The sequence below is a fragment of the Equus caballus genome, chromosome 20 (assembly GCF_041296265.1).
Source record: "Equus caballus isolate H_3958 breed thoroughbred chromosome 20, TB-T2T, whole genome shotgun sequence".
In the NCBI taxonomy this organism is placed as follows: domain Eukaryota; kingdom Metazoa; phylum Chordata; class Mammalia; order Perissodactyla; family Equidae; genus Equus; species Equus caballus.
Window position 1 is genome coordinate 4,910,551 of NC_091703.1, and position 144,179 is coordinate 5,054,729.

A 144,179-nucleotide genomic window follows, 5' to 3' on the forward strand; every position below is an offset into this window, starting at 1 on the left:
GGGACTCGGTAAATTAAAATGCCCGCCTGAATTGAAGTCATACTTCAATGTCAAGGCTAGGGTCTTTGTCAGTTAGTTTTAATATTAAAAGCTATAAAACTGAATAATAATAAATTAATCAACAGCAATTCAAGTCTATACTTATTTTAATTTTTAAAGTACCCAATTAAAGAAATATGTTTTCACACTCTCTCCCTCTACCCTCCAGAATACAAACATACATCACATTTCCTTAACACCTATTTTTTGCTTTCTATCTAAGCAACTTGGGCTTAAAGGAAATCTTAAGTTCCCAGAATGAGGAGGCAGCAATGAATATATGAGAAATTATCAAAGGCAGTAGGAGCAGTAATAAAATGCAAAAAATTACAGGCAGCAAATATTTGTTATTTCTTCAGTCCGTTTCTACTGAGTTTAAAATTTCATTCAGAAATGTATTGCTTCCAATTACTTTTAACCAATCATTTATACCTTTACAATGTTAAATTTTTCCATTCAATTTCTTCATCAAACTAGCAAGATTGTGAAAGCTTCCCCCACCTGGTTTATTTTAAAAGGCATTTCACTTGTGTTCGTTTTGTCGAACTGTTCCTTCCACTTTCCTTTGAAGTAGATGGCGTTGACAAGAACCAGCCTGGTCTGTGCATCAATTGAGTTACCTGGCAACAACTCTTGAATTTTACCTTTCAGGAAAAGTAGAGAATACATTCAGTTGATTTTTATAAAAGTGTGATGAATACACCATGATAAGGCTTATTGGCAGATCCTTGATTATTAGTAGAGAATTAAACATTCTTTTTTCAAATTTGCTGAGTTTGGATTGTTACATACAGAAATCAAAGACAACACACGCAAGTGGTATTCATGATCACCAACTCTTCGGGAACATCCACAAAGTTGGTGACAGCAAAAGACTTCTAAATCACTCAGGGAAGACCCTGTGCCAGATTGGGGAAGAGGCAAGCAGGAAATGAGAGGGGCTGGAGGGGCCTCGGTGACCCCATGTGGTTAAATGGAGTCTATGAGCCTATGCCCCAAAGTTACATCCACTGCCACACTCCACAGCCACGTGTGGACACTTCAGAGGCAGCCAGAAAGAAAGGCTCAAAGGGGAAATAGCTGGCAATGGGCAGCGTGGGCACACTGAGGAGTTTCTGGAAGCCTCTAGAATAGATTTCACTATTTGATCCTCTAAACAAAACACCATACATTCCTATAAAAGGTAAATTGGGCAAATTAAAGATAGTCCCTGCTTCCCCTAAGTATCAAGTTGTATCTTTTTAATGAACTAACAGCATCCCTGCTAATTCACTGCCTCCAGATGGCATGGGTGGTGAATATTCCACTGGGGGAAATAACTTCTAAGTCTTTAAGGAAAGACAACCTCTTGTTCTTTACTGTGTCGTTTAGTAACAGAAACAGGAATGCTCCTAGTGGTACTAAGTGTAGTTGGTGCAGAGGGGCTGAATGGTTCAAACATCATACCATCATTGATTGTGGGGGCCAAGATCAGAACGTGCACTTTCTGAAATAGAAATGACTAAGGCTCAACCCCAAACATAGGGCGATTTTGGTCTGCAGAGCTGATCAGCCCTGGGAGAGGGTTTGCAGTCGGCCTACCAAGTCTAGGTTACCATGTCTAATTAAGGGAGTGTAAGTGGAAGACACAAAAGAGGCACGAGAACAAGTAAGCTTAATGTGTAGAGGAAAGGCAGTGGTGATGGGGGTCACACAGACTCTAGAAAGAGGAGGTCCGAGTGTATGACTCAAGGAAGATCTGACCATCAGTCTCCTTCCTACGGAAACAATGCATTCACCCAACATGTGAAGGTTACAGGCCAAGTGAAAGTATGTTTCAGTGTAATTTATTAAACTGGAAATCTGGCCTATGAGCTCCTTTTCACATTTGTATCAGTTACTCTCGTCCTGGGAGAATGGACAAAATTAAGTCTCTGTCGTTGAAAACCCAAGCATCTCAATGGAACCTCCATGAGTCCGTCAAGGTTCAAATACGCCATGAGGCCCAGCCTGTCAACATGACTCCGACCATCTGAAACACTAGTGAAATCAGAGGAGCAGGAAGAGGAGAGAGAGGGGAAGGGAAGTCACACATAATTCTGACCTTCAGTCTTTTTTGAGACCCAAGTGTTTATATGTTTCCTGGACTGCTCTGCAGCTTTGGCAAAGGAAAGCTGCTCCAGCTCAGCATGGTAGAATCGAACACAGGATTCCTTAAAGGTCTTTGGAGAGAAAAGTGTTCAATGAGGCTATATTCCTAAATAAAATGTCAGTAAGTTTCCAAAAATTCTGAATAGCACCTACTTTTTATTTAAAAAAGCATACATCTCTCAAAAGTGATTATACTGTAGTCTACTAGACACTAAAATATCAGAGTTTATAAATAGGTAAGCATTAAGCCATGAATATCCAGAAATGGATAAATGAATTTTAGAAGTAGTCAAATTTCAAATAATTCAAGGTATAGTTATAGCATTATGATTTTTTAAAGCAGTGTTCAGCATAAGTTTCAGTTCTCCAGGGTCTTTTCCTCAGATTCTATATTTTGAATACAACTTTTATTGTTCTGTTGAATCAACTTACTGGGAAGAATTCACAAGACTTTTCTCCAAAGAGCCTGTTGGCCGTTCTGAGCAAGTACTGAGTACCAGGTTTGTTCACTTCGGTGAGAAGGGACTGGAAACCCTGATGAATGTCTTTCTCTGTGTTTAAAGAAAGCACCTGTTGAGAAAAAGAATTAAAAAATTATTGGGCCAGCCCCAGTGGCCTAGTGGTTAAGTTCAGCATGCTCTGCTTCGCTGGCCCGGGTTCAGTTCCGATGCAGACCTACACCACTCTGTTAGCGGCCATGCTGTGCTGTTGGCCCACATACTAAAAAACAGAGAAAGATTGGCACAGATCTTAGCTCAGGGCAAATCTTCTCAGCAAAAAAAAAATTTATCAATACTGCTTCTTGGTCTCAAAACAAATTGTAAGCAAAATTTTTTCTCAAATACTCTACAAAATTTTCCTTTAAAAGGACATTATTTTTATTTTGATTGTGGATTTAATACATACCACATGGGAAGCAATACCATGTTGGGGTGAGGGGAAGATACAGAAAGTAAAAGACAGAGAGAGGGAAAGAGCAAGCGAATAGCAAAGAAAAGAGTTGGCTTTTCTGCCTAAACAGATCTCTTGTTTAAAGATGAGTAATAAGAAGGAATGAAAAGGACCTGCATCCCAGGAAAGCAGGTCCTAAATACAGGACAACTTAGCTCTAAAATTTATGAAGAAAAAAAAAAGAAGCAGTTGAAAGCATTACAAATTCAAGGAGAAATGGGCAGAAGAACCCTTAAGAGTGGGCAAGACATCACTCTCAGTCTCTGACAGCTTAAACAGAACCCAAGAGCTAGTTCTTTGATATTTGTTAAACTAAACTAACTACTACGTACACAGTCTGCACATGTAAGTAAGTACATGCCTTTTCACCCTCTGCTGCATACTTCTGTCTACCTCCTTACTGAGCCAGGAAGGCATGTTAGTGTATCAAGGACTTGACATAGATATTAGTTTGTCCTTCCTTACCAATGAATAATTATAGTTACAAAATCTTTTACTCAAAAAAAATGAGATAGATCTTAGCTGCTTACGTTTCCAAATAATTTCAGTATCATTTTCTAAACAAAGATCAAGAGCTCGGAGAAAATTTTGATCATCTTATCCACGTTATCATTTGGAGAAAGTTTTCCCAAAAAGTCCCGGTGAAGGAGACTCCCTGCCCTGCCCTTTGCATCTTGTTCCCCAGGCAGTCTCACTTCCCTGAAATGAACATGTTCGTGTGAACACACCAGGCTCCAACCCCCCATCCTCCTTGGAGGTAGCTTTGGAGCAGAAGACATGAAGCTGGGGGACAGAACATAACCACAGTGCCAGTCCCTTCTCCTGGGCGACAGGCAGCCTTACCTGGGCCATCTGGGCCGCAGTGTTTCCTTTTGCCCCCAGGAAGACCATGGCCAGGGCAGAGGAGATGCTCACAGGAGAATAAAACACATTGTGTGAAGGGTTGTCTTGACCTAGTATCTTTAAAAGGCAGAACGCAAAGCTGCCATTTGCTTCCGAAAGAACATCCATGATGCAGAGTCTGGAATGAGAAAATAAAGAGAAAGGTGTCTTCAATACATCCCTGGATGTCATTGACCTAGTACACGGCAATTTTGGAATTGTACTTTTTTTTTTAATCTTAAAGTCCATAATATTTTAAGTTGAAGGAAAATTCACTTACTGTTGCTCTCCATCCAAAAAGATAAGTCCAAATTTAAAGGTAATTAGCTAAGTGTGATAGTGGCAACAGATCAAACCAGCTTGAGAGTCTCGAGCCAAGAGAACTGGCTGGCATGCACAGACACACACACACACACACACACACACGCATGCACACGCACAGGCACACACAGGCATGTGCACGCACATGTAGCACACAGCCTCCTGGGAGCGGTGAGGTCTAATCCTCTCCCATAGGGACCAACTCCTCTCATCTGAGGCAGAGAACAGGGTCAAGGAGGAGGAGAAGGAGGAGGGAGGAGGAGGAACCCCCAAGCGAAAACCCTCTAGCTCCTCTAGCCTGGGCTCCATAAAACAATGCTGATTCTTGCATATATTAATCAAGAGTCCTTGTGAGATTTTCACTTACGCACCCGACCATGGTCTCCCCGTGTGTCAGCTGATACACGAAAAAAGTAGGAATGCTGAACTGGACCCACAGACAGGCTGAAAGTGGGTATAAAATTGGCTATGAAGCAAGGAACTTCCATCTACAGTGGCTGGTCAGTCAGGCCCTGGCCCACTGAGGGAGAGCCAGCCTGCTCTCCCACTGAGCAGCCCTCACCCCCAAGATGGCCGACGACTCCTGTCGACGAAAATAATCCATAACCAATCTATAAATGAAAATTTGGGTGAGTTTATTCTGAGCTGAAATCTGAGGACCATGGCCCGGGGCCTTTTTTCCCGAAGGAAGAAAGGGCACCGAAGAAGTGGGGCACACAGAGTGGTTATATACCCCCATACAGGACGTTTCACATATGATTGAAATGTCCCTCCCACAATAGTCACAAGATTGCCCTGTCGACACAGCACTTGATGGACACAGCAGGTAGTGGGTCTGCTATCTTGGTGGGCGTAGCAGGAGGCAAGTCTATTGTCTCGAGCTGGGTGGTCACAGGTGAGCGCAGCAATCAGTTTCTAGCCTAAGGAAAGATGCTTAACCCTTAAGGAAATGCCAATGTTGGGAGGGGGAGGGAAGTTGCACCTTTATCTCAAGGGCCTTTGCTCTTGCCCTAGGGAATATCTAAAGCAGATATACAATGCATGATCAACAGCCAGGGTCAGGCCCTTTTGGAAAGACAGCGTCAGGCCGAATTAGGTTTATACCAAATGGCTTCCTCATATTCTCCAATATATCCTATTGCTTGCCATTTTTATTTGTCACTCCTGACATCCCATAAGCCAACTGAGAGTGCCGGCACATCGCCAACCCCTAGACACGGTGTGATTTCTGAACATTGGAAACGGGGCTGAGACAACTGTGTGTTGTTTCCATTTGGTTTTTCAATTTTCTTGCTAACTCAGAAACACAGATTTGGGAGCTTCACTCACTAGTCCCAGCCAAAGTCACTAGAGTAGAGTGTGCGTGCAAGGGAGAAAAGCAGCGCCTGTGGAACACCAGAGTGGAAAGGCCAGGAGGAACAGAGAAGAGTCCAAAAAACCGGTCCCTGGTGATGAGTAAAAACCACTGAGAAGGCGGAGGCATATCTGTGAAGCCAGGGAGGTGAGAAGTGTCAATGGTTGCGGGCAGGTCTGCAGACCACACATCTCGAACTGAGCCCATCACCAACCTCACCCCCAGCCCACTGTTCTCCAGCATTTCTCGGAAAAGAGACCCTGGCTCACGCAACTGCTTGCCTCAGACCCGAGGAAATCTCCCTGACTCCTTCCCCGCTCCCCTCCAGCCCTCAGCCCCCTCACCGAGGCCTGTCTCCTGCCCCTAAGTAGCTCTTGCACCAGTCCACTTGATCCTGCACCTGGTCTGGACACCCTTCTCCCTCTCACCCCAGCCTCCCTGCTGCCCTCTGAAAGGCTCAAACGATGAACAGAACTGGCTGCTCCACTCCCCCTCCTGACTCCCCACTCCGCGCCCCCACATACATGCCATTCTGAGAGGAAAACAGATCCTGATCCTTTCACCCTCCTCTTAGACCTCCCATGGCCCTTAGGATGAGCTCAAAGCTCACTCTATTTAAATGGCTTACCCTCCACCCGGCCTCCTCCTCCTGCTCCAGCCTCCACCTCTAGCCATCCTGAACCCCATTCAGTCCCTCAAAGTCACCTTTGAAAACACCGTGTATCCGAGTCCCCGTCCCCTTCACCGGGTTCATGCACTCCCCCCACCCTCACACCAGCAGCCTCAGGAGGCTTCTGATTGCCCACCCTACAGAGGTTCCTCTCACGCCTTGCACCCTCGCCCAGCGTAACTCACCCCTCTGTATTGTGAGTCCTCAGGAAGCTCCGCTGGAAGCGCTGAAGACAAGGGCTGATTCCAAGGGCCTGGAAGAGCGCACAGGAAACGGAAAGGCTCCATAAATTTGTGTTGAAGTAATAAAAGAATTAGGACGGATAAAAGTGCTAGGATTCGCAGCTAGTGACTGGTGATTTCAGGACAGAGAAGCGGTAGGGCAGAAATTATGCTGATCCCTGAGGAGAGAGGGGAGGGAAGAAACGCGGCCGCCAGCGGGAATGGGGCTGCAGGGTGAGAGCCCAGGCAAGAGGAAGGGCGGCGATGCGGCAGGGAAGGGGCGTCGGAGGAGCAGAGAGCAGGCCGTGGAGGAGGCCAGGCGTCTGTGACTCGTTCGGGAATCGCAGGGCGCAGGCTCTGGCCACTGAACAGCTGCGGCCCAGAGAGCCTCTACTGCTGTAAACAGGGAGGCGGCGCCGCCTTCTCGGGCCCGCGTTGGTACTGAGACAGCTCTCTCGCCCTCGCGTCGGTAAGCTGGGGCTTCTCCTCGTCCCTCCAATCCCCCTCCCCGGCCAGGATGCCCCCACCTGCCACCTGCAGCACGCCGCGCTCCTCCTGTCGCCTGGATCTCCTCCGAGCCTGGATCCCAAAGATATGAAGCGCAGACCTGGTCTCGGTCCCCCTCAGCCCGGGGAACTTCCGTAGCGGGGCGGGGCGAGGCGAGCTCAGGGCCCCCGCGCGGCCCGCGCCCTCCCCGGCCCGCCTCGCCTGTGGGACCCGCCTCGCCTGTGGGACACGCAGTGACGCGCGGGACCCCGCCCGAGACACGGGATAGCCTGGAGGCGCGCTCTTCTTGCCCCTACCAAGGCGAATCCAAACTGAATTCCTGAAGGGAAAGAATTTTCTAAGTGATAGCCCTGCCCGGATGGAAACTCGCGGTGCCTCTGGCGCAACCGCTCCTCTGGCTGTCAGAAGAAATAACACCCGGGGCACCTGTGATGAGGATTTTTAGGCTGCTTAATTTTAAAATGGCTTATGATGAGGATTTTTAGGCTGGTTAGTTTTAAAACTACAGATGAGATTCAGGCTCCAAGGAGTGGAATTTGTTTGCCCCTTTGTTGGGAAACATTTACATTTCTAAGGGAACCCTCTATCTGTGAAGATGCCTCCCTCTCTGTGCCAGGAAGAAGGGGGTATGGTCTTATCTCTAGAAGCTCTTAATCAATGCCAGAGGCAAGAACTTAAGTTGGTTACTGTCTGGCAACCTCATGTAACTGACCCCCCCCCCCACACACACACACAAATCCTCCTTTGTCTTTAGCCGAGGATAAAATTCAAGCGGTGACTTCTGCTATTTACTCAATCCAGTTTGATTCTTATCTAAAAGTTGTGGGACCGCCAAATGGCCAGACCAGCCAAATGGCCAGACCATAAGGGCACTGATACCATTTTAACTTTTTTACATATTCTTTGTCTTGTAAAGAGATAACTCACATACCTATGCCTTAAATTTAGCCTTACTCTCCACCCAACTTTGCAGCAGCAGCAGCAGCAGGAGCTCTGACTGCCCGTGGGTCCTGTCCCCACGCACCAGCTCTGCCTGCCCATGGGTCCTGTCCCCATGCTACACTATTCTCTAAATAAAAGAGCACTACTGCCAGATCTTGAGAGTCTAAGAAATCTTTCTTTCGACTCCTCGGCTCACCGACCCCGCATCACCTGGGGAGGACGTAAGGTAAATAAAGGTGGTGTGACAGACTCCTGGTTTAGAGTCAGGAGGTCCTGTGGATCTTTATTCCATGCCTCTTGTCTTACGAGTATGAGAGCTTCAGCTAGAATGAAGTATTTGTTCGAGGTCCGGTAACTAATTAGCTGTCCTCAGCCCAGATCCAGAAGCCAGGGGCCCAGCTCATATAGTGCCTGAGCCCTTTTCCCCTACTGGGGCTTGTGCTGTGAGGCTGCTGTGTTCGCAGCTTCATCAGTAGCCTGCAAAGTGACAGAACAGATCATAGTGAGACTGGCTCAGGGCCTGGGAGTTCAGCAGCGGGGCCTGCTTCTGGGCTGTTTGATTGACTAGTTCAGGATGTCCTCGGAGATCCATGCTCCTTCTCATTGTGTCAGCTCCGTCTTCAGGCTGGTGACCAGAGGCCCCCATTGGAAGAGCTCCATGTTGACAAGATGATGTCCAAAGGAAGAGGAAAGACCAAATGACTTTCTCAGAGAGCAAGATTTTTCCAGAAGCCTTGCCCCTCAGCAGATTTCTCTTACTGTTTCAAATGAACCTGAACTAGTGCGTTCTCCTGAGGGCCTAAATAAGAGTAAGCCAGGTGAATAGGGCACAAAATGTAAGGAGGCACGCACTCTCAGGTGACAAGCCCTGCACCTACGTGACCCTGAGAATCAGTGCCTGCTTATATTTAGCACCCTAGGTGCCTCTCTCTCTCTTTTTTTAAACAACAGCTTTATTGAGATATAACTAACACACAATAATATTCACCTTCTTAAAGCATCCAATTCAGTGGTTTTTAGTCTATTCACAAAGTTGTACCACTACCATAGTATCTAACTCTAGAACATTTTCGTCACCTCAAAAAGAAACACCATACCCATTAGTAACTATTCTCCAGCCCCTCCTTCCCCCAGCCCCTGGCAACCACTGATCCATTTTCTGTCTCCAGGGGTTCGCCTGTTACAGGCATTTCATGCAGATGGAATCATACAAGAAGTTATATATGTTATGTAGACTTTTGTGACTGCCTTCTCCCACTTGGCATAATGTTTTCAAGGTTCGTCCGTGATGGTTCAGGGTAACATTTATCAGTACTTCATTTCTTTTTATGGCTCAAAGATATTTACAATAATATTGGGTATATAAATCCATTTTGTTTATTCATTCATCAATTGACAGACATTTGGATCGTTTCCCTCTTTTGTCTATTATGAATAATGCTGCTGTGAACATTCGGGTACAAGTTTTTGCCTAGACTTATATTTTCATTTCTCTTGGGTATATTTCATTGGTTTTATGGCTTTGGTTTTCTTGGGTCGGGGACCTTGACAAGATGCATTGGGTCGGCTATGTTTAAAGCTCGCATCAAGTATATTTTATAATTTTATATCTTTGAGCAATATGCTGTTATTAGGCTGACGGAGGCCAAATTCAAGCTATTGATCCCTACCATCATCACATTCAAAAAGGAGCATGCAAAAGTGTTGAAAGTTAGCCTTGACATCTGGTAATACTTTTTTCTTGTGTTCGGAATTGTAGAGCCATGAATTTTAAGGCAACATATAGGCATAGTTGTCACCAACACTGCAAGAAGGTGTCTGCATACACACAGATCAGATAGCATGACATAAACGTGCTGGCTGCCTCTGTGCTCCACTGCTCAGAGGAAACTTCTCTCCAAGCAGGTGATAGCACAAGGAGAGAAGATGGATCTGACCAAGGATGAAAACAGAACTCTCAGTTAGAAAATTGTTTCTCCACCTCCCCCCAATAAAAGATACACGGGAGACATAAAGCAATAGATTAAGTGAAAGGCTTTGAAATAAGTTATTTATCTTTCCAGTCTTTTTACTTTAAGAAAGTAGTGGTATCTCTGAAAAATGTTTCCCTTTCTGGTTGATTTTTAAGGGTCTTTCCAGAAAAAAGCTAAACAGGGTCCCAAAGAGGAAGCGTTTTTCAGGGATTTTCCAGCACTGTCCAGAAGGGAGCACATTAAAGTATTTCTCAAACATCACTGTTTCATGATCTGACAGGCCCAAGAGAAATAAGAGAAGTGCACTGCTGGCCTGCAGACCTGGCAAGCACACACCAACAGGTCTCCGATGGCTGCCTCATAGCGCCAGCCCCGCGGAGACCCCTCCCTAGCCAAGCTCAGTCCCTCTTCCTTCCCAACTCTAAGTCTACCGAACCTAACTTCTCACACTATCAGTCTTTTCTGTGACCCCACCATTTATGTGTTTCTGAATTCTTCTGTATCCCTAGCAAAGGCCAGCTCCTGCAGTTCTGCCTTAAAGGCTGACAAAGAGCAAATGCTGAGTTTGGCCCTATTCTGCAAAAGTTTCTACAATTTTGAAAACGTTTTTTCCCCTTTTAACATGTTTTTACCATAAATGCTTACACAAGTCATGTTGCATTTTAAGACTCATTAACTCAATTAACGAAAAGTAGTGACCACCTACCGTGTGCCTGGCACTGTGCTGGGTGCTTGACACCAAGTTGAAGACGGTATCTCACGTGAGGTGACTCACAGTCTGATGAGAGAGACTGAAAGTGCACAGAGGAATTTTCCAAGTGTTAATGAGAGAACAGATGGTGGAAGCCATGCCCCAAACACCCCAAGAATGTCCCTGTTTCACACTTGAACTCTGTATGGGCTTTCTTTTGAGTCTCGTCTCCTCCACTAGACCATAAGCTTCAGGACAGCCTAACTCTCCTTTACTCATTATCGAATCAGTGACATCAACCACAGTATCTGAAACACATTTGTTGAATGACTGAGAGGCTTCATATGGGATGCGATTATCAAGAAATATCAAAGCTCTCCAACTGGACAAAGGGAAACAGTATTTTAGATCTGGATCATCATGGTAACTTAAGGAACCAGGACAAGGAAAATCCTCTGGGAATGGACTGGGATAGGTCTGGAGGGGTGTGTGTGTGTCAGAGAGGAGAGGGGAAGAGAGGGGGTTAGGAAGAAGACAGTGGCAGGGAAGGAGCCCTTGAATCGTAAGTTGGAGCCAAATCAGGCAGGACCTGTACCCAATACACTGAAACCCAGAGATAACTCCCCCACGTTACTTGGTTTCAGATATAAAGTGCTTCACCATTAGCTCCCATGCTCCGCTCACCTCCTGTTCTCAAATATTTTAGCTTCTATGGATGAAAGAGGAAGTAGAGGGGAGGAGGAGCCAATCAATCAAGAAAGGTGGCAGGTGGTTCCCTGTCCCCAGTATTCTCCAGTATTGAAAGATCAGGCTGGTGTTCAAAAATGAACATCAATTAACCATAAGATTGCTGGAATCACCAGTGCTTATCCTGGAAGACCCAGGCAGCCAAAGGACCCAGAATCATCCCGAATGAGATTAAGCCCAGAGCAGGCAGTCTCCATGGGATGGCACTCACAGCAGTAATGATGAGGATGCAGTTGAGTCTCACAGAAGAAGGCTTGGTACTGCCAATCAGGCAGATGGCCGGGATCACTTCGTCAGTTCATTAATCTCACGGTAACATCACCCTGCCTGTTATATGGTAGAATTTGTTTGGACTTCACTTATTGCATTACAGATGGGTTTTTCCAGACTAAGGAATTTTGTAGAAGCTATCCAGATTTAAGCCTCAGTTTCACAAACAGATTTTTATTGGAAGGACTATTCTGTTAGTAGTGTGGATTTATGAGAGAGAGGACAGGACCACACTGGACGTGGAGAAACCAGTTAACAAGCCATTAAAATAATAGTGTAGAAGATACGGTGAGACTCTGAACCCAGGCAATAACAGGGACTAAGAAAAGGGAGCAAATTTAAGAGATCTCGAGGGAGAACCCGCCCAACAACCACAGGTGAGATTGGGGAGGACCCAGGACCCAGGAGGCTGAGTTTCTGCCTTCTACAGGACGCTGGGGGACTGGAAGTCAAGGGGGAGAAGCAGGTTTGGGTACAGGAGGATGGACACACTGGGAGTGACACCAGGGAAAGATGTATCAGAAATAATAAAAAAAAGAAAGACATAATTCTGAAGCAATATTGAAATTCAAAATTATAATTACAGGAGTGTATTTCTAAACATACTTTTAAGGCAGTAGAGTTCTATTTCCTTCTCTGCTCTTCTGTAATTTCTCTTTCATTTTCCTTCCTATCAATGTGTGAACACTACTGACAAAGAAAATTACGCTTTTTTCTCCGATGAGTCTGTGGGCAGTTTTGAGAAAGCACTGACCACGAAGTTTGTTAACTTTGCTGAGAAGTGACGGGAAACCATGGAGAACCTTCCCGTCTGTTCACACAAAGTGCCGGCTAACAGAAAACAACACCAGCAATTTTGAACATTGCCCTCTAACCCCCCAGAGAGTGACCTCCAGCCAAACCTCTGTACTGGAAGTGCTGTCGGTTCCCACATGAGAAGCAGTTTGACTTAATTGTTTAGCTCAGGGTTTCTCAACCACAGCACTGTTGACGTTTGTGGCCAGCTGATCTTGCTTTGTGGGGGCTTTCTGTGCACTGGAGGATGTTAGCAGCATCCCTGGCCTCTGGCCACTAGGTGCCAATAGCACTCTCTTAATTATGAGAACTACAAATGTTTCCACACATTGCCAGATGTCTTCTAGGGGCACACCTGCCCCCAGCTGAGAACCAGCGCAGTAGATTTATTCATGCCAGGAAGGCGTGATAACAGGAGGCAGACAGGACAGATAAAACAAGTCTTTAGGAGTGAATGTAACATGGCCCCAGGGAGTACAAGAAAGAGCAGAAGTAAAAAAGGAAAAACGGCCCAGCAATTTTACAGAAGTTCTCCAGACCAAAAACTGACTTTTGTGTCAAGTCAGAATGAGAATTAAGATTGTTTCCAGATCTCCCTTCTATCCCCAGCCCAAAGCCTCCCTCCCCCGGTGAGCTGGGAGGAAGAACCTCAGAGGAACCCCAGTTGGGGTCAATGGACACACTGCAGGGAGTGTCCATATACCCCTGATATTACTTGCGAAAGGCTGTGCATATGGCAATGTTGTGGCACTCTTTCACCAGACTGTCAAAGAAACCTAACACACAAGAAGACTCAGGACCACTTTGCTGAAGTATTGCTCACTACTTCATTCGTACAGGTCATACATAACCCACTTCAGTGTGTTGTATTCGTCTTTAATGCATAATCACACATTAAAATAACCCATTTTTAAAAAGTTCATTTAGATAGCTGCATTTCAGTTTTAAATAAATTTTTAGCAAAAATTTAAAATAAAGTTGAAATTCTTTGCCTTTTTGTGAAATAGAATTGTAATTTTCCTTACCAAAGATGCAATTTTGCTATAATATATTGATACTTTTGTCTCGAGAAAATAACTTAATCACTTGATTTCTCCCTTGAACACTGTGGGAAATTCCCTGTCCTACCTTTCTACCCACATCTCCATCACCACGGCGCCCCTCCTGCCACCTATGGGCCATCCTGGTTTTCATCAGCTAGTGTGAAGGTGTGAAAAGGTCAACTCTACGGAATCACAGAAAAAAAAACATGCCACGTTCTCCCTATGTGACAGGCACACATACCTGGGACATCTGGGCAGTGGGGTTTCCTTTTGTTCTCATGAAGACCATGGCCAAGGCAGACGAGAGGCTTAGGGGCAAGAAAAACACATTCCCTGAGTTGTCCTCTTCACCCAACTTTCTTAATAAGCTGGTGACAGAAGTACCATTTGCTTCACAGAGACCATCAGGAGGGAAGTCTGGATCAAAAGCATAACGCAGAAGCATATCAACCAAGCCCTCCTTTAGTCACCCAGACATGAGTACCCCCATCGGTGGACACTAGGTGTGGTAGACAGAATAATGGTCCCCCAAATATGTCCATGTCCTCCTCCCTGAAACCTGTAACTATGTCACCTTACATGGCAAAAGGGACTTTGCAGATGTGATCAAGTTAAGAGTCTTGAGATGGGGGCGGGAGGACAGCTCTCTCAACCAGAGCATTCCACTGTTCAATGTTTTATTTTAAACTTCCTCCTACAATATTTTGAGGGAGTGTCTCACATTTTAAAAAAAAAGTGTGAAGGCCACTCTCTAATTATAGAACAGCCCACACCAGTGTAAATATTTTTAAGTTTCAATGTGTGAAAATGCCCACCAAGAAAGTACACTAGTGGATAATTTGCACAACAGCACCCTGCGCATAATGGGTCATTTAAATATTGAATGCTAAGGTTCCTCAATTGTGCTCGCACCACAAAGCCTGTGGGAGCCTTCGCTGCACAGGTGTGGCCCGGGCTGCAGCTGCCGGAAGGCTGGGGTGTCTGCGTGGGCAAGCCCCCTCAGACAAGGGTCCAGCCTGCCTCCAGCCACTTGAGGCCCACTCAACCTCACCTTACCCTTGAAGACATTTCAGGAAATCAAGGCACTGGGGCCAGAAAGGGGAACTCACGCTGCAAAGCAGCCGGGCGGGCACAGCCGCCGAGCCTGAAGGGGAGAGAATTAGGTAAAGCAGGGCTGACAGAGACACATAGAAGATCTCAGTTCCACCCTGCCTGAGTGTGAGAGCTTTGCCATGGAGATGCGGCAGACACAAACCTAGAGGGGGTGTGTGCGTGTGTGTTGAATTGTCCTGTCTGAACTGGTAAAGGAATGAACTGGAATATCCCATCAGTCTCGACTTTGTGTTTTAACTGCTTTTACTGCCTTGTGGGTGCCACCTTCTGCTTTCTCCTGTCCTTCCTCTTGGCCTCATTTCTGCATCTCCATTCCTTTTCAGGGTTCAGGGCTACTCAGCAGCATGGCATCCCCCACATTAGCCACTCCACAGTGTGCTGTGGAGTAGCTATCCATGACACACAGGCGTGCGCACACTCACACGCAAGTGTGCCTCCAGGGCATGTCCGAGCTCACAAACGTCAGGAGGGCTGGAAGAAGATGACAGAATGTCTCTCTCCCAGTTCTGGATGCTCCAGTCCCTTTGGCGCAGTAAAGCTTGTGAGAGAGTCGGGACTTTAAACAACATGGACCTCTCCTAACAAATCTAAAAGGGAAATAATCTCAATATAATACGAAGCAATACCTATGGGCGCCATTGGCACAATGCTGTGGCTTCACGACTACACTGCACTGTGGAAAGGTCTGATTTCCAGCCACTCAAGTGAATTGGCATCGAACTAGTTTCCCTTTTACAGGTGGACAAATAAGGCCTGGCATGATTAAATTACTGTCCTCGGTCTCACAGAGTGACAGAGTCTCAAAAGCAAGCCTTCTGCTTTGCAGTGTGTGGCACCATTCTCCTCCCAGGAACCTGGTATGCCTGTGAACTCCCTCTTCTCTACATACATTTTACATATTATAAATGAGTTTACTCAAAGAGCATATACATAGAACTTTCCTTGTATGTTTTGGGGGATGAAAATGAAAATTAGAGCAGTAAGTCCTGACCCGGAGCTCAGACCCGAGGGGAGATACGATCCCTAAAGTCATGGCCGTCAGCTGGCCCTGTGCTCTGTAACAGCAGGAAGAGCAGGTTCTTCCGGGTGGGAGGGGAGTGGGTCTGCATGGTTCCTGTGAGAGACTGGGCGGGAGACCCCTCCGGGCAGGTGTAGGAGTCTGCACTTGATCCAGGGTCTGAAAGCTGTGCATAGTTTTAAACAAATGTGGGATATGAGTACTTTGGAGTTTTAGGAAAATAACGTGGCCCACCAGCTGATGTGAAAAGAGGCTGGGCAGTCTGCCTGTAGGCCACTGCAGGAGACCAAGACTGCCGGAGTGCAGAGGGAATATCTTCGTTGAAGTAGGAGATAGAATTGCCAGGTGAGGTGACTGATCACATAGGGTTAGGGAGCAGAAGGATTCAAGGATTATTCTGAGCTTGTGGCTAAAGTCACACTTAAGATGAGCCAAGGACCATAAGGAGGTTTATATGAGGAAGTCAGCTCAGAACAAGAAGATGATACACTCCGTTTGAGGTTTGTGGAACATCCCAACTGAACCTGTAGCAATGACAGCCAAGGGGTATTTTTTATTTTTTTTTAAGGATTGGCACCTGGGCTAACAACTGTTGCCAATCTTTTTTTTTTCTTCTTCTGCTTTATCTCCCCAAATCCCCCCTGTACACAGTTGTATATCTTAGTTGCAGGTCCTTCTAGTTGTGGGATGTGGGACACCGCCTCAACGTGGCCTGACGAGCGGTGCCATGTCCGCGCCCAGGATCCGAACCCTGGGCCGCCGCAGCGGAGCACGCAAACTTAACCACTTGGCCACGGAGCCGGCCCCAGCCAAGGGGTATTGTAAGTACAGGTAGGGGACTCAGGATGAATAGCAGTTCTAGAGTGAGACAGTAGGAGGCATTAGCGTCCCCACCCCAGGAGGGTCTATGTGAGTGGATGAAATTACTAGGAACACGTAATGGAGATGCAGGAGGAGAAATTCACCCAATTCTGAGGAATTTCTGCTATTTGAAGGTAGTAAGAGGAAGAGGGCTGGGGGGCAGGGAGACTGCGACCCAGCCTTGGGAGATGGGAGACGTCCCCAGGGACTGGGAGGTGTGAGTGAGGAGGCAGGAGAGAAGGTGACCTGCAGTGGGGGGCCGGAAAGCAGCAGGAGGGGACAGGGGAGCCCATTGTGGGGGTGGTCTCCTCTCTGGTGGGTGGAGCGCTGGGGTGTCAGGAGTCTCAGGGGTGAGGAAGTGTTTAAGGAGCCCCTATGGTGCCATGTGAGGGGCAGATGAAGAAGAAAAGGTTAAAGTTATTGTTTTTGTTTTTCTAATGACGAGATTTTCACATATTCAGGTGTATGGGGTAACTATTCGAGTTCAAAACTGATTTGGCTTGAACTAGAAAGCCTGACTTATGGCCTATCAAACGTACATTGTACATCTGCTTATGCATTAAAGTAAGGAATCTCTCTTGAGATGAAGAATGCATACTCCCCCTCCTACCCTATTGGTAACAACACCCTATTAGTAATGCCCTATTGGTAACAGCCGGATTAGGATTAGTCCCTTTCCTGGCATCATGGTCATGTTGACCTGCTAATTTGCAACTGAACACCTCTTTGAAAATGTCTCCTGCGTGTGTTTAATGTATCTTCTTTGTTCTAAAAAGTTATGAGATGGTACTGAAACTCATGCTTCTCTGGAACTCCTTCTAAGGCCTTCCCAGGTTATAATCCTCACTTTGCTCCTAATAAACTCACCCCAATTTTGATTTATAGGTTGTTTATGGATTGTGTCGACACTAATTAGAGAAAAAGCAAGAAGACAAAGGTCTTGCCAGTGAGCCACCAGCAGAGGGACGAGGGAGATGTGCATCCCAGACTCGCACCTGGGCCACACACCCCTGCCCACTCTCCGTGGAGGAGCCCAACCCAAGCTTGTGCCACCCCCCACCCCCTCAGCCCTCAGGCCGCCTGCTGGAGGCAAGAAGCCCTGCCTTAGGAGAGGGCACAGCCTCCTGCCTGCTGTGGGTCTCCCTCCCGTTCCTCTGTCCTAGCTCACCAGGAGCTCTAGTGGGAGGGTCTCGGTCATGGCTCCTGAGGGCCGATGCCTCCTCAGCTTGCATACCTGGAAGGTCCCCACTGCTCACCAGAATACTGCTACTACTGCTGCCACTGTTACTACTGCTGCTGCTAATACTGCTGCTACCACACTGCTGCTGTTACTGCTACTAGACTACCTCTACTGCCACCACTATTATAATTACTATGACCACTCCTCCCCCCCTCCTCCTCTCCTCTGGCTTCCCCGTCCTCCACCCCCCTCTCCCCTCCCCTTCTTCCTCCTCCCCTTCCTCCTTCCTGGATGCTTCATCTCCACCAAGATCTAGGGAAAGACTGCCCTGGGCAAGGCAGGCAAAGGTACTACCTGTGCAACCCTGGCCCAGAGTGCCCAGGACTAAACTTGGGAAGGGGCTGTGATACTGGCTTAACACAAGGTTGACATAAGGGAAGCCATCTTGTAGGAAAAAAAAACCATATTGTAACTTTTAATGACCTCTGATTAACTAACCCAGACATGCTCTGTAGATTTTATGGCCCCTCCCAACTGCTATAAGTTGATAACTTTGTTCTTTTGAGTTCCTTAGGAATTTGATGACCCCCGGGCAGAGAGTCTATGCTGATGGCCATCATCAATGACAATGGAAAGATCAGGGTATAGGGCATTGCTCTGGTCTCTGATGCATATCCAGTAAAACAAAAGACTATCAGAAACTAAGACCAGATGTCTGTCTCCACCTGGAGATCAGATGGAAACCCCACTGGGATTAGGTCTATTTTTCAGGAACTGTTAAAATTTGGATTGTCTATACTTGTTATCCTTCTGCTCTGATACTTGATTATAAAATGGGCCTTTAGGTGTTGTTCCAAAACTTTTGGGCAAGGTACAAAATTCTAGTAATGCAAAATGTCAACCTGAAGCTGGGAACAAGAGAATATTTCCAGATGAGTGCTAAACAGTTTCATTACTCTAACCCAGATCTACATCTCAATTCAGCAGGAAGCAGCTAGATTGGTCCTTGCCCTGAATCCCTCAAGAATGAGGAATGACCAAAGAATAGGGGGCATTGAAACCAGCACACAGTTAGCCATTGATGATTAAGTAGCTAGGAACTAAAGGTTTTTTCCTTTTTGCAATGACTGATTATAGCTTTTAGCTGTTTAACCCACCCATTGTTAACTGTGTTGTTTACGCAATATGCTATCTGTCTCCCACTAGGCTCCTATAGATAACATCTCCCTGGAGCCTGGGTCACCATGGTAATGGGCGTGTGAGTTGTTTTTCTGGAATTAGAACCCCTCTGTTCACTCCAGGCCAGTTGAGACCACCAACTCATAAATTGGGCCCCCACAGATGTCCAATGTGACCTTTTGACATCCAGAGGCTAAAAGCTCCACCTTCAAATCATGCTCACGCTGCCATTTTGTGAACATGTGTCCTATGAAGAGGCATGGAGTTGGACTATGCTTGCAGAGATCAACAGTTACCTCACGAGGGCTCTCTTCACCTCCAATCATCTGTCTCCACACTTCAGACCACCTTGCACCCAGACCCCATAAATATCGCTGAGTCCTCATTTTCAGGGAAGTGGACTTGAGATTCATCCTCTCACTTCCTCACCTGGCTGCCTTGTGATTAAAACCCTCTCTCTGCTGCAACCTTGTCATCTCAGTGTTTGGCTTTCCAGGTAGCAGGCTAAAACAAACCTGGTTTGGTAACATACAGACACTTTAAAGACTGGAAAATGTAATTTTGTAATCTTCATAAACTCTTCTGAAAAAAAGAGTTTTGATCAGTTTCAAGTTGTGCAGCTTGATGTAGCCGCCCCTGACACAGGAAGGGTTAATAATCACTGGAAAAAGCTTGCCAACAAACTGTGACCCGGAGGTGAGAAGGCCGGTTAGCCAATGACGGGTAAGACCCCCTGGGGGGCAACCTAAGCCAGGCGGCGGCCGCCCAGGGGCACAGATGGAGAAACGATATCGATATCTGGAGCAAGAGGGACCGTTGCCTAAGAGACCTTGCCTGCTCTGAGATAAAAATATAGGAGCACAGCAACAACATGATAATATCAAAACAGAGGCCAAGGGAGGGCTCCTTGAGAAATCACTAAGAATTCTTGGCATTCGCTAATTACTTCATCCAGAACACCTGTGTATGTTTAACAGATGTAAGCTATGTATATGTTGAAACGCTGGTTATAATAAACTCAGAGTGGCCATCAGCCCTCTCCGCATCTATCCTGATGTGTACATTGGATTGCGACACCGACACTTGAGTTTGCAAGGCTTCAGGAAAAAGGGCAGGTTCAGTTCTCAATGATTCCAAATAAAAATGATGGGAGAAAATTGAAAATGTTAGTTTGGAGCTTTGTAGCCAGATATTTCAGGAGACTAGAAGAATTCAGGATCCAGTCTGGTTAACAGATATAAAACAAAAACCTCAAGGACAATTGTTAGAATTAGAATCTAATATTCATGAATGTATACTATAGTTTCTACTGAAACATAATTTTTCTCTCTAAAATCATCCTCATTTTTATAAAAGATAGCCAAATTAAAACTAACTGGTTTGCAAAATAAGTTTAGTTCCAATAGACTGGGCCCAATTATTTACATAAGTATAGCAAGAATAGCCCTTGACCACATAGGCTCTTTTAATCTGCTTTGCTGGAACTTTCTATAAAGAATCTCAGATTGAACTTGAAAGGCCTCTCAAGGCCAGGAAAGCCAAGCCAAGGATTTGTCATCAGGCTTCTCCTGAAATACCTGAAATTTGGGTGAATTCCTCTCTTCTCTTGAGGTTCCCCAAAATATTGAGTTTCCTTGCACTTGACAGATAAGTGACCTTCTTTACTTACCCAGTATGGTTGCTGGGAACATTGTAAACAAGGTACCAGGCCAATATTTCCAAGTGGCTTTATTCCATAAAGTCAACCTTTGTTCCTCAAAAGCTGTCTTGTCATATCTGAGTCTGTATGTTTCTCTCAAATATGACATTCAAGTCAAAGCCATGGTATTATAACCAATGTTTCCAATTGTGTCCTGTTATAAGGAGAATAGATTCTTATTGAACTGATGCAAATAACTATATTGCCATGAAAACAATAATCACTCACTAAGAGTTTCCAAATTCTGGAGGGATCAGGTAGGGAGAAAAAAAGTAAATGTTTCAACTCTGCTTACAAAGGTATAACTTACCAAGTAGATATAAGTCATAGTTAGCTTGAAAGAAAAGAGAAAAAATTTCCTTAAGTCTGAAAAAACAAAACATCAAAAAAAATCAGCAATACCTGAAATGAAAAGTTATGTAAATTATAATCATCCTCACTAGTTCATTAAGTCCTGTGTACTCAAATCTTTTTAAAGATTGGCACCTGAGGCAACAACTGTTGCCATTCTTCTTCTTTTTCTTCTTCTTCTCCCTGAAACTCCCCAGTACATAGTTGTATATTCTAGTTGTGAGTGCCTCTGGTGGTGCTATGTGGGACACCACCTCAACATGGCCTGATGAGTGGTCCCATGTCCACACCCAGGATCCAAACTGGTGAAACCTTGGGCCACCAAAGTGGAGTGAATGAAGCCAACTACTCAGCCATGGGGCTGGCCCCAGATTCTTGATCTTAACCTTCTGTTAGCAGTTTTATGAGGTCAATCAGTTTCTCTGTTAGAGTTTGTAATTTCTTACCCAGTTCAGTTTTATAATTGAAAAGTTTATCAGAAGGCTGTATGCTAGAGTAAGTGTCAGAATCCTTTCCACAAATTTCCCTGAAGATGAAACATAATTGCAAAAGCATCAATGTAAAGCAGCAACTATCTGGAAATAACAAAAGACTCAAAAGAGCAATTGACAAAGAAATTTGGATATTTCTGTGACATACAACCTTTCAAGATAATAACTAGAATTATGGCTGACAACCAGGACAGATCAGAATTTTAGGAATGCTATATAATTTTTAAAACGTTTATATCAGAGAGTGACGTCAGCAAAATGGCAGGGTGAGCTGACCCGGGACTCTCTCCCCTCCAAACTACAACCAAAGAACCGGAACAACTGAATTTCAACCAAGAAGCCTAATACAGAGACCGTCAGAGACCTACAGCAGCAAGACGATGGAGGGCAGAGAGGCTGCAGCCAGACTTGGAGGAGCTGGAATGGGGTAAACGAGATCTTCACTCCCTCCCCTAGACACTGAGATCACTCCCGTGGGTGAGGGAAGGAGTGGGGGAGGGGCCACATGTCTGAGCATCGTCCAGGATTCCCACTGCCAGTGCAGTGGAAACCTGCTGACGGGGGAAAGCTTCTGCATGCAGGGACCCCATCAAGCCAGGGCCCTGGGAGACCAGAGAGAGAGAGCTGATCAGAATCCAGATCAGCACGCGAGAGAAAGTGCCCCTCCTCACCAAACATGCACTGTGTGCCCGCCATCATGGCTGAAGGCAGAGGGCTCAGAACGCAAGGCTCTCGACCCCCATCTAGTGGTGACAGGCTGTAACTGCAACCGAATACCACCATCATGCGCAAAAACTGCTCCTCTACCATCCAGCAATTTATAAAAGCTCCAGTCCAAAAGGAAAAGAATTAAACACAGAATTAAGTCCTGAGGACTTGGAAATAGGTAAACTAAGTGAAAATGAGTTCAGAGTAGCTATCATCAAAACACTCAGTGAGGTAAAGGGAAATATAGAGAAACAAGTCAACGAGTTCTGGAGTTACTGCACAAAAGTGATTGAAACTATAAAGAAGAATCAATCAGAAATACTAGAGATGAAAAATACAATGGATCAGATAAAACAAAATACAGATTCCCTGAATGCCCATGTAGACACCATAGAGGAGCAAATCAGCATAATCGAAGATAAACAGGCTGAATGGCTCCAGACAGAGGAAGAAACAGAACTAAGGATTAAAAGGAATGAGGAATATATCAGAGAAATAGCGGATTCAATGAGGAGAACCAATTTAAGAATCATCAGAATTCCTGAGGGTGTGGAAAAGGAAAATGGAGCAGAAAGTGTGCTTAATGAAATTATAGAAGAGAACTTCCCAAATCTACGGATTGAGGGAGAAATGTGTGTGGAGGAACCTTTCAGATTGCCTAGATTTCTCAATGTAAAAAGACCTACTGCAAGGCAGATAGTAGTAAAAATGGCAACAATGAAGGACAAAGAAAGAATACTCAGGACAGCAAGGCAGAAAAAAATAACCTACAAAGGAACTCTTATCAGACTTTCAGCAGATTTCTCTACAGAAACCTTACAAGCTAGGAGAGAAGGGAGTGACATATTCAAAAATTTAAAAGATAAATATCTTCAGCCAAGAATACTCTATTCAGCAAAAATATCCTTCAGATATGAGGGAGAAATTAAACCTTTTCCAGACAAACAAAAGTTAAGGGAATTTGTAACCAAAAGTCCTCCACTACAAGAAATCTTCAAGAAGGCTGTCTTATCTGCAAAAAGAAAAAAGGGGGAAAGGGGTCACAAACCACAGAGTAGGGAGGCAAATAGATAGAACCAGAATAGGATAGCAAATATTCAACTAAAGCATTAGGATGAAGGTAAGGAAACCACCAAAGCAAAGACGATCTTATCACTCTAACTACAAACTCATAACACGAGTTGGAATAAGAGATGGAAATAATAATTTAGGAGTGGAAGAGGAAAGGGACTAAATCAGTCTAGGCCAAGTAAGAGACGACCAGAGAATGGGCTATATCATATACGAGATTCTAAATACAAACTTCAAGGTAGCCACTAAACTAAAACCAGAACAGAGACACAAAACGTAAATAAGGAAAAATCTAAGAAACCCAGCATAAGAAATTGCAGAAGTCAATGGGTAGGCTAAAACACACAGGACAAGAAACAAAGGCAATGCATGAAAACTGGATAACAAGTGACAGAATGACAGCATTAAGCCCTCATGCATCAATAATCACCCTCAATGTAAATGGATTGAACTCTCCAATAAAAAGACACAGAGTGGCAAAAAGGATTAAAGAACAAGATCCAACAATTTTTTGCCTCCAGGAAACACACCTCAGCCCCAAGAACAAACACAGGCTCAGAGTGAAGGAGTAGAAGACAATAGTTCAAACTAATAGCAAGCAAAAGAAAGCAGGTGTCACAATACTTATATCAGACAAAACGGATTTCAAAATAAGGCAGGTAAAGAGAGACACAGAGGGACAATATATAATGATCAAAGGGACACTTCATCAGCAAGAAATAACACTTATAAATATCTATGCACCCAACACAGAAGCACCAAAGTTCATAGAGCAACTATTAACAGACCTAAAGGAAGATGTTAAAAACAACACAATAATAGTAGGGGACCTCAACACCCCACTCACATCAATGGACAGATCATCCAGACAGAAAATCAACAAGGAAATAGTGGAGCTAAATGAAAAGCTAAAACAGTTGGACTTAATAGACATATATAGAACACTCCATCCAAAAATAGCAGAATACACATTCTTCTCAAGTGTGCATGGAGCATTCTCAAGGATAGATCATATGTTGGGAAACAAGGCAAGCTTCTACAAAGTAAAAAAAAAATGAAATAATAACAAGCATCTTCTCCCATCATCATGCAATAAGGCTAGAAATTAATTACGAGAAAAAAAGCTGAGAAAGGCACAAGGATGTGGAGACTAAGCAATCTGCTATTGAACAAGCAATGGATCATTGAAGAAATTAAAGAAGAAATCAAAAACTACCTGGAGACAAATGAAAATGATAACATGCCATACCAACTCATATGGGATACAGGGGAAAAAGCTGTATTAAGAGGAAAATTCATCACAATACAGACACATCTTAACAAACAAGAAAAATCCCAAATAAACAATCTTAAACTACACTTAACTGAATTAGAGAAAGAAGCACAAACAAAGCCCAAGGTCAGCAGAAGGAGAGAAATAATAAAAATCAGAGCAGAAATAAAAGCTATTGAAACAAAAAAGGCAGTGGAAAGGATCAATGAAACAAAGAGCTGGTTCTTTCAGAAGATAAATAAAATTGACAAACCCCTAGCCAGACTTACAAAGAAAAAAAGGGAGAAAGCTCAAATGAACAAAATCAGAAATGAAAGAGGAGAAATAACAACAGACTCCGCAGAAGTACAACAGATGCTCACTGTGAAACAATGCTCAGTTATCCATTCAACCAAAGTGACAACAGAGATAGTCAAGGGCAAACAGAGAGTTAAAACAGTAAAAAACAAAACAAAACAAACAAACCACACCTTAATAGAGAGACCTCAGGCTTTTTTAATATAGGAAATTATTTTAACAAAACGTAGATCTTCTGTCTTTTTAGGTAGACTTACTAAAAAATAAAGAAAAATCTTTTATAACCTCTTTATCAAGAGCAGACTAAAAGTCCAAGAAAATTATCCTTTTAAGAGTGAGAGAATCAAATTTTAATTTCTTCACCAGCTTATTTTTGACACTAAAACTCATCTACTTAACTATATTTGCTTTGATCTTAACTGACTTGACCATGCATAGAACTCTTTCTAGGGTGCCTCTCCCACAAACCTTCCTTAACTTTCTTTTCACACTCGGAATTGGTCCCATGCTTTCTTTCTCCCCTTCTAGTGCTTTAGGACAAATTTGTCTTTCTTAACACAACAAACAAAAATATTCCCATTCTTTATATCTTCTTTACTGAAAACATACATTTTAATTTTCTTGAATACCAAGATGTTTTCGTCATTAATTTTTAGCAGCTTCAATTACATATATTAATTAGAATTTTTAACCCTTACAGACCTTAGTGAAAACTAAAAAGAAAGCAATTATGAACTGTCTTTTACATTAGCATTCTGTGACTTGGCAAGTTTATGAACACTTTTCATAATTTCTAGAAATAGGTTACTTTGTAATATGATTTTTAATAAAATACAAGACATGTTTACTAATATACCCAAATATCTTTTACTTTCTTTGTAATAAGAAGTCAAAAATAGATATTCCTAGACATGTCTAATGATGTTTCAGTATTTTATCTTATTTGAAAAATGACCCAGATATTCAGTGGGTTTTTTCATTCAATTTTCCCTAGCAAAACTTCAAGTTTCAAGTTACTAGAGAGATTTTGGAAGTTATCTTAAATATAAATGTATGTCTTAAATATACATGTTATCTTAAATATAAAAATACACATAACTATTTTAAAAAGTTCACCAACACTTTTAATCTTTTTCACATCTGTTTAGTTAACTCACCCCCAATAATTATTTAGATTGCCTACAAATCTTTATGAGACATTTGGCAAAATTAGCTATCATTTTAAGTTATTATTTTTGTTAACAATTTTTGTAGTAGAGATAACATCAGCTTATTTGACCAATAAACGTAGAATAAAAGTTACATGTCTGCATCATGTCCAATGCTGATAACTCTAAGGACATGTCCATTTTAATCAAGCCAACAAACTAAAATAAGCTTTCAGTTACCAAAGATTAATTTTATCATGTTAACTTGAATGACATTTGGGTTAGTTCCTATTACATTTAGAATTTATGTAAGTGCTTACTTTTAGCCAATTAAATAGAGCTCTTTAGAAATTATACCATCCAGTGGTAAAATATCACAAATATATAACATACATATAGACACACACACAGAGTCTCCACACCTATTGTTTTAAAATTACTGCTATGAATCAGGTCCAACAATATACTAGTTATGAATACAAATTTTGTTTTAAGCCTTTTTACTAGTATTTCTGGAGAAGATATTCAAGATTCTAGAGTTTTGGCGAGAGCACTTTTATGGCTGTCTTTCTTTCCTTTTTCCTTTTTTTTTTCTTCAGTCCTAGGAATTAGAGATGGGCTAGATATTCCCTGGAGGGCTGGCAAGCTCTTTGAGATAAGAGGAATGAGTGGAACCTGAAGTTCCTCTGGAGCTGCATTTCCAGTCTTGCAAGGATTTTTTTAAGGACCATGGCTCATGATTTCTCAGAAATTGGGTTGTAGCTCAAATGACATTGTAGGTTGATCTACCTGTCCAACTATATCACAAAAGCACAGAGAAACCACTCAAGTTTTCTCCAAGATGAAGCTTCTGGGATATGACCCATCCAATTGAAAGCGTTTCTAATTAGTTAAAATGCACTCAGGGGGTGAGTTTCCATTGATGATTTGGGCATACTCCATGAAGGTAAAGCCCATGTCTGACTGGCAGCAGGTCTGGTAGTAGGGTGCAGAGCCCGACTGCAGGTGTCAACATAGTTATAAGATTTGTTATAAGTCAAGTCCCATTCAGCCTGGGCACTTGGTCCCTGAGGCAGCACAAGGCGAGCCAGGGAGGCAAGAGGCCAAGGCCTGGAGTGGGCGAGGGGTCATGGCTCCTAACATGGGAGTTGAGAGTTAAGTCCCTGGCAGAAAGTTTTTCAACTTTTCAATTTTACAGAAGGTCCAGGTTCTGCTCAGGTCAAGCCTGAACTTAACCTCTGGTGACAACAGAGGAGGTGACAAGACAATGAAGGAAAGAAGTGATCAGGCCTTGACCTCACAGCCTCTTCTTCCCAAATGTTATCAGGAAAAGGGTCACACAAAGAACAGTTCCCATGCTGGGAAACACAACCCAGCAGGACAGTTTACAGAATAAATTACAGCTCTCCTGTCTCCATACCTGACTCTGTAGGCATCTAAAATACTCAACACTTCTCGACAGGAGACAAAACAGCATTCCAGATTTTCAGTCAAATGACTGACCCAGGAACCAACTTGGAATCATTCCAGGTGCCCAAAAACCAGAGGAGAGCTCCTGGGGTGGAACATGGACTCTCTGAAACCAGCCAGAGAAGAGCTCCCAGGGGTAGGGGTGGGGTATGGAGCTTTCATTAGCATCTATAAGACCACGACAGGAAGTTGAGACTCCAAATTTGATGAGTTCTTAAGACTAGTCATTGCAAGAGCTCTCTGATTGTGGCCATGTGTTTTCATAAAAGAATATCACCATTTCCTGTTTCATAGGCTCCTAGATAAGAGTCACCCAGTTCAGGAATGCAGCCTAAGGGACTACTGGTGAGGATCCAGTTAGCATTTTCTATTGTTTCAGAATTTAGACATGGCTGGTCAAAAGCTTATTTATGCTGCAACTAGAACCAGAACTGGAGAATTTCGAGCATCCCCAAAACCAAGACCTTCACAATGAAAGCCAAACCAGGGCTCCATTTTGGAAGTCACAAAGGGCATCCCCTGCCAAACAAAGCCAAGAGAACTTCTGTGAGCAGATCCCATAATTCCTCCTTAATATTGATCACCCCTGAAACCAAGTCCCTTACAATGAAGGCCAGACCAAGGCTTCCTTTTTCAGAAGTCAGACCAAAAGGAAGAAGAAACAAAAATCTAGTCACTTGTACCAAAGTTTACTCACTAAAAAGACATCTTCCAAACACAGAAACCATCTCTTTACTGCAAAGTGAAAATATGTGCCAAGAGTTGGCAGTGCCAAGCCAGGAAAAAATCCCAGAACAGTCCCAGGAGAAATGCTCCTGGTAGCTCCTGGTCTGGTCCACAGGTCCTCCACATTGGCAAGGGTGCTGACAAATCCCGGGCAAAAAGGTCCATCAGGATTTACCTCCTGGCTGGCTTGCCAAATTGTTACTGAACCAGATTCATTTTTGCCTGTAGCCTGGAAAGCCAAACACTGAGATGACAAGATGGCAGCACAGAGAGAGTTTAATCACAAAGTGACCAAATGAGGAAGTGACAGAATGAGTCTCAAATCTGCTTCTCTGAAAATAGGGACTCAGGGGTATTTATGGGGTCGGGGGCAAGGTGGTCTGAAGTGTGGAGATAGGTGACTGGAGGTGAGGAGAGGTGAGGGAATTGATGATCGGCACAAGCATGGTCAGACGCCATGCCTCTTCATAGGACCCATGTTCACAAAATGGCAGCATGAGCATGATCTGAGGGTGGAATTTTTAGCCTTTTGAAGTCAAAACGTCACCTATCAGACATCTGCGCTTGCCCAGTTGATGAGTTGGCGGTCTCAACTGGCCTGAACTGGACAAGGTGTTCTAATTCCTGAAAAACAGCTCACACACCCATTACGTGGCGACCCAGGCTCCAGGGAGATGTTATCTATAGGAGCCTGGTGGGAGCCAGATAGCATATTGCGTAAACAGCACAGTTAACAATGGGTGGGTTAAACAGCTAAAAGCTATAATCAGTCATTGCGAAAAAGAAAAAACCTTTAGTTCCTAGCTACTTAATCATCCATGGCTGTTTGCCTGTTTCACATATTTGAGAGTTTTATCGTCATTTTTTAGCAAGAAAGTCATCTAATGATGGAAAAACTTCAAAATAGATGTTTTGAAAATGATCACTCCACCCTCTTTCAGAAAGCATTTTTTCCCCTCATTCACAGGTAAGATGTACTTTTTCCTAAAAGGGCAATCAAGTGTGGTTTTCCAGAAATATTTGCCAAGTGTTTTACAACTGATAGCCACTTATCACAAAAAAGGCCAGCACATTTATTGCCTTTTTAAAAAGAAAAACATGGAAATATTTATTTACCTCCCCATTTTTAAAGTTTATCAAAGTTGATATGAGATAATAAATATTACTCAGTGTTTTTCAAAAGATGTTCATGGCCAATAACCTGCTTATTACAAAGTACTGTGGAAGTCTAGCTCTAAAGTTGTCCCTTTTTTCAGTTACAGCGATCCCGTCCTGTAGCACGCACCCCTTGCTGACAGCACACAGGGGCACGAGGATGCCACTGTCCACCTGTGCGTTATGAAGCAGTCTTCTCGCTGCCTGTGTAGAGCTTCACAGACGCAAGCTGCAGTTCAAACCCAGGAAGCCCTGAGTCCAAAGTCCACACTGTTCTGCTTCCAGAGGTGAACTGGAAAGGCTGGGTAGGAATCAGAGAGACGCAGAGTCTCAGGTGTGAATGTCACAGAGCAATTTTGGTGAGTAATCCTTGCCACCTCAGGTCTGTTGGACTCTCACTTTTCAGAGGGTTCTTAGCCCAGACAATCTTAAAGGAACTTTAGCCCTGACTTTTGATGACTTTCAATGGGATACAGAACAGACAGGGATTGGTTCTGAGGATCTCAAGGAAGGTAGTGGTGGCAGGAAGGTCTTATTGGAAACACTTGTGCTCTAGGGTTTCCTCCTTACTCCCACTCCTTTAGGATGACCAACTCTCCTCTTTACTCAACCTACCATGTCTCTACCTCTTCTGTTCCAAGGAAGGGAGCAGCCCTTCTCCTCCAGGGCATGGTTCCATTAATTGCCTTCTCTCACCTCTCTTTAATCTCTTCGACTCCTTTGGAGTCATCTTCTTATTCTCGTCCCACAAATTTGTCCAATCTCTCCCATATAAAAACAAATTAACCACACCTCCTTTACTTATTCTGCCCTGTAGCTACCACTCCGTTTTTTGTCCTTCCATTCACAGCAAGTTTCTTTAACAAGTCTACAGCGACTGTTGCCTTTCTCTCGCCTGATTTACTCCTCACTCCACTGCAGTTTGACCGCCACCCCAGCCTTCCCTGAAACTGCCCCCGATAGGTGCCCAGTGACCTTCTAATCACCACGGCCAGAAAACACATCCCAGCTCTTATTTCATTCTGTCTGCTGGCGATCTCCAGCCCTTCTGACTGCTGCCTTCCCAGCGTTTGCAGAGGGCTCTTCTCTCCTGGTTTCTTCCCTTTCCCTCCAGATTCCTTGTCTTCAGCCTGACATTCTGGAATTCCCCATGTTTCCATTCTAAGGTCACTTCTTTTCCTGCTGTAACATTCTTTTCTTGGACCTCAGCGATAGCCATGGGTTCAAGTTTCACCTTCTGCTGCTGATGTCCAAATCTCTGACCTGTCTCCTAAGCTGTAGACGTGTCCAGTCTCTGAACTACTGGAATCTCCTGGGAAGCTTGGTGAGCCCTTTCTCCAGCTCTTAAAACTGAACAATCAAGAGTCCGTCACTTCTATCATCTTAGCGTCTGTTCCAGCCACCTCTGCGTAGCCTCCATTGCTTGGAGGAGGCTCTCCTCATTTCTCTCCTTCACCTGATCCATGCCAACCTACTCTCCACACTGAAGCCCAAACAATCATTCCAAATCTGATCATGTTACAGCCTGGTTGAAAATCCTTCATAACATCTTCTTACCCCAAAGATCAGATCCAAACTCTCAATCAAGGACTGTAAGCCTCTGAAAGTCTTGATTTCATCTTCTTGCCTTTAGAGCCATGGTAAACTATTTGTACTCCCTCCATATCCTGCAGACACATTCCTCTGCACGTACACAGGGGTGCCTGGAACCTTAGTTTCTCTTCCAAAATTCAGCCCAAACAATGCCTCCTTCAGGAAGCTTTCCCAGATCTCTCCAAGTAGTGTTTGGCTCTTCTACTTCAAAAAATCCCATGCCTACTCTAAACCCCAAATCAATTTACCCAGGATCTCTTGGGCGGGAACCCAAGCAGTGGGATTGATTCCAGTGTGAGGGGAAGGTCGAGAACCATGGGCCATTAAAGGAAAGTTCTCTGGTTCTCAGTCTTTGCCCCACACCCTTGTGGAGACTGGCAAGTCCAAAATCTGCAGGGCAGACCAGCAGGCTAAAGACCCAGGGGAAGAACTGATGTTGCAACTCCAGTCCAAAGGCAGTCTGGAGGCAGAATTCCCTCACCTTGGGGGAACTCAGTCTTTGTCTCTTAAGACTTTCAACTGATTGGATGAGGCCCGCCATCACTGTGAAGACTATGCTGCCTTACTCACAGTCTGCTGATTTAAATGTTAATCTCATCTAAAAAATATCTTCACTGCAACATCTGGACTGGTGTTTGACCAAATATCTGGGTAGGATTGTCTAGCCAAGGAGATACTTATAATTAACCAACGCAGTGGGTCCTGTCTTTATGTCATGGGCTATGCAAAAATCACTGGAGGGTTTTAAGTGGGGAGAAGCATAATCATACCTGTGGTTTTAGGAAGCTCCCTCTGGCTGCATTATGAAGAGTATGTTGTGGGAGGCTGCCATCACAGGCAGTGAGACGATGTTAGGCAAAGACGGCAAGAGTGAGAGATGAGGAGGAATGACACGGGGCATAGGCAGGGGGATGCAGAGGCCTCACCCACCAGGGAGGCTGCAGGTACCTGAAGAGGAGGGCCCAGGCCATGATTCAGAGTCTCGGATACTATTCTCAGCCTCACTGTCTGTCTTCTTGCCCCATACCTCATTTTTGCAGCTCTTCAGCTGATACTTGAAAATATCTTTTGGTTCCCAACTCCTGATTCCTTGATGTCGTTTTTCTGATTGCCTTGGCTCCAGACTTTGCAGGCCCCAGGACAGATGCAGCCCTCGCCACCTCTCAGGCTGGGCCCCCAGGACCTCCCCCTCAGACTTCCGTTCCTCCAGGAGGGATGTGGAATCCGGGCACGTTGGAGTTCCAGGGGCTTGAGACCCCTGTTCTCCCTGTTGTCAGATGAGGAAACGCTGCGCACTGAAGAATCCACTTGGGGCTAATTGTAAGGGGGCCTCCTTAGCCTTCCCTGGGGTTCTGAACGTCTACACCATATTCTCAACCAACGGCCACTCCGTACTTCGCCCACCTCGCCTCCCACTCTCCCCACAACGTTCCCCACAACAGCAAGCTTTCGTGGTTTTGAGAAGGCGTGGGCTAAAGAACGCATTTGCCTCTGTTAATTCATCCCAGGAGAGCAAAGACAGCATCATGAACTGTCAGACCTAGAAAGAGCATAGACTGTTGACTCTGCTCCTCATGTCTCACGAAGGAGAGCGGGAAGGAGGCGTAGGACCTGTGATTCCCTCGGGGTTCCACAGAGGGTTCATGGAAGAAACAAGACTGCGGTCCCTCCACCCTCCTTCCCGGAGCAGGGCTTTTTCTGCCACACCCTGTGATAATACTCTTGTCACAAGACAATATTAAAGAGTGTCCCATGCATTCAGTGAGGGAGGAGGAGTTTAATTATGATAAACAAGCATCAATAAGAACTAGGGGGCGGTTGTGGAGAATGCTTAAGGAATGGAGTTCTCAGTTTCCAAGACCAGCCAGCCTAAGTGGCTCTGTGGGGTCTCCTTGCATGTGATCCGTGAAGCTGTTTTGCTGAAACTAAATTGCTATTTCAACTTGAAAATGGTACTCTCTGCTTTTTCGCCAGTTCTGTTGCGTTTGGGTTGCCTACACTAGTGCATGTATTCAACTTGCCCAAATCTCTTCTCTCTGTAGTTCTCTCCCCACGTCTCTCTATTCGAACTGTTAAAAAGCCTTCCTGGATGTTATGTGGCTAGTCCATAGAGTTGATGAATCATTTATAAAGACCTACTTCTGTCCTTTTTCACTACCCTGTCACAATGAAATTAGTACTGCTTAGTACCAATACGATCCTAAATTCAGAGTACTCAGCTATAACTGGTCATGCAGATAATCCCAAACATCCTTATATTAAAATGGTTAGATTACCACCAAAATGAAAGCACACTATTAAAAAGAAATGTTGTGGAGCACTTGTTGACCCAGGAATGTACAGAACCCAGTGGACCTCAATTAGAAAAGCATCACATTAGTTTGCCAGGTTTTGTATTTTAAAGAAGTTGTGAGAGAAACAAGTGTTTCTGATGATACCACCTGGTAACTGCCATTAGAGCCTTCTCTTTCTCTCCATCAATTCCAAGGGTGTGACCCAGAAGTATTAAGTGATCAGGAGGTGGGCAGCAATTAGGCTGGTCTGTTTGTCTTCTAAATATATCCATTCCTTTTTGGGGTGCTTTGATTGGATGTACTGCACATAGGAAAGTTAAATAGGAAATATAATCCTCATAGCCTCTTGGAACATGGCATATTAATAGGATGACCCTACAGCCTGGTTTGCCTGGCACAGGCCCCCATCCCTTCAGGCTGAGATTGAGACCTCTTTAAAGAAGATATGGGGGCCGGCCCTGTAGCCAAGTGGCTGAGTTTGCACGCTTGGCTTTGGCAGCCCAGGGTTTCTCCAGTTTGGATCCTGGGTGCAGACCTAGCACTGCTCATCAGGCCATGCTGAGGCGGCGTCCCACACAGCAGAACTAGAAGGACCTGCAACTAGAATATACAAATGCGTACAGGGGGGCTTTGGGAAGAAGAAGAAAAAAAAAGGGAGATTCACAACAGGTGTTAGCTCAGGGCCTATCTTTAAAAAAAAGAAAAAGAAGGTATGGCTGCCACAAGAACATGAAGCTGGCCACTGGCCAAGCCACTGGCCAGAGGGTATAGATTGGATCTGGCCCACGAAAGCTGTCTGCCTTTGCTGGTGGCTGAGGGCAGGCTGGAGCTGGTCTGTAGATAAAAAATGCCAGGTAGGGATACAGTTGCCTGAGGCTGCAGCCGTTGTAACTGCGGAAATGGCCATTGCATGGGGAAAGCACAAGAATCCAGCTAGAGATGGCCGGTGTGGGTTGCTGTGTAATCATAGGAAGACCAGAATCTGAAAGGGAAGTGCCTGTCTACTGCTGTCTCCTCAAAGTGTCTCCAGTGCCCTTCAGTTGAGGAACTGACAAAGCCCAACATTGTGCCGGCTGGCAAAGTAATAATGTTTACAGAGTCCAGCTTTAGTTTTACAGAGTGTGTCAGTGAAAGGTGAATTTGGAGCTGTGGATATTAGTAAAAGAAACCTCAACTAAATTGGAGTCTGGAAGGCCTGTAGGGGGAGCTCTCATGCCCTACCACACAGCATCATGTACTCCAACCAGGAATACACCTACACTTGCATCTTCAACAGTAAGTGCAACTACTTCACTACAGAAGGAAGATTTCTCTCCACGCCCAGCAACACACCAGCCAATGAGAAATGCTGCAGCTCAGCCAATGAGAAATGCCTCAGCTCAACCAATGAGGAACACCACAGTTCAGCCAATGATTAATACCACAGCTCAGCCAATGAGAAATGCTGCAGCTCAGCCAATGAGAAATGTCTCAACTCAGCCAATGAGGAACACCACAGTTCAGCCAATGAGAAATGCCTCAGCTCAGCCAATGAGAAATGCTGCAGCTCAGCCAATGAGAAATGTCTCAGCTCAGCCAATGAGAAATGCTGCAGCTCAGCCAATGAGAAATGTCTCAGCTCAGCCAATGAGAAATGCCTCAGCTCAACCAGTGAGAAATGCTGCAGCTCAACCAATGGGAAATGCCTCAGCTCAGCCAAAGAGAAACACCATAGCTCAGCCAATGAGGAATGCCGCAGCTCAGCCAATAAGAAGCCAGTGCTGCCCTGAACTGCTACTTTCCTCAAATGGACTTTCCTTTAGAACAGTCCCTCCCAGTCCCCCTTCTTCTCTGTAAGGCCAGCTCCCGTCCTTTTTTCTCCATATTTGCCTATGGTTTGCCATAGAATGCACATCCCAGATTGCAATTCTTTTGGCTAATTCTCAAATAATCTCATTTTGAGGGTAAACTAATGGGGGAACTTGCTTTTTAAGTTGACATATATGGTGTCAGGAAAGTGAGATCTGAAGGAGGCGACCCCCGATAGTTGGCAGCCCCCAGAATTGAGCAAGGTACCCACACTGAGCCCCTGTGCTCATCGCTTCTGTGAGTTGCCGCCTGCCTCTGTTTGGTGAGTCTTCTCTCGGATTCTGGGCTCTGCTCTCCTTGTGTTCTGAGCTCTCAGGCTGTCTTCAGGATCAGGAGAGGCTTTGTCCTCTCAGCACTTCGTCCTCCAGGTTGAAGGCTCTGGCCTTGGGTTTAAGGCATCGTCCTTGGTGAGTACTCAGTTATTTTCTGAAGGAACCACGGTTCCTTTTGGGGCTCAGCCTTGCCTGGAATCCAGGAGTTTTCTTTGGTTTTCAGATTCCTTTTGGAGTCAGGGCTGGGAATCCAGCAACTTTCTTCTGTTTTTAGACTCCTTTGGGGATCAGGGCTAGGACTGTAGTGACTTTCTTGGGTTTTCAGAGGAAATTTCAGAAACGGGATCCCTGCCATCTCAATGTTCTGAGGGAAACTCTCCTTCAGGGACCCCCGGCCAGCTTTATGTTGAAGAATTTTGGGCCCCTTACAGGCACATTTTTAACTAAGAGGGCCAAACAGACCAAAAGGAGTCCAGAATTGCAATGGCCACTTGGGGGAACTTTGTGTGTGTGAGGAAGATCGGCCCTGAGCTAACATCTGTGTCAACCTTCCTCTCTTTTGTATGTGGAATGCTGCCACAGCATGGCTTGATGAGCAGTGTGTAGGTCCACGCCCAGGATCCAAACCTGCAAACCCTGGGCCACCAAAGGCCTTTATGGGGAACTTTTGAACTTCTCAACCGAGCTTTTCTTAAAACCAAATTGAAAGACTGCAGCTCTAAAATTAAGCAAAACAAATTGTGTCTATTTTCACTGGTATCTAGAGGCTTCTAAAACACATAAAACTCTGAAATTGTCTCACTACAAGATATTATATATAAATTAACTGAAACAACTAAAAACCTGAGGGGAATAAAGTGGTTTCTGAAGCCTCCTGTTTCCCTCCCCTTCTTCTTTGTCTCAGGCGCCATCTTTTCTTTCTCAGACTCCACCCCAGCAGCCATCTTATGCTCAGGCTTCGCCCCTGACACTATGTTTCTCTTTTGCTCCCGCACCACCCCCAGCTTTTCTTTACCCTCCGCCCCTCCAGGCTAATTGTCTGTCAAAACTTCCTTTTTTCTCTGAACCTACAGTTGCCCCTTCTTCTGAACCTGTCAGAACCTGCCCTTTTAAAGTTAAACCCTCTGAGGATCGGCTGTCTTATGTTGCCTGGACTAAAGCTGAGTTGTGAGCCACTGTTAAGGGTTTTCCAAAAGCCGCTGAGGAGCCCCGTAGTTTTGCAGATGATTTAAATATACTCGTTCAGACCTACCAGCTAGCGTTTTCAGAATTATATCAGCTAGTTCATATGCTTGTTGGGGAAGGCCAGGCCCAGCATTGGATGAAACTTGCTTGATGGAAACATCCTGAAAAGGATTTAGAAAAACAAACCCCTAACTTTTGGCAAGAGTCTAAAACACTTGCTGGAAAATTCCACGAAGCAATCCCAGCAGCTTTTCCCAAGTCCATTGATTGGAACAAAATTCAGGCTTGTACACAAAAGCCTGATGAACCTGTGCGTGGCTATTTTAATCAACTTCAAACCACTTTCAAAGAGAATTCTGGCCTTCCCGAGGGAGTTAAATCCACTCAGGTAGCTTTTAATTCTATGTTTGTTAATGGGGCTGAACCAAGGTCTTTCCCTCTTGGTGAAGAGGACTCAGAGGTGTCCGCTCCAGATTTGGTCAGTTTGGCAAATCAGCTCACTTGCATCATAGAAGATTTAACTAGAAAAAAAACATAAACATCCTAAATTTTCAGCTGCTAACAAATGGAGGCCAGTGGACAGAACCAGAAACTTCCCAGTCTCTGTCATTTCTGTAAAGAGCCACGGCACTGAGAAGGGACTGCTGCAAGCTAAAGGCCCCAGGAGTCTTCAGCCCCCCGAGCCGATCCTTCCAGTGCCGTCCCGATCCCCAGTGTCAGGGCTCTGAGAGCCACAGGGGCTTTTCCCACTGCTTGCCCTTAATCAGCTTGGGGAGACCATTCTCCAGGTTGGGAACGAATCTTTGCCTGTCCTTATCAACACTGGTGCTGTGCTCTCGGTGCTCAGCCCCACTGTGATTAAACGGCCCCTGCCTCGGAGTACTGAAACTGTTCAGACACAGTCAGGGCTCAAACCAGCCCCAAAAAGCCCCTGCCTCGGAACCCATCCCCTTTGGCTTGGGCCCTCTGAAGGACACCCACTCTTCTCCCAAGCTCTCCCACTCCTGTTTATCTGTTAGGCCAAGGTTTCCTGGAGAAATACCATATCGGTATTTCTTTCTCCCAAAATGTCGAACTAATTCTAGAATTTGATAGCAGCAGCGATAGCAGCAACTCAGATGGTCAGCTAGGTGAATTAAATGACTCTTCGACGGCTTTTCTTTGCTCCATCTCTGATGACATTGAAACTAATTTTAAGGACACTAGCCATTTATCCCTATTGGATCAGCTGCTGCTCTCCTTATGGGCAAAGTCCGAAACTGATATTGGCAGAATACACAGTGCACCGTCTATCAAAATTCAAATGGATCCTGCAAAGGCTGTCTCTAAAATTAATCAAAATCCTATAAATCAAGAAAACCCTAGGGTACTGAGTCAATAATAGAAGATTATAAGGCCCGAGGCCTCCTTATCCCCTGTATTAGTCCCTGTAATACTCCTGTTTTACCTACAAGAAAGCTCAACAGCCAAGGATGGAGATTCGTCCAGGACCTCTGAGCAATAAATAACATTGTCATCTCTAGGCACCCAGTTGTTCCTAACCCTCATAAGCTGCTGGCGTCTATCCCAGCTAACCGCACACTCTTTACCGTGACTGATCTGTGCAGCATGTTCTTTAGTGTCCCAGTTGATGAGGACAGCTAACACCTCTTCACTTTCACTCGGGGGAGGAAAACAATTCGCCTGGACAGTGCAGCCTCGGGGCTTCACTGAAAGTCCTCCTTACTTTTCACAAGTCCTGAAGGCTGATCTCGATGGTGAGTTTCCTAGAGGTTCTACTGTGTTGGAGTGTGTCGACGGTTGACTTCTTTGCTCTCCCTCTCAGGCCTCCTCACAGGAAGGCAGCATCCACCCATTAAGGTTTTTAGCTCTAAAAGGACACGAGGTGGCATCAAGGAGAACCTGCAGTTTGTCCAAACCCAGGTTTGGTATTTGGGGCACCTGATATCAGAACAAGGGTTACACCTAGATCCAGACAGGCTTCAGGGTGTCCTGAGCTGCCCCAAACTCCAAACGGAAGGTCAGTTATAAGGTTTTCTTCAGCTATCTGGCTATTGCTGAGATTGGAGTCCAAATTTTTTTTTGTTATGGCCAAACCCTTGTATGTCTTATTAAAAAACAATAACCCCTGACCCAATTTTGTGGGGAGAACAGGACGACATAGCCTTTAAAGACTTAAAAGAGAGCTTCATAAACGCCCTTACCTTGGAACATCCAAACTGCCAGCTTCCCATTTTCCTTTTCGTGTATGAGAGGAAGAGAGTACCCTCGGGGTGCTCACACTAAATCATGGGACCACCATCAACCCATAGGGTACTACAGTCAGCACCTGGACCCTTTGGCATAAGGACACCCTCCCTGCTTTAGAGCTGTACCCTTTTGGTTAAGGACACCAGGGAACTAGTTGTGGAATATCCTTTAACCATTTTTGTAGCCCATGAGTGAAAGCTCTCCTAAATTCTCACCACACACAACATCGTTCAGCCAGCCATCTCATCCCTTATGAGATCCTCTTACTAACTGCTCCTCACATAACTCTTTCTTGCTGCAATCACCTTAAGCATGCCACCCTTCTCCCCTCCACTACCCATGAGGTTCCCCATGGCTGTTTAACACTTGACTAACCTCCTGACCCCTTGTGACAATCTGCAAGACATTCCTCTGAGTTATGCCCAGCATCTCATGATTTACTGAAGCATCTTATTTAAAGGGTGACAATGGTAAATATTGTGCTGGATATGCAATGTCAACACCTTTTGATGTAATCAGAGCGGCACCTTTGCCCTTGGCTACTATCGCCCAATAAGCTGAATTCCATGCACTTACACAGGCCTGTACCCCAGCCGAGGGTAAGATGGCCAACATTCATACTGATAGGGGCTACACCTTCCAGGAGCCCATGACTTTGGGATGTTCTGGAAGCAATGTAGTTTCCTTACTTCCAGTGGAGATTAAAAAATGGTCCTTATATTCAGGAACTACTGGATACCAAGCTTTTACCTGCTGCTTTAGCTATTATTAAGATCCCAGGCATTCTAAACTTGACTCTCTGGAAGCTAAAGGAAATCACCCTGCTGACACTTCTGCAAAGGTGGCTGCTTTTAAAGGAGCAAATAGTGGCCAAACCTCTGTCACGGTCCAGAGAGATGCTTCTCCAAATGATAACGTGGAAAAACTGGCTAGCCAAGTCCAAAAATGGGCCTCAGAAAAGGAAAAACAAGATTGGAAATTCAACAATTGTTGATTTGACAGAAAGAGAAAGCTCTGGTTCGGGCCAAATAACAGTCTAGCCTTCCTGGAGACTCTCAAATTCCCATTACTAATCACTGTACATGCCTTGAATCATTGGTCCACAGATAAAATGGTAACATTTGTACCAATACTGACGGGGAAATATTAATAAAGCTGCAAAAAGTGCCTATTTCTTGCCCTACCTTCCCAAAATACAATTCAGGAAAACCTGTCTGCACCACTCCTGGACACTTTAAATTGCCCAATGGACCATTCAAGGTTTGGCAAATGAATTTCATACAGCTTCCTCCATCTCATGGGTATAAACCTGTCTTGGTCATGGTCTGTATGTATTCTCACTGGGCTGAGGTTCTCCCTTGTAGACAGGCCACTGCTTCTTCTGTGGCTACAATTCCGTTAGAAAGATTATCTGTCCCTGGGGAACCGTCCTCAAGCTTCATAGTGACTGAGGAACTCATTTCATAGGTCAAGTATGTCAACAGGTCTGTGCTGTTTGGCTGGTTCTACAGCACTTTCACTGTGTTGATCGTCCTCAAGCCTCTAGGTTGGTCAAACATACTAATGGCATTATTAAGACCCAATTAGCAAAGTTTGTAGAAACCCTCCAGATACCTTGGCAAAAGTGCTTTCATTGGTCCTCCTAAATCTCAGGTGTACCCCTTTCGGAACTCATAAACTCTCACCCTTTGAAATAATCACAGCTCACCCAATGCACTTAGCTCTTGCTTCTCTCGACCCTCAATTGGTAAAGAGAGACATACTTCAATATTGCAAAGGTCTAATTTCTTCTGAACCTTGGCTGTATAATGCTAATGCCTCTACGCTGATGAACCAGTCTGTAGATGATACTACTCATGCAGGTGTGGAAGGTGATGATAAAACAGAGTCACATACATCAGTCTCTCTGTAAAAGAACTTCAAGGGCTTGGGATTAGCCACAACTTTAGTGGGAGCCCAGCGTGAGGCCATCTGGACTTCAACAATTCGTAACTTCTTTTGGGCATTTTGTTCAAAATCAATTAGAAATATTTAAGCAAAATATTCAAAGACCAGAGCACCCAACTTTAATTTTGGAAGCTTTTAGTTACTTGAAATCATCAAAAACAAAATTTGTAAACAGGAAGATACTGAAAGTTATACATACAAAAACAAGGCAGGGACTAAACAAATAACGTGACTCAATGGGGAACAGGACTTCATTCTGAAATTTTATAACTGAATTTTGGAATATCTTGACTTGTGGGAAGAATCTTTAGACAGAGTTCCCATTTTTAATTGGATAAATTTATACTCTGTATTAGAATGCAATGAAACTGAAAAGGTCAAAATTTTGTAGAGTGTAAATTTGATGAAAACTTCCAAAGAATTATATAGATACATCATTTGATAAGTTTTCTCCATTAAAAGTATTTGGTAAAGAAATTCATGCTATATGGAGGTAAAAAGACTGCACTATGGAAATATTTGAATGAAATAGTTATACATTTTAATATGAAAAATTAGAATTGAGAAGATCCTTAATTTCTCAGATTTGTTCTGAGTTTAGCAAGTCCCTCAGCACCTGATGAAAGAGTGTTTTCTCAATTAAAGAAATACCATAATCTACAGCAAGGCTGGCTACATAATTTGAAGGTCCAGAGGAAAATAAAAATGTAGAGGCCTCTGGTCAAAAACTAAGAATTTCAAGATGTTGACAGCAGAGCATTAAACCAAGTTAAACCCCTTCTGAGGGGGCCCCACGTGCTGCACACGTCCCACACCTGTAAAACCCTGAGTGCTGGTCAAGAGATGAACGTCAACTGATGACAGTAATTTCAAACGTATTAACAATACAATGCATGAAAAACTGTGCAGGCAATTTTATGAAAAATTTTTAATAAGGTCATCTTGAAAAATACATTTTTTGACAAAAGTACCAGTGACATTTATTAGGTTAAGATTCAGGCAAGAAACGGATTAAAATATATTTTTTAAATATTTAGAGACTCAATATACTTTTTAAATTTTGCTTTAACTTATACAGATATATGTTAAACATCCTTTTAAATATATATTTATTTTTATTTATTTTTAAAATAAAAACAATTTATTGCCAGGCAGTATGCTAAGTGACTTGTACACACATTATTATTATTTTTTAAATGTATTTTTAAAGACCAATCAGAATTATTTTTAGGTCCACATTAATACAAACCAAATTTGCAGTCATTAAACAAAGTTTTAAAAATAAAACAAGCAATTATTTTCATTACCCCTTTCATTGTCAGGTGTCCAAGTTTGGACACACTACATATGCAGCAAATACATTTGATTTAGAACTTTAATATTTCATGTTGTATACATTTATATAGGTGTTACACGGGTTCATATGCTGAAAATACAAATTCTGACTGTTTTCTGAAAAATGTGCAAGTTGTTCTCTAATTCAATCCAGCTGTGCGTTTATCTGTTTTCTCTAAGAATGAGGGCAGAAAAGGAAATGTTATTTCTAAAAAGGGATATTTTAAATGACCTGGGAGTTCACGGAGGAGCCGTAACTCTTAGTTCCAGCAATCGTTTCCCTTTATAGTCCCTCCCTCTTAGCAAAGTAACACGTGGGACATGTGCATGCATCCAGCCACCCAGAGTGGCCTCAGCGACCGCTGTGCAGAGATGGGGAGAGGGTGCAAGCAAGAGTCTATGGAAGCTAAAGCCAGCCTGCCTTTGAGCACCAAGATAAGAGTGTTGAAAGTGCTAAGTTAGGAGGTTTATTTTTATTAACAAAAGGGTAGGTTTTACTAGAGACATACATAAAGTTAAAGTGTTCTGAAGTTTGCAAAAAGCTGAATTACAATTTGAGGGCCAGCCCCATGGTATAGTGGTTAAGTTTGGCATCCTCTTTTTTGGTGGCCCAAGTTTGCGGGTCTGGATCCCAGCACGGACCTACACCTCTTGTCAGCCATGCTGTGGTAGCATCCCACATACGAAACAGAGGAGGATTGGCACAGATATTAGCTCAGGGCTAATCTTCCTCAAGCAAAAACAAATAAATAAATAAAAATAAAGTGAGGAAACATTAAAAAAGAAAGAATTTGTACACATGGCCAATGAAACATCCTTGAATAGACATGATTACTGTCCCTGATGGCTGACATGTCCTTCCAAAATGTCTCCAAGTTGTTAATGAAAGTTCTGTCTCTGATCCCAATGCCAATCCAACTAATGGGAACAGTCTTGGGTGGAAAACGAAAGGCTTTACTTTGCCAGGCAGAGGGAGCAAAGCAAGTGCCAGTGCCCCCAAAATTGCTTGCTCCCCATTAAGAAACGGGTAGGAGATTTTATTTAGGGCTTTAGGTAGGGGAAGTGGGCTGTGGCCTCCTTGGTCAGGGTTTTTCCATAGGCCTGTGTCTGAGGCTGCTTCCAGCAGAGGAGACAAAGGATTTCCCAGATGAGTGTCCTTAGCTGTTTATCTCCATGGTGGAAGGCAGACTCTGACGTCAGGAAGCCGAGGAGTTGGGCCTGGGCAGCTTCGGTTTCTTGATATTCTCTGGACATCAGTCTCTCTGTAAAAGAACTTCAAGGTCCTGGGATTAGCCACGACTTTAGTGGGAGCCCAGTGGGAGGCCATCTGGACTTCAACAATTTGTAACTTCTTTTGGGCTCTATAGCTCAGGGAGGCAGAGGTTAAAGAAACAAACATTTACATCTGAGTGTAACCTAAGAACCAGGGACCTGGGGATGTGCACCTTTAGTTTTAACCCATATATGCTGGGTTCACTGTAGGGGAACGAATACCAGGGCTGATATTAACTAAGAGCCAGTAACAAAATGACGTAGAAAAGTGAATCCAAGCTTTACTTTCTCTAATTTTTACCCTTTTCTTTAAAATGTATGTTTTCTGTCCGTGTGTATAATTTTATAGTTGTGAATTTCAAGAAAATTGGTAACATAATTGCCACGGGCATTCTAAGAAAGTATCTAAGTGACTGTGAAAAGAATGGGTTTTTAAAATGAGATTGGGAATGGTTTTCTTAGAATGAGAAGAAAATACCCAAAGTTTTGTCTATGGATTAAAAACAACAGCAATATAAGTGACACTTATCTCAAAAGGTTGCTGTGGAAATTAAATTAGCATATGTAAAGGGCTCTGCATTTGGCTTGACAGAGTAAAAAAGACCAAATTTATCAATAATGGACCTATTAAATGTGTCTGTTAGCCACTGTCTTCACCTTTAGGGTTAAATAGCTATTTCTGCATTTACTGATACAACCATACAGTTTTGCTCCTTTGTGCTGTAAAGGAGACAGGTGACATTTTGTCATGTTGCATCAACTTTGTATTCCTGAGATAAACTCAACTTTTTCATACTATCCTGGCATTATCAAGGCCATCTTAGCCATATGCAATTGTGACCAGGGAACCAGGCAAAGAAAGGGTTACTGAGGATCTGATCAATCACTAACTTGGTCTGTCAATGTTTTCCACACAGGAAGAAACTATGCATTCTATTTAGCAGAAACTCACATCCCCATTTTGCAGATGTTGCTATCTTGCAGAGAAACTCACATGTTTGCAGCAAGATTCCTGCAAAATGTTCCAGCTCCAAGTGTCCTAAAGTTACCTTAAACTTACTAGCATCTTAAATTCTCCTCTGGGAGGGCCCAAGCAGCCATTTTCATATTGTGCGATGTATGTAGTAGCATGTTTACCTGTTACACATGCTCCATGGATGAGCACAGTTGTTACACAGTTGTTACAAATAAACCTGTTAACCTCTGCTCTCTTGTGTATAAAGTCTCCACCAGCACTGAGCTTGGGGAGAACACTGCTTTGGGAGCTATCCTTGGTGTTCTCCATTGCTTCTGCAAGTGCTATCTTTTCTTCACCTACTTCTGCCTTGGGTGTGCTTTTTAGTTCTGCATTCACCAAGAGATGAACTCACCGTTTTTGGTTACATAATGAACTAAAAGAATGTTTACTCTTTTTGCATTCTCTAGATATTTGCAGTAAGATTGTGCCTTGAATGCTGCAAAGAGCATCCACTGCTGGGAATTTGAGGCCAGGTTCCGTCTGACTGCAAGGCTTGCCCTGTTCACCCCAATCCACACAATCTCAATGAGGAAGTGAATAAAACATGGCCCCAGTGCATTCACAAAATAGTCGGCCTTAAGAGATGATTCCATTCTCCTTTCCTCAGATTATGCATCACAGCTTCAGAAAGAATAATAAGTAGTCAAAGTATTTTATTAAAAATAAAGATATTGAAGTGTGTCCCAGGACAGGCATCTCATTCCTTGGCTCTGCCCACCATCTGCAGGACCACTGTCACCCACCTGGCCAAGTTCAGGGAGGGCTGTCCAGACCAGAACTGTGCTTGCACTGATTACTTAAGGCTAAGTAGTTTCAAAGAAGAATGAATTGACACAAAACTTGGGGAAGAAAAGGGATAAAATGGGAAAAATATGAGAGAGAAAAAAAACCTTTGCAGGTATTTATGATGATTTAAAAGTACAGGGGCCAGCCCGGTGGTGCAGCAGTTAAGTTCACACATTCTGCTTCGGTGGCCTGGGGTTCGCTGGTTCGGATCCTGGGTGTGGAGATGGCATTGCTTGGCAAGCCATGCTGTGGCAGGTGTCCCTCATAGAAAGTAGAGGAAGATGGGCTCAGATGTTAGCTCAGGGCCAGTCTTCCTCAGCAAAAAGAGGAGGATTGGTGGCAGTTAGCTCAGGGCTAATCTTCCTCAAAAAAAAAAAAAAAAGTAAAGAACATCCTCTCAAAATATTAGCAAACTGAATTCAACAATACACTAAAAGGATCATACATTATGATCAAGTGGGATTTATTCCAGGGATGCAAGGATGGTTCAATATCCACAAATGAGTGTGATACACCATATTACCAAAATGAAGGATTAAGCCATATGATAATTTTAATAGATGCAGAAAAAGCACTTGACAAAATTTAATATCCACTCATGATAAAAACGCTCAACAAAGTGAGTGTAGAGGGAACATACTTCAACATTATGAAGCCCATGTATGACAAGCCCACAGCTAACATCATACTCAAAGGTGAAAAACTGAAAGCTTTTCCACCAAGATCAAGAACATGACAAGGATGCCTGCTCTCACCACAGTGGAAGTCCTAGCCAGAGCAAATAGGCAAGAAAAAAGAAATAAAAGGCATCCAAACTGGAAAAAAGTAAAATTGTCTTTATTTGCAGATGACATGATACCAAAAATATAAACCCTAAAGACTCCACCAAAAACCTATTAGAAGTAACAAATTCAGTAAAGTTGCAGGATACAAAATAAATATACAAAAATTGGTTGCATTTCTATACACTAACAATGAACTATCAGAAACAGAGATTAAGAAAACAATCCCATTTACAATTGCATCATGAAGAACAAAATACCTAGGGGCCGGCCCAGTGGCCCAGTGGTACAGTTAGCATGTTCTGCTTCTCAGCAGCCCAGGGTTCACCAGTTCGGATCCTGGTGTGAACATGGCATCACATGGCAAGCCATGCTGTGGTAGGCGTCCCACATATAAGGTAGAGGAAGATGGGCACGGATGTTTGCTCAGGGCCAGTCTTCCTCAGCAAAAAGAGGAGGATTGGCGGCAGATGTTAGCTCAGGGTTAATCTTCCTCAAAAAAAAAAAAAAAAAAAAGAACAAAATACCTAGGGATAAACTTAATCAAAGAAGGTAAAAGATCTGTACATTGAAAACTATAAGGCATTGGGGCTGGCCCCGTGGCCGAGTGGTTAAGTTCGCGCGCTCCGCTGCGGGCGGCCCAGTGTTTCGTTGGTTCGAATCCTGGGCACGGACATGGCACTGCTCATCAGACCACGCTGAGGCAGCGTCCCACATGCCACAACTAGAAGAACCCACAACAAAGAATACACAACTATGTACCGGGGGGCTTTGGGGAGAAAAAGGAAAAAATAAAAATCTTTAAAAAAAAAAAAAAAAAGAAAACTATAAGGCATTGATGAAAGAAATTGAAGAAGACACATAAATAAAAAAATATTCTGTGCTCATGGATTAGAAGAATTAATTAGTTAAAATGTCCATACTACCCAAAGCAATCTACAGATTCAATGCAATCTTTATCAAAATTCCAATGGCATTTTTCACAGAAATAGAAAAAACAATCCTAAAATTTGTATGGAACCACAAAAGACCTCAAATAGCCAAAGCAATCTTGAAAGGAGCAAAGCTGGAGGTGTCACATGTCCTGATTTCAAACTATATTACAAAGCTATAATAATCAAAACAGCAGGTATTGGCATGACCACAGACATATGGTCAATTAATTTATGACAAAGGAGCCAAGAATATACAATGGGGAAAGGATGGTCTCTTCAATAAATAGTGTTGGGAAAACTGAACTGCCACGTGCAAAAGAATGAAAGTGGACCACTATCTTACCCATGCACAAAAATCAACTCAAGATGGATTAATGACTTCAGTGTAAGACTTGAAACCCTAACTCCTGGAAGAAACATAGATGGTAAGCTTCTTGACATAGGTCTTGGTGATGATTTTTTGGATTTAACACCAAAAGCAAAGGCCACAAAAGCAAAAATAAACAAGTGGGACTACATCAAACTAAAAAGCTTCTGCACAGGAAAGGAAACCATCAACAAAATGCAAAGGCAACTTATAGAATGGGAGAAAATATTTGCAAATCATGTATCTTTTTAGGGGTTAATATCGAAATATATAAAGAACTCATACAACTCAATAGCAAAAAAACCAAACACTCTAATTAAAAAATGGGCAGAAGATCTGAATAGACATTTTTCCAAAGAAGACATGCAGATGGCCAACAGGGACATGAAAAGATGCTCAGCACCACTAATCTTCAGGGAAATGCAAATCAAAATCACAGTGAGATATCATTTCTCACCTGTTAGAATGGCTATTATCAAAAACTGGAAATAACAAGTGTTGGCAAGGATGCGGAGAAAAGGGAAATCTTGTAAACTGTTGGTGGGAATGTAAATTGGTGCAGCCACTAGGGAAAACGGTATGGAGCTTCCTCAAAAAATTAAAAATAGAGCTACCATTTGAACCAGCAATTTCGTTTCTAGGTATTTATTACAAGGAAACAAAACTCTGTCTTGAAAAGGTATCTGCACCCCCACATTCATTTCAGCATTATTTATAATACCCAAGATATGGGAACAACCTAAGTGTCCAACCATGGATGAATAGACAAAGAAAATGTACTATGTGTGTGTGTGTGTATGGATATGAATTCATGAAATGAATGAATATTATTCAGCCATAAAGAAGAAGGAAATCTGCCATTTGTGACAACCATGGATGGACCCTGAGGGCATTATGCCAAGTGAAATAAGTCAGACAGAGAAAGACAAATACTGTATGGTCTCACTTATATGTGGAATCTAAAAACAAACAAACAAAAACCCGAATTCATATGTACAGAGGACAGATTTGGTGGCTGCCAGAGGCGGGGTGGGGGGCAGGGGTGGGGAGGTGGGAAAATGCGTGCAGGTGGTCAAAAGGTACAAACTTTTAGTTACAAGGTGAGTCCTGAGGATGTAGTGCACAGCATGGTGACTATAGTTTTTAAATATTACTTTTTCTGATCATACAAGAATACATATTCATTGTAGAAAATTTAAAAAGTACAAAAATGAGGCCAGCCCAGTGGCTCAGTTCACGGGGTCCGCTTGGGTGGGCCAGGGTTCGTGGATTCCGACTCTTGGACGGACCTACACACCACGGGTCAGCACGCGGTGGTGGTCTCCCACATCCAAAATAGAGGAAGCCTGGCACAGATGTCAGCTCAGGGCCAATCTTCCTCAGCACCCCCCCCCCCCCAAAAAGTACAAAAGTATATATATTCAAAAAATGAAGCAAAACTCACTCTTAATACTGCAACGTACTTTAGACACGTCAGTGTTTCAATTCCTTGCAGCTCTCCTACTCACCCTGAGCCCGTGGGATTTTGGATCACTGTTCAAGGTGGTCCCAGCGGCCAGACCCTTAATCTTGTCCATTGTGGAACAGGCCCTCCTCCCAGCGAGGAAGGGAGCCCAGCAGGGCACAGACCCCAGAGGCCTCTGGAGGTGCCTCCGAATCCCAGCTCCCGTGTCCACCCTTGTGGGGTTCTTCATCCCCGGCGCCCTGCTCCCCGCCCCCTCCTGGCAGAGAAGAGGGGGGCAAAGTCCTGCGGCCGCGGTTCCGTGCTGCCCACTCAGCAGCATGTCACTTCTGGTCAGCTTGTGCGCAAGGCCCCCGCCCGCCGTCCCCTTCCCCCCGGCCCCGCAGTCCAGCTGCTGCCTGCCCATGGTCTGCGCCCAGGGGCCCCACAGCCTGCCTGCCCCAAGCCCCCACGCGCCCAACGCCCGGGCGCCGTCTTCGGCCACCGTCCTGCAGCCTCTGCTCTGAGAACTGCGCCTCAGAGAGAGGGGGGCGGGCCTGGAGGGCCGTCAGGCGACCGGGGGTTCATAGAGCAGGCTATGCCCGGCCACAGCTCCACACTTAGGACCCTCATTCCCGGTCCAGCTTCAGGTGCCTTCGGTGAGAGAAATGTCCAAGCCCCACTTTTCAAATGGGACAACAGAGAGAAACGAGACTTCCTGTTAGAGGCAGGGGCCTGGGGCATTTCTGGCCCCTGCCCTCCTGACGGAGCTGCGGTTTCCACTCAGCCCCTCACAGGCCTTGTTTGCTGGCCGCTCAGCCCCTGGAAGGAAGGGAGATTGGAGGTCCCAGTCCTGACCTTAGACCCAGCTTCTACCCCTTTGCTAGCTGGAAAAACCTGTTCAAGTTACTAAACCTCCTGGGCTCAGACTGCTCCTTGGTTTATGCACTGCTGAGGATTAAATAAAACCATCTGCGTAAAACACCTAATACAAAGCAGGTGCTCAATAAACATCTGTTAACAGAGGAGACCAACGTTTTCCTAAAATCAAATCCTAGGAGGGCTTCATGTCATAAATCCTTAAAAGAAACACTGCACATTATGGAAATGTCTTCTAGTGCAATTTCAGGAAAGACGTGGAAGCATTATTCAGACGACTGTGCTTTTTACTAAAATCGTCTATTTGAGTGATAACTCTCAAAGGCAATTTAACACGCAGCTAAAATGAAATAACTCAGTGAGACCCACTGAGCCTCTTAGAGCAGGTGCTGTTGTTTATTCTAAGTGCATCATGATCTTCACATGGCGACGGTCTTACTCTATCACGGGTCTCTAACAGATAGGACCACTGGCTTCATCTTCATAACTTACTGCTGATAGCGCCTGAAAGTTCTCATCCAGGGGAAGGGAAGACAGACCCCTTAAAACCTGGTGGGGAGAGACTATTGCACTAGGCAAATACAAATAGTGCTGTCCAAAGGGGGAGGAGGATGACAGTGACATAAACCAGCAACCTCTCATAGCCTCTGGTTCCCCCTCATCCTACTCATAATATCAACATTTCCTCGTCCCAGTCTCTCCGCATGGCTAAGCTGCTGGCTTGGGTGCAACAGGGAAAGAGGACCAGTGACAGAATGAAAATATGAGTCGCAAGGGTTAAGTTACAGGGAGCCCAGGCTCTGATGATCACAGCTAGGTCAGTGGAGAGTCCTGTGGCTGCGCCCTGGAACACAGCACCGTCCTCCCACTTGGAGCTCAGGCATTGATCGGTTCCCTATCGCTGAGCATGGTGATCGCATTTCCAGCAAGTAACCCAGGTGGCCGCAGAAACCTTAGCTGCTTCTTTTGTTTCTAATACTTGCAGGACTCTAGAAAGTCATCTGGTGTATACTCCTGAAGTTGTCTTCTTAAACTACATTACCATGAAGGGAACCTGCCAATCATCTCTGGCCTCTGGTAGCAATTTTAAACTTTCAGGGAAAGTGGACGGCTGTGCATTTGAACAGGTGTGTGACCAGAGACCCCATGAAGCAAACCACGGTAAAAGCAGAAACACGCAGGGGAAACAGGACTGAGTGCTTGTGGGTCTGAGTTACCTGCTCTCCCTGCCTCTGTGCTGGCTTCCCGGCTACCCCCAAGGGCCTCTGAGACCTGCTCCTGCAGCTCTGCGTGGCATCCATTGCACCCTGTTCTCTCACTAGCAGTGCCACTGAGTAGAGGAGAGAGAGCCCCCATTTATCCTCCTGTGTGTGGAGAAGAGCAGCACAGCCAGCTGTGAGAGCGACAGTCTGTCCAAGGTGAAGACCCAAGGGGCTCACGCAGGGGGGAGGGGGGAAGGGCGGTGCCTCTCAGAGCAGGGGTGATGTGCTAAGCAGCCAGTGCTGCGCCTGCCCAGGTGACCACAGACCCCCTGAATGGCAACTTCAGATCCTAGAAAACATTTGACATGCAAACACACAAGATTTCTGACCACTTTTTATTTTTAGATTGTCACCAAAGGTCACTTTGGGTTGCAGGCACACTGTGAAGTGTCAGAGGAAAAGTGGGTCACAGGAGACAGAAGAAGGGCTCTGCATAGTGCCGAGCATTTCCTTACGGGGAGGAGAATCGGCCACAGAAGAGAATGCTATTGGTCTTGCTGTGCTGAATAAAGAAAAGGAAGGGGTGGTCAGCACAGAACCTAGGGATGATTCTTACACATCGCATCATCATGATGGCGGCAGTGGCGGCTGCGGCCTCTGTGCCTTCCTCGTTGACTTCCACAAAAGACTTGTGCACGACTTTGGACAGAAACAGGTCTGCCCTAGACGACATTCCAGAAAAGTCTGCCCTGGCCTGCTCGAAGGCATCAGTCATGCCCAGACTACGAAGGACAGCCTCCATGTCGTAATCCTCCTCCAGCTTAAATCTAGGGAGGAACACTTCCATCTCTGTTTCATCCATCATGTCTGGCCTCGTCCATTCTACGAATTTCTCATAAGTAAGTTCTTTTTCCACCTAGAAGAAGAGAGTTGAAGATGTAAGATGTAGCACAGCGCTGTCCAACAGAACCATCTGCTACGATGTGAATGCTCTGGGCTGTGTGGTACGAGATGGCAGTGGTGGGCGGTGACGCTAGCTTCACCGGGATGTAGTGAAGGCCTAGATCCAGGTCGCTGGGGAACGGGGAGATGCTCAGCAGCAGCTCAGACATGATTCCCGTGCCATCACGGCACTGTTACTGCTTAGCAGTCCTTACCGTTTTCAAATCAGTGTTTTCATCCGGAAGCATGATGATCATATTCAGCTCTTCGCCGACATAGGGAAGCATCAGAATTTGGGTGAATATTTCTCCTATGTAGGTCCTTTTAAAGGTAGATTTCTTAAACATCATTTGCACAGGTTTCTCCTCATTCTATGAAAGAAACAGAGAAACATTAAGTTGAAACAAGACCCAGTTGACACAATGGACAAATTCAACACAGTTGGGCACTCTGGGCCCCTAAAAATACTTTCTTGGCTTCCAGGACACCACATGAGTCCCCTCTTCTGCCAGCTAGTCTTCACTGCCTCAACCCTCAAACCCTGGGGTACCCAGGGCTCAATCTTTACACTGCTTTGCCCTTGGTGATCTCATTCAGTCTTGTGACCTTACAGAGAATTCTCGAATTCTCTCTCTAGCCCGGACCTCTTCCCCTGAATCCGGACTCATATATTTCACTGCCTACTTAATACTTGTATCCGGACATAAAAGAAACGTCCAGTGTCACATGTCACACCGGTCTCCTCGGATTCCCTTCCGGGTCTGCTCCATCTATAGTTTCCCCCATCCCACTTGATGGTGATGCCATCCATCCCGTTGTCAAAATCCTAGAGTATCCTTGACTCCTGTCACCCACACACCACATCTGACTCATCAGCAGATTATATTGGCTCTACCTTTAAAATACAACCCAAATCCGAACTGTCCTTTCCACCTCCACTTCTATGAGCCTGGCCCTGGGTCGCTGCGACAACCTCCTAAGTGGTCTCCCTGCCCCTGAGCTCCGCTCCTACAACTGTTCTCAGCACACCGGCCAGAGGACCCAGCAATCACCTCCTAAGTCAGATCGCATCCTGCGGGCTCGGAAGGGTGAGTGAAAGCTGACGTCCTTAAAGTGATCTGTAATGGTGACAAGAGCTCATCCCCACAGCCTCTGGGGCCACGGTCCCAGGGGCCCCTTGACGGTTCCCAGGGCAAACCAGGCCATTCTATCTCTGCCCAGTAAGCTTGTCCCCCAGGACCTGGAGAGCACACCCCCTCGCCACATTCTAGTCTCCACTCAGTGCAGACGCTACCCTGGAGCTGTGCCCCCAACCTCTGCTCTTCCTCTGTGTCTGTCTCTGGAACACTCCCCCCATCTCACACGCTCCTCTTTTCTTATTTACGCTTCCTGTCTCTCCCCCAGGAAAAGGTGAGTTTCATGAGAGGAGGGACGCTTCGCTGGTTTGTACACACAGTAAGAGCACCCAGCATGAAGCCTGGCACGTCACTGGCCCTCAGCCACATCTGCTGAATAAATGAACAGACAACTAAAGGACAGGAACACTGAAAGGGCCAGGAAAACTAACACATCGTACTAGAAAAAACTGCATTTGTCATCCCTAGCCAGAAAGTTAGAAAGGCCAGAGGACGGCGACCACAGCCTACCCAACAGGCCTCCTCAGCTCCTGGCTCCTGGGTAAAGTAAGACTAGCAGCGCCTGTGAATTTACTGAGCCCCAGGTGGCAGGCACAGTGCGAGGCGTGCTGCAGCCTCCAGCTCTCTGGCACAGCACACGACTCTGTACTGAATGGAAAAAACCAAAGACACTTCTGTTTCTGCTTTTTGTCTGCAGCTCCTTGAGGTTTACCTGCACTAGCCTCAGCCAAGACAGCCCCCTGTCCTTGGCTGCCTCACTCACCTCCTTGGCCAGCGATTGGCACACTTTTTCTGTTATGGGACAGATAGTATTTTCAGCTTTGTGGGCCATACAGTTTCTGTCACAACTACTCAACTCCACTGTTGTACAATGGAATACATAAACAAATAAGCATGGTTGTGTTCCAAAAAGATTTATTTAAAAAAATAGGTAGTGGGGCGCCAGCCTGGTGGTGCAGTGGTTAAGTTCGCAGGTTCCGCTTTGGCAGCCCGGGGTTTGCCGGTTCGGATCCCAAGTGCGGACCCACCCACCACTTAACAAGCCATGCTGTGGCAGGCCTGCCACATATAAAGTAGAGGAAGATGGGCATGGATGTTAGCTCAGGGCCAGTCTTCCTCAGCAGAAAGAGGAGGATTGGCGGCAGATATTATCTCAGGGCTAATCTTCCTCAGAAAGAAACCAAACCAAACAAACAAAAATAGGTAGTGGGCTGGCTTTGGCCTGCAGACATAGTTTGTCGATGCCCGCCTTAGGCAGTTTCTCCCACTGCACCTCCAGGGCCCAAAGACTCCATCTTGTACAATAATGGGATCCAGAGTGACACCAGCATCATGGCACTGGGCATTGCTCTCTTTTTGTCTCCCCTTTGATTTACAACTAATAGGACATCTATAACCAAAAAAAAACAAGTGCATCTGCACAGCATATCAGGACACCCAAGAGATCCAACCACCTGAAAGTGGGGGGACTGGACTGTGTGCAGTAGTCCACACCCTCTAGGTTTGTGTAAGTACACTCTGTGATGTTTACACAACGATGAAATCGCCTAATGATGCATTTCTCAGAATGTGTCCCCATTGTTAAGAAACACATGACTGTGTATGCCAACAAATTATATAACCCAGAAGAAATGGATACATTTCTAGAAACATACAACCTACCAAGACTGAATGAGGAAGAAAAGGAAAATCTGAACAGACCAGTAACAGGTAAAGAGATTGAAACAGTAATCAAAAAACTCCCAACAGAGAAAACTCCAGGACCAGATGGCTTCCCTGGAGAATTATATCAAACATTTAAAGAATAATTAACACCAATCCTCCTTGAACTCTTCCAAAATATCAAGGAGGAAGGAAGATTTCCAAAGGCATTCTATGAAGCCAGCATTACTTTGACACCAAAACCAGATAACCCTATCACAAGATAAGAAAGCTAAAGAGCAACATCACTGATGAATATAGATACAAAAATGCTCAACAAAATATTAGCAAACCTAATTCAAGAACACATTAAAAGGATTGTACACCCAGGTAGGATTTATTCCTGGGATGCACAGATGTCTTCAACATACACAAATCAATAAATGTAATATATCACATCAATAAAATGAAAGATAAAATACACATAATTATCCCAATAGACGCAGAAGAAGAATTTAACAAAATACAACATCCTTTCATGATAAAACCCCTTAACAGAGTGGGCATAGAAGGAACCTGGCTCAACATAATAAAGGCTATATATTCCAAACCTATAGCTAACATCATACTCAATGGAGAGAAATTAAAAGCATTTCTCTGAGATCAGGAACAAGGCAAGGATGCCCACTCTCACAATTCCTATTCAATACAGCACTGGAAGTCCTAGCTAGAGCAACTGGGCAAGACAAAGAAATAAAAGGCAGCCGAATCAGAAAAGAAGAAGTAAAATTACCATTATTTACTGATGATATGATCCTATATATAGAAAATCCCAAAGAATCAATAAAAAAACTGTTGAAGTTAATCAATGATTTCAGTAAAGTGGCAGGATACAAAATCAACATACAGAAATCAATTGCATTCCTCTACATTAATGATGAAGCATCTGAAAAAGAAATAAAGAAAACTGTCCCATTCATAACAGCATCAAAAACAATAAAACACTTAGGGATAAATTTAGCCAAGGAAGTGAAAGAGCTCTACAATGGAAATTACAGAACTGCTGGAAGAAATCGAAGATGACACAAACCAATGGAAAAACATCCCGTGTTCATGGATCAGAAGGATTAATATTGTTAAAATGGCCATATAACCCAAAGTCATCTACAGATTCAACACAATCCCCATCCAAACACCAAAGGCATTCTTCACAGAAATAGAAGAAACAATCCCAAAATTTGTGTGAAACCTCAAAAGACCCCAAATAGCCAAGGCAATGGTGAGAAAAAAGAACAAAGCCAGAGGTATCATGCTTCCAGATTTCAAACTATACTACAAAGCCACAGTAATCAAAACTGTACGGTACTGGAACAAAAACAGACGTCAACCAATGGAAAAGAATAGAGAGCCCAGAATTAAACTGGCATATATGGTCAACTAATATTTGATAAGGGAGCCAAGAATACCCAATGGGGAAAGGATAGTCTCTTCAACAAATGGTGCTGGGAAAACTGAAGAAACACATGCAGAACAATGAAACTAGACCCCTAGCTCACATCACTCACAAAAATTAACTCAAAATGGATCAGGCTTAAACATAAGACCTGATACCATAAAACTCCTAGAAGAAAATGTAGGGAAGAAGCTCATCGATACAAGTCTTGGTAATAATTTGGGGACATGAGACTAAAAGTACAAACAATAAAATCAACAAATGGACTATATCAAAATCAAAAGCTTCTGTTCAGCAAAAGAAACAATTAACAAAATGAAAAGACAACCTACAGAATGGCAGAAAATTTTTGCAAACTATATAAGGTTTGCATATAAGGATAAGGGGTTAATAGCCAAAATATATAAAGAACTCAGTCAACTCAATTAATAACAACAAAATAATAATAATAATAATAACCTGATTTAAAAACGGGCAGAAGAATTAGACATTTTTCCAAAGAGGACGCCAAAATGGCTGACACATGAAAAGATGCTCATCATCACTAATCATCAGGGAAATGCAAATCAAAACTACAATGAGGGCCAGCCCCTGTAGCCTAGTAGTTAAGTTCAGCATGCTCCCCTTTGGTGGCCCAGGTTCGGCTCCTGGGTACAGACCTACACCCACTCTGTTAGCGGCCATGTTGTGCTGGTGGCCCACATACCAAAAAACAGAGGAGGACTGTCACAGATATTAGCTCAGCGTAATTTTCCTCAGTTAGAAAAAAAAGACTACAATGAAATATCACCTCACAGCCACTAGGATGGCTATGAAAAGGGAACCCTTATACATTGTCGGTGGGAATATAAATTGGTCCAACCACTATGGAAAAGAATATGGAGCTTTCTCAAAAAATTAAAAGGAGACTTGTCATATGATCCTGTGATTCCACCTCTGGGAATACATGCAAAGGGACTGAAAACAGAATTTCAACGAGATATATGCACTTCCATGTTTATTGCAGCATTATTCATAATAGCCAAGATATGCAAGCAATCCAAATACCCATCAACAGATGAAGAGATAAAAAAAGATGTGGTACCTATACACAATGGAATATTATTCAGCCATGAGAAAGGAAGATGTCTTGCCATTTGCAATGACATGGATGGACCTTGAGCACATTATGCTAAGCAAGATAAGTCAGACAGAGAAAGACAAGTACTGTATGATATCCCTTGTATGTGGAATCTAAAAAAGTTGAACTTGTAAAAAACAGAGAGTAAAATGGTGGTTACCAGGAGATATGTAAGAGTGATGGTGTGTAAGGTACAAACTCGTAACAAGTAGTAAATAAGCCACAGAGATCTAATGCACAGTATAATGAATGTAGACAATAGGAGTGTACATAAATACATAATGTGATAAGTATCACTACATTGGCAATTACATCTCAATACAGCCACGTGCCACGTAGCGCTGTTTCAGTCAACCACAGACTGCATAGATAACGGTGGTCCCATAAGATTAGTATCATACAGCCTAGGTATGCAGTTGGCAGTACCATCCAGGTTTGTGTAAGTGCACTCTCTGACATTCAGTGATGAAATCGCCTAATGACACAATTCTCGGAACATATCCCCATCGTTAAGTGATGCCTGAATGTATATAAATGTATCAAAGTAACACACTGTACATCTTAAACTTACACATTATTACATGTCAAATTTATTTGATTAAAAAACTATACATATATAAGGATCCAATCTTAGTAACTGAATGACTAAATAAATATACAATTGTATAGTAAGTTTCATCTTATTTAGAAATAAAGGAATTAAAAGGAAAATCTGTAGCAACTCAAAATCTGCCTGCTGTCAGGCACACCCTCCCCCATAGGCCCTCAACACCCACTGCAAACTGTCTCCCACTTGTCTTTCTCTACTACAGAGACAAGAAGGCAAGACAGAAGTCCTCGCCTCCCGTAGCTAACGGAAGCCACATGAAATGGTTCTGGCCTAGCAGACATACAAGGAAGGTTTCTCTTTCTGAATAAGACAGCAGAACCTCCACAGGAGCAGGCTTTGATCTCGCCCTTTGTCGATCCCCCTTTCTCCTGCCCGGACTGTGGATGCAATGACTGAGCCATCCTTGACCATGAGGAAGCAGGCCATGTGCTAAAGATGGCAGAGCAGGGAGATAGCTGGTTCCCTCAGAGCGTCCCCCCAGAGCCACAGCAGCCCCACTCTCCATGCACCCCCAGGCCCCTGCTAGGGGAGCACTTCTAGGAGTTAAACTACAGTGAACTGGTGTTCTGTTACTTGTGCTTGAAGAAAGTCCTAACATACATCTTGTTAAGGACTAATTTCAAGAGAGAAATAATTTAGCCAGGGGAAAATAGGCAGTTCATTTCAGAATAAAGCTGGAAAGAAAATATATTTCTTGAGAAACTGAAGGTTCAGGCTCAAGTCGGTCTAGATCTAACTTATGGTCAATGACCAAGAATAGGCTGTAATCAATCTATTCTGTCTACTTCGGTGTATGTGCAAAAATGTCTACAATTAAAGATAAACACAAAAGAAAGAATACACTGGATTCAGTGAGAGAAAGATAAAGGGCCACCAGCAAAAAACATCTTCAAAGCTGGAGGGAGCTTGACTCAGTGTCTAGCCTACACACATGCCCTTCTGTTTGCTTGTTTCTTTAAAAAGAAATGGTGCTTGTCTTATCCTTACTATCAAAGAAGACTGCAGACCGGCCATCTGTTCAGTATTTACTGAGCACAACTACATGCCAGGCATTTGTAAGACAGCAATGTGCCCTCAGAGGGCGTTCAGCACTGAGAAAACAGTCATTCAACCACTGCAGTGCTGCCATGGGAACCCACAGGGGGCAGGTGACAGCTCAGGGGAGGGGTACAGATACCCATCTGGGGGAAGGACTGGAGGGAAGGCCTCCAGGCGCTGCTGGGAGGGAAAGAGCATACAGCTGCCGACGGGAAAGAACACGGAGGAACGGCTCTACAAAGAGCCTCGTACATCATATTTTGGCGTTTGAACTTTCTCCCAAAAGTTCTGGGAAGCCAAGAAGGCCCTTAAGCCTGAGAGCTACACCATCAGATTTGCCATGTAGAACACCTGGCAACAGTATGGCAGGTGATATGGGGAGCCGGGCCTAGGCGTATGTAGCCACCTTTGACGACACAGAAGAGGAGGAGGGCGAGAGAAAGGCCCCAAGGCTTGCTGGGGAGCCGGCTGCTGGGCTGCCTAAGACCGCGTAAAGCACAAGTTACTTGAGGTGAGTCTTCTCACGTGTTTTAAAAACCAATGGGAACACAGGGACTGTTTCCAAGAATCTCCTTTGATATTGCAAAAGATTCACCTTGCTGACTTTAAACGGTCTTTCCTTGGTCTGCTGTTTGTCAAACTGATCGTCCCAGTTTCCTTTGAAGTAGATGGCATTCACGAGAATCAGCTTAGTCAGCAGGTCCACTGAATCTGAAGACAGTAACTCTGTAATTTTACCTAAAAGAAGAATGAAAAGAACCAGTTAGCTAAAAGAGCTTCCTGATGCGTGCATCGAGGATGACATTCAGAGTAGGCCATCTCCTTAGGTAGCCGAGTGCACAAATAAAGAAGTTCACTATCCCCTAAATATAACCATGTAAAGGGATATTTGTCCTCAAAACAGCAACAAAAACTTAAAAAGCTCTGGTAAGAAAGATACCATCACTTCAATAAAACACAAAAGGAACAAAATAGCAGGATGAATTCATAACACACACAATAGAAAGCAATGCCTGGTGCCTATGACATAAAGAAAGAAACTTAAAGGATGGTCACAAGGTGAGAGGCCGCAGCAGTGTAAACAACAGCTGAAGGGAAGACCTGTGGGGGGGGGGGGGGGGCCAAGCGCCCTGCACCGACGCACGGGGATCCGCAGAGGATGAGCATGGGGCAGGGGACAGCTTGAGACATGAAGGGCAAATTTTTCTTTATGTGATGTGTGAAAAGAAAGACTATTAACATTAACAACAAAAAATTCAAGGGTGGATTGTGCTGGAAGATGTATACCAAACATTAGGAGACATCACAGATAGAGTGAAAAGAACAGGGAAGAGCTAGAGAAAACATCGTACACTGACAACATCTCAGCAGCAGATCTTGTAAGTTTACAGTTATTTAGAGGAAAAAATCATCCTTGCTTACATCTGATGGGCTTGTGAAGGAACTATAATAAGATTGATTAAAATGCTATTAAAATAGAATAATATATTTTCACCTTCTGTCTTCTTGGCTACCCAGGTGTTTATGTGTTTTCTGGACTCCTCTGTAGCACTGATAAAGTCAAGCTGTTCCATCTCTGCTTGGTAGAATTTGTGGCAGGAATCTTTAAAAGACTAGGAGATACAGAGTGACAATCGCATGGCCACAAAAATAATTAACACCAACAGCTGATTTCTTCATTATGCCAAATCAGAACATCGATAATTTTAGGATTTACATACGTAATATACAAAAAAATATAAGGAATTAACCTAAAACCCAATTTCTCAGTTTTCAGCTACATTTAATTTAGCTTATAAACCAAGTAAAGAGTGGTCTGAATATCACATAAACATCATGAACGGCTGGCTGCTTTAAGGGAGTAGCTGTGCATCAAGGAGGTAAGAACGGAGACACTGAGGTGAACAGCGACAGTTGGTCCCTCCTGACGAGCCAGTGTGCTTGCTGAGCCACGGCTCCCTCTACGCTTCGCAACAATGGACTGTAAACAGGGCCTGTCCGTACCATGCGGGGAAGGGTGTAATTCTACCCCACCACTTCCACCACGTGTTTCTGCGCTGAGGGAAATGTTCTCAATCGGCATGATCCAAAACTGTGCCGCCTGCAGCTACTGAGCGCTTGAAATATGGCCAGTGCCACCAAGGAACTGAGTATTTAACATAGTAAATGACACTGAAATTTAAGTAGCTACATGTGTCCAGTGGCTACCATTTCGGACGGCTCAGTTTTAGAGTGTGAGTGAGTCTCAAAGAAGGTTTAAACTATATTTTGTTAATAGAGTGTATGATGACAAGGATATTTAGGTTGAACACCCACATTATCCACACAAAAGCAGAAAATTTGATGGAAAGTGAATGGACTGAAATAACTAATTTGTTGACAGGCACTATGGAATGGTTTCCCAGTCTTTGTTTTGAACAGCTTAGGGCTAAATATTTAATTCCCCTTTTCAGGATTGTTTTTATATTACAGGATTTCACTTTCCCCTTCAGCATAGCATTAGACAGCCAACGTGGCACAGTAGCCAGGAACACAAGAAGTCCCGTGACTTCTCAGCTGTGTGACCTCAGAAAAGCGGCCTTGTCCTTCTAAGCGTCCTTGTCTCTGTTCAGTGAGGACACGGCGCAGCCTTCCTCAGAGGGCCGCCCTGAGGGCCGGACGAGTTTCCATCAGCAGCACCGTTGCAGGGACGGTGCTGAATCCCCTGCAGGCTGCAGACACCGCGCTGGTGACGGAGGGGGATCGTCCCATTCCACCCTCACAGTTCACGCTTTGCCAATTTTGCTGCTCTGTTTATTGATCAACACTCTCAAAAAAATTTTCAGTCTCTCAATCTAACAAAATAGTCTGGAAGCAAACTGGTCACGCACACATTGCCAACTTGCCACACCCTGTGGTAATTTCTGTAAGTTTTAAACACATCTGAAAATAACTGTCCGCTGTTTAAGTTACTATTTCATAAGCAAGGACTAATCAAACTAAAGGAGTATCTAATTATATGCTGCAATTGGTATTAGATTCTTAGGATACTAAATGAATGAGAAATAATTGGCAAATATTTCTAATCTATTTTATATTCTAATATCAAAATAACATTTAAAATATCAACATTTTTCTTAAAATAGCTGCCAAAAAAAAGAAAAATTAAAGAAGATCAGCCAATCTTTGTGTTTATTCGAAGTTTTGTTTTTCTTACCTCAGGCTTATAAAAAGACAACCATAACATAGATAGTAACTAAGACTGATACAAAATAAGTAAAAAAGTCACACCGGGGTATACAAATCTTACCAATATTTGACCTCATGCCTGACAACATTCACTTTATACCAATTGTTTTAAAACAATTAACGCAGAGTCAGAAACAAGTTAGAAAAATAATGAAAAAAGAATCATATAACAGAATGATTGATATCTCAAACATATAAAAAACTCATAAATCAATAAGACACAGAGCCCAAGAGAAAAATGTGCAAAGGATATATAAATAGGCAATTCTCAGAAAATGAGATGAATGCTCAATAAACATAAGAAAAACTGTTCAATCTCATTAATAATCAAAATTTAAAAGGTTAACAACATGCAGTGTTGATGGTGGTGGGTGGAAATGAGCGCCATGCTCATATTCCTGAGAGAATGTAAATGGCCACAGCGTTTTGGACAGCAATTTGGCAATATTCACGAACACTTCAAGGCTTCACTGCCTTCTCCCTTCTAAAAATCCATCTTGGAGGAACATACACACACAGCACAAAACCACGGACAAGAACATTCACTGTCTGCATGGCCCAGATTGGACACAACCTAAATGCCCCCCAATGGGGTCATGGCATCTACGTTACAGGATGTCCGTACTTAGAATTCCAGATGAAGTCAAGAGAGGGAGGCAGGTCTCCATACACTGAGATTAAAAGAACTTAAGACACAGTGTCAGATGAAAAGAAACAAATTACAAAACAAGATGTACGGTATAATGCCGTTACATAGGGAAAAATCCCACAAAACAAATTTCTGTATGTCCAGGGGGGTATACATCAAAGCTAGAAAAGCTCTTACACTGGGGAGGGGAGAAATGGGAGTGGAAAAGGGGGTGTGAGGACTCCTGCTTTGTCTGCTTTATTTGCATTTTATATAACAAGAATACTCACATATTACTCGAGTAGTTTTTGAAAAATGAAAAAAATCACGAAAGCATTGTAAATAAACAGAACCAGCATATTTAGACACATAAAAACTTTTTAAAAATCTGTTGGAAAAAACAATTAAAATATTTACATGTGTAAAAAGTTGAACAAGTCTTACAATGTACAAAAAATTACCAATATGTGAAAAACAATGATTGGAAATATTCATTTTGAACACTTTAGTTTTGGCCAATTCATCTCGAATTGTGCTATGCTCCATGTTAATCCCTTCATAATTATCTCATTTAAGTTTCACAAAAATCTGGACGTAATTTGTTAAAAGGCTCATTTTACAGAGGATAAAACCAAAACAGAGTTAAAGGAAGTGCATGAGGTTAGCACACGGGGCTGAGTTTGCGCCCATCTGAGTGAACTCCCAGCCCACAGCCTTCTGCTCCGCACGCAACCCCGCCCCTGCTCGCCTTGTTATCTCTGCTTTCTTAGTGAAAAACAGCAAGTGTGACTTACTGAGAGGAAATCATAAGACTTTTCTCCAAAGAGCCGGTTGGCGGTTCTAAGCAAGTACTGCGTGCCAGGCCTGTTAATTTCGCTGAGAAGCGACTGGAAACCCTGGTGGACATCTCCAACTTCACCACCGCTCTTACTTAAAGAAAGCACCTGAAATCAAAAACAGAATAAAAATGTACAACTTCAATATGCCTCGAGTTCAGGAAATGGAAACAACACTGAACTCAGCTTAGCATCTGGCCAGATCCTCATGACAGCTCAAAAGCCACCCAGGCTCCCTGCCCAGAACACCTCCTGAGGGAGCCAGAGCCTTGCCAGTATGGGCAGGAGCAGAAATGCGTGCCAGGTCCCGTGTGCTCACTACTTGCAGTCTGTCTGCAAGTTTAAGGCTGCCAACTGGGCCTCCCATCTCTCCAAACACAGGCCACTCCTGATACCAAAGTTGCGGCCTCTCCCCATGTCCTTGGGTCTCGGCTGGCCCTGTGACTTGCTCTGACCGACAGAATGCAGGACAAGAGTTACTGCTCCAGGCCTGGCCTTAGGAGGCCTGGCAGCTCCATGTTCGCTCTCTCGTGCCGCAGCCACCATGGTGTGAGGAAGTCCAAGTTATCCTGCCGGAGGCCCCGCAGAAAGCCCGGGAGAGCTGACACCACAGAGGGAGAGCACTGGTAGGAGGACAGAGGCTCCAGTCAACAGCCAGCACCAAGGACCCAGAATGTCACAGGGCCTTCTTGGATCATGAAGGATCCCAGCTGGCACTATGGGGTCAGGCCACAGAATCCAAGAAATAATCAGTCATGGTTATTCCCGGCCACTACATCCTGGGAAGGTTTGTTCTGCAGCCATAGAAGATGCACGCATCAAGCCAGATGTGGAGTTCTAAGAAACATAACGAAAATCCCCAACAGCGGCACTGGCTTTGGACCCACACAGCTGGCAGAGGGTGGAAGGAGAGGGAGTGAGGAGACTGCGCACAGAGGCTGGAAGGACAGTGAGGAGATTACTACTGCAGGCTGGAGAGAAGGAGCTGGTGGCACGGACTGCACAAGATCTGGGGACGTTGACCAGCAGTGATTCCCCAGTGCATCACGGAGCTGGCTAAGGAGATGTCCAGGAAGAATGGGGCTTTTTTAGCTGCCTAGGGTAAAGTATGGCAAGAGCAAGATGACCCAAAAAAGGAACTGTTTCATTTCCAAGCAGAATTTAAAGGACATATTTCCAACCTAGGACTTGCTGGGTGGAAAATAAAAATGCTTCTCATTCCCAGCCTCTCCAGCTGGCAAATGATTCTCAAAGTAAGAAACGGCCTCAGGGCAGAGGTCAAATCCCAGGCATGGGTCTCAAGAGTGGGATCCAAATCCACTTTGTGAAACGTTAGAAAGGTTAAAGAAGTGCCTCACGGACCCTCTTGGCCAGACAAAGGGGCTTCTAAGCATCTTAAGGACATTGTCCCCCCGCACCCTGACTCCCACCCAACACAGAGCATCCTGCCTCACACAGGTCTGTGCACATGCTTTTGTCCAATGAAATGGAATCTAACTGGCATATAGAAATCCTACAACGGTGTAGAAGAAACAATCCTGCCTGCCCCTTTGCAGTGGACTTCCAGCCTCCACCAGTGTGAGGAAATAAATTTCTGCTGTTCCAGCCACTCAGGCTGTGGTACTTCCTGTAATGGCAACCCTATCAGACCAAGACACCTCCCCCACCATTTCGGAAGGGACTGTCCACTGTGGTTTTCCCTCCTCACCTCACCTCTGTATGTTGGGGGGCAGATAATTTGTCTCTTTAGTTCACAAAGCTCTGCACCCAAAGCAGCATACCGAGGAGCCTCCACAGCCCTGCTCCTCCTGGACACCAAGCCAGAGCCTGGCCCACAGTGGGCTGAGACTCCGGGCTCGTGGGAGGGGCAAGGGCCCCTCACCTGTGGGAGGGCTGTGAATCATCAGGGGCCAGAGGGCAGGCTGTGGCAGTCATCATTGTCCCCAGGAGCCATGCCTTCGGTGTTCGTATCCTCACGCAGCCCCTCCCGGGCTGACTCTGGGCTTGGCCATGTGACTGGCTTCAGCCAGTGAGGCATTAACAAGCGTGACAGATCAGAGGCTTGATACACACTTGCACATTCAAGCTTGTCCTCTTGGAAGCTGGGGACTGTGCTGTAAGGAAGCCCAGGCCACCCTGCCAGAGAAACGCCATGTGGAAGGCCCAGGGGACGAGGCAGCTCATGGAGGGGGCCACGCGGAAGAGGCCGAGGCCCCATACCAGTGACCCAGCTGGGGCCAAGACGATCAAAGCAGTGCCCGACCCACCAAGAGTCACGCTACGTAAATCGTCATCTTAAGCTGCTGAGTTTTGGCATAATGGTTACTCAACAACAAATAACTGAAATACTACTGAAAACATTTTTGGCTGACAAGCGCCAGTCTAAGGTTTTACACTTAAATGAGAAAACCAAGATAGAAATTTCTAACAATCAAAAAGCAGTTGACAATACCCAAAGAATATCACAGGACTCAACCTGGACCTTGTGACTCTACATTTGCTCACAAGCTTGGGTACCAGCTACCAGCGGACGGTGAAACCTCTCATTCTTCTGAATGGAGCACAGCCCTCCGTCCATAACAGGTCAGAGGTACTCACCCTGGGGGCCCGCCCAGGACTCAGTGTCCTGCCCTGACAACTCTCTGTCCACACCCCTGTGACACTAGCAGAGTTATCTGGCAAGAGCAAGTTTTAAATTACGGAAGACTTAAATTAAAGAGATTTGAAACACGGAAGGCCAGCTCAAATGACAAAGAAATAATGACGTTTACTGTTGCCAGAAATGGCTTCAGGTACATACCTGGGACATCTGGGCAGCGGTGTTTCCCTTTGCCCCCATGAAGACCATGGCCAGGGCAGAGGAGATGCTCATGGGTGAGAAAAACACATTTTTCGAGTTGTCTTCACCCAGCTTTTTCAAAAGGTTTAAGGCAAAGGTGCCATTTGCTTCTGATAGAGTATCCATGATAGCAAGCCTGAAACAATGGATTTAAAATCAGTGTCACATGAATATAGGCTTACATGTCAACTGCAATGCACTCTGTTATTTGGTTCAATGAGCAAATAGGGACACACACAAAACTCTCTTTCTCTTTGGGGCCCTCAAGATTATTTTGTGAGTTTCCAGTGTTAAGTGAAAAGAAATTGAACAGTTATGTCTAGAATGTGATCCTGTTTTGTTGGGGGAAGAAACCAGGGGGACTTGAATCTCTACACCTGTGTGTGACACAGAGAAAGTGTGGAAGGACGCCTACCCTACTGCTCACCCTGGTCACTGCCTGGGGGATGAGGAAAGGGGTCCCGGATTCTGCTCCATTTCTGTATTGTCTGGTGTGCTGTACGGGATTATACATATTATTTTATAATTTAAAAATCATTCAAAATGAGAAATCCAATCACAAAGTCACAGAAGAAAAGACAGCTGAATGTTTTATAATGTGAGAGAGAAGACCCCCTTTCAGGATGACCTGGAGCCTTCAGATAAAAGATAACTCAAACCACACAAAAGGGGTATGAAAGCCTTAAAAACAAGCACTTCTGACCCTCAATTCTCCTTCTAGGAAACTTTTACATGTGACAAAGCCCAAATCTAAGGCCCTGTTCCCAGGCCCTTCTGCTGTCCCCAGGCCCAGGCCCTCCTGCCCATCCCAGTTCTTGGACCCGGAATGACTTGATTTCTGCTCCCTGTATGAGTAAGGGGCTATCCCAGACCACCTGTGTTCCCTCCCCTCTTTAATATCCCGCAATTGTTAACATTAAAGCAGAAAGAGAAAAACTTTAGCTCAACCTTCAAAGCCCACAGTGAAGTCAGTAATAGCACTCTGTCTCTCACTTAGAAACGACTGCTGTTGGCCGTTAAAGGGAAAATTATATCCATGCCCTATAAAAATTGCTAAATAAAAAAGGAACAATAAATCAAGGATGCCCTGGAGGGTTATCCAAGACATGCAGGATAATCTTATAGCAGAAAATGTTAATCATGAGAGAATTGAATAGCCCACTCATGATAAGGGTCCTTAAATCAAACAGGAAATGATGCTTCCAAACTTCCTTAATGTGACAAGGTTTATCTACTTCTGCCACCATCACCATCACAGATGATAAACTATGGGAGGTATTTCCCTTGTTTCCCACACAGGAACAGGATGTCTCTTATCTGACGCTTGTGAGCTTTGTGCTGATAGTTCTGGCCAAGGCAAATACAACTCATGAAACCTAATGAGAAGGAAAATCATCAGAAATAAGACGAAATAAGAATAATTGGCAAACTATGTGATGGAATACCTGACAAGGAGCCAGAATCAATGAAATACTCCTAAAACTGATAAGACAATGGAGTAAAATGGATTCCAAAGGACATTAGCAAATTTACAAAAAAAGAAAAACACAGCTAATAATTCATTAAAAAGTTCTAACTTCAGAGAAAATGATAAATATCCTTTTTTGAGCATACACTATGCGCTAGGTCCTACATTAGCACTTTTCCTAAAAGATCCTTACAACCCTATGAGGCAGGTTGAGAATATCAGCATTCGACAAGCAAAGAAATGGGGCCTTAGTTCTTTAAGTGTCTCCCTCTGTGGTCACAGGGCTGCAACAGCAGAGCGAGGGCCAGAAACCAGGTCTGTGTGGCTCTGGAGTCCACTCCCTCAATCGCTATGGCATACAGCCTTCCAAAAAAAAAAAAAAAAAAGATATGTGGAGAGCAAATTAAAGTACTTTTTAAAACATGAACTTTGAGAGTTCAAAAATCATTAATTTCCAATACTGACAAAGTAAGATATATATTCCCTCTTATAGTGTGCAAATAATGGTGTGAATTGGTACACCAATATTTCTAGAGTGTAATTTAGAACTATGTAAAAAACAAAGGAAGGAAGAAAAGAAAACACAAGAAAACATTCATACCATCTGAACCAAAAATTCCACTTCTAGGAATTTCACTAGCTGTAAAATTCATAGGTACTGATAAAACTATTATGCACAGAAACAACTACTGAAGCAGTTCATATGCTGCAAGAAAAAATCTTTAAGTGCCCAACAACAGAGAACCACTTAGATTCTGTCACATCCATGGTGGGGTATTAATGAAAGAATTAATTTTTTTTAAATCATAGTAATACCATGGGAATATACAAGTTAAGTGAAAAAAGGTAAAACTAGAAATATAATTTTTCAATCTTATCACATAAATTAGGAAGAAAAGTACATAGCATAATTTATAGACAGAGTAGAAGGAAATATTGCACACCAAATGTTTCTGGATTATGGGTAATTTTTATTTTTTTTATATTTTTCTGCATTTTCACCTTTTCTACAACATGCCTATATTATTTTTAGGGGTTTCTTTGGTTAATTTTTTACATGAAATTAATACACATGCACCAAGTTTAAAACCAGATGGTGCTAGATGTTACAAAGGACACCGCTCTTACCCGGCTGCCCTCAGCCTTTCCCATCCCCAGGTCTGCGGGATCATGACTCCGTGGCACTCAGTGCTAAGCCAGGCAGTGCACTGGGAATGCACGTCCTTACCGACACTGCTTATCCTTACGTTAACATTGCTCCCCCCTTCTTTAGTTTTCTGTGTACCTATGGCAAACTTCCCCAAATGTGCTACAGGTCCCTCAGCCCTTTCAGTCGTTTCTCATGTGCTCAGACCCAAGGAATAACCCACCAGCCCCTCCTCCCCTCCACAGCCCGGCACCCTGCTGGTGAGCGCGGGCATGCTCATCCCCAAAGAGGAATTCCCACAGCCGGGACAACCTTCCCTACTAAAATATTTTAGTTAACAGTCAATTAATTGTTTGTCAGTCTGTTTTCTCAAACAAAACACAATGCTTACACAGCAAAGAAATTATTTTTTTCTTAAATATTTAAGCATTGATTACATATTTTAATATATCAGTTTTTAATGCTCTAAACAACTTTTAAAGCAAACTTACATATTTCACAACCAAACCTTACTAAACATTTAAGCCTCTATAAACCTAATAAATTAAGACTTACAAATCTAGTAAGCTAGAATCTCCTAAGACTTTCAAACATGTTTAAAAATACACAAAACAGTACAATGGTTACGACACTTAGCACACAGGTGTTAACACCATGGGTTTATTTTATCTTTGCTGTGTCTTTTTATAGCTTTCCTAAGGGGACAGTAATGCTTATCTGAATGGTTCTCTGGGGCTAAATTAATCTTAAGGGCCCGGGCCAGCGCACACAGGCTGCCTGGTCCATCCCTGAGCCACCCGGTCTGTTTCTCGGTCTGTTTCTCGGAGCCAGCACTCAGAAAGCCAAGCACTTTTGAGGAGGGCAGCTGGGAGCTTCCATTGCCTCCTCACTGGGATTTCACAAGGCCTCCGCCAAACACCAAATCTTAGTTCCTTGTAAACCAGCCTCTTTCCTGAAAATGAAGTATCATTTGAGTTTTCCTCCATCTGGGTTGTATAACCCAGAGTTCTATCATATAACTTGGCTATAAGTCTTTTAGCTTAATTTTTAGGCGTTTAGGTTCTTTTGTAACCAATCTTCTTACACAGTAATCACAGAGGAATTATCACACAGCACGTCCTCAAACATTATTGAAATTCGGTCTTTTTAAAGCTCATTTTGTTTGCCTCCTCTGAACTTATTAATGGACTCATGGCTTTTTACAAACAATATATTTCAATTAGCTGATGTTTGTTTTCTGCTTGGTGCTCAAATTGTCATAACTGGGCTAGTGGGGTCCTCTCTAAATCGGTCACTTTATCTTGAGACGTTAATTTCAAACATCCTTGCTTTACGGCAACAACGGCTTACAAACCGGTTTTGAGGTTTTTTTTCCAGTCCAAAGACAAGAGGCGTTAGCCTCTCCCCTGGTTTCCTTTACTGGGCAAGAGCCATACAGTACAAACTCCGAATCTTTGAGGAGCCTGAGCTTGGGCACTGTTGTCAGGCCGCAGCACGGACAAAGCTGGAGAGATGTTCCCTTCCAAGTCCCTAATACGCCATGCTGTGAAGGCGACTGCCGCCTCAAGTTTTTATACACCTGGCTTTTCTAAAACATCACTGCACCTAGAGGCGTTCATCTGGGCTGCAAGTGAACTGCCCTCCCTCTCATCACACTCACGCGTCCACCGCCCCGTTCATCAGCCACAGCATCGATGCCATTCCACTTTGGACCCTCCGCTCGTCAGCGTGCAGCACTGCTGTCTGCTCTGGGATAGCCCTCCGCCAGTGAGATCCTTTCGGTTGGACCCCAAAGTGTTCCTGCTTCGTGGTTCCCTCCCTTATTCTGATGAAGCAGACTGTCCAGGAGCTGTCCAAGACAGAATACGTATGTTCTGATTTCTTGCATGTCTGAACTGTCTTTACTCCACCGTTCCATATGACTGACAGTTGGGCAGGGTCTGACACCTCTGACTTTTTGAGGCATCGCTTCATTGCTTCCCAGTCTTCAGCTCTGCTGTTGAGAAGTCTGACGACATTCTGACCCCAGTTCCATCCCTCACCCTCTTTGGATGTGTATGGAATCTTATCCTTACCCCTGATACTCTGAAATGTCACAATGACTGTCCTTCTGATGGCCCAGTTCATTCATTTTGCTGTGCGCTTGGGGGGGCCCTTTCAATGTAGTAATTCAAGAAAATTTCCCTTCCTCTCTGGGAAAAATTTTTAAGGCACTTGTGAGTTTCCTCCCGACTCTGTTCTCTTTTTCTGCACCTCCTATGGGTCAGGTACTAGACCTCTTAGACTGAGCTCATTGGGTACTGCCCAAGCTTCTTGAGTCTCAGCACACACACAAACTGCTATTTGTATGGCGCTCTGGGATGGGCAGGCCCGCACACTGCCAAGGCAGAAAGCTCTGCTCGGGGCTTCCCCCTTGCATTTTCCATCACAAAGATGGAAGACATTCATGACTTTATCGTCCAATCTTTCTACTGATTTTTTCTAATTTCAGCCATTCTATTTTTAATTTCCAAGGCCTTCTTGTTCTCTGCTGCTGTGTCTTTCCTGCCTTCCACTGCAGTTCCTTGGAGAATGTCAATCACAGTCTCACTGAGTTGCCTTCTGCTCCCCACTTCATCTCTCTTTTTCTGGGGTATTTTTGTTATTGTGGTTGGTATTTGCTTTGCTTTATTTAGGTCTCTCTCTTTCACACATAGGCTTTCCACAAATGCCTGACAATTCTTGATGTCAGTCATATTTAAGAGGAAAACACAAAACAATGTTGGTAATCCTGTTTCACTGCAGTGTGATCAAGGGGTCAGTAGCTTTTCTGTTGAGGAACCAGCAAATGGAGGAACCCTCTGGTCGGGCTGCTGGTGGTGTTCTGGAAGCGGGCAGGGTAGGGGCTGGGGAGTTTCTACTGGATCTAAACCCCTGGTTTCAGCCCGTTGCCTGGGGGTCCCTGAGTTTGAGCATCAGATCCTGTAGGCTGAGTACAGGTACCCCAGACCTCCTACTGGATGGCTGGGTAAGGCAGGGCGGGTGGTCCTCTGCTTGCCAGGGTCGGGGACGGTAGATGGGGGTCAAATCGATCTGTCAACACACTTTGTCCCAAGGCCCCGTTTTGCAGCCCAGCAGTTCACGCCTGGCTCTCCACGTGCTGGGGCCTCCAGCTGAGCCTGTCAGTTCCTTCTGGGCTGTTCCCTCCACTGGCACCAAGCCGCCTCCTCTAGTCACCTTCCTCCTCCAAAAATCTCTGACATCTCTTGTCCACTCTGTCTCCTCTCTCATTTTCCCTGTCCTCATGTTTTTAATGCTTTACAAGACTCCCTGACTCATCTTAGCAGAGTGTTAGGAGAGAAAGAAGCTAAACATACATGGTCACAAATTTCAAACTATTTTTGTGAGCAGAGTAAAACAATATTCTAATGTCTAAGCGCCAGTTCTTCAGCTATTACCCAGTCCCTCTTTTAATTGTGAAATAAATGCCCAAGCATTGAGTACCATTTATTAAAATCCTTGTTTGTCCTAAAACATGAATTTGAAAACACCCCACCATTAAATAACCATAAAACAATTTTCAATAGCACTTTGCAATAATATATAAATTCTTAATAAAATCAATCATAAAAAATTAAAGAGATCTTAATCCTAAAAAAGAAAGAAAAATAAACCCAAATTTAAACAGTTTACCACTTACTAAGATATACCAAATATCAAAGAAAATTATAAGCAATCTGATGAGAATTTATATTGAGGGATTTCTCTTACCCATTCAAGGAACACACCAGTGATAAGGATGCACATCTCACAATGTGTGGGGGATTGGAATTGGCCACCTCAAGATATGTCTCTAGGGCATGAGGATTATTTTGGGCTGGTTGCTTTTAAAAACTGCAGACATGAGAGAAACTTTGAAAGGGAGTAATTACCCTTTGTAGGAGACATTTACATTTGTAAGGGAAATCTCCATCTGTAAAGGTGTCTCCCTCTCTGTACCAGGAAGAAGGGGGATTACCACATCTCTAGAAACTCTTATCACTGCGTAAGGCAAGGACTTAAATCTGTATAACCTTACTCTTGTTTACTGTGCTTTTCTGGTGATCTCCCACAACTGACTCTCCAACCCCCAACATCCTCCTTTGTAGCTGAAGATGGTATTTAAGATGAGAACCTCTGCCATTTTGGCGAGTTACTCAGTTTGCCTGAGTCTTTCCCCTGTATACGTGTTATAAAGCCTTGTTTGTTTTTCTCCTGTTATTCTGTCTCATGTCAATTTATTTCATCGCCCGGCCAGAAGGACCTAGAGTGGGTAGAGGAAATGTCTTCCTCCCATACAACTGCAAACTCAACACCTATCAATGGCTTTCCACATCCCGAGGTCTTTAGCTTCAGTAGGTAAGACACCAAAGTGTCTTTCAGATACACACATACACACAGATATGCACAAAATTCATTATAGATTTCAAAATTATTTACTGTTTTAACAACAGTGTACCTTTTAAAAATAAAAGTAATTTAATCATGAACATAAACACTGAGTATTAAGGTTTTAATAATCACTTTTTAAATATGTGTATATGCATGTGTACATATAGAAAACAAGTCTAACAAATCTATCCTAGCACCATATTTTTCCCTGTAGCATCACCAATAACTTTGAATAGTTAATGTTCATAATTGCTTTTATTCAACTGATTGAGTCTTAATAACTTTTTAAGGTGTCATTACTTAACTGTGCTTCTTGCCTTAAGGATGCCTTAATTTCCTACAAAACTTAACCATTTAAAGATTGGTTTACTGGGACTTGAGCTCCTGCTTTACCTCTGTCTTCTAATGCAATGTGTGTGTGTCTGTGTGTTTAACTTCTCTGAGCAGCAATTGTCTAACATGTAAATTGGATGATTCCTTCTACTTGATAAATTTTCTGTGAGGGTTAAGAAAACTAATGCCTGGCACATGGTGTGTATTCAAAAAACAGTGGGGAGAGGAGCCAGCTGAGTTGTGCAGTGGTTAAGTTTGCATGTTCCACTTCGGTGGCCCAGAGTTCGCTGGTTCGGATCCCGGGTGCGGACCTACGCATCGCTTGTCAAGCCATGCTGTGGCAGGCGTCCCACATATAAAGTAGACGAAGATGGGCACGGATGTTAGCTCAGGGCCAGTCTTCTTTGGCAAAAAAGAGGAGGACTGGCAGCAGATATTAGCTCAGGGCTAATCTTCCTCAAAAAAAAGTGGGTAGAATTACACATTATTTTCTTTCTTCTGATATCTAGACCCAATCTCAGGTCCAAGAAGCTTGGAAATGTAAGGTGTATGGTCTTCCCTGGGGTTTTATACACTTGGTGTGATGTAGGGTGACAGAAAAGAATGGTGATTCCATTCATTCTAATTTCACGCTACTGTAACTGGCTGGAATTAACTGTAATATGCTGAATTGTAGTAAATGCCTTGGATTGGAATTGGCCTTGTATGACTTTAAATCTTAGTTTACATGGCCAAGTATGACTAAAACTGCACCCTTTCTCTGTAATGGCATAAAGTCAAGGACGCAATTAGTCAGGGGTAGTCATCAAATACTGGCACACACCCTCTACTACTGATAACAGCAGTCATTCATGCTAATCACCGGGCATATTATTTACCCCTGCAACACAATGCTGCAGGACCTGACCCAAGGTTACTGTCCCATCTCATACCACCACAGCAGTCCTAAACCACAGCAGGGAGGAAGCCGCAGGAGGCCTCGGGTCACATTCCTGGCATCAGGTACAACCAGGCCCCAGAGGCAAAAGTGCCAAGAGGACCCAGCTTCCCCCTAGCATCTGAGTATTCCCAGCATCATGTGACTATTAACTTTCCACATTTCTCTTTTTCCAAAACTGAGCTTTATGGGGGGGAAAAGAGAAGAAAGTAACAAGTGCCAATTTCATCTAGCATGCAAACCCCAAGTATGATTAAAAATCTTCCCCATGTCCTCTTAGCACGGAAGACACCAAATCTTGTAATAGTTTCCCCGAGTGAGTTAAAAAACAACAGAGAAGTAATAAGATCTAGGAAGGTCCTCACGATCATCCCTGCAGGTCTGAGCAACCTTGAACCTTTGCCGCTTCCAGAGGCAAGCCACACCCAATGGGCAGGAAGACCAAGCTGCACGTTCAGTGCAAAGGCGCCACCTTTGGCGTTGACCCCTGGGCTTCGCTCCGGCCTCCAGCCCACCCAACGCCCGGCGTCCAGGGCGCGCGCCTGCGGCCTCAAGGCCCGCGGCGGGCCGGGTCACCTGAGGCAGCGGGGGTCACCTGTGGCACAGGGGCCGGGAGCAGCAGCCTGGAAGGCTCGGCGCCGCCCCCATGCCGGCGCGGGGCTGCACATCCCCAGTGCGGACGATGTGCCGTGTCACCGGCTGGGCCCAGCGGCCGTGTACAACTCACCAGGCGTCGTCACATCTGCAGCCGGCCGTGCACTCCTGCAGGGAACCCGAGCGGAACCCGCGCCACCCCAACTCCTGCCCCAGTTCCCGCCCCGCCCGGAGCGCAGGGGTCACGGCCCCGCGCGGCCACGCCAGCCCCTCCGCGCGCCGCCGGCCCCGCGCGCCCACGCCCGCCCTCCGCGCGCCCCCGGCCCCGCCCGCCCCCGGCTCCGCGCGCCCACGCCCACCCGCCGCGCGCCTCCGGCACCGCGCGCCTACACCCTCCCGGCCGCGCGCCCCTAGGCGCTCTCCAGCCGGTGGAGCGGCTGAGCGATCCCCGCGGCCGGAGCGGATCCCACAGGAGACGCGTACCCCACAGTGTGGACGCCGCGGCCGGGAGCGAGCGGAGCAGCGGGCAGGAGGCGTCGGAGCCGCTGCAGGCCTCAAATACCGGCCGGCCCGGGAGGCGGGCCGAGTCCAGGGAAACCAACCAGCGCCCCGCTCGCCCCAGAGCCAGGGGCGGCCCTGCGCAGTGGGGACAGGGAGGAGGGCGGAGAAGAAAGGTTACCAGGTGTGCGCTGGGTACTCCGCTGCACCTTGACCGCCACCCAGCAGCCCGGAGCCCGGACCAGCTCCCCCTGCGGGAGGGGCCGCGCGTCCTTTCTGGTGCTAGTTGCACTCACCTCGTCCACTGAACCACCAGGTTGGTGAATCAGGGGGAAGCCTGACCCTATGGAGGTTTTCAAGCCGGGGGCGACAGTGCGCGACCCGACCAGCGTGTTACTGTCTTTGTAGAGACTGTGAATTATGTTCTCAAGACCAGAAAAGTGCCACCTCGTGGTATATGAGCTCGAGTTGGACAGCGCAAAACAGGAATTTAAAATGGACAAAGCACTTGCGTGTTCAAAGACTCCAGTACTCTTCTGGCCCATGTGAATTACACTCCAGAGTACGGGCAAATTACGCAAATGCCTCTGGAATCCCTGCCTGCCATCTCCTGTCGGAGAACACAAAGGGCGCAGGTGACTGGAGGTGGGGAAAATGCTAGCCAGTTTTTAAAAACGAGAAGTTCAGTTTTAGAAACCTCAAACTGTTTACTGCCTCCTCTGTCCTGACCCTAAGTCAGGCGTTCTCAGCCTGAACGCTATTGGCGTCTGAGCTGGGTAATTCTTTGTCGTAGGACGGCTCTCCTTTCACTATAAGATGTTTAACAATATGAAAATTAAGAGAAACTTCATTAAAAATAGAGTCAAGGAGCTGGCCCGGTGGTACAGCAGTTAAGTGCACACTTCTGCTTCGGCAGCCTGGGGTTTGCTGGTTCGGAACCCGGGTGTGGACTTGGCACCACTTGGCAAGCCATGCTGTGGTAGGCGTCCCACATATAAAGTAGAGGAAGATGGGCATGGATCTTAGCTCAGGGCCAGTCTTGCTCAGCAAAAAGAGGAGGATTGGCAGCAGATGTTAGCGCAGGGCTAATCTTCCTCAAAAAAAAAAAGGCGTCAAGAGGCCAGAAGGGGGTCCCACACAGTACCACTCCAGGTCAATTACAGGAAAGATAGTTAATTACAGACCCCAACAGAAGTCCTCAATAGGAAAGAATCCTCAATTACAAGAAGAAACGTACGTAGCATCCCAAACAGAAATGACTATCCTAGCAACTCATCCAATGAGAAAGCATCACTAACCAGAACTCTTACTTTTCTCCAATGGACTTCCCTTCTAATTTCCTCTTTTACCCCATAAGATAAGTTCCTCTCCTTTGATTATTTGATTTGCCTGTGGTCAGCCATAGCACGCACATCTCAAATTTCAATTCTTTGGCTATTCCCGAGTAAACTCATTTTGCTGGTTAAAAAAGAAAAAAAAGGCTGTTTTATTTTTAAGGTTGACAACAGCCTCCCAGGCCCCTCTACCCTCTAGATGCCAGTAGCAAACCATGCCTTTCTTCCCCAGCTGTGACTGTTTTCATTTTGTTTTTGGAGGAAGACTCAGAGTTCTCTCACTTCCACCCTTGTCCTCTTCATTCCTTTTCAGCTGATTTTATTAGCCTCAGGTTTATTCTTCCAGCTTACCTTTTTGCAAAAATAAGCAACATGAATATATACCTTCTAATTCCACTGCTTACTTATCAAAAGGGTAGCATTCTATCTATCACCTATTGATAGTTCTGCAACTTGCTTTTTTCACTTAATGCATTTTGGAGATCTCTCTAATTTGGTACATAGAGATCATCCTACTTTTTTTCATGGCTGCATTGTATTCCAGATCATCCTTATTCTGTATCATGGCTGCACTGTATTCCACTGAAGGCCATTTGTGTTGTTTCCAATATGTCATTACAATTACTGCTGCTATGAATAATCTAGTGCTGTGCTTCTCCAAAACTTAATGCACATACAAAGAATCTGGAGGTATTGTGAAATGGCAGATTCTGAGTCAGCTGGTCCCAAGATTCAGCATTTCTAATAAGCTCCCAGGTAGCTCATGCTGCTAGTCCATATACCACACTTTCAGTAGCAAGAACTTGGTGTGAATATTGTTTTGTATTAATAAAGAAATATCCACTAATCCAGATTCCTAGATTCCTAGAAATGGGGTTGCTAGGTAAATACACATATATTTTGTTAGTTATTGTCAGATTCCTCTCCATATGGGGAGAGGAACAGTACCATTTTGTCCTCTCACCAGCTGTATCTGAAGCTTCTTCACAGCCTTACTAACAGTGATGCTCGGACATCTTCGGATGTTTACCAATCTGATAGGTGACAAATGTTCTCTCGTGTAGTTTTAATTAGCATTTCCTTTATCATGAGTGAGGCTGAACATCTTTCCATATGTTTAAAATCCATTGCCTCTTTTCAGTTTTATTTTCCCCCCTGTGAGCAGTTTATGACTTTTGTTCATTTAAAAAAATTGTTTGGTCTTTTTCTTCTTGGTTCTTAAGTGCTCTTTATATATTAGCATTAGTTCTTTGTGATAGGTCGCAAATATTTTTTCCCAGCTTTGCATCTGTTTTCTGACATTGCTTTGGGTGATTTTGGCATATTTTTTATGTAATCAAGTTTAATGATTTTTTCTTTTCTTGCTTCCAGATTTTTGAGTCACAATTAGAAAGTTTTTCTGCAGATCATACACTCACCAATATTTTCTTCCAGTATTTTATGATTTCGTTTTTTACGTTTGGATTGCTGATCCATTTAGAGTTTATTCTGATATATAGGAATATAGATCTAATTTTAACTCTTTCTCAAATGACTTTCCAGTTGTTTTCCAACTCCATTTGTTAAAAAGTCCATATTTTCACTAACGATCTGACAGGCCACCTTTATTACATACCAAATAGCCACATATATCTGGGTCTGTTTCTGAACTTATATTCAGTTCCATTGGTCACCCTCTTTCAATTACAGAGGTCTTGTTATGATATGGTTTCCTATCTGACAGGGCTAGTCCCGCTCACTGCTCTTCTGTTTCAGGGTTTTCCTGGCTACCTTGCTTATTTTCCCAAATAAACTTGAGAAACAATTTGTCATCTCTAAAAAACCCAAAAACCTTAATATATTTGTTAGAATCATATTCAGTTTACCTTGTGGTGAATTAATATGTCTATATTGATTTGTTGTCCTATCCGAGAACATGCTAGATCTTTCTATTTGCTCAAGTATTTTTTTCTTTTTCAAGAGTGTTTTAAAGTTTTCGTCATATAATATTTGCACAATCCTTGTGTAATTTGTTCCTAGTTATTTTATCTTTCTTTTGATAGTATATATAAGCGCTTTTCTTCCCTTATATTTTACAACTGGCTTTTGTTTGTATATGAGAAAATTAATTGTTTTTATGTGTTAAATTTATAACCTTCTGCCTTCCTGAATTTTCTTACTCTTGGTATTATTTTTTTTTCATTGATTCTTTTGAGTCCTGCAACCCTATTATATCACCTGCAAATAGAAATATTTGTACTTCTTTCACCAATTTTCACGTCTCTGTTTTCTCTTGTTTGACTGCATTGGCTATTATCTTCAAAAGAGTAAATTACTTAACCAGTTGTGTCGTCAATACTTACAGGATAAAAAGGTGAGCATAAGAGGCTATCATGGCTTCGCAAAAGAACAAGTCATTCCTAACCTCATTGGCTTTTTTGAAAAATAGGTTTACTCTGGGGAGCCAGCCCTGTGGCCGAGTGGTTAAGTTCGCGCTCTGCTTCAGTGGCCCAGAGTTTTGCCGGTTCGGATCCTGGGCGTGGACATGGCACCGCTCATCAGGCCATGCTGAGGTGGTGTCCCTCATGGCACAACCAGAGGCACTCACAACTAGAATATACAACTATGTACTGGGGGGCTTTGGGGAGAAGAAGAAGAAAAAAAAAAAGATTGGCAACAGATGTTAGCCCAGGTGTCAGTCTTTAAAAAAAAAGATTTACTTGGCAGGGAGACCCAGAAGGGGTTCTGTAGACTTGTATTCTCTGCCATCCTCCCTGGACTTACATTGGGTGGAAGATGTTTCCAAATTATGTAGGTTAATAGTTCTAGGCTCAGCGTCCACCTAGAGAGTTTTATCTTAGCGTAAAGTTTTTGGATGCGTGCTTATCACATCTTCATAACTTAATATCCTTTCAGGTTTATGATGAAAAACAGAATCAAAACCAAAAGTAATCAGATATTTAAAAATAAATGGGATGAGTCGAACACAGCTACTCTGATCACAGTTCATGTGACAAAGACCTGGGGTTTCAATTGTTTATAAACAAACATGAAACATCAGACTGATGGAGCATCACTGGAAATGCTCACAGGACTTCTTCCCCCTCCTTATAGCCGCTGATGTACAGAGGGGAAGAGGGAGCTGGCAATCTGTAATAAAGACCCCTGGCAAACACATCTCTAGCCTCATGGCTGAAGATCTAAAGGGCTTGCAGTGGGCAAAGCATAGCGTATTTTGAGTGTGGGGTAGAGGGGGCAAGTTGGGAAGTGGCCATGGTGAGACTGAGTAGGAGTGAATGGGTAGGGTGGGGCTGGATTGGGAAAGAGGCCTTATGCCGTTCCAAGGAATTTGGGTTTTGTTGGTCAGGCCATGGCAAATCAGTACCGGATTCTAGAGAAGTGACATGATTCATCATCCACTCATTCTTTCCTTCCTTTCCCTCCCACTCTCTCCTTCTCCCTTCTCTCCCCGCCTCCTTCCTTCCTGACTCTAGCATCAGCATTTAGGATGGATTGGATCCAGATGAGAGTGGCAGCTGGGGCCAGTTGGGAGTTGGCTTCTGGAGCCCAGAGCACAGGCAGTTTGGGCATAAGCATAGGTAGTGGCAATGGTGGCAGAGTCTCTGAAGAACTCTGAGCTATGTGGTCACATAATCAGAGGGATGTATTGGGAAGATTGCTCTCCAGCAATGCAGACAAATGGGATGGGAGCCAGACAGAAGGCAGGGAAACCAGTGCTGCAATACTTCAAACAAAAGACACCAAACTGTGAACGAGGGCAGGGGCAGTAGGGGTGGAGGGCATGGAAGGAAGAGCTGTTTAAGAAGGATAGGACCTAGGGGTTGTTGGATGGGTGGGTGAGGAAGGTGGAATCTAGCATGACTCAGATGACTGACTTGGACCAGTGGGTGAATGACCTGACACAAAGCAAGATTGGGAAAACAGGAACGCAAATGAATTTGGAGGAGAAAGTGAATTTTGTTTTTGATACACTAAGGTTGAAGTTCCTTCCTGGAAGGCTCAGGTGAGAGGCCTAGTCACCAGATGTCAGTGGGGGGGTCATCATCAAATGGATGCAGGTCATGGGCTGGGAAGGTTTGCAGGGAAGACATGGACCCCCAGGAATGCCAATACGTAAGGGCGAATAGAGGATAAAAGAGGCAGGAAAAGACAAGGAGAACCCAGGGAGGCATGAAAAGAATCTGGAAAGAGTGTTGTTAATGACAAACAAAAGAGGAGAGTTTCAACAAGGAGCGGTTTACAGCAAGGACAAGTCCATGTGGGCCAGGAGTGGGTGGCCATGACTGAGCAGCAGTGACGATCCTTAGAAGTGAGTGGGTGTAGGATCTTGAAGGGGAACAGAAGATGCCACCCCAAAACGGGCCACTTTGGCATCCAGATTTTCTTGAGCTGAAAAAAAAATCAGGACCCGGCAGATTCAGGAAGAACTTTTACCCTTCTCTTAACTGCCTAAAAGAATTTAGATAAGGAGACTGGCTCAGAAAGAGAGCAATTACCAGAGAGAACATTTTTTTATCTTAAAGATGTATTTGCATGGCAAGGCAAACTCCTAATTATCAAACGTCTGCTCTTCTCATCTGCCAGTGAATTACCTTCTCCTCAGACCCCTATCCCATTCCCTGGTTCAGGATGGCCTGTAAACCTCAATCTCCCAACTTGCCCTTGGGTCTCACATTTTTATGGGGCTTCCATACATACAAAATTAAATTTGTTTTTCTCCTGTTAATCTGTCTTATGTCAATTTAATTATTCTATCAGCCAGAGGACCTAGAAGGGAAATTTTTTTCAGCCCCTAACGTCTGACAGGTCTTCTTGAGGACAGTGAAGGCTGCAGAGGATGGATGCTGGTAGAGGGATGGATGGTGAGGAAGCTGAGCCAGATGCTAAAATTCTCCAGTCATGGGCCTGCAATGACCAGGAAAGGAGGCTGGAAGCTGACGTTGCCTGGTGGCTTGGGAGGGGCCAATGGTGCTGTGAGAGCCCCACCCGCGCCTCCCCTGCCAGGGCTGAGGGATCAGAACGTGCAACCTCCGCGGGCTGGGGGTAGGGGAGGGAGGGTACGAGGGGGCTGTGCTTGGCGATCAGAGCAAGCCCCAAGCTGAGTCAGAGGGCAGAGGACGGGGTGAGTCACGTAGGGCTGGGCACCGGGCTCCGGGAATAGGGAGGGGAGACAGGTTCCGGAAGGGCTCGGGTCAGGGATGAGAGCGGAGGTGGACTGAGGTACCAGGGCTCAGAACCTCTGAAAACTACAGGCACCACTCGGCCTCCGAGAGGCTAGCCCCTGCTGCGGAGGGGCGGGATCCTAGGCCCACCCCAGCTCGGCTCCCGCCTGGGAGCAAATGATTAGAGAATGCGGGAGCTGCGGGGGCGCTTCGCCCGGGTCCGCGGTGCCCGGGTCCCTCGACTGCCCTCCATTCTCGAGGCGCCCCTTCCTCCAGCTGCGGCCCTGGCACCCGCTGTGCGTCGGCCCGGCCCGGCAGCAGCCCGCCCCTCGGCGCCCCAGGAGTCCGCATCCCCAGGCCGCCGCCGGGCGGCGCGCAGTTGGCGGAAGCGCTCGCCACGCCTGGGCGGGGCAGGAAGAACAAAGGCGGGACGGGGTTGCGGCCCAGGCTAGTGGGGTGAGGACCAGGCTGGGTCTCAGGGGGCAGGACTGGACCCGAAGAACAGGGCTGGGACTGAGGAGGTAGGGCGCCACTCCTGGGCCCGGGAGGACCGGGCCAGGAGCCGAGGAGCGCAGGGCACCGCGACAGGAGGGCCTGGAACGAGGATCACCGGAGGTGAACCACCAGGGCACCTGGCCGGGTAGAGTCACGTGACACCTCGTACACCCTAAGGGGGCCTGTCTGTTAGTTTCTACCACAGCGCCCTCTTTATTTCCTTCACAGCGCTAGCCAGCATCTGTAATTAGCTGTATTCGTTCATTCTCGGTTTCCACTAGAAGGTCATTTCCAGGAGATGGGGCGAAATCTCCCCGCGTTCCCCAGTGATGGAACAGCGCCCAACGCGAGGGACACGGGGCAAGGAGTGAAAGGGAGGATCATGAGCCCGAGGAGGCTGGAAGACCTGGGAAGAGGAAGGGACTGGCTTTCAGACTGAGGACAACGCTGGCCGGCGACCAGGGTCAGCGCAGGGTACCGCATTGACTGTATCAGCGGTCCAGCAGCAGAAGAGCTCACCTTAAGACTTCATCACATCACATCTGACGTGGCGATCCACCCTGATGCCACTCAGACTACTGCCAGACACTCTTGGCTTTATCAGGGTCACACCCACAAACCATCAGATCCACACCAGGTCACACCGGGACTGGGACAGTGTGTGTACGGTCCGTGTTCACCAAAGTCCTGAGGCCCAGCTTTCTGTTGTTGCTCCAGTTTTTAATTAGATATTTGAGACCTTATCTATACCTTAGGCCATTTTTACTGCACTTCCCAAAATAAACACAAGATATAAATAATTTAACTTGAGTGGAAAAGTAGAGTTTTCATTACCCTACACAAATCTTTAAAATACTAGATGCACCTTGCCAAGTTGTGCTGGTCACTTACTTTAGTGTAGGATGCTCAAAGTATCCAAATGAATAGTGTCAAGTTTTGCCACCCAGTTGCTGGGCCGGCAGCGCTCTGCTGAAGAGCCGATCTTCCTGTCTGCTCCTGCCGGGGATTTGTCATCCTGTGGTGGGTTGCCTGAGAGCCGGTCCCGCTCCTGTACCCCTGTATCCTCACGCAGCCCCAGGGCTTTTTTGGAGAAGTTCCTTTTGTAGCAGGATTCTTCCGTGGAAGTATTGATCAGCGGTGTACTTCTTTGTTAATCCCAGCTTTCCATTTTTTAGTTGGTACTAAGAGTTTTTCTGACCCATCAGAGATTCTCTTCCTGTTTTCCAGTGAGACTAAGAATTTATGTTTTTAAAATACTATTTCTGTGTCTGGGGATTTGGATGTGAAGGCCTCGCCATGAGCTCTGTTTGCTGTCTTGCAACAGAATGTTTTCATCCTCTTATAATTCTGCACATTTTAGCCTCTCGCCTTCCACTCCAAGCTCAGCCCAGAAGATTGCTCTACATGCACTTTACTTGATACTGTTGCAAAAGCAACATGTGTCCCTATAATAAAATCCAGCAATCCAGAATAATAGAAAGTAAAGAATGAAATAGTCCTGTCCTTTCCCAGACACCCTTGTGTATATTTAAAAACTATATATGGAAACATCTACATTTATATAATATTTTTTTTAAAAATGGGACCATACTGTGCCCCCAAAAAGATAAAAGTCCTTAATATGAACTGAGACCCCTGCTGACACTATTCTGAAGTCGTTTTATTTTTCTCTGGGAAAAGTGAGGTTAACAGAGCATGATTATTATCCATTGCTCCTAAGGTCTGTGAAACAGGCAGGCTGTATGCATTTGCACTGAAGGAGAAGATGTGACATCAGCAAAATTCCCCACTTAAACCCTCTTTATTTAAAAAGACTCACGCATATATATAAATACACACATCTTCAAGATGATGGCTATTGTTGATGCAAATAATCCATAATCAATCTATAAATCAAAATTGGGGTGAGTTTAATACGAGCCAGATCTGAGGACTAGCCCAGGGCCTTCCTTCCCCCAAGGAATGAAGGGCACCAAAGAAGTAGGGTGTACAGAGTGGTTATATATTGGAACAAAGTGTACATCACATATGACAGGATTGTCCTTTTTACAACAGTCACAAGATTGCCTAGTTGGCACAGTGATTCACACAGCAGGTAGCAGGTCTGCTGTCTTGATGGACACAGCAGGTAGCAGGTCTGCTGTCTCAAGCTGGGTGGTCACAGGGTGAGCACAGCAATCAGTTCCTAGCCTAGGGAGAGATGCTCATCCCTAAGGAAATGCCAACGGTGGGGGGATAAGTTGCATCTTTATCTTAAGGGCATTTGTTCTTATCTTTGGGACATAGGAAATGCTTAAAGCAATGCATGCTCAACAGCCACATCAGGCCCTTTTGGAAAAACAAGGTCAGGCTGAGTTAGTTTTACACCAAATGGCTTCCTCATATATTCTAATATATCGTATTGTTTGCCATTTGTTTATCACTATTTATTTTGCATCATTCTTTGCACCAGCTCCCCGTTTGAGTACATTTTCCCCATCAGTTGGTAAGCTCCATGATACCACGGGGGACCAGGGGACCAGAGAACCAGAGTCTTTTTGCTCAGAAGTAAGTCCATCATGTCCCAAATAGCAATTGACACAGAGTAGGTTCTTAGTAAACACTTCCGAATGAATGAATGAATGAATCTTACTGATCTGAGGCTTTTAGAGTCGTCCTTTTTCTTTTCTTTTCTGTTCTTTTTTGAAATATATTATGCTTAAGGTCTAATTGCCAGTGCAATACAAGAAATGTACATTTGGTCATTCAGATGATCAAAATATATTTCTCATGTATTTAATCTTTGTCCATTGTTCCTGGCTCACAGTCCCAAAATCCTTGGAATTTCCTGAGCTATCAGAGCAATAAGAGCATCTTTTGTTACAATACTTGGTCTCTTGTCCTCAGTTCCTGAAATTGCTTCAGAGCCATAAAGGTGAGATAAGTGTCTTGTTATTGGTAACAAGCTCCTTTCCACAGCAACTGAGTTTATGTTAATCAGTTGACATTTGGAAAGCACCTAAGGATGGGAGCTGGTTGCCAGCAGAACCACGAGATTAAAGAGTTGGAAGTTTCGGTCCCATCTCCTGACCTTCAGGGAGGGGAGAGGGCTGAAGGTTGGATCAATCGCCATTGGCTGAAGATTTAATAAATCATGCCTATGTAACAAAGCTTCCATAAAAACTCAAAGGACAGGGTTCAGGGAGCTTCCAGGTTGGGGACCAGAATGCTCCCACAGGCCACTATGCCACACCCCAAACTCCACAGGACAGAAGCTCCTTTGTTTGGGATCTTGCCCTATGTATCTCTTCATCTGGCTGTTGATTCGTGTGGTTACCAAGCAAGGGTTCACTGTCCAATGTGCGCAGAAGCTGATACAATGGCACCAGTTTTTGAGAGAAGAAGAAAACCTTATTGTGGGGTCAACCCATAAGGAGACAGCAGGTAAGGTTCTCAAGTCTGTCTCCCTGATCCAGGGTATGGGGTGAAATTTAAGGAGTTAGAGGTATAAGCTTATTGGCTGGTCTTGAATCAGTGAAAATATGGTAATGAAGCTATTTGGGCTGCTGAAAGCCGGATTTTCTTTAGTGAAGGGCTTCTTGCTTCATAAAGGGCTCCAGTAGCAATATTTCTGAAGATTCTTGGTTCTGGGGACATCTTTGGGCTATGGGTTTCCACCTGGCACATGCACAGTGCCGTCTCTGTTATTGAGCAAGGTTTGATTAATCAATAATCTGCTTTAAGGAAGCAAAACTGGTTTAACGTTTTATGTGCTATTTCAGTATCCTTTGTAATAAACTGATAATCTACCGAGTAAACAGATTTCCTGAGTCCTGTGAGCCACTCTAGCAAATTAATAGAACCCAAGGAGGGGGTCATGGGAACCTCTGATTTATAGCTAGTTGGTCAGAAGCACAGGTGACAACCTCGGCTTGCAGTTGGCTTCTGAAGAGAGGCAGTCTTGCAGTCTTATCCCATGGTATCTAATGCTCTCTCTGGGTAGATAGTGTCATCATTGAGTCAAATTGTGGGACACCCAGCTGGTGCCCCAAGCATTGCTTGGTGATGTGGGAGGAAAACTCCCCCCTTCACATGCTGGAATTGGGTCCTGAACCCCAAATAGCCTCAGAGGTAGTGTTGTGCTGGTCTTCCTTTATTCTGGTTTGGTTTCCACTTTGCCAATTCACTAGTTATCTACTTCTCTTTTGAGTTCAAATGATACACAACATTTAAAGATTTGTAATTTGCTAGAACACAAATAAAAGGGATTTCTTCCATTGATACTTAACATGAGATAATATGGTAGAGGCAAAATATTTCATAAATATATGATAAAATTTCATAATTATTGTAATTTTCCATCTTTGGTGTTAAGGCACATAGCCATTCATTAATCCTATAATACAGGATTGATTCAGAAAAGAGATTTTCTTGTAGTAATTTATACATGTTCATGTCAGATCCAGTCTTTCATTTGATTAGTTGAATATGGAAAAAACAATTAAAATGATGCAATCAGTCTCTAAAATTAGAATAACAGCTGATAAGACTGCCAATAAACAGTAGTGTATTAGGAGTTTTAAAAGAAGTTAGAAAAACACAATTTTTTGGAGATATTAGTATTACTAAAAATATCTTCTTATAACTAACAGCATATATATTTATGTAAATTAGAAATTTACTCTAGTAGCTTGTAAGATTTTTAAAAGCAGGGATGTTAGTGTGACTAAACTTTTACATATCATAATCTTTGCGTGTGTGTGTGTGTGAGGACGATTGTCCCTGAGCTGACATCTGTGCCAATCTTCCTCTATTTTGTATATGGGATGCTGCCACAGCGTGGCTTGATGAGCAGTATGTAGGTCTGTGCTCGGGACCTGAACCTGCAAACTCTGGGCTGCTGAAAGAGTGTGTAAACTTAACCTCTGGGCCCACCCATATAATAATTACTTTTAATACAATTTTTATTTTGGAACAATTTTAGATTCACAGAAAAGTTGCAAAAAGTAATACAGAGTTCCCATATAGCCCTAATACAGTTTCCTTTAATGTTAACATCTAATATTATTGTGGTACATTTGTCAAAACTAGGAAGCCAACACTGGTATATTACTATTAACTAAATCCCAGACTTCATTTGGATTTCACTAGTTTTTCCATTAATGTCAGCACAGAAAACAAAGAGCCAAGTGGCAGAAGTTAAGTCCTTCCTTATCAGTAATTGCTTTAAATGTAAATGGATTAAAGTCTCCAATAAAAGGCAGAGATTGGCAGACTGGATTAAAAAAACATGATCCAGGGCCAGCCCAGCAGCCTAGTGGTTAAGTTCAGCATGCTTCACTTTGGGGGCCTGGGTTTGGTTCCCAGGCATGGACCTACACCACTCTGTTAGTGGCCATGCTGTGCTGGTGGCCCACATGCTAAAAAATAGAGGAAGATTGGCACAGAGGTTAGCTCAGGTCAAATCATCCTCAGTGACCAAAAAAAAAAAGAACCATGATCCAACTATATTCTGTCTACATGATACTCAATCCAGATCCAAATACACAAATAAGTTGAAAGTAAAAGGACAGAAAAAGATATTCCATGCAAAAAGTAATCAAAAGACATCTGGGGTGGCTATATTAATATCAGACAAATTAGACTTTCAGTCAAAAACTGTAGGAAGAGACAAAGAAGGACATTATAGGTTGATAAAATGTTCAATACAACAAGAAAATATAACAATTCAAAACATTTACCTATGGGGCCGGCCCCATGGTCGAGTGGTTAAGTTCACAAGCCCAGCTTCAGCAGCCCAGGGTTTCACCAGGTCGGATCCTGGGTGTGGACATGGCACCACTCATCAAGCCATGTTGCGGCAGCATCCCACATGCCACAGCTGGAAGACTCAGAACTAAAAATGCACGACTATGTACCAGGCGAGCTTGGAGGGGGGAGAAAAAGGAAAAATAAAATCTTAAACAAAACATTTACCTAACAACAGACCCTCAAAATATGAGGCAAAAATGGACAGAATTTAAGAGAGAGACAAATAGTTCTACATTAATAGTTGGAGACTTTAATACTCCACTTTCAATAAGGGATAGAAGATCTCAACAGAAGGTCAATAGGGAAATAGAGGACTTGAACGAACATATAAACCAACTAGACCTAGCAGACCTACACAGAACACTCCTCCCAACAGCAGCAGAGTACACGTTCTTCTCAAGTGCACATGGAACATTCTCCAGGATAGACCGTATGTTAGGGCACAAAACGAGTCTTAATGGATTCAAAAAGATTGAAAATGTACGGGGTATATTCTCTGACCACAAAGGAATGAAGCTAGAAACCAATAACAAAAAGAAATTAAACAATGCATTCTTAAAAAGCCAATGGGTCAAAAAAGAAATCACAAGGAAAATTGGAAAATACTTAGAGATGAGTGAAAATGAAAACACAATATACCAAAACTTACAGGATGCAGTGAAGGCAGTGCTCAGAGGAAAATTTATTCTTGTAAATGCCTACATTAAAAAAGAAGAGTGGGGCTGGCTCAGTGGTGTAGTGGTTAAGTTTGCACACTCTGCTTTGGTGGCCCAGGGTTCACAGGTTTGGATCCCAGGTGCGGACCTATGCACCACTCATCAAGCCATGCTGTGGCGGCATCCCGTATATGAAATAGAGGAAGACTGGCACAGATGTTAGCTCAGAGACCATCTTCCTCAAGCAAAAAGAGGAAGATTGGCAACAGATGTTAGCTCAGGGCCAATTGTCCTCACCAAAAAAAAAAAAAAGGAGAGATCTCAAATCAAAAACTAACTTTACACTTTGAGGGGGCTGGCCTGGTGGCACAGGGGTTAAGTTCATACATTATGCTTCAGCGGCCTGGGGTTTGCTGGTTCAGATCCTGGATGCGGACATGGCACTGCTTGGCAAGCCATGCTGTGGCAGGCGTCCCACATATAAAGTAGAGGAACATGAGCATGGATGTTAGCTCAGGGCCAGTCTTCCTCAGCAAAAAGAGGAGGTTTGACAGCAGATTTTTGCTCAGGGCTAATCTTCCTCAAAAAAAACCTAACTTTACACTTTGAGGAACTAGAAAAAGAAAACCAAACTAAACCCAAAGCTAACAGAAGGAAGGAAATAATAGATTAGAGTGGAAATAAATAAAATAGAGAATAGAAAAACAATAGTCAATGAAACTTGAAGTTGGTTGTTTGAAAAGAAAAACAAAATTGACAAACCTTTAGCTAGACTGACAAAGAAAAAAAGAAAAAAGATAGCAAATAACTAAAATTAGAAATGAAAGTGGTGACATAACTACCGACCTTACAGAAATAAAAAGGATTACAAGAACAACCGTATGCCAACAAATTTGATAACCTAGATAAAATGGAAAAATTCCTAGAAGCTCACAAATTACATAAAGTTACTTATGAAAAAATAGAAAATCTCAACAGATCTATAACAAGTAAAGATATTGAATGAGTAATCAAAAATCTCTCAACAAAGAAAAGTCCAGGACCAGGTGGCCTCACTAGTGAATTCTGTTAAACACTTAAAGAAGAATTAACACCAATCCTTCAGAAAAACTTCCAAAAAATCAGAGGAGGGAACATTTGCTATTCATACCCTGATACCAAACCTAGATAAAGACATCACAAGAAAACAAAATTACAGATCAATATTCCTTATGAATATTAATGTAAAAATCCTCAAAAAAATACTAGCAAACTGCATCCAACAGCATATTAAAAGGATTATACACCATGACCAAGTGGAATTTAGTGCAGGAATGCAAGGGTAGTTCAACATAAGAAAATCTATCAATGTAACACCCACATTAATAGAATGAAGAGGAAAAAAACACATGATCATCTCAATTGGCACAGAAAAGAGATTTGACAAAATATGACACTCCATAATAATCATAATAATTTAAAAACACTCAGAAAACTAGGAATAGAAATGAGGAACTTCCTCAACATGATAAAGGGCATTTATGAAAAACCTACAGCTAACCTCATATTCAATGGTGAAAGACTAAAAGCTTTTCCCTCCAAATCAGGACCAACACAGGATGCCCACTTTTGCCACTGTTGTTTAGCAGTATGCTGCAATTTCTAGCCAGAGCAATTAGACAAGGAAAAGAAATAAAAATTATCACAATTGGAAAGGAAGAAGTAAAACTCTCTATTCACAGATGACGTGATTCTATACACAGAAAATCTCAAAGAATCCCTAAGAAAGCTACTGGATCTAACATACAGATTCAGCAAAGTTGCAGACGCAAGATGGACATGCAAAAATCAGTTGTTTCTATACATGTGTAATGAACAATCTGAAGAGGAAGTTAAGAAAGAAATCCCATTTACAATAGTATCTAAAATAATAAAATACCCAGGAGTAAATTTAACCAAGGAGGTGAAAGACTCGTGCACTGAAAACTACAAAACACTTCTGAAAGAAATTAAAGATCTAAATAGATGGAAAGACATCTTGTGTTAATGGATAAGACGACTGAATTGTCAAGACATCAATACTACCCAAAGCAACCTACAGTGATCCCTATCAAAATTTCAACAGCATTTTTTTTGCAGAAATGGAAAAGCCAATTCTCAAGTTTATATGGAATTACAAGGGGCTTCAAATAGCCTTTTTCAAGACGAAGTTGGAAGACTCCCACTTCCTGATTTCAAAACTTACTACAAATCTACAGTAATCAAAACCATGTGGTACTGGCATAAGAATAGACATATAGACTAATGGAGTAGAGAATCCAGAAAGAAACCCGTACATCTATGGTTAGTTGTTTCTCATAAGGGTACCAAATCCATTCAATGGGAGAAAGAATAGTCTCTTCCATAGATAAGCTGGGACAACTGGATTTCCACATGCGAGGATGAAGTTGTACCCTTACTTCACACCATATACAAACATAACTCAAAATCAATTAACAACCTAAATATAAGAGCTAAACTAGAAACACGTTAGAAGAAAACATAGGAGTAAATCCTCATGACCTTGGATTTGGCAATAGGTTCCTAGGTATGACACCAAAAGTCCAAGGCAAATCCACAGAAAACAGATACATTGGATTTCATCAAAATTAAATATATTTGTGTATCAAAGGACAGTATCAAGAAAATGAAAGACACTGGAAACCATGCTTGAAGAAAGGTCCAACCAAGATGCATGCAGACACAGGTGTGCTGTATACTTACTACTGTAAGATTACTTTGAATCAGGTTAATGTGCTTTAAAGGCTTCTCCAGCCGCCTTAGAGGTCGTTGAGTTCTTTCTGCGGTCGTGGTTGTTTGTTGTTGCCCTGCAAAGGCGAGATGTTAGAGCCTAGAAAGAGGTGCGCTTCTCAGGGTGCCTTCAATTCTCAACTCCTTTGGAAACAGACTGCATTTGTATAGGGTTTGTGGTTTTGGTTTACGTTCTTTTTTTAATCTTATGAAAAAGTGATAACCTCCTCCTTCCCCACACCTCCCTTTTAACCCTGTCATTGGGGATACTTTTTACTTCATTATCACAGTTAAAAGCTGAGCTCTGGAGCCAGGCTGCTTTGCATCTGTATTAAACTCTTCGGACCTCGGTTTTCTCATCTGCAGAATGGAAATAACCACAGAAATTGTATCACGGTGTTGCTGTGAGGATTAAGCCAGATAATCCACGAAAGGAAGCTAGCATGCTGTCAGTACACAGTGAGCACTCTGTAAGAGCTAATGATTATTATCTCACACTAGTCTTTTCTCTAATAATTACCCAGAAATATTAAGTTGCCTTTTTAGCTTATCCTTGAATAGCAGGGAGCACTTACTTAATTCACATTCCTTCATCCAAGATTTATTACTCTGAGTCATAAATAAAGTGAGAAGAAAGTCACACGACAGAATTTTGGCTTAATTATATTTGCAATTCCAGTGGTATGATCTTGAAAGTACTCTTTACTTCTAATTTTTAATCAAACCTGCATCCATCATACATCTGTTTGTACAGTGAAAGCCTAATACCTCTAACTGTACAGTGGCTAAAATGCTCTGATGGATTTGGAGAGGAGATACGAAGTTGAAGCTTTGGGTGGGTCCAAGTACATGCAAAAGTAATTTCTAAAACATGTTGAATTTGCCAGTATCTGGTTGTCAACTAAATCCTTAGGTAAAATAAGTTAAAATATGAGAAGTTTGTGTTCTCATGTTTTTGAGTAGCCAATTATTCATGGTATGAATGACCACTTAACATCAAAAACCTATTTAATCACAGAGAGATTTTTACTTGAATCCAGCCTCTAGATTACCATTTTGTTGGGATGATATCCATTTGTAGGGCCTGGGCCTTGCTTGCTGGGCAGAAACTCCCAGGCCCGTTGCTACCATGTGTCCTTCTGGCTCCCTTCTGGGTAGGCAGCCCAGCTACTGGGATTTGTAATGACTTGGGCTTGGCCATCCTGGATCCTCCCTTATCCCACGAGAAGAACAGCACAACTTACAGGGACACAGAGCACCTCCATGTGAGCTACTGTTCTGGGAACGCTGGAAGTACCAAGGACAGCCCTGTGGCAAGCGTGCAGCCTTTGTTCCTCTGCCTACTTAAGCAAGCTTCTCTTAAGGGGGGTTGCGGGTTCCGTCCAGTAGGCCACCACAGGACACTCTCCTGTAAGTAGGACCCAATAAACCTGATATCGACCCTGATATCAGTTTCCCCACATTAAACCCAGCATATATGGGGTTAAGACCCAAACACTCATTCCCTGCTTACTCACTGGCTTCTATGGGGTTAAAACCAAAACACTCATTCCCTGCTTACTCACTGGCATCCTGGCTCCAGAATCCACTATCCTCCATGGAGACAGACACCGTCAAGGACAAGAACCTGGATTATCTCCTCCCCGCAGAGAGATACAGGCTGGTGGGAAAGCTGCTGACCAGCAAGGTCATGGGCTCCCTCCTCTCTGCAAGTGTCTCAAGGCCAAGGACAGGCTGGTGGGAAAGCTCCAACCAGCAAGGCCATATGCTCGCCCTCCCCTACCTAAAACCCCAAATAAAAACCCTTCCTTTTAGCTTTTCGGAGAGTTTGGGATTTCAGCGTTAGCTGCCCTCTCTCCTTGCTCAGCGCTGTGCAAAAATAAAATTCCTACTTTCTTCCACCACACCCGGTGTCAGAGATTGGCTTGCTGTACAAGTGAGTGAACTCACTTCAGGTTCTGTAACAAACCTATATGTCTTGTTCGCAGTCTCCGGGTTGTTTCCTTCGGTCTCTCGGCATGATTCCCCCCAGCCCTAGCCCAGCTGGGCCTGTGGCGGAACACCACTTAAGACTTATTAATGCAAAAAGCCAGTTCATAACATGTTGCCATTAGAATTCCAGCCACAGCTTCTGAGGAATTAAGATTGATCACTCTTGATAAGCGGCAGATCTTTCCAAAGCACCACGGGAAGACAAACTTCTCAGAAACCAGATGTTTTGTAAGGAGATCAACGTAATAGCTCATTTCCTGATGAAACTGGCAGGGGTCCATGTCTTCTAGTTATGTTCGAGAAAAACCATTAGATTTCCTCATGAGATTTCAGAATTTGGATGATCTTCAACTGGAGACAATGGATACCCTGAAAACATATAACATCTGCTCACCCCAAAATGTCCAAAGAAACCTGGAAATACTCAGAACTACCAGCATGTTCATGGAACAAAGACTGTGCCTCCATCCTACCTCCAAGGTCTATTTCCTGGGAACTCAGCAGCATGGTAAAAAGAACAGAAGGGAATTAAGAAAAAGAATATCTGGCTAAAAGTGAAAGACAACCTACAGAATGGGAGAAAATATTTACAAATTATATATATGATAATACCCAGAATATGTAAAGAACTCCTACAACTCAACCACAAATGGACAAACAACTCAATTAAATATTGGGCAAAAGACTTGCATAGACATTTCACCAAAGAAGATATATGAACATCCAATAAACACATGAAAAGATGCTCAACACCAGTAGTCATGAGGGAAATGCAAACTAACCACAATGGGATACCACTTTACACCAATTAGGATAGTTATAATAATTTTTTTAAAAAAAGAAACATAACAAAAGTTGATGAGAATATGGAGAAATCACAACCCTCGTACATTGCTGGTGGGAATGTCAAATGGTGGCGCCACTGTGGAAAATAGTTTGGCAGTTCCTTGAAAAGCTAAACAGAATTATCATATGACCCAGCAATTTCACTCCCAGGAATATAACCAAAAGAATTAAAAACAGGGACTGAGATAATTGCATATCAGTATTTATTGCAGCATTATTCACAAGAGCCAAATAATCCAAGTACCCATCAACAGATGAATGGATAAACAAAATGTGTTGTATATGTACAATGAAATATTACTCAGCCATAAAAAGGAATAAAGTCTTGATATGTGCTACAATATGAATGAACTTTGAAAACATTATGCTAAGTGAAATAAGCCGGACACAAAGGCCCATATATTGAATGACTCCACTTGTATGAAATACCTGTAATATCCAAATTCATGGACAGAGAGAGTAGATTATAGGTTACCAGGGCCTCGGTGGAGGGGGGAGTACGGAGTAACTGCTTAATGGTTATTGCGTTTTTGTTTGGGGTGTTGAAAAATTTTTGGAAATAATTAATGGTGATGGTTGCGCAACATTGGGAATGTAATTAATGCCACTGAATTGTGTACTTATTATGGTTAAAATGACATGCTATATAAATTTTCAATAAAAAAATGTGTTATTAGGAAGTTTGTTTACCAAAGGAAAGGGGATGTTGTTGCAGAGGGAAACAAAAGTCATTAAATAAAACCAAAAGAAACTACCCTTCCAGGAGATAGTTCAAACTTCTCTGATTAGCCTTAGGGTAGCCCTCGATATTCATTTTCCTCTGAAGCACAAACGTGGGGAGTTGGGGAGAAGGGGAAGTGTAAGAATGCCTAATCCTGTTCTTGCATTTCTTCATTGCCAGGGATGAAATACGGGAGCCCGCAAAGGTGATGTCATTGTTGACGCTAACTCCATCTCGTTTTAATAGCGCCACCTCCTCCTCCAATTCAGGATAAAAATATGCTTCCATCTCATTTGTGTGCAGTAAATGCTCAACCCTTAACCCCAAATTAACACGAAGTGATTTCCCTTTTGCATTTGGGCTCCTATTGAACTGTCCTAGAATCACCACTGGGGTTTACACCATTCATAAGGCGAGGGGGCCCGGCTGGGTGGCAGAGCGCTTTACTTCGCACCTTCCGCTTTGGCAGCCAGGCTTTGCCAGTTTGGATCCAGTTGCAGACCTACCAATGGCTTGTCAAGCCATGCTGTGACAGGTGTCCCACATGTAAAGTAGAGGAAGATGGGTATGGATGTTAGCTCAGGGCCAGTCTTATTCAGCAAAAAAAGAGGAAGATTGGCAGCAGACGTTAACTCAGCGCTAACTTCCTCAAAAAAAAAAGGCGGAAGGGGACCGGCTCCGTGGCCGAGTGGTTAAGTTCGCGCGCTCTGCTGTGGGGGCCCAGGGTTCAGATCCGTCAGGCCACGTTGAGGCGGGGTCCCGCATATCCCACAACTAGAGGGACGTGCAACTAAGATATACAACTGTGTACGGGGGGGGCGGGGGGTTGGGGAGATAAATCAGAAAGAAAAAAAAAAAGATTGGCAACAGTTGTTAGCCCAGGTGCCAATCTTTGGGGGAAAAAAAAGAAAAAGGCGGAGGGAATGAGGGCAGGCCAGCTTTCATCCTCAAACAGGGAATTACTTGCTCAGTCCACACTTGCAATTTCTGCTCATGGCCACAAGGTGGTATTGTTGCATCGCGGCAGTGTATGATCAACGTTGAGTTGCCAATCCTCACTGCGCCTGCCGTCTTTCAGCGATGAGGGGCATCTTGTCCTTTTTCAGAGCTCAGCTCTTTCAGTTTCCATACCAAGGACTAAAACGGCTCCAAGACTGGTTCCAGAACTTACTATTTCACGTTTCCTTGCCCCCCCCTCCCCCCACCATGGGATTCCTACTACCCAGAGGTCTGGCTGTTTTTCCTTAGAAAGCCTCATAGCACAAAGACCTGACCAAACCCTTGTCACTGAATAACAGGATTACACGCCCTCCTTGTAAGGAAGTCTATCTTCAATTATTCCAGGGAGCCTGCACCTGCCTTTCTTAGGATGACTGCTTACTTTCTGTGACCCAGAGATGATTTGAGGACATCCCCTGAGTCTCATCACAAAACGATATCAACCTTAAAAACAAAACAGCCAGTTACTTTATCAGCAAAAAGAGTTTATCCGGGAATAGCCAAAGGGTGTGCATGCTATGGCCGACAGTAGGCAAATTCCACAAACAAGAAAGAGGAATGTTATTTTACAGAGAAAAAGGAGGAAATTGGCAGGGGGGTGTTTTGAACTAAAGTCCATTAGAGAAAAGCAAGAGTTCAGGGTGATGATAGTTTCTCATTGGCTGAGTCGCTGGGGTAGTCAATTCCTGTTTGGGATGCGATGTACATTTCTCCCTATAATTAATGATTCTTTCCTGTTGATGACTTCTGTTGGGGTCTAGTTGACTACCTTTCCTGTAATTGACCTGCAGTGGTTCTGCAAGGGAGCTCCCCTTCTGGCCTCCTGACTCCATTTTAAATGAGGTTTCCCTTTATTAATTTTCACAGAGGAGGGGAAAAACAAAACCAAACTTCATCTCGGTGGGAACCTTCCAGTACCTTCAGAAATGCCCCAAGCACTTTTTCCTCTGATAAAAGTCATTCTAAAATGAAGACTGCCTATGTAATCTCTTGGGCTCAGAAGACAAGGTGGCCCTGTTCCCTGTTGGCATGAGGGCCTCTCAGAGAGAGGCCATATTCTCACCCCTGAATACAAGGAAAACAACAGCAGACAGACCAACCCCAACAGTGGTCTACAAACTACAGCTGCAATCACTTTCATTAGGAACATTACGAGCACAGTGAAAAGCTTCCTTCTGCTCTATTACTTGAATAGGGCTATCCCAGGACAACAGACATCCAAGTACAGAGTTTGGGAGGGTCCTTGGGGAGGTCACGATGGTAGGCGGGCTACCAAATGAGGTGGCACAAACCAAAAAGTGCTGGAAGAAGAGACAATTAGCCCACACTGCTCACCAGCACCCCTCCCCCGACACACCCAGCCACTGGCTCTCGCTCCATACTTTCCACCATCTAGGGGATATCCTTGTCCTTGAGCCTTCTTTTTTTTAAAAACTTTTTCCTTTGAGAAAATTGTAGATTCACATGTAGTTGTAAGAAATAACACAGAGACATCCCACGTGCCCTTTATCTAGCTTCTCCCAATGAAAACACCTGGCCAGACTACAGTACAATATCACAGAACATTCTCATCACAACGGTCCCTCCTGTTGTCCTCTTACAGCTACACCCACCCCTCCCAACCCCTGGCAACCACTCATTTATTCTCCCTTTCTATAATCTGTCATTTCAAGAATGCTTCATTAATGGAATCATGTGCTATGGAAACTTTGGGAATTGGCTTTTTCCACTGAGCATAATTCTGTAGAGATTCTCACAGGCTATTGGGTATATCAACAGTTCATTTTTTTTATTACTAACTGTTCTGCCACACACCTTCATTTTTAAACCCCCATACCTGCCTAGACAGGAGGGGGCCCCCTCTTACCAGCAATTGCTTCTCCCCAGTCTTTAGAGACTTACCTTAAGCGGTAAATAATAGGGCATAAAATAAAATCTAAAGCCTGTGAGCTTAAGAATTTATTGGGGAATGTTGGGAGAACTGGATATCCACATGCTAAATAAGGGGATTGGACACTTATCCTACAGCGCCCGCGGAGGCCCCCTGACCTAAGTTCCCGATTGGCCTCCTCCCTGGGACAGAGACTCCGGCGGGGCCCCGGTGCCCGGCCACTTCAGGGAGAGACCGCCGCCCACGCCAGGAGAGCAGGCCGGGGATCGCGAAACAAACGCTGTAGCCCGAGAAAGCCCCAGGTCGCCACCTGCACGGAGCCACCCCATGTCCTGGTCCATCTCGAGGGGGCCCGCCCGGGGACGGGGGCCGGGGCTTCGCGTCGCCTAGGAGCCGGGGAGGGGCGTGGGCGGGGCTGGGGGGCGGGGCGGAGAGGGGCCTCGGAGCCGCGGAGTGGGCCGGGCGGGGCTGTGGGGCGGGGCGTCGCGTCACCTCCCAGCGGTGGAGTGGGCCGGGCGGGGCTGTGGGGCGGAGCGTCGCGTCACCTCCCAGCGGTGGAGTGGGCGGGGCGGGGCTGTGGGGCGGGGCGTCGCGTCACCTCCCAGCGGTGGAGTGGGCCGGGCGGGGCTGTGGGGCGGGGCGTCGCGTCACCTCCCAGCGGTGGAGTGGGCCGGGCGGGGCTGTGGGGCGGAGCGTCGCGTCACCTCCCAGCCGTGGAGTGGGCGGGGCGGGGCTGTGGGGCGGGGCGGAGAGGGGCCTAGGCGCCAGGGAGTGGGCGGGGCGGGGCGGGGCGGGGCGGGGCGGAGAGGCGCCTCCGAGTGGGCGGACCAGCCGGGGCGCCGCAGTGCGCTTGGTCCGGGTTCCCTGGAGCGCGGCCGCCGGGGCGCTGCGTACCGCTGGGCGTCTGGGAGCGCGCGGCCGCACGCAGCGGGAGCTGGTGCGGATGCTCGGAGCTTCCCTCCCAGAGGCGCAAGGCCGAGTTCTGCCGCTCCCTCCCTGGGTGTCCGCTGGCCGGAGGGTGAGTGCCTCCCCGACCCGGGGACCTAGGGCCTGCGAGGGGCAGTTCCCCGGGCCTGCTCTCGGCCGAGCCTGAGGGCCGGAGAGGTCGCCGATTTTCACTTCCCAGCCGGACTGGGAACATGTGGTCCCTTTTACCGCGGGCCGTTGATCGTTTCGCAACCAGGACTGTACTGGCTCCTCCCGAGCCAGCCCCGTGCTAGGCCCGTTCTGAGTGCTGGCCATCTGTTTCCTCTGCCCTCCGCCCTGTACGCGGTGCTGTGACTACCCGCATAGCGCAAACGAGGAGACAGGGCAGCCCAAGGCCAGTGTGTAAACGCACTGCCGGGCTAAGGCCGAGGCGGGCACCTGGGCTTCCCTGACCGCGCGCGGCCTTTGTCAAGGATGTTGTGGCCATCTGTAACAGAACCTAAAAAATTTGCTTCAACTTTTAATCTCTCTGGAAATATCAACCAAAGAAGTACATGCAAAGGAACATATATTAAATAATACACACTTCTAGCAGTGCTGTTTTTGTTTTGGAAAAAAGATGGAAATACCCGAAGTGCTCAGGAATAGAGAAATGGTCACAAATGGGCATGCAGACCGTGGTGTAGCTACATAGAGAATGACAAGCACGGGCCTGATCGTATGGAAAAAAGCATAGGAAATGAAGTGAAAACGTCGTAAAACAGCTTCTGGATGCTGATTAAGATGAAATCATGTGCATCAAAAATATCAGAGCCCATGGATGTGGTATATATAGTTTAATAACCACAAGGTTCCTTTTTCCTGCAGACGTGGGTAAGTGTACAGTTTCTAACGAAGGAGAAACCGGTTACTGCGGTAGCGTGTGGCCCAAGGAGGGAGAAGACAGGGAAGTGAAGAACCCTGGACAGCAAGTCAAGAGCCTGATAAGAGTCTTTTCTCTTATTTTGGACAAGTCTCTCACTTCTTGGGCTCCAGTTTCTTGTTCTCTACGACTAGGAGAATTGGATGAGGTGGGGAGTCACACGCTCAAATGCCGTTGATGGCCAGGCACGTGATGTAGCTGTGTAAACTGGGCCAAGCAAAACAATAGGGAATGGGGAGGCGGAGGGATACAGAAGAATGTACGCCCTGCTGTAAGCATTAAAATTAAAGCCTTTGATCTGAAGCCTCCCCTTTGGAATCTCAGGATAAGGTGTCTCCTGAATCTGCAGGACAGCGGTAACCTTTTAAAAGGTTATCACGTCATGTCACTCTCCTGCTTAAAATGCTCCAACAGCTTTCTATTAGGCTTAGAATAAAATCCTTAGCCATTCTCGGGTCTCCCAGATGACCTCTTTGACTGCAAACCCCCCCCCCCACACACACACCGTTTTTTAACCCCAGGCCAGTCAAACAGGCTTTCTTGATGTTTCTTGAACACTCCAGGCCAGTTTCCACCTCACGCCTTATACTTGCTTTTCCCTCTGCCTGGGCCTCTATCCCTCTAGATCTTTGCGTGGCTGGGTCCGTATCATCATTCACGTGCTTGCTCAGAGATACTGTCCTGGACCGTCCCCTCTGAAAGAGCAAAGGTACCCCTGCTGTTCTATTCACTAGAGTACTTTATTTTATCATCACTGCCACCATTACTTAGTATTATTACTAGTACTTATCACTATCTAGATGTTTATGGTTGGTTTCTTTCCCTGACTTTTCCTGCCCCGAGGGTATAAATATAAAGTTCCATTCTCAGTGTCTTGTTCACTGCTGTGGCCTCAGCACCTAGTGCAGTACCTGGCCAGAGGGCGAGTCCTGCGACAAGCTGGGGACCCGGTGGATTGGATGAGTAGGTTGGTGAGGACTTGTGTCCTACTCGCTGCTGGTAATGGAGAGTCAACCCCAGCGGCTTAAACACAGTTCAGAGTTTGATCTCTCATGTAAAGAAGGCTGGAGGTTGGCAATCCAGAACCGTCTCACAGCCCCAAGAAAGCATCAGGAATGCAGATTCCTTTCATATCTCTCTTCTGCCATCCTTAGTCCATAGCCTCTGTCCCCAGGATAACGAGATGACTGACTGAGTCCTCACTGTCATCCCACAGTCCAGCTCAGAAGAAGGCCAGTGGGAAGGGCCAAAATGGTACACCCCCTCCACCCCTGCTAAGTCAGCCCCTTTAAGGATATTCCCTAGGAGCCCCACCTGGTGGCTTCTGCTTACACCTCATTGGCCACCTCTAAGTGCAAGGGAGGCTGGGAAATGTAGTCTCTAGCTGGGCATATTAACATGGGAATAAATTCAGAGACCGTCCTTTTTTGTTTTTTTGGTTTTTTTAGAGGTATTAGGCAAACTTTATAGGTCAGAATTTTTTTGGGGGGGGCAAGACATTTGCCCTAAGCTAACATTTGTTGTCAATCTTCCTCTTTTTTCTTCCTTCCCCCCCCAAAGCCTCAGTACGTAGTTGTATATAGTTGTAAATTCTTCTAGTTCTCCGATATGAGCCACTGCCACAGCATGGCTACTGACAGACCAGTGGTGTGGTTCTACACCCGGGAACCAAACCCAGGCCACCAAAGCAAAGAGCTCCAAACTTTAACTGCTGGGCCATCAGGGCTGGCTCTCAGGGACTGTTCTTAAAGAACAAGAGAGATGATGTTCGGTAGCCAGAGGCAGGCTCCTAACTGTTCAGTCAATAGTTGATTTAAGCAAAATGGGAAAATACTGAAACTCACCTTTGGGGTTTGAAGGTGTTTGGAGTTTCCACCCTCTGTCTGGTGAGAGCTGTTTGCTCTCTCTCCACTTGAAGGGCCTGCCTGCCCCTGACTCAGCTCTGGCCACACTTATTTAAACCTCTTTTCCTTTCTGTCCCCCGGGCACCCAGCCCCGGGTACAGCCCAGCCCCTCACCCTGCCCTCAGTTCTTGGCAGCAGTCTGCATATCTCAGCAGTTTACCCAGCGCTCCTGCACAGCTGGTGGCATGGAGGGCCCAGGAATGAGCTCATTCAGGCTCTGTTCCAGATTCCAGTGGTGGCCATTGATGAGCCCGATTTCTGTCTCTCTGTTATTTTTATTGGGATGCATTGACATTTTAAAATTGTCATTTGTGGGGCTGGCCCTGTGGTGTAGTGGTTAAGTTCACACGCTCCACTTTGGCAGCCCAGGGTTTGCAGGTTCAGATCCTGGGTGTAGACCTAACACTGCTCGTCAGTCCACACTCTGGTAGCATCCCACGTAAAATAGAGGAAGGTTGGCACAGATGTTAGCTCAGGGCCAATCTGCCTCTCTCTCTCTCTCTCTCTCACACACACACACACACAGATTGTCATTTGGACACAACATGCGGCATCTCCACACTGGCCCTGAGTCACAGGCTCTGAGCAGTTTTTTCTGACGGTGGGCGCAGCTTTGTTGGAGACTGTCTCTTCTCAGAATGAAGCCAGTTATTGTGGGGTCGGCCAGCCAGGGGTGAGGATTCAGGCTTCCCTGGCCTTTGAGGCCCCACAGGGAGAACTAAGATTTTCCAGAGCCTTATGTGCCAGCTGTCGTACGTATGTACTGGTCTCTCTTGCTCTCCTGGGTGATGCTGGGGCTCTGTAGACTCTGGTAGACATGGTAGCTATGAATTGCTTACCAGTACTCCTGCCCGTTGTCTAATCAGCTAAGGTGAATATCTTACGGGGAAAGCTTGGGAGAGGGAGGGAGGAAGAGAGGCCCGGCCCTTCTTCCTATCGGATGACTCATTTCCCAGGACCTCTTCTCTGTGGCCCCTTCAGAAAAACTTCTGAGTCCTTTCAAAAAAAAAAAAAGGTTTTGATAGCCTGCATGATTTATCCTCTGAGGCCTAAATCTCCAGAGAGTTCCTTGCCTCTTTTGAGAAGACTTTTTTCTGACACATTTTCCTGCCCTTCACTAAGTGGTGGTGAGGCCTGGAGTCAGCACGTTGACTTCACCACTGCCTCCCCCACCTCCCTCAAGTGTTTGTTTTCTCTTGCAGATTGTTGGGGTCACTGAGCAGAACAGCCACACCTAAAAGCCTGGGGCTGCTCCATCGAGCACTTCCTGACCAGCGACCAGGACTAACAGCAGACCCACCTCTTGGCAGTCTTCAGAGAGAAAGAATCCGTCTTCCTAGCACATGGCAGGTGATTATTAGCTGTGGGGTAGTTAAACTTTTTAAAGTTGAAATTTTAATTGGAGATTGAATACATTGTTATAAAAAATTCAAACAACCCTTTTGTTTATAACGTGAATTGTTACCGTACAAAATTGATGTTCTCTACCTGATGCACATGAAAAGCAATTATTATGCCACTGGCTTTTGAGAAAAGAAAATGCTTGATTGTGAGGTCACCGCCCAAGGAGGCAGGAGGCCAAGCTCTCAACCCTGTGTCCCTGGTTCAGGGTTTGGGGCCAAAGTTAAGAGGTTGGGAGAACAGGCCGGGACGGGAAATGCTGGAGGGGCAGGTTTTGATTGGAGGGCTTGAAATATTTGTGGTAATGTTTTAAACGTTTGTGGTAAGCTGTGGAAGGGGCTTCACCGCCAGATCTTCCGGGACAACGGATCCCTCACTTCTGACAAGAGTCCAACTTTCACATTCCAGTCCTGTTCCCGTCCTTTGGTTCTGCAGAGGGAGAATCTTTGGTCCTGGTGTCATTTCAGGTCAAGATTTTCTCCTCTGTGCGTTCTCTGACTACGTGACTTGCAGATTTTTTTGTTTACTACTTCTGAAAAACAACTCTTAATCATTCTATTGATAAGATGGGATCAGTTCATACTGGTCCTAGTGGGCCCGCAGTTACAGAATCGCTATCTGGAATTATCTTGCTTTGTACTTTCTTATTTATGTTACTGTCCTATTAACTTAAAAAGCCTCAAAACGAGTTTATTCAGGAATAGTCAAAAGAATTGCAATCTGGGATGTGCGGGCTCTGGAGAATCATAGGCAAATCTGGAGAACAAAGAAGGGGAGCTGGCTTTATAGAGAAGAAGGGGGAGTGGGAGGGGCTATTCTAAAGGAAAGTCCATTGGAGGAAAGTAGCAGTTCAGGGTGGCAATGGCTTCTCATTGGCTGAGCTGCAGTGTTTCTCATTGGCTGAGCTGAGGCATTTCTCATTGGCTGAGCTGTGGCATTTCTCATTGGCTGAGCTGAGGCATTTCTCATTGGCTAAGCTGCTGTGTTTCTCATGGCTGGTGTGTTGCTGGGTGGGGAGAGAAATCTCCCTTGAGTAGTGAAGCAGTTGGCTTCCTGTCAGAGCCTCTGTCTCTTCCCTTTTGGAGTAATTGACCATGTATGATAGTGCAGGAGAGCTCCCCCTGCAGGTCTTCCCAACTTCAGTGGAGTTCAGGTTTCTTTTATTAATTCCCACAGTCCATTTCAACCCCACCAGAATGTAAGTTCCCTGAAACTAAGGGACATGCTTATCCTGTCTTTGTTCTAGTCTCTGGAATGATCCCCAAGACATGGTAGGTGCTCAATAAATAGTTACTGAGTGAGTGAGCCCCAGCAGTCACCATGGTGAAACATTCAGTATGACTGCATCTTTACTTTTGTCTCTGCCCACAGCACACACATATACACACACACACGCCATTCTGCAACTTCTTTTTTCTCCCAGCAATAAAACATGAAAATCCTTTTATTTCAGAACCTAAAGATCCACCTTATTTTACACATTATAGTGTAGATTGTGGTTTCTTAACTACAGCACTACTGACATTTTAAGCCAGATAATCTTTGTTGTGGGGGCTGTCCTGTGCATTGCAGGATGTTTAGCAGCATCCCTGGTCTCTATCAGATGCCAGTAGCACCCTCCCCCCTAGCCGTGACAACCAAGACTGTCTCCAGACATTGTGAAATATCCCCTGGGAGGCAGCACTGCCCGCAGTTGAGAGCCACTGGTGTGGATATTTCATTTGTATCCATTCTCCTATTAAGCTCCCAAGTAGAGTTCTTTTATCACAAAGGAATCTGAGAAGTCAAGAATGTTGACCATTAATCTAACTCATGAAATTCAACCTTTACACTCAGTCAAGTGTCCCAAAGCTGTTTGCTTCAAATTAACTTTTGTGTTTTCTCCTCAAGGTCCTAAACTGAGAAACTTAAATCAAGAGTTAGAACATTTTAGTCTTAGACGTTACCAGGACAAATTTAAGCAAATCCCCAAAGCTGCCTTCCAGGAGAAATCAGTACATAATCTCACAGAATCTTATAAACGGGGAAAATTCTGCTTCAGAGGCTTCTGCTATTAATGACACAGCCAGGACTTGTAAGACCTGACTCTTCATAGAGCTTCTTGTCAGACTTGCCACGAAAAGCTGGGCTCTGTGTAGGCCCTGCTCCCCCCTCTGGAACTAGGGGTCCAATGTTTCATATCTTGTTTAAGTGTCAGATTTTGATGGGCCTCGAGGAGAAGAAAGCACAACTTTGTGGCAGTAGCTGACACCTGCCAATGTAGGGTTAACACGAAAGAGTAATTGCGGTAGCTTTTTATTTTGATGTTAGGAAACAGGGCTAAAACTTCTCATAGAGGATAGCCAAAATAGGTTGGGCTTTTAAAGAACTTAGTGGTGTTTTCTTTTTTTTTTTTAAAGATTTTATTTTTTTCCTTTTTCTCCCCAAAGCCCCCCAGTACATAGTTGTATATTCTTCTTTGTAGGTCCTTCTAGTTGTGGCATGTGGGACGCTGCCTCATCGTGGCTTGATGAGCAGTGCCATGTCTACGCCCAGGATTCAAACCAACGAAACACTGGGCCGCCTGCAGCGGAGCACGCGAACTTAACCACTCGGCCACGGGGCCAGCCCCCCTTAGTGGTGTTATTTTTGAGGAATCATAATTTGACCTGTTGTATTTTTGTGTATTAGTAAGCACAAATAATGATGAGCTATGATATAACTCGATTAAAAAAATGCTCATTATTTTAAAACTGTCACCCATAAAAAGGGTTGGTATTTCTTAGCTTCAGCTGCTGTGACACACCTACACACCTCCTTTTCGTCTTAGTCCTCCTTGAATTTTGATACAGAGGAATTGCTCTTGAAGAGAATGTTTCTTCTCCGGATTTAGGTAAGAAAGTGCTCATCGTCTATGCGCACCAAGAGCCCAGGTCTTTCAATGGATCCTTGAAGAGAGTGGCGGTGGAGGAGCTGAACAGGCAGGGCTGCGCCGTCACTGTTTCTGATCTCTACGCTATGGACTTTGAGCCGAGGGCCACAAGGAAGGATATCGCTGGTGAGTCGTGGGATAAGCGCTCTGCTTTTTTAAAACTTTCTTCTTGTGTTTTTTTAATTTAAAAAATGTCTTGAAAAAAGCTAATCATTGACGTGATATACAACTCTCAAGATAAAAGAGTCTGCAATGCAGGTCCTTCCCACTGTGTCCCCCAGCCACACGGCTCCTCTGCCCTCAAGGTCCGTGGATCAGTTTGCTCCATATCCTTCCAGAGGTAGTCTGTGCTGTATAAGGCAATTGCCAGTGTGTTCTCCACTGTCGTCCCACTCTGCTGCCACTTAGGGCCTGGTGGCCTTGGACTCGTCCCTCAGCCTCTCTTCAGTCTGGGTTTCCTCACACCGATCTCATCGGCTGTTCTGAAGTTAGAAGAGGTCCTGTATGGAGCGCGGCACCTGGGGGGTGGGAAGCCCTCCGTGATGGCAACCTGTTATTAATCCTGATTAATGCCTCCTGAGGAATCGTTCTGGTTGACAGGAAGCTGATTAAAGGCATAGATCAAGATAACTTACTTTCGTCTTAGTTGCCTAGGTAGAGCTGGAAGTTCTAGTCCCAAACACCTCCTCCCACCCGCGGCTCCTGCCTGACCTCCCCCTCCCCCACTGGGCTTGCTCTTGAATCACTGCTGCTACAGTGAGCTTTTCCAGACTCACATCGGGCCATCTGTTTATTTTTCCTGCTTACACCGTATAGCTCCCCACGTGCAGGAAAAGCCTAAGCTTCTCAGCAAGGCTTGCGAGGCCTGGCCCATCGCTCTAGTCACATCACCTGCAGCCCTCCTGCCTTTCGCCCCCGTCCCTCAGATGTGCTCCTGGTGGCCCTTTGCCGGCCTGGCCAGGTTGGTGGACGCTCTGCCCTCTCTGCGTCTTTTGCTCAGAACATCCTTCCCCTTCACTCCAGTGCTCCAGGCTACCTGGTGAACTCCTATCCCATCTTCAAAACCCGGTCAGAAAGCCAATCTCCAGGGATGTGTTGGTAACCCACCCAAGCAGAGCTGGTTACTGCCCCTCTGGGCGGCCGCTGTACGTGTTTCACACTCCAGAGCTGGACCACATGCATCTTGATGGTGGCATGGGGGCTCATCTGGCCACAGCATTAGACTGAGCTTGCAGACCGATCAGGTTTTGTAGGTTAATCATTTGGTTATTTATCTGTTTCTGCTAGACTTTGAGTCCCTTGAAGATAAGGACGGTAGCTTTCTCTCTTTTTATGTACATAGCTGAGCTGAGGGCCTGGCACCTGGTCAGGTCTCGGTGAGTGTCTGGTGCCTTGCTCAGTGAGTCCAGGTAACAGTGACACTCGTGGGATCGGCAGGATGGGCTGTGGACGCCCAGCTGAGAGTGAGAACATTGGCCTCTTCCTCTCCAGGCGTGCTCTGCAATCCCGACTTCTTCCGTTATGGGGTGGAGGCATATGAAGCCTGCAAGAAGAGGTCTCTGACCAGTGACATCATTGACGAGCAGAAGAAGGTTCAGGAAGCTGATCTAGTGATATTTCAGGTTCGTTTTTCCTCTAATTATTATGGTAAATTAGATTCATTTTATGTCAGACTCTTTCCACATGCTGAGTTTCATGCTCCCAGAAGTGGTATTAGTGTTTTTAGCACATTTGCCCACATATTTGTGTCTGGCTGGGTAAGGAGATCCATGTACCCAATATCACTCCTTCAAAGTCCTGACCCCTCAGCATTTGCGTTAGCCCAGCAGTCCATGGAATGTCTGACTCATGCCCTGAGTTGCCCTCCTTCCCCTCCCGTCCCCACCCCAGACGTGTAGAGGCTGCATGAAAACCAGATTTGTCCATGTGAGTATTTACCCAGGTAATTCGGGTGAAAGGCAACTCCTGCCTTGAATATCCTAATCATTAAGAGGAGAATCTTCTTTTGTTCCTTCCTCTCTCTGGTTGCCTCACTCGACCCTGCTTCCGTGTATTCATTCACAATTGTCCCAGGCTGGTGACTCGCTGCAGGAAGAGCCAGCCCAGGACGCTGCTTCTATGGACTCTAGCTCGTCAAGGCCACTTGCCGCCCGCGCTAGACAGGCATGCCGCCGTGGAGGTGAACGTAGCCTGGCAGCAAAATAAACCCGTGCTTTTGGGAATCATTGGGTTGATGGAAATCTAAGTCCAACTCGAAGAAAAGGAGAATTTATTCGAAGGACCCTGGTCACTTGGGTCTCCTTGAACCCAAGGGCAGGCTGGCTGGGCCTCAGGGACAGTGGAGATGGGGCTTGGACACCTCCGCTCTCGCTGGCTCTGCGTGTCAGCTGCTCCTCTCCGCACGTCGGCTCTGCTCTCCTCCCTCACTGCGCACCCAGGACTGGAGTTTAGATCCAGAATCTTGAAGGGAGCAATCTGACTGGTCCAGATTGTCTCTGTTTTCCAGCCTGCTTGAGGGTGGGGAGTGGGTGGGAGGACAAGACCCCTGTGCTCATGGGGGTGCTGAGCCCACATTTCGGGTGAGGGGTCCAGATGGAACAACACATCCTGAAAGGCGAAGTTCACAAACCCTTCATAAAATAAACCTGCACCTATGGGAGGAGGGATGCTTCACCCCTTCTCTTCTGCCTGACCCAGGCTGCCTCTATGCACGCCTTCCTGGCACCATCCCTGTCTTTATGAGCGACCTTGAGCTGCTGGTCTGGTCAAGGTGCAGGACGTTCTTTCATCCTCATTACACGTGGCTGGATCACAGTGCCTTAGACCTAGATGGCTATATGGCTTATGGTCCACTTACTAATAGTCATGCCAGAACGATGGGGCTACAGCAAGACGGGCCCCAGCAGTTGGCCCACGGTCAGAGCAGAGCCGTGCTCAGTTCTCTCGCGCCTCTCTTCCTGTCTTCCTGGGGCCAGCTGCCCCTCCTCTCCCCCGCCTCCTCCACTCATGTAACTGGGTGGCTGAAGCAAGTCAAGGCCTGTTCTTTCTGTAATGATCTTTCTCTTTTCTACCCCATTTCACTTCTCTTATCCCCCTGCATTCCCTCTTTTCCTGATACTTTGCCCAGAGGGTCTGCATTGTAAGTTTCTTTTTTCACTCAACACTAATAAGTATTTCATTCATCACTACTGCTACTGTTATCATAGCTCGCTGCTCACTGCGCACTGGCTGTTCTGGGCGCTGCAGTGTGTCACTGAATCCTCAGCACAATGCTGTGAGCTGGGAACTAGTAGTCGCCCTACTCACATCAGGAAAAGGAGGCACAGAGAGGTTAAGCAACTTGCCACCGTCATCAGCAGGAGGTTGTGGAGCTTGGATTTCAGTGCCGAGTCCCGCGTTGGATGTATCGTGAAAGCACGTGGAACATGGGCTTCCTTCCCCTTTGGCGACAGATTATTGCCTGTGTTCCTTCCATTGATGATGTGTTCAGTAGAGTGTTAGGGCTTCTCTGGGAACCAGAGGGACTTCAGGGAGCTCTTACTGCTGCTGTGTTTGGAATCTGAGCATAAGGCTTTAGTTTGTGTTGAAATCCAAAGCTCAGCACCTAACTCAGTCCGACTCCCAGAGGCCAGCAGCTCACTCCCAGGCACGGACAGGGGTACCTTCTCTTCCACACCCTTCCTCTTGGCCCCCTCGCCTGGATCGGTCACAGGGACTGCTGCCACAGAGCCAGTGTCTCCTAGAGCTTCCCAGCGCCTCCCGCCTGCTCAGGGACCAGCATCAGGGGACTGTCACTGCGGGATGCAGAGCCACCTATAACAGCAGCCAGGGCCGTTGTCAACCCCGTCCACCCCAACATCACCATGTCCTCATTGTGTGCCTCAGAGGGAATGGGCAGAAAGGTCCCGCCCTGCTCATCCTGCCCCATGGTACCCTCACCTGCCCGGCCACCTGGCGGGGGAGGGCGGCGGGAGTCCTGGATCACCAGGTAGACAGCATGTGGCTCCGCTGTTGCCCCCGCAGTTCCCGCTGTACTGGTTCAGCGTGCCGGCCATCCTGAAGGGCTGGATGGACAGGGTGCTGTGCCAGGGCTTCGCCTTCGACGTCCCCGGATTCTACGACTCCGGCTTCCTCAAGGTGTGTGCACTGGGGTAGGAGTTGCTGGGACGGGGGAGGGAGGGGGGCAGCTCTTCAAGTTGCGTTTCTAGTTGGCTTTTGATTTAAACAAATACTGATTGAGCACCAACTATGTGCAAAGCCCCGGGTTCCGTGCTCGGGTGAGGAAAGCGTTGTTTCTGAAGTCATGGGGCTCTTGGTCTAGTGAGGGGCACAGACACGTCCACAACTAACTAGTGACTGGCCGCGGGGGCCTGGGCTGGTGTTGGGGAGGCCGACTTGGGCCCCATGGTGGTCAGCCCTGGCTCTCGAGAGGGGTCTGCTCCTGACAGTCGAACCCTGGCCTCGTCCCAGCTCTCCTCTGAGCTTCACCTTCCTACCCGGAAAAATAAGGTGACACAAGACCTCCATGCAGGCGTAGGCTCACATGGACCTGCTACATGCGCAACATGAGGAGCTGTGATTTTTTAAATTCTAAAAGCCTCTGAAAATAAGTGCATATAAGGAAAACACTGAATCACAAAGATCCGTCTTGGACCCTGAAGTAACGCTGCCATTTGCTGAGTGGTCCTGGGTGCTGGCCCACCTGCCCACTGCCTCATTCAGCCGTCACAGCCGCCCCCCCGCCACCAGTCAGCGCCTAGCACTCACCCACTTCCCCCACAGCATCCATGGAGCCTGCACTCGACCTGAAGTCGGGCACAGCAGAGTCTCTGCTCCCCTGGTCCAGTCCCTCTGATTGTTCCCTCCTTCCTCTCCTTGGATGTGGGTATCACCTGCAGCTGGGCAGGACAGAGATGGGAATGTTAGAGTTGTCCATCCCTGGAAGGAACTGACCTCACATTTTCCCTCCTGGGCATTGGAAACCTCTGTGCTGGAGTGGCAATAGCCCTTATTTATCTCCTCCTCTGGAGTCCACACAAAGGCATCTGCTTTCTCTTCTGCAGGATAAATTGGCCCTCCTCTCGCTCACCACGGGCGGCACGGCCGAGATGTACACGAAAACCGGAGTCAGCGGAGATTTTCGATACTTCCTGTGGCCCCTCCAGGTACCCACTGCACCACCCTGCCCGCCCCCCTTCCCCTGCAGTCCCCCAGGGGTCAGACGAGATGGGACGGAAGCCTGACACCCAGACCATTTTACCTCCCCCTGGATACAGGAAGTTAGAACATCTTGCCCTTTTTCATTTTTTACTTAGCAGCACTGAAAAGGTTGGCCAGTAGGGAAAACACATGTTATAATGACAGCCTTTGATATTGTTTGGGCAGAAGCTAAGCCAAACCTGGTTAGTTGATGTCTGCTCTGTGGTAAACAGAGTCACCCCAAGGTGGCCCTGTGTGTGTAACAAGGGAGGTGTAGAGCCGTCCACACTGACTCAGCTTTGTGGAGGCAGCATCGCCCTCGAACCCTGGCCAGAGGTGCCCTGGGCCTGGCATTCAGGACAGCCTCACGCCCACCACAGGCGAGGGGTCCATGGAGCCAGGGGCTGTGCCCCCTCGCTAGAGCCCAAACCCCTTCTGGGTACCCAGGGCTCAGGGCCTGTGGCCCGCTCTCCAAGGTGGACACCGTGCTGCCTGTGTGCATGCCCTGGGCCCGAGGATCGGCCAAGGATGGCTGGCTGTGGAGGGGAGAGCAGTGGGCAGAGCGCATTTGAACAGCCTGCGGTGTCCACGTGTGAAGCCCCCGTGCTGAGGGACAGGCTCCGGTCCCACAGCTGCATCCCGGTGCAGGACTCCCGGAAGACCCCGGTGGGAACCTAGGTGGGAACTGTTCTTTCTGGTTGTTATGAAGGGACGTGTGTCGACCTAGGAGGGGGTCACACACCTGACAGTTTGTGGGCTTGCTTTGAAAACGTAGACAGTGGAGTGTGGGCCTCTTGCCCTCCCGCCTACCCCTGGTAGGGCAGGCCTGGACCAGGCTGTGGGTTTTAAGGGAAGGAAAGCAGAGGGAGGAGAGAGAGATTTCTAGAAAAACAAGTGGTCTTCTTTGAAAAGAGACAAGATGGTGACAGTGATTCCATTCAGTGATGCTCTGCTGAGGGAGATGGTAATTCACAAGTCTGGACTTTCTCCTCCACCTGCCGACTGGTCTCTTATATGCCGGTACCCAAGCTTAAATTCTTCTTATTTAAAAAAAATCTTCATATTTTTTTCAGTTTGCAAAAGAGTACATATTACAGACAAAGAAGTGAGACTATAAAATATAACAACAGAAAGTCAGTCCTCTTAATCCCCCCTTAAAAAGAATCACTTTTAATAATTTGGTGTATTTTCTTACGGCCCATATATATTCTTACATATATACTTTTTGCTATTAGGTTTATTATGTTTTTTTTTTTTTTTACATAAGTAGTACACCACAAATACTGCTTCAAATTTCTTGTTGTTTTCATTTAGCACTTATCTTGAACAACCTTCCATGGTGGCACATAATAGCTAGAATAATCTCTTCTGGAATAATCCATCGTATGAATGTACCATAATTTGTCTAATCAAGCAGAACCGTGATGTCTAGTGTCTGCATCAGTAGCAGAGGTTGCAGTTTACTCTCAGTTATCAGAATAGAGTTGGGAGCTCCCGCGGCCCAGAGCTTCACCTCGCTGGCAAAGGCCTCAGCCTAAGGCTGTAGGGCAGCTCAGTTGTTTTCCGTTACCTCGTAGCGTTACAGTTGTTCAGTATTCTTTGAAGGTTTGTTTCATACCATTTCCCCCTTTAAGTATTTAACTGAATGATATGTAAAGGGTGTGGCTTCTCACCAGTCCTCTCTCTCTCTGGCTGTAGCACGGTACGCTGCACTTCTGTGGATTTAAGATCCTTGCCCCTCAGATCAGTTTTGCTCCTGAGATTGCATCAGAAGAAGAGAGAAAAGAGATGGTGGCATCCTGGGCCCAGAGGCTGAAAACCATCTGGAAGGAAGAGCCCATCCTGTGCACACCCCCTTGGTACTTTGGGCAATAACTGTGCCATGTACACATCACATGAGCACCACACAAGGAGACACAAGCATGTGCAAAGAGAAGATGATGCTGTGAGCAGATGACAGACAACGGAATTACCTAGACCTATTTACTGACGTGCATGACGTGCCTGGAGTGTTTCAGGGTTTCATACAGCCAGCCCAGTGTTGCCGGGGCCAGCTGGTTCTTTCTTTCCTTTTCCAATATCTTTCCATCTCCCTATTTGCAACCTTCGTGGTTATTTTCAAATAGCTTTCTTGGCGTGGAGCTAGATTTGTTAGTTTCTTCTATTTCATGACTCAACTTGAGAGTTTTATTTTTTACAGGAAAGTTGAATCTTTTCATAGCTAGTGTTTTGGTGCTCTGTTTGGACTTATTTCTTCCATCATCTTCTTCTTTTTTTTTTTCCTTACTTGCATTATGACTATGAGGTTTTAATTGAACAGCCATTTAACATGTTTTAAATCACTGAGTGCCAGTTACAATGATCATTTCCCAGCGTTAGTCTGATGGCATCCTATCACCGCACACGTTCATGTGACACTGCTAATAGACCCCGAAGTGTAGAGGCATGTGGATGTGGGCGTCTTCCTAAGAGCAAGTTTAAGAGATTACATCTCCTCCTCCTCTTCCTCCTCCTCATGGTCGCTGCTGAGGACAGACAGATGCCCGGCGCCCGTCTTCCTCAGCATTCCCGACACCACCCGCATCCCCTTCTCGTCAGACTCACCACACAGCTTCTCCCTGGATCCTCGTCATCAGACACCTTCTTGTTGGAACTGTCATCTTCCGACAGCTTTTCCCCTGCCTCACTTTCCTCCCCTTCATCAGCACCTTCAAACCCTTTTGCACCTGCATCTTCCGCCTCTTTTTCAGCTGACGCATCATCAAATACTTTTTCATGTGTGTCTTTCTTTTCACCTGAATCTTCACCCTCTCAGAGCGTCCCTCATCAGACGCTCCCTCAGAGCCATCGTCTTCAAATTCTGATTTTTCAGGGTTCTTTCCTTCTAACTGTTCAACACCGTTTTCTTCTGTGTTTTTGGAGCCATCTTCAAACTGTCTTGAAGAGCAGTCTTCAGCTTCTGTTTCCAAGACATCCTCCTCAGGCTCTTTTTGGGGCTGTCCTCCTCAGATTCCTTTTCAGGGTCGCCTTCAAGCTTTTTCCAAAGCCATCCTCTTCATAATCTTTTTTGAGGCTCTTCATTTGAGGTTCTCCTCCAAGATGGTCTCTTCAGACTTTTGGAACTGCCTTCTTGAGACTCTTCAGAGCCATGTTCTTTAGCATCTTTTTTAGAAGGATTTTCTTCAAAATCTCCCCCATCTTCTGTTATGTCAAATATCTTTCCACCTATAGGTTCTTTAAATGCCATGTTAGTTACAGCTTCTTGAGCATTCGTCGTGTGCTAGGATGTTCTAGAAATGTGTTGCTTTAGAAGACCTGCTCTTTGAAGCAAAGATGGAATTTGAATACTGACTGCCTCTGTTGGCCTCGGGGCATTAAAGAAAGCCTCCGTTCTCTTAGCCTTTCCTCCCTTTCCCTTGGCATCCCCTCAGCCTGGTCCTCTGTAGTCCCACCCCACGCTTGGACAGGGATTGGTGTCCACCAAGCCACCTGCTGTTGAGGGTTCAAATACAAGGATCAGCTTCTTCTGCATTCCTCAAGGTCACAGAGGTTACACCATCTGGGTGTTTATCAAGGAGAAGGAGCTTCCCAGTTGGCCCACACTTTGCATACTCTCCTCAGAGGTTTCCTCCGACCTCGCTGAGCACCAGCGGGCCATCCTCAGAATCCACAGGATGGGACATCTTTGAGGATGACGACTCCCTCGTTTGTGGCGTGCTCAGGATGGTCCAGCAGTCCAGCTGCTGTTATTACAGAGACACTTCTTCCTGTGCTGCGGGCACCTCTGCTTTTCTGAAGCCTCACGTTCCCCTTAGTTGGAACTCGGCAGCCTCAATATGCAATTTCTACCTTCTAATTTCATCTCCATCCAAAAGTTCTAATGCAAGACCCACAGATTCTCTCTTCAAATAACTGCAAAGCCCATCCCCTTCAAGATTTCTTTGGTTATCTTTGAGAAGCTTGACTTTAGCTTCTGCCTGAGGATCTCATAATTATGACAAATTAGACAGAAGGCGTGAGGAAGCCTCCACTGTGATGTCTGGAGGCAAACCAGTCACGTGACATTTGTATTCCTATCTTCAACGTGAAGCCTTTTGTTCTCTCCTCTTTTTGAGATCCGTGGGTTTGGGAGTTTCTGTTCACAGAGGTTTCTCAGCATTACTAGCATCATCTATCTTTTCAGTAGAGCCAGACTTGCCATCCTTGAGGAGCCATCATTAGCCTGATATATGGCAGTAAAATCTTCAGTGATCTTGGGGAGCCAAGCCTTCTTGCCCAGGGCTGTCAGCTGGCTACTGCCTGGGAGATTGATTTCTCTGCTGGGGCTCTCCTGGGCGTCGTCACCCTGGATGTCTCTGTAAAGTTCTTGCATTCGCAGCTGCTCATCAGACGCCTCTTCCCATCCACGTAGTTGCTGTCCATGTTTTCTGCCTGGCTCAGGAGCAGGGCCTGGGCGAGCAAGGAGGTGCTGGCTCGTTCCGCCTGGCCTCTGTGTCACCAGTCAGGTCTGAGGCCTGCTGTCTTTGTATTCTAACTCTGCCCTGCTTTCTTTTGTGGCAGTATTTCCTGAACATGCCCTGGGCTGCTTTTTCCCAGTCAGACTCTGTCTCTGGACTCCCTCAAGCTTTCTGATCCCTGGAGAATCCTATCAGCTGTCTTCCGGGCACCTCAGATTCAACGTTGCCATCATTTGGGTTCATCCTTCTACTTCCCACACTCTATCACTGTCCGTTACTTCAGTAAGAGGCAGGAACATTCATTCAGTCATATTCCTGAGTCAATATGCATATCACAACCTATATTCCACGAGCTTAATCAGCAAGCCTTGGGAAGTCAGCAGTCCCCTGACAGCATGCCCTTGTTCTCGCCCCGGGCCCGTGACGTGTCGGGGTTTCTACACTGAAACTATACCTGGCATCTGGTTCTTACTTCAGGGCCATCCCACCTAAAATCGCCCATTCTTTCCTCTTAAAGAAGACATCTTGATTATAGACTAATAGACTAATGACTAATCAGCCCATGCTCACACATAACTATGGTTTCGTGCACTTGGTATTTTTTATAACGTGGGCATTCTGTGACTCAGCTGTGGCTGTCAGAGGCCTTAACACAGTCGAGCACATTGACGCTGGACTTAAATTGAACGTTATTTATCCACATCACCAACCATAAGGTGTTATTCAGTCAAGGGACTCAGGACATACGGAAAAGTTCACATATGTACACATAGGTACACACACGCTACTAAGCAAATAAATAATTTCCTTAGCAACCCCCCAACCCCCCATTAAACCTTACACTGCGCATATTTACTACGACCTTACCAAACCCCAAAAACAAGACCAAATACGCAAAACTATGTAAAGCCTAATTCTCACACAATAGCACTCACACTAAAAACCTACCCAACAATCTAAAAGGACCCCCCCACTGATACCAACATGCTACTTTAATCAATAAAATTTCTGTAGACAGACATCCCGCTAGATCTGATTTCTCAAAAAATCCATTAAAACAACCCAACACCCAAACCCCACCACGCACCCTAAACTGAACTTGTTAATGTAGCTTAATAACATAGAGCAAGGCGCTGAAAATGCCTTGATGAGTATTCTTACTCCATAAACGTATAGGTTTGGTCCCAGCCTTTTTATTAATTGCTGCTAAAATTACACATGCAAGTATCCACTTCCCAGTGAGAGTGCCCTCCAAGTCACACCCAACGATTGAAAGGAGCAGGTATCAAGCACACTAAAACAGTAGCTCACAACACCTTGCTTAACCACACCCCCAGGGAAACAGCAGTGACAAAAATTAAGCCATGAACGAAAGTTTGACTAAGTTATATTAAATGCGGTTGGTAAATTTCGTGCCAGCCACCGTGGTCATATGATTAACCCAAATTAATACAACCCCAGCGTAAAGTGTGTCAAAAGATATCATCACAAATAAAGTTAAAAGCCAGTTAAGCTGTAAAAAGCTACAACCAAAGTAAAATAAACTACGAAAGTGACTTTAGTATCTCTGACTACACGATAGCTAAGGCCCAAACTGGGGTTAGATGCCCCACTATGCTTAGCCCTAAACCCAGATAATTTACCACAACCAAGTTATTCGCCAGAGTACTACTAGCAATAGCCTAAAACTCAAAGGGCTTGGCGGTGCTCTATATCCTTCTAGAGGAGCCTGTTCTATAATCGATAAACCCTGATAACCTCACCAACCCTTGCTAATGCAGCCTATATACTGCCATCTTCAGCAAACCCTAAAAAGGTACTAAAGTAAGCACAAGTATCCAACACAAAAACGTTAGGTCAGGGTGTAGCTTATAGGATGGAGGGAAATGGGCTACGTTTTCTCCTCTTAAGAATATAAACGTGCACGAAAGTTTCTATGAAACTAGAAACCAAAGGAGGATTTAGCAGTAAATTAAGAATAGAGAGCTAAATTGAATCAGGCCATCAAGTGCACACACACTGCCTGTCATCCTCCATAAATATTACAAATCATAATTTAACGTAATATCATGATCCAAACATTTAAAAGGAGACAGATCCTACCTAGGTAAGTGTACCGGAAGGTGTGTTTGGGTAATCAAAGTGTAGCTTAAATAGAGCATCTAGTTTACACCTGGAAGATTTCACATAAAATGATCGCTTTGAACCAAAGCTAGCCCAAACAACACCCACGTCAGCTACTTCAAACTACTTAAATAAAACATTCACCAAACTACTAAAGTATAGGAGAGAGAAATTTTAATTGGTGCTATAGAGAAAGAGAATGATGAAAGAAATGTTAAAAGTACCAAGTAGCAAAGCTTACCAAAATGATTTAGCTAGAATAGTTTAACAAAGAGAACTTAAGCTAAACATCCCGAAACCAGACGAGCTACCTACGAACAATTTCAAAGAACCAACTCATCTATGTTGCAAAATCGTGAGATTTATAGGTAGAGGTGAAAAGCCTAATGAGCCTGGTGATAGCTGGTTATCCAATGACAGAATTTCAGTTCAAATTTAAATTTACCTAAAAAACCTTACAATTCCAACGTAAATTTAAATTCTAATCTGAAAAGGTACAGCTCTTTAGATACAGGACACAACCTTCCTTAGAGAGTAGGAATAAAATATATTCACAGTTGGCTTAAAAGCAGCCACCAATTAAGAAAGCGTTCAATCTCAACAATATATTTATCTTAATCCCAATAAAAATCAAGCCAACTCCTAACTTTATACTGGATTATTCTGTTGACACATAGAAGCAACATTGTTAATATGAGTCACACCTGGCCAAGCTTCTCGTGTTGCTGGACCTACCTCCTCCCCGTGTTTCATTCGCCCACTGTTCCATCTGCAAGTCTACCACGCTGGTCCAAAATACTGCCTTTTTGCGCCGGGGTTATTTCAACAACCTCCTAAGTAATCCTCCCTTGTGCACTTTGCCCCTCACAACCCATATTCTGCAAAATGCTTAGAGTAATCTTTAAGCGCGCGCACACATTTCACGCCACTCTTGAGGCTTATTAATTCTTCAAAGGTTTCTCATGCTCTTAGATGTCCAGAACTCTTGAGCTAGGCTGTGAGGCACAGCATGTGACCCTGCCTCCTGTCCAGGCTCTCGGGCTCCCTTCTCCCCTCTGTGTCTACATCCCAGCTGTGCCTGACTTCTTTCCACTCCTGCCCAGGACCCGTGCCCGTCCTGCTGCAGGGCCTCGGTCTAGGCTGCTCTCTCTGGCAGGAGTGCTCGCCCCACTTCCTCACACTTGACGTGCCCCTTCCAATCCACTTGTTTAAGGAAACCCTTTCCTGTGCCTTGTACTTCTCCTGGCTTTAAAAACCTCTCTGTGGTATTTTATTTATACAAGAAACACACAAGGACATTCTTGTACATGTTTCACACGCTAGACCATCTGGTTAACATTTGTCTCCCTCACTAGACTGTCGGCTCTGTGAGAGCAGTGATGGGACCAGTCTTGTCTAAGCTGTGTCAGTGCAGGGCAGCAGCCATGCCCCGAGGTGCTCCCTACATATTTGTCGGAGAGCTGAGGTCTGCACCCTCCTCACAGCCCGCCCAGGGCCCCAGCCAGAATCCCGGGCAGCTGTCAGCAAGACAGTCACAGCCCTGTGCTTGAGTGTGCGTCCCTGTGAGCACCAGGACTTCTGAGCGACTGGACCTTACTGCTCGCCCCTGGTTCTCTTCTGCTCCTGTGCTTGCAGACACCAGCCCTGGGCTCTTGATGGGGGCTTGGAGTTTGGGGAGGACATGCAAGGACAGGCAGCCGCGGGAGGAATTCCCTGGACAGCTGCCTGCCTTCTCTTCACTGAGGACTCAGGGATGCACCGGGGCAGCGCAAACTCGCCTTCTCCCTCCCGCTCAGCGGGCTGCAGCTGCAAGAGCGTGGCCGGTGGACAGGGAGCAGCCCCAGCCAGGAGAGCCTCATCCTGCGGTCCTTGTGGGGTGGCTGACCCCAGAATGCCTCAAGGGGGAAGCAGATGCCACTGCCCGCTCTCTGAAGTCACCAACTCTAAATGTCAAAGGGCAGATTCTCTGACCAGCCAGGAGACGCTGCCCCTTCCCACGGGGGGTGAGAGGAGAGGACTGGCAAATTCAGAGGGAAGGCTCCTCGCTGCCCTCCCAGGTTCCTGAACCCTGACTTCCCGCGACAACTTGAACTTGCATGTGCCAAGGTTGTTACTTCCACCTTCCAAGCAAAACTGTTAACATTTCCAGGACCGGGACCTTGTTACATCTCGTGGGCTCCCATAGCACCTCGCACCCTGTTATGTTGACTGCTGATTTTTAAAACGTTATAGCTGGAACACTTAAAATGAAAATACATTCAGCATTGGCAGGGCAGTGAGAATTGCTGTTAAAAGCAAAAAATGGAAATGAGTGCAGCCATATGTGTGTCTAAGGCAGGAGCAACATTTTCTTAGGAGCCCGGGGACTCTGGTTTTTGTCTTTGTTTTGTTTTGTCTGTTTAGTGGCAGGACCAGAGAGCATCCTGTCTTCTTTCTGACTTTTAAACTGATGAAGAGATTGGGGTTGTAGCCTCGTGCTTAAAGCAGGTGAATGTAGTCATTAGTGAAGGACCCTCAGGTGTGCGTGAGGGCTGAGCTGAGGAGGGCGAGAGGAGGCAGGAGGACAGGCCCCTGGGAGGGGCTGCCCGCCTCGGTGAAGATTGCTGCGCCCCGGGCTGGGTGTGGAGATGCACGCAGCAGAGGAGTCTGGGGGAAGGCCTGGTGGGATCCCAGGACAGATTAGCTTTGGGAGTGGGGAGAGTGAGGAGTCAAGACTCCTCAGCCCGGTTGGAGGGCTGGCTGCCTGGTGGTGGGGAGAGAAATGCCGTTCACCGAGGTGGAGTTCCGGGGAGAAAGGTTTCAGGAAGGAAGGCAGGCTCCGCTTCAGACATGTTTGCTCAGAGGGGCCTGTGCAGCAGCCAGCAAGGGGATCTGGTGGGCATCTGGATAGAAAGACATGGAGCACAGGGCAGGGGTCTGGGCCGGGGGTGAAGATATAGGTGTAATGTGTCTAAGTGGTATTGGTGAACGTGGCAGTTATGGGTTACCCACTGGCAGAACTGTCAGGGTTATCCACATGGAGGTGGAGAGAAAACCAGGGAATGGACGAGATCTCCTCGGGGCAGCCCAGAAGCTGGGGAGGCTGAGGCCCGAGCCCTGGGCCACACCAACACTGGAGGGGCAGGGACCCGAGAAGAGACGAGCAGGAAGGGCAGGCAAGGAAGTCAAGGACATGAGTACCGAGAAGCCAGGAGTGGCTGTGCCGAGATCGCAGAGGAACATGGGGGTGACAGTGCCCTTGCGCAGACGTCCCTGGGAGCTGGGCTGCATGACTGTGACCGTGTACCTGCCTCCAGGAGCTGTGAGTCTCCATAGCACAGGGCCTTTTTGGATTCAGAAATTCTCTTTGGTTATGCAGAGTTAGGTCCCAGAGCCTAGCTTGGGTGGAGGTTGGTTAAAAAGAAAGAGAAAAGAGACTTGTGTTTCTCAATGTAAGAAAGGTGTCAGGGACTTTAGAGTAGTTCCTGGCAGCTCAAGAGTGTGAGAGAGGGAAATAGGCACAGGTCTCAAGAGGCTGACATGAGCCCCAGAAGACAGGGCAAGAGGGGGATGGAGGGAGGAAATGGTGCATGAGCTGTTCAGTGGTGGGGACTGTGGAGGACCGTAGGACAGCCGGCCAAGCCCAGGCAGCCCTCCACTGTCATACGTGTGCTCAGGCTATTTTGTTTTGCCCTCAAAGGAAAGTGTTGCTCCAGACAAGACTAGAGGGCTGGAGATGGCTCGGATTGCCCAGCACCGGGCCCTTTGCCTGGGACACTGTTAATGGCTCAGTACTCCTGACAGCAATCTGGCCATAAATAACAGGAGTGTAAGCACAGCTGGCCCTTTGACCAGGCAATTCCAGTTAGAGGGATGTATTCTAAGGAAATACATAGAAAGTGAAAGTGATTTTCTAAATTAAATGTGGTTTTTTTATTAGCAATGCTAGTTACAATGCTGAGTAATAATGGCTAACATGTATTGGATGCTTGGTGTGCACCAGGGGCTGATAGGGATTCTTTCCATGGGTCGTTAGCTCATGGGATCCTCACAGCACTCCTCTGAGTAGGCAGCATTGCTCTCCCCATCTTACAGATGTGGAGACTGAGGCAAAGTTAGGCTAAGACACTTGCCCGAGGCTCACAGCTGTGGAGAGAGAGGCAGATGTGGGATTTGAACCCAGAGCATCTGGTTCCTCTCTGGAAGCAACCTAAGTGTGTGTGATGAGGGTAATGCTGAAGAACACCATGGCCACCGCTGGGCTGTTAGGATGGCGCGTGATGTGAACTGCCGTCTTCGCTCGTCCCACCTCTATTCCCATTTCTTCTCATAGCAACAGCCTGATTGGGAATCATGCCCTTTCAACAAGCCACGTGGTTTTCATAGGGGTGACACCTCCCCAGTACCCAGGAGTGGCACTTGACAGACATGACCAACCAGTGTTCCATGCTCCAAAAAACCCAAGCCAGGCAACGAGATTAAATTCAGAAATTCACTGATCTACTGGGAAAAGGAGATTTTCTTGCTTCTGAACTAGGAGCTGTGACAATGTAAGTTGGTCAGGGGCCATGACATAGAGAGCGTTGCCTGCAAATGAAGGCAACACTGGCTAAAGCTCATCCAACTTGTATAAAGAGACAACTTCCCAACGACATCCTTTGAACACCTGGACCTATCCTTGCCTGAAGCTGGAGCTTTATTCTTGAGTTCTTCAGTCATGTGAAGCAATACATTTCCTTTTTTACTTAAATGGTTTTATAGCAATTGCAACTAGAGCAATCCTAAATAATTCTACAAGCATAGTTAGTATCTGCATGGAAAAATGAAATATTATGCTGAAAACAACATAAATGAATTTTGGAATATGATCATAATGTGAAAACATACATAGAGGTGTATACAATTAGAACAAATTTATGATAACATGTCAGATTCTTCTTTTCACCAAATGGGTTAAGTATACAGTGTCACATGAACAAAGGAGGAGGGTAAGCTGAAGAAGAATCTGCCATCGTGGGGCCCTAAGGGAGCAGCAGAGGGCAGCACAGAGTCCTGGGTTCAGTAACTGCCAGTGACTGACTGACTGGCCTTGAACAAGCTGGTCAACCTCTTTGGGCCTCAGTTTTCCGTCTATGAATTAAGGAGAACCTGGCCTCCTATACTGACCCCGCCTGATGTGCAATATTCCAATAGGCCCTCAGTCCTGTCGTGTTGCAGTCTTTTCCCTGAGGTCCCAGAAACAGGCTAAAGTGCTGTCGGGATCCCCTGTAGCCCTGGGTGGCCCTGACTCGGCTGTGGACACTAGTACGTCTGATTTCTATTTGCCTCTCACTTGCTTTCTGTAAACTGCATGTGTTGCATGCAAATTCATTCCGTCATTTGTTTCATTAAAACATATGTGGACAGTTTATCAGAAATCAGATCACGTGTCACTTGAACTCCTGAATCGCTGATGGAAGGACTGTATTTTGTGCTGATTTCTCCCGGCATGGGCTGGGAGTCTGTAAGATTTTATTACGATCTCCATTTTACAGATGGGTAAACTGAGACTTATAGAGTTAAGTAATTTGGCCAGAGTCCCACCACAAGTAGCAGAGCTGAGGCTGAAACCAAGGCAGCCTTTTCCAGAGTTTGTGCTTGGAACCACTTAGGTTAAGGCACCCTGTCGGGTGGGGGTAGGGGGCAACCAGGCACAGAGGCCATTCTTTAAACCGACCCTCAAAGACCTACCTGGGAGTTCGTAGTGGGAAAAGGAGAAATCTGAGCTGGAGCTTCCTGCCCCACAAGGGCGTAATGCTTGGGGGTCGAGGATTCTTTTGCCAAGTATCTGTCTGAGGTGGAAACCCCACCGAGCCTTTCATTTCTGCTCTGTGGCAGATAAGATTTCTGAAGAGCTCTCCTGCCACGAACCTGCCAGGGGCCAGAAAAGTCACAGCACAGTTTTTTTCCTATTGATTTTTTTTTCTTTGAGGAAGATTAGCCCTGAGCTAACATCTGCTGCCAATCCTCCTCTTTTTGCTGAGGAAGACTGGCCCTGAGCCAACATCCGTCACTGCACACTTTTAGTGCATGGCTGAGACCGTGAGACACAGAAGTGTCCAAGCACCTCCCAACCTTCCTCTCCCCGCCACCCACCCACCAACCTTGCCCCCAACGACAAAACCCTAACTGGTGGCTGACAGCAGAATGGTAAGCAAATGTGGAACCTTAGGTTGCTTCAGGGTCTAATGCCGATATCAATACTGTAGCAAAAAGAGCAAGAGACCAGGTTTTGGGTCTGTGCGATGGAGGCAGCTGAATTGAGAAAGCTGGTAGAAAACGATGTCTGCCTTTAAAGGGACACAGGAAGATCACCTATCCCCATCTCAGCTCTGGGTAGGAAATAATCTCTCTTGCATTGTAGAATCTTGGAATGAAATTTATTCTACCCACAACTACAGAGTAAGGGGAAGTCTAAAGAAATTAAGTGGCCCCAAATGATGACAACCCTTGGTATAGGGTTGTCATAAACATAAATTTGTTCTGGAGAAAAACGTCATCTAATGCCTGCCAGGATTAAGATCAGCCTAATATAAGCCACCCAAAATTACCAAACACACAAGGAAACGAAACGTGACTGAGAATAAGCAGAATCACCACGCAATAGGTTTCATCACCCATGAGCTTCAAATACTGACATCATGAGATACATAACACAAGATAACGATGTGTGAAATGTTTGAAGAAAGAAAAATAGACTCAAACACTGAGCGACATACAAGAAGCGCTCCAAAGTGACTGGATAGATTCGAAAAATAACTCAGTGAACAGGCTAAACAGTGGATTAGACAAAGATGGAGAGAGAATTAATGAACTAAAAGATCTGAGCAAATAAGGAATGAAAGGAAACGATCAAAGACAGACTGAAGCACGGAGAATAGAGTAAAAAGACCTACTGTATTTTTAGTTGGATTTCTAGAATGAGAAAATGGAGAGTGCCTTATTTCCAAAAGTATAATAGCTGGGAACTTCCCAAAGTTTATGAAGGGTATGAAGGATACTAGTAGTTAGATTTAATAAATACCACATATCTCAAGCAGGATAAATAAAAGAAAACCTATACCAGACATAGCATAGTGAAACTGCTTGACGCAAAAGAAAAGTGGAAAGAATGGACAGATCACCTACAAAAGAACAACGGTTTAACTGACAACTGATTTCTCAATAGCAAGGGCAAAAGCCAAAAATAGTGAAATAGTATCGTTGACATGTTGCAAAAAAAGAGAACTATAAATCTGGACCCAGACTGCTACATTTAATGATGCGCACAAAGGTTTCATGATAAACGATTGATCCAAATGGTAAATAACTTCTGTGAATTAGTGTGGTTAATATTTTCCACAAGAAAATCAAATCTTCCTAAGTCTTCAAAGGCTGTTCTGAAGATGCCTGGCTTCGCATTTCCATGATACAATCTGTGACTTCAGGGAACAGATTCTCCACTTATGATTATGATTATTATTATTATTATTATTATTCTTGAGGAAGATTAGCCCTGAGCTAACTGCTGTGGCCTCTTTTTTTTTTTTAAGATTTTATTTTTTTTCCTTTTTCTCCCCTAAGCCCCCCGGTACATAGTTGTATATTCTCCGTTGTGGGTCCTTTTAGTTGTGGCATGTAGGATGCTGCCTCAGTGTGGCCTGATGAGCAGTGCCATGTCCATGCCCAGGATTTGAACCAACGAAACACTGGGCCACCTTCAGCTGAGCACGTGAACTTAACCACTCAGCCACGGAGCCAGCCCCCAATCCTCCTCTTTTTGCTGAGGAAGACTGGCCCTGAGCTAACATCCGTGCCCATCTTCCTCTACTTTATACGTGGGACGCCTGCCACAGCATGGCTTGCCAAGTGGTGCCATGTCCGCACCCGGGATCTGAACCAGTGAACCCTGGGCCACTGAAGCAGAATGTGAGCACTTAACCACTGCACCACTGGACCGGCCCCATGATTTTTTTTTTTTGATTAATTAATTTTTTTGCTGAGGAAGACTGTCCCTGAGCTAACATCTGTGCCCACCTTCCTCTGCTTTATATGTAGAGGCCACTGCTGCGTGACTTGCAGAGTGGAGCTAGGTTTGTGCCCGGGATCCCCTGCAAACCCCAGGCCACCAAAGCAGAGTGCGTGAACTTAACTGCTACGCCACCAGGCTGGCCCCCACTTATGACTATTTTTAATCATAGAGTTATGTTTTCTTCTACTATTATTAGCTTTTTCTTTCAGGAAGTAACGAGACAATTTATGAAGAAAATATTCATTATATTTAACACTTTAACTTCATTCTTGAGAATTTATCCTAAGGAAATTATTTTAAAATCACCAGCAAGTTATAGTTTTTTTTAAATGAAGAAAAGAATTCTAAATATGGGTTTGATTAAGCAAATTATGTTGTATCACTTTGATGTAACAGTATAAACCCGACAGAAAAAATATGTGGTGTTATGCACAACTTATAAAACCTCGTCATGAAAAGCATTTTGCATAATAAATAGGTAAACCAGGCCTATAATTGTCAAGAACTGTGCAGGTTCTAGGATTTTACCCTATTTGTAAGCTTACAAATTAGCCTGTTACTTTCTGTTTCATGGATGCTGGCAGAAGACATGAACTTCTGGATCAGAGACAAAAGACTTTATTATTCACAGCAAAAGCAGTAGCTAGAGCTTATCATATTCTTCTGTGTTGGTTCCCATGGCCCCCGAGTCCATCAAAGCCAATGCAGAAGGCCCATCCTGGGCGCCTGCACACGCAGAGGACTGTGTTACGGGAGAGGAGCACTGAGCTCGGGAGATTCGGGGCTTTTATGGAGAGCAGAAGCAAGCCTGCTCTTCCTGGGGAAAGGAGCTAACTCATCTACTGAGGTTGCCACTGCAAACACAACCCTAAGAAATAGCCCAGCAAAGGGCACTCAAGCATTCTTGGCATACTTAGCAAGAAGTTGCAGGGAGCTCAGCGCCCCCAGTGGACTGCTTTCTCAACAACAAAGTAAAAACTAGGCATAAGGCATGGAGACCAAAAAAAGCATGAAAAAATAAATATTATCTTGTTAGTGTGGTGATATTTCTTTAGCACTGTTCTTTGCTCTTGTGATCTAGTAGGTATGTATGTACGTATATTCATATACAAGCACTGGGCAGAAAACACTGTCCAACATTAGTTTTTGGAAGACTAAGAAAGGAAATTCTTCCCTCTTCCTGCCGCTGCCATCTCTGCTTCTTTCCTTTGTCAGAGATGCTTCCCGGGTTCTCCAGGTCCTTCCTCCAGATCACAGGGAGTACATATTCCGCTCTGAATGTCCCACGGAGAATGGCAACTCTACATGTCTGCACGGGGAACCCCTGTGAGCTCCCAGTTCTGGGGGCTCTCATGTCCACTAGGCATCATTCATCTGTGAATAATGATAGTTCTGTTTCTTCTTTCCCAACTCTTGTACTTTTTCACCTTTTTGTGTTTTTAGGGAAACCGCCTGTACAATAGATGGGCATCCTTCTTTTGTTACTAATCTTAATGTAAAATCTTTTAAGTATCCACCATTAGTATGATGAATAGTTGTTGAATTTATAAAATCTTTGTATGCATATATTGAGATAATCATGTTTTTAAATTTAATCTAGTGATATAGTAAGTTTCAGTGATTGCTTTCTTAATTTTAAACTAACCTTACAGTCCTGGGAAACCTACTTTGGCCATTATATACTATCTTTTTTATATCTTGATGAATTCTGCTTGCTAATAGTCATTTAAAAGTTTTACATTTATGTTAATGAGTTGGATTAGCCTATAATTTTCTTTCTCCTCCTGTCCTCATCAGATTTTAATATGAAACTTAATCTCAAAAAATGAGTTAGGGAGTGCAGCCTCTTTTTCCATACTCTGGATTACTTGATGAAGAATGAAATCACTTGTTCCTTGAATGTTTGATAGAACTCTCCAGTAAAACCATCTGGATGTGAAGTTTTGTTTGGTTTTATGATTCTAGATTAGATAAGATAAGCACAATCCACCTGTCTCTCCCACTGAATGTAGCCATAAAGCCTGGGAAAATGCTTAGAGCAGCTGTCAGAGGAGTCTAAAACGTAAATAGTAGCAGATGGATTGGGGAAGACCAGAATTCAAAGTACTACGAACCTGGCAATGAGTTTACCATTTTTTCCGTCCAGTATTCCCCATTCTGAACTCAACACAGCCCCAATCCTGAAGTAGGCAGAGGCTGAAGACACTAACATCTCTCAGAGAAGCCCTCTAGTCCTGGCTTCAATGGCAACAATGGGAATTGCTGATGTTCAGAGAGTGTGAAATCCCTCATTCTTTCTTTTCTCTGGCAATTCAGCCTGCAGGCAATCCTGCAGTGGCAACAAATGGAGCCTGCGACAGCTGAAACCATTACGAAATAAAACCTTCCTCTCCAGTCAGTGACACTGTGGCCCAAGAAGTTGGGACCAAATCCTGTTGCTTTCTTTCCCTCTCTGTCCTCTCATCTCTTGACCCCAGACAGGGTGCACTGGTAGAAACATGTGGCAGAGTGGGGCAATTAAAGCCCCAGTTTTCTGTCTGTAGACTGGAAATAGAAGTCCTATTGAACAGAAAGTAGTGGGGAGACTACGGGGAGGGAGAGAGAGGAGCACAAGGAAACCATACCATAAAGTTGTGTGTGAACTCCTGGGCTCACCTTCAAGCTGCGGATGCACGGATCTGATGCCGCTCAGCACACCAAAGACGTTGAGAACTGAACTAAACGATAGACTACTGGCCACTGGGTGGCATACACATGAGACAGATGCAAACAGCACTGCAAAGGCTTGGAGAACTGAACTGACATGGGAACCACAGCCCGCTGAAAGCACACGGGAACCAGTGCCCTGAACCTAACCAAGCTGATTACCTGCTAAAATGAAAATAGCAACATTTGCTGTGGAATTTAAATAAGACCTAGAGTTTCATAACATAATATTCAAAGTAGTCAGAATACAATCCAAAACTACTTGGCATTCAAAGAACCTGGAAAATCTCAATATGCATGGGAAAAGAAAATCAAGAGATGCCAACATCAAGATGACACAGATGTTGGAATGATCTAACAAAGACTTCACAGTAGCTATTATAAAAATGCTCCTGTGATCAATCACAAATATTCTAGAAACCAATGGAAAAGTAAACAGTCTCAGTAAATAAATAGAAGGTATTGTTGATGAAAATAATCCATAACCAATCTATAAATGAAAATTTGGGAGAGTTTATTCTGAACTAAAATGTGAGGACCATGGCCTGGGGCCTTTCTTCCTGAAGGAAGAAAGGGCACCAAAGAAGTGGGGTGTACAGAGTGGTTATACACCCCCAAAGAGGATGTTTCACATATGATTGAAATGTCCCTTTTACAATAGTCGCGAGACGGCTCTGTCGGCACAGCGATTGATGGACACAGCAGGTATGTCGCTGTCTCAGTGAACACAGAAGGGTGGCAGGTCTGTTGTCTCTAGCTGGGTGGTCACAGGCGAGCTGGGCGGTCAAAGGTGAGCACAGCAATCAGTTCCTAGCCTAAGGAAAGATGCTTATCCTTAAGGAAATGCCAATGTAGGGGGCAGTTGCACCTTTATCTTAAGGCCGTTTGTTCTTGCCATAGGGAATGTTTAAAGCAGATGTACAGTGCATGCTCAACGCCACAGTCAGGCCCTTTAAGTCAGGTTGAATTAGGTTTACACCAAATGGCTTCCTCTTATACTCCAATATATCCTATTGCTTGCCATTTCTATTTGTCAATATGAAAAAGAAACAAATGCAAATTTTAGAACTGGAAAATACAATAACCAAAATACCACCTCTTTAGCAGAATGAAGATGACAGGGGAAATAGTCAGCAAAGTTGAATATAGACCAATAGAAATTATCCAATCTGAATAACAAAGAGAAAAAAATGGGGCCAGCCCAGTGGCGCAGTGGTTAAGTTTGCAAGTTCCGCTTCTTGGCGGCCCGGGGTTTGCCGGTTCGGATCCTGGGTACGGACATGGCACCGCTTGGCATGCCATGCTGTGGTAGGCGTCCCACATATAAAGTACAGGAATGTGGGCACGGATGTTAGCTCAGGGCCACTCTTCCTCAGCAAAAAGAGGGGGACTGGCAGTAGTTAGCTCAGGGCTAATCTCCTCAAAAAAAAAAAAAAAAAAAAGAACATAGCCTCAGGGACCTGTGGCAAAATAACACAAGGTCTAAGATTGATGTCATTAGAGCCCCAGAAGGAGAGGAGAATGAGTATACTGCTGAACAGTCTTTGGAGAAATAATGACTAAAAACTTCCCAAATTTGGTGAAAGACATAAACCTAATAATTCAATTCCAAACAGCATAAACTGCAATTTGCATACAGATATATTATAATGAATCTATCATAATGAAACTATTGAAAAGTAAAGATAAAGAAAAATTCTTGAAAGCAGTCAAAGGAAAAAATGTGTTTACCTATGGGTGAATAACATTTCAAATGATGGCAGATTTCTCATCAGAAACCATTTATCTCAGTAATAGATAGAACTAGAGACAGAAAATCAGCAAGGAGGTGAAATGACTGAAAAATATCATCAGTCAACTGGATCTAACTGACCCCCATATAACACTCCATTCAACAACAACAGAATGCACATTATTTTCAAGTACACATGGAACATTCACAGAAATAGACCATATCCTGAGTCACAACAAATTTAAAGAATTGAAATCATACAAAATATGTTCTCTGATCATAATGGAATTAAGCTAGAAATCAATAAAAGAAAGATAATAGAAAAATCACTGCAAAATCGGAAATTAAACAACACACATAAATAATCCATGAGTCAAAGAGGAAGTCTTGAGAGAAATTAGAAACTATTTCTAACTGAGTGAAAATGAAAATACAACATATGAAAACTTGTAAGATGTAGCTAAGGAAGTGCTTAGAGGGAACTTTATAGCATTCAATGCTTACATTAGAAAAGGAGAAAGGTCTTGACTAAATAATCTAAGCTTCTATCCTAAGAAATAAGGAAAAGAAGACCAAAATATACTCAACAGAAGAAAAGGAAGGAAATAATAAAGATAGGAGTAGAAATCAATGAAACTGAAAACAGAAAACAATAGAGAAAATCAATTAAACTCAAAGCTGGTTCTTTGAGAAGATCAATGAAACTGATAAACCTCCAGAAAGATTGACAAAGCAAAAAAGAAGACACAAATTATTAATATAATTATTAAAGAGGGGATATCACTACAAACCTGCAGACACTCAAAAATTAATAAGCCAATAAAATAATACTAGAAACATCTCTACCCATAAACTTTAGCTGAAATGGCACAATTCCTTGAAAACTGCAAACTACTAAACTGTGCCCAAGTTGAAACAGACAACTTGAATAGTCCTATGACTATTGAAAAAATTGAACTTATAGTTAAGAGCCTTCCAAAAAACAAATCTCTAGGCCCATATGGTTTTACTGGTGAGTTCTGCCAAGTATTTAAGTGAGAAAAAAACATAAGTTCTACAATCTCTTCAAGAAATTAGAAGAGGGAACACTTTCCAACTCATTTTATGAGGTTAGAACTACCATGATAGCAAAAACAAAGACAGTATAAAAAAGAAAATTTTAGATTACTATATCTATAGACCATGATATTTTTTTACATATTTTTTTTACACAAGTGCAAAAATCCTCAACAAAAAATTAACTCACACCCAGCAATGTATAAACAGCATGACAAAGTGGGATTTATTCCAGGCATGCTAGCCTGGTTCAATAATTGAATATCAATCAATGTAATCCATAATATATTAAGGAAGAAAAAGCACATGATCCTATTAATTGATGCAGGAAAAGCATTTGATAAACTCAAAGTCCATCCACATAAAACAAAAACTGAAACCTCTCAGCAAGCTTGGAATAGAAAGAAATGTCCTCAACCTGATAAAGGGCATTTAAAAACCTGTAGCAAACATTATACTTTTCCCATAAAATCAGGAATAAGGCAAGGATGTAAACTCCCACCACTCCTATTCAACTTCATACTGCTAGACCTAATTAGTGCAATAAGGCAAGAAAAAGAAATAAAAGTTATACACATTGGAAAGGAAGAAATAAAACTGTTCCTATTTGCAGATTATATGATTGTTTAGAGAGAAAAACCTCAAAGAATCCAGAGAAAACCCAAAAATCTTCTAGAACTAATAAGAGAGTTTAGCAAGGTCACAAGATACAAGGTCAATGAATAAAGGCAAATTGTATTGTATTTTATATCATAGCAATGTACAAATGGAAAAGAACATTAAAACAATAAAATTTGATACATACAAAAATGAAATAATCTCACAAAATATGTATACAATCACTATACTGAAAACTACAAATAGATGACTGAAAAATTAAAATAGATCTAAATAGAGAAACACACCATAATCATAGATTAGAAATAGCAATATTATAAAGATGTCAATTCTTCCCAAGTTTATACACACATTTAATACATTAATAATTCCAATCAAAATCCATGAGAACTTTTGGTAGCTATAGAAAAGTTGATTCTAAAGTGTATAGAGAAAGGCAAAGAAGCTAGAATATTCAAAACAATTTTGAAAAGTTGGATCCATACTGCCCAATTTTAAGACTTATTCTAAAGCTACCGTAATGAACACAGTGTGGTAAAGCAAAAGAATAGATACGAAGTCAATGACAGAGTAGATAGAGAGAGGGATAGACCCACACAAGTACAGCTCAATGACATTTTTAGTCTTTTAAAAACTAGGAGGGGGCCGGCCCCGTGTGGTTTGCACACTGCTTTGGCGGCCCAGGGTTTCACCAGTTTGAATCTTGGTTGTGGACATGGCACTGCTCATCAAGCCATGCTGAGGCAGCGGCCCACATGCCACAACTAGGACCCACAACTAAAAATACACAGCTATGGAGTGACATCAGCAACATGGCGCGTGAACTCACCTGGGACTCTCTCCCCTCCAAATTACAACCAAAAAGAGCAACTGCTTTCCAACCAAAAAGAAAAAAATCCAAATAACAGAAATTGTCAGAGACCCACAGCAGCCGAACAATGGAGGGCAGAGAGGCTGGGGACCCCCTTGGAGGAGCTGGAACGAAGTAAGAGAGAACTTCGCTGCCTCCCCTAGAGACTGGGATCGCTGCCGCACGTGAGGGAAGGAGCAGGGGAGGGGCCGCGTCTCCGGGGATCGTCCAGGACTCCCACTGCCCATTCAGTGGAAACCCTCTAACGGGGGAAAGCTTTCCCATGGGGGAACCCCAGCAAGCCAGGGCCCTGGGAGACCAGAGAGCAAGAGTGGATGTGAATCCAGGTCACTGTGCAGAAGAAAATGCCCCTCCTCCCCCAAACGGTCCTGTGCCCGCCATCGCAGCAAAAGGAAGAGGGCTCAGAACACACTGCTCTTGATCCCCATCTAGTGGCGACAGGCTGTAACTGCAACCAACTAATAGCATCATGCGCAAAAACCACTCCTCTACCATCCAGCAATTTATAAAGGCTCTAGTCCAAAAGGAAAACAATAAAAACACAGAAGTATGTCCTGAGGACTTGGAAACAGGTAAACTAAGTGAAGATGAGTTCAAAATAGCTATCATCAAAATACTCAATGAGGTAAAGGGAAATATGGAGAGAAAACTCAACGAGTTCTGGAGTTACTTCACAAAAGAGATTGAAACTATAAAGAAGAATCAATCAGAAATACTAGAGATGAAAAATACAACGGATCACATAAAACAGAATACGGAGTCCCTGAATGCCAATGTAGACACCATAGAGGAGCAAATTAGCATAATCAAAGATAGACAGGCTGAATGGCTCCAGACAGAGGAAGAAACAGAACTAAGAATTTAAAAAACTGAAGAAAAATCTTTGAGATATAGCTTACTCAATGAGAAAATGCAACTTAAGAATAATCGGAATTCCTGAGGGTGTGGAAAAGGAAAATGGAGCAGAAAGTGTGCTCAACGAAATAATAGAAGAGAACTTCCCAAATCTAGGGATTGAGAGAGAAATGGGTGTGGAAGAAGCTTTCAGATCTCCTAGATTTGTCAATGTAAAAAGACCTACTGCAAGGCATATAGTAGTAAAAATGGCAAAAATGAAGGACAAAGAAAGAATACTCAGGGCAGCAAGGCAGAAGAAAATAACCTACAGAGGAATCCCCATCAAAATTTCAGCTGATTTCTCTACAGAAACCTTGCAAGCTAGGAGACATTGGAATGACATCTTCAAAACTTTAAAGGATAAAAATCTTCAGCCAAGAATATTCTATCCAGCAAAAATATCCTTCAGATGTGAGCGAGAAATTAAATCTTTTCCAGACAAACAAAAGCTGAGGGACTTCATAGTCACAAGACCTCCACTACAGGAAATCCTCAAGAAGGCCCTCATACCTGAAATAAGAAAAAAAGGAAGAAAGGGGTCACAAAACACAGAGTAGGGAGACAAATAGAATCGGAATAAGATAGCAAATATTCAACTAGGGCATTAGGATAAAGGGAAGGAAATCACCAAAGCAAAGACAATCTTATCACTCTCATCACAAACTCACAACACAAGTTGGAATAAGAGATGAAAATAATAATTTAGGAGGGGAGGAGGAAAGGGACTGAAACAGTCTAGGCTAAGGAAGTAAGAGACCACCAGAAAATGGACTATGTTATACACAAGATTCTGAATACAAACTTCAGGGTAGCCACTAAACTAAAAAACAGAACAGAGACACTAAACATAAATGAGGAAAAAGCTAAGAAACCCAGCATAAGAAAGTGCAGAAGTCAATGGGTAGGCTAAAACACACAGGAAGAGAAACAAAGGAAACACAGGAAAACCGGAAAATGAGCAACAGAATGACAGCATTAAGCCCTCATGCATCAATACTCACCCTCAATGTAAACGGATTGAACTCTCCAATAAAAAGACACAGAGTGGCAAAATGGATTAAAGAACAAGATCCAACAATTTGTTGCCTCCAGGAAACACACCTCAGCTCCAAGGACAAACACAGGCTCAGAGTGAAGGGGTGGAAAATGATACTCCAAGCTAATAGCAAACAAAAGGAAGCAGGTGTCACAATCCTTATATCAGACAAAACAGACTTCAAGATAAGGCAGGTAAAGAGAGACATAGAGGGCCAATATATAATGATCAAGGGGACACTTCATCAAGGAGAAATAACACTTATAAATATCCATGCATGCAACAGAGGAGCACCAAAGTTCATAAAGCAACTATTGACAAACATAAAATAAGATATCAAAAATAACACAATAATAGTAGGGGACATCAACACCCCAGTCACATCAAGGGAGAGATCATCCAGACAGAAAATCAACAAAGAAACAATGGAGCTAAATGAAAAGCTAAAACAGTTGTACTTAATAGAAATATATAGAACACGCCATCCAAAAACAGCAGAATACACGTTTTTCTCAAGCACACATGGAACATTCTCAAGGATAGACCATATGTTGGGAAACAAGGCAAGGGTCCACAAATTTAAAAAAAATTGACATAATAACAAGCATCTTTTCCGATCATACTGCTATACAGGTAGAAATTAATTACAAGAAAAAAGCTGAGAAAGGCACAACGATGTGGAAACTAAGCAATATGCTATTGAACAAGCAATGGATCATTGAAGAAATTAAAGAAGAAATAAAAAATACCTGGAGACAAATGAAAATGATAACATGCCACACCAACTCATATGGGATACAGCAAAAGCTCTATTAAGAGGAAAATTCATCACAATACAGACACATCTTAACAAACAAGAAAAATCCCAAATCAGCAATCTTAAATTACACGTAACTGAATTAGAGAAAGAAGAACAAACAAAACCCAAAGTCAGCAGAAGGAGAGAAATAATAAAAATCAGAGCAGAAATAAATGCTATTGAAACAAAAATGTCAGTAGAAAGGATCAATGAAACAAAGAGCTGGTTCGTTGAGAAGGTAAATAAAATTGACAAACCCCTAGCCAGACTTACAAAGAAAAAAAGAGAGAAAGCTCATAGAAACAAAATCAGAAATCAAAGAAGAGAAATAACAACAGACTCCGCAGAAATACAATGGGTTATAAGAGAATACTACGGAAAACTATATGCCTGCAAAATGGATAACCTAGAGGACATGGATAAATTTTTGGACTCCTACAATCTCCCAAAGCTTAGTCAAGAAGAAGCAGACAATTTGTACAGGCCAATCACAAGGAAAGAGATTGAAACAGCAATCGAAAACATCCCAAAGAATAAAACCCCAGGACCAGATGGCTTTCCTGGGAAATTCTACCAAACTATCAGAGAGAATTTTATACCTATGCTTTTCAAGCTATTCCACAAAATTAGGGAGGATGGAACACTTCCTAATACATTCTACCCAACCAACACCACGCTGATACCAAAGCCTGACAAGGACAGCACAAAAACAGAGAACTACAGGCCAATATCGCTGATGAACATACATGCAAAAATTCTCAACAAAATTTTGGCAACCTGAATTCAGCAATTCATCAAAATGGTCATACATCATGATCAAGTGGGATTCATACCAGGGACACAGGGATGGTTCAACATCTGCAAATCAATCAACATGATCCACCACATCAACAAACTGAGGAATAAAAACCACATGATCATCTCAATAGATGCAGAGAAAGCATTTGACAAGATCCAACAGCCATTTATGATAAAAACTCTGAACAAAATGGGGATAGAAGGGAACTACCTCAACATAATAAAGGCTATATATGACAAACCCACAGCCAACATCAAAGTCAATAGGCAAACATGAGCGCCATCCCCCTGAAAACAGGAACGAGACAAGGATGCCCTCTATCACCACTATTTAATATAGTACTGGAGGTCCTGGCCAGAGCAATCAGGCAAGAAAAAGGAATAAAAGGAATCCAAATAGGGATGGAAGAAGTGAAACTCTTGCTGTTTGCAGGCGACATGATCTTACATATAGAAAACCCCAAAGACTCCATTGGAAAACTTTTAGAAGTAATCAACAACTACAGCAAAGTTTCAGGGTGTAAAATCAATTTACATAAATCAGTAGCATTTCTACACTCTAATAACGAACTAACAGAAAAAGAACTCAAGAACACAATACCATTCACAATTGCAAAAGAAAGAATAAAATACCTCGGGGTGAATTTAACTAAGGAAGTTAAAGACTTATACAACAAAAATTACAAGGCTTTTCTGAAAGAAATGGATGACCTCATAAAGAGATGGAAAGACATTCCATGTACATGGATTGGAAGAACATAGTTGAAATGTCCATTCTACCTAAACCAATCTACGGATTGAACACCATCCCAATCAGAATCCCAATGACAGTCTTCACAGAAATAGAACAAAGAATCCTAAAATTCATGTGGGGCAACAAAAGACCCCGAATTGCTAAAGCAATTCTGAGAAAAAAGAACACAGCTGCAGGCATCACAATCCCTGACTTCAAAACATACTACAAAGCTACAGTCATCAAAACAGCATGGTACTGGTACAAAAACAGGTGCATAGATCAATGGAACAGAATTGAAAGCCCAGAAATAAAACCACACATCTATGCACAGCTAATCTTCACAAAGGAGCTGAGGGCCTACAATGGAGAAAAGAAAGTCTTTTCAACAAATGGTGCTGGGAAAACTGGACAGCCACATGGAAAAGAATGAAAATTGACCATTCTTTCTCACCATTCACCAAAATAAACTCAAAATGGATCAAAGACCTAAAGGGGAGACCTGAAACCATAGGTCTTCTAGAAGAAAATGTAGGCAGTACACTCTTTGACATCAGTATTAAAAGGATCTTTTTGGACACTATGTCTTCTCAGAGAAGAGAAACAATAGAAAGAATAAAGAAATGGGACCTCATCAGACTAAAGAGCTTCTTCAAGGCAAAGGAAAACAGGATTGAAACAAAAAAACAACCCACTAACTGGGAAAAAATATTTGCAAGTCATACATCTGACAAAGGCTTAATATCCATAATACATAAAGAAGTCACACAGCTCAACAACAAAAAATCAAACAACCCCATCAAAAAATGGGCAGGAAACATGAACAGACATTTCTCCAAAGAAGATATACAGATGGCCAACAGGCACCTGAAAAGATGTTCATCATCGCTGATCATCAGGGAAATGCAAATCAAAACTACACTAAGATATCACCTTACACCCATTAGAATGACAAAAATATCTAAAAGTAATAGTAACAAATGTTGGAGAGGTTGTGGAGAGAAAGGAACCCTCATCCACTGCTGGTGGGAATGCAAACTGGTGCAGCCACTATGGAAAACGGTATGGAGATTCCTCCAAAAATTAAAAATAGAACTACCATATGATCCAGCTATCCCACTACTGGGTATACATGCAAAGAACCTAAAATCAGCAATTCCAAAAGTCCCATGCACCCCTATGTTCATTGCAGCATTATTTACAGTAGCCAAGACGTAGAAGCAACCTAAGTGCCCATCCTCGGATGATTGGATAAAGAAGATGTGGTACATATATACACAATGGAATACTACTCAGCCATAAAAAGAACAAAATCGTCCCATTTGCAACAACATGGATGGGCCTTGAGCGTATTGTGTTAAGTGAAATAAGCCAGATAGAGAAGGACAATCTCTGTATGACTCCACTCATATGAGGAATTTAAAAATGTAGACAAAGAGAACAGATTAGTGGCTACCAGGGGAAAGGAGGGGTGGGGGGTGGGCACAAAGGGTGAAGGGGTGCACCTACAACACGACTGACAAACAATAATGTACAATTGGAATTTCACAAGATTGTAACCCATCATTAACTCAATAAAAAATAATAATTAAAAAACGCCAAAAAAAAATACACAACTATGTACCAGAGGACTTTGGGAGAACAAGGAAAAATAAAAGCTTTAAAAAAAAATTGGCAGACTTTATTTTTTAGAACAGTTAGATTTAGAGAAAAATTGAACAGATAGTAGAGACTTTCCATATACTCCATGGACACAGTTTCCCCTGTTATCTTACATTAGTATGGTACATTTGTTACAATAAATGAACCAATATTGCTACATTATTATGAACTTGCTATATTACTATGTCCGTAGTTTACTCAGATTACCTTGGTTTCACATATCTTTTTTTCTGTTCCAAGATCCCATCCAGGATATCATGTACCATTTCACTGTCATGTCTTCTTAGGCTCTTCTTATCTGTGACAATTTTCAGAGATTCTTGTCTTTGATACCTCATCAGTTTTGAAGAATACTGGTTAGGTATATTGTAGGACGTTCCTCTAATGGAATGTGCCCGACTTTCTCTCATGGTTAGCCTGGAGTTATGGGTTTGGGGAGGAAGACCACAGAGGGAAAGTGCCATTTTCATCACATCATATCAAAGACATATACTATCAATATGATTTATGGCTGTTGTCACATTGATCAACTGGCTGAAGTAGTCATATTCTGTTTTCCCTTTCCACACTGTATTACTTGGAAACAAGTCACTTGTGGAGTCCACACTTAAAGACTGGGAGTTATGTTCCCCCTCCTTTAGAGAGGAATATCCACCTAATTTATTTGGAATTCTTCTGCATAGGAGATTAGTCTCCTCTCCTCCATTTATTTATTTATTCAATATTAATTTATTTATTCAATCATTTATTTGTATCAATAGCACTCATGAATATTATTTTATACTTTAGGTTATAATCCAATGCTATTTTATTAATTTTCGTGCTCAAAATGTTCCAGCTTTGGCCACTGGAAAGACTTTTAGAAACCAAGTTCTGCGCACTAGGTGTACTCATTGCTGCTATATAGTGTGATTTCTTTCAGGCTCTCTCAACTGAGAGAGCAAAGAAATATATGTGTGTACACCAACCCATGTATTTATGTATATCTATAAATATTTCTATATACAGCCATCTGTATCTGTGATAAGTTCTTATTGTCTTCAGCTCTACCCCTTCCACATAGATCATTCTAACCTCCTCACCTTGCTTATATGTAAATTCCCACTCCAATGACAAAAATCTGGCTCCCACCATTCATTTAATTGTTCACTTCGAGTATGCATGTATAGCAGTATTTGATCTGTTAACTTGTACCCCTGGGAATCAACTTTATCAGCTGGAGTACAATACTTACATGCAATTCCTTTTGTCTTTAGTCTCACAGACTCCATTCACTCCAAAGTAACTTAGGTCAGCACCTTTGCCCCATCTGCTTCAGTGAGGTTGTTTCATACATTGGTAATACAGTTAGATTCTCTTGTCACACTCTACATTTTTTCCTAGGATCTCCAGACCTCCTAAATTATTATTTTTAAATTTGCATACATTAAGGTTCACTCTTTGTGAGGTAAAGGTCTGTAGGTTTTGGCGAATGAACAGTGTTACGTGTCTGCCCTTACAGCAGCACACGGACTCATCTCACTGTCCTAAAATGCCCGTGCTTCACCGTCCCTCCCTCCTCTGCACCTAAACCCCTGGCAACCACAGATCTTTTTTTTTAACCGCTGATCTTTTTACTGTGCCTAGAGTTTTGCCTTTTCAAAAATGTCATATAATTGGAATCAAACAATATGTAGCCTTTTCAGACTGGCTCCTTTCACTTAATAACACGCATTTAAGGTTCTCCATGTCTTTCCGCGGCTTGATAGTTCATTTCTTCTTATTAATGAATAATACTCCCTTGCATGGATATATTACAGTTTATCCTTCATCTATTGAAGAACATATTGCTTGTTTCCAGTTTTTGGCATTTATGAATAGAGTTACTGTAAACATTCATATGCAGGTTTTTGTGTGGCCATAAGTTTTCAGTTCATTTGGGTAAATAAGTAGGCGTATGACTACTGGATCACATGTAAGAGTGTGTTCAGCTTTTGAGGAACTGCCAAACTTTCTTCCACCGTGGCTGTAGCATTTTGCACTGCCACCAGCAATGAATGAGCATTAGTCTTTTTTTCACATCCTTGCCAGCAATTGGTATTGTCAGTTTTTTGGATTTTAGCCATTCTAATACATGTGTGGTGATGACAACAATGAGTAAACAACTCATTTTTGTTTTAATTTGCAATTCCCTAATGACAAATGATGTTAACCACTTTTTCATATGTTTATTTGCCATCTGTATCTCTTCTTTGGTGAGGTGTCCAAATATTTTGCCCATTTTTAAATTGGGTTGTTTGTTTTTGCATTGTTGAGTTTTAAGAGTTTCTCTTCCTAATATCTTGAGTACTAATTCTTTATCAGATATATGCTTTGTAAATATTTTCTCCCAGTATGTGAAATCTCTTTTCATTGTCTTACTAATTTCTTTCCACAGTAGAAGTTCTTCTTTTCTTTCTTTCTTTTATTTTTCTTTTGAGGAAGATTAGCCCTGAGCTAACTGCTGCCACTCCTCCTCTTTTCACTGAGGAAGACTGGCCCTGAGCTAACATCCATGCCCATCTTCCTCTACTTTATACGTGCGATGCCTACCACAGCATGGCGTGCCAAACAGTGCCATGTCCGCACCTGGGATCCAAACCAGTGAACCCCGGGCCACCCAAGCGGAACGTGCGCACTTAACCGCTGGGCCACCTGGCCGGCCCCAGTTTTTCATTTTAATAAAGTATAATTTATCAATTTTTCTCCCATGGATCATGCTTTTGGTGTTTTATCTAAAAACTCATTGCCAAACCCAAGGTCAACTAGATTTTCTCCTATGTTTTCTCTAGAAGTCTTATAGTTTTGCATTTTAAATTTATGTCCATAATTAATTTTTAGTTAAATTTTGTGAAAGGTATAGGGTCTGTGTCTAGATTCATTTTTTTTGCATATGGACATCCAATTGTTCCAGCACTATTTGTTGAAAAAACTATCATTTCTCTAGTAAATTGCCTTTGCTCCTTTGTCAAAGATCAGTCGACTATATTTGTGAGAGGCTGCTTCTGGGTGCTCTATTCTGTTCCATTGGTCTATGTGCCTTTTCTTTCACCAGTGCCATGCTGTCTTGATCTTTGTAGCTCTGTAGAGTTTTGAAGTCAGCTAATGTCAGTCCTCCAACTTTGTTTTCCTTCTCCAGTACTATGTTGGCTAGCCTGAGTTTTTCACCTTTTCATATTAACTTGAGAATCAGTTTGTCAGTTTCCACGATGTAGCTTGCTGGAATTTTCATTGGTATTGTATTGAATCTATAGATGAGTTGGGAAGAACTGACATCTTAACAATATTTATTCTTCCAATCCACGAATTTGGAATATCTTTCCACTTATTTAGCTCTTTTTTTATTTCGTTCATCAGAATTCTGTAGCTTTCCACATATAGACCCTTTGCATATTTGTTAGATTTATACCTATTTCATTTTTTGTTGCTTAAATAAATGATATTGTATTTTAAATTTCAATTGTTCATCGTTGGAATAAAGGTGAGTGATTGACTTTTGTATATTAAACTTGTGTTCTGTGACTTTACTAAAATAACTATTTCAAGGAGTTGTGTGTTTTTGTTTTGCTAATTCTTTGGGATATTCTACATAGAGAATCATGTCATCTGTAAACAAAGACAGTTTTATTTCTCCCCTCCCAATCTATATAATTTTTATTTCCTTTTCTTGTCCTATTGCACTAGCTGAGACTTGCAGTACAATGTGGAACAGAAGTGGTAAGAGAAGACTTTCCTCTTTCCTGTTCTTAGGGGAAAAACATCCACTTTCTCACCATTAACCATCATGCTACCTGCAGGATTTTGTAGATGTCGTTAACGAAGTTGAGGAAGTTTCCCTCATTTCCTAGTTTGCTGAGAGTTTATCTTGAATAGGTGTTGGATTTTCTCAAATGCTATTTCTGCATCAATTGATATGATCATATGATTTTTCTTCTTTAGCTTATTAATGTGGTAGATAACATTAATTGATTTTCTAATGTGAACCAGACTTGCATATCTGGAATAAATTCCAATCAGTTGTGATGCATAATTCTTTGTGTACCTTGTGAGATTGGGATTTGTGAATAATTTGTTGTAAAATTTTTCATTTATGCTCGTAGGAGATCTTTTTTTTTCTTTTCTTGTAAGGTCTTTATCTGATTTTATTAGATATTAGGGGAATGCTAGCCTCATAAAATGAGTTAAGAAGTAATCTGCTTCTATTTTCTGAAAGAGATTGTGGAAATTGTATCACTTCTTTTCGAAGTGGAATTCAACAATGAAACTCTCTGGACCTGTGGTTTCTCTTTTAAAAGATAATTACTATTTCAAATTATTTAATAGTTATAGGCCTACTCAGATGATCTATTTCTCCTTTTCAGTAGTTTGCGTCTTTCGAGAAATTGATGCATTTCATCTAAGTTATTAAGTTTATGGTCATACAGTTGTTCATAACATTGCTTTATTACCCTGTTAATGTCCACAAAATCAGTAGTGATAACCCCTCTTTGAATTCTGAAATTAATTTGTGCCTTCTCTCTTTTTCCTTGGTTAGCTTTTTTTCTTGATTAGCTAGAGGTTTGCCAATTAGATGATCTTTTCAAAGAAGAAGTTTTGGGTTTCATTGATCTTCTCTATTGATTTCAATGTCACTGGTTTCTCCTCTAAATTTATTTCCCTTTTTCTTCTCGCTTTAGACTACATTGCTCCTCTGTCTCTAGTTCACTTATGTGAAAGCTTACATTATTGATCTTAGATCTGTCTTCTTTTCTAATATATGCATTTTAATGCTATAAATTTACCTCTATGCACTGCTTTTACTGCATCCCATAAATTTTGATCAGTTGTATTTTATTTAGTCAAAATATTGTTTGGTTTCTCCTGAGATTTCTTTTTTTGATTCATGTGTTATTTAGAAGTATGTTGTTTAATCTCCACATATCCTGAGATTTTCCAGCTATCTTTCTGTTATTTGTTTCTGTTTTAATTCCACTATGGTCTAAGAACAGACTTTGTATTATTTCTATCCTTTTTAATTTTGTTAGGATATTTATTATGGCCCAGAATGTGGTCTCTTTTGGTGAATGTTCCATTGGAGCTTGAAAAGAATGTGTATTCTACTATTTCGGAGTGAAGTAGTCTATAAATGTCAATGAGATCCAGTTGATTATGGTGCTATTCAGTTCAAGTGTATTCTTACTGATT

At 44.3% G+C, this 144,179-nt stretch overlaps 3 protein-coding genes and 2 long non-coding RNA genes across 22 annotated transcripts in view; 2 read left to right on the forward strand and 3 right to left on the reverse strand.

Moving 5' to 3' along the window:
* Nucleotides 1-7,480, reverse strand: part of SERPINB9 (serpin family B member 9) — an 18,888-nt gene extending 11,408 nt beyond the window's left edge. For 2 of the 9 annotated variants that reach the window (XM_023624362.2, XM_014734698.3), the window contains exons 1-6: nt 7,096-7,478; nt 6,533-6,600; nt 3,964-4,141; nt 2,602-2,739; nt 2,123-2,240; nt 541-683 (exon numbers count right to left, since the gene is read on the reverse strand). In XM_023624362.2, the coding sequence (XP_023480130.1) occupies nt 541-683; nt 2,123-2,240; nt 2,602-2,739; nt 3,964-4,131 (567 nt within the window). In that variant the 5' untranslated portion in view covers nt 4,132-4,141; nt 6,533-6,600; nt 7,096-7,478. Of the gene's footprint in view, nt 1-540; nt 684-2,122; nt 2,241-2,601; nt 2,740-3,963; nt 4,142-6,532; nt 6,601-7,095 lie in introns of all 9 variants that reach the window. The other 7 variants (XM_070244832.1, XM_014734699.3, XM_070244833.1 and 4 more) reach the window with 6 other exon arrangements.
* A 43,583-nt stretch (nt 7,481-51,063) lies between these two features.
* On the reverse strand, nt 51,064-76,216 carry SERPINB6 (serpin family B member 6). 7 transcript variants are annotated; one of them, XM_005603527.4, is made up of 7 exons: nt 75,837-76,216; nt 66,115-66,289; nt 63,273-63,422; nt 60,118-60,235; nt 59,218-59,360; nt 51,840-51,995; nt 51,064-51,598 (listed from the first exon to the last, which is right to left on the reverse strand). In XM_005603527.4, the coding sequence occupies exons 2-7, from the start codon at nt 66,277-66,279 to the stop codon at nt 51,194-51,196; spliced, it is 1,137 nt and encodes a 378-aa protein (XP_005603584.2). In that variant the 5' UTR covers nt 66,280-66,289; nt 75,837-76,216; the 3' UTR covers nt 51,064-51,193. The 7 variants fall into 7 exon arrangements, with proteins under 7 accessions (XP_005603584.2, XP_070100151.1, XP_023480131.1 ...); XM_070244050.1 differs by lacking the exon at nt 75,837-76,216 and adding an exon at nt 75,722-75,823; XM_023624363.2 differs by lacking the exon at nt 75,837-76,216 and adding an exon at nt 75,526-75,759.
* Nucleotides 76,217-81,874: 5,658 nt separating this feature from the next.
* Nucleotides 81,875-83,260, forward strand: LOC111769236 (uncharacterized). The gene is made up of 2 exons (XR_002802069.2): nt 81,875-81,996; nt 82,813-83,260. It is a non-coding gene; the product is annotated as an uncharacterized lncRNA (long non-coding RNA).
* Nucleotides 83,261-85,188: 1,928 nt separating this feature from the next.
* On the reverse strand, nt 85,189-93,383 carry LOC138919584 (uncharacterized). Its single transcript, XR_011429839.1, has 4 exons — nt 93,312-93,383; nt 91,720-91,823; nt 88,252-88,436; nt 85,189-86,211 (listed from the first exon to the last, which is right to left on the reverse strand). It is a non-coding gene; the product is annotated as an uncharacterized lncRNA (long non-coding RNA).
* A 5,594-nt stretch (nt 93,384-98,977) lies between these two features.
* On the forward strand, nt 98,978-113,806 carry NQO2 (N-ribosyldihydronicotinamide:quinone dehydrogenase 2). Of its 4 annotated transcripts, none has more exons than XM_014734700.3 (8): nt 99,016-99,995; nt 100,670-100,753; nt 103,151-103,298; nt 106,222-106,386; nt 107,752-107,882; nt 110,284-110,397; nt 111,324-111,425; nt 113,158-113,806. In XM_014734700.3, exons 3-8 carry the CDS (start codon nt 103,292-103,294, stop codon nt 113,332-113,334), a joined length of 696 nt encoding a protein of 231 aa, XP_014590186.2. In that variant the 5' UTR covers nt 99,016-99,995; nt 100,670-100,753; nt 103,151-103,291; the 3' UTR covers nt 113,335-113,806. The 4 variants fall into 4 exon arrangements, with proteins under 4 accessions (XP_005603585.2, XP_070100949.1, XP_014590186.2 ...); XM_070244849.1 differs by having other exon boundaries at nt 99,990-100,229; XM_005603528.4 differs by lacking the exon at nt 100,670-100,753 and having other exon boundaries at nt 98,978-99,213.
* Nucleotides 113,807-144,179: the final 30,373 nt, after the last annotated feature.

What these genes read in the sequence shown, in the direction of transcription:
- SERPINB6 (XM_070244049.1), bottom strand. Translation starts at nt 75,096, where the DNA reads ATGGGGGCGGCGCCGAGCCTTCCAGGCTGCTGCTCCCGGCCCCTGTGC. An exon ending in TCCCGGCCCCTGTGCCACAG is followed by an intron (nt 66,290 to 75,043) that starts GTGACCCCCGCT and finishes CCATTGTTTCAG; the next exon opens with GCTTGCTATCATGGATACTC. An exon ending in AGTCTTATGATTTCCTCTCA is followed by an intron (nt 60,236 to 63,272) that starts GTAAGTCACACT and finishes TGTATCTCCTAG; the next exon opens with TCTTTTAAAGATTCCTGCCA.
- NQO2 (XM_005603528.4), top strand. An exon ending in CACAAGGAAGGATATCGCTG is followed by an intron (nt 106,387 to 107,751) that starts GTGAGTCGTGGG and finishes CTTCCTCTCCAG; the next exon opens with GCGTGCTCTGCAATCCCGAC. An exon ending in ACTTCCTGTGGCCCCTCCAG is followed by an intron (nt 111,426 to 113,157) that starts GTACCCACTGCA and finishes CTCTGGCTGTAG; the next exon opens with CACGGTACGCTGCACTTCTG.